The sequence below is a fragment of the Glycine max genome, chromosome 11, assembly GCF_000004515.6.
Source record: "Glycine max cultivar Williams 82 chromosome 11, Glycine_max_v4.0, whole genome shotgun sequence".
Taxonomy (NCBI): Eukaryota; Viridiplantae; Streptophyta; class Magnoliopsida; order Fabales; family Fabaceae; genus Glycine; species Glycine max.
In genome coordinates this window covers 39253301-39388798 of record NC_038247.2, presented here as the reverse complement: position 1 = coordinate 39388798, position 135498 = coordinate 39253301, and the positions used below count along the sequence as shown (strand labels likewise).

The 135498-nt window shown below is 33.5% G+C and overlaps 18 protein-coding genes, 1 long non-coding RNA gene and 2 pseudogenes across 25 annotated transcripts; 11 read left to right on the top strand and 10 right to left on the bottom strand.

The window, feature by feature from the left end:
* Positions 1 to 2575: 2575 nt before the first annotated feature.
* LOC100780420 (Werner Syndrome-like exonuclease) lies at positions 2576 to 5625 on the bottom strand (annotated as a pseudogene).
* Positions 5626 to 9879: 4254 nt separating this feature from the next.
* On the top strand, positions 9880 to 11951 carry LOC100787210 (adenosylhomocysteinase). Its single transcript, XM_003538480.5, has 2 exons — positions 9880 to 10819; positions 10900 to 11951. The coding sequence occupies exons 1-2, from the start codon at positions 10109 to 10111 to the stop codon at positions 11644 to 11646; spliced, it is 1458 nt and encodes a 485-aa protein (XP_003538528.1). The 5' UTR covers positions 9880 to 10108; the 3' UTR covers positions 11647 to 11951.
* Positions 11952 to 16555: 4604 nt separating this feature from the next.
* Positions 16556 to 17345, bottom strand: LOC100787736 (protein RALF-like 24). Its single transcript, XM_003538481.5, has one exon. It carries the CDS (start codon positions 17167 to 17169, stop codon positions 16801 to 16803), a length of 369 nt encoding a protein of 122 aa, XP_003538529.1. The 5' UTR covers positions 17170 to 17345; the 3' UTR covers positions 16556 to 16800.
* Positions 17346 to 19896: 2551 nt separating this feature from the next.
* On the top strand, positions 19897 to 22128 carry LOC100780962 (probable xyloglucan galactosyltransferase GT14). Its single transcript, XM_003537471.5, has one exon. The coding sequence runs from the start codon at positions 20088 to 20090 to the stop codon at positions 21510 to 21512; it is 1425 nt and encodes a 474-aa protein (XP_003537519.1). The 5' UTR covers positions 19897 to 20087; the 3' UTR covers positions 21513 to 22128.
* Positions 22129 to 24591: 2463 nt separating this feature from the next.
* On the top strand, positions 24592 to 27531 carry LOC100781500 (histidine protein methyltransferase 1 homolog; annotated as a pseudogene). The gene is made up of 9 exons (XR_416965.4): positions 24592 to 24748; positions 24823 to 24960; positions 25034 to 25096; positions 25170 to 25236; positions 25321 to 25421; positions 25917 to 25961; positions 26042 to 26338; positions 26495 to 26596; positions 27047 to 27531. The product of XR_416965.4 is annotated as a histidine protein methyltransferase 1 homolog (transcript).
* A 1407-nt stretch (positions 27532 to 28938) lies between these two features.
* Positions 28939 to 32678, bottom strand: LOC100788278 (selenium-binding protein 1). Its single transcript, XM_003538482.5, has 7 exons — positions 32358 to 32678; positions 31841 to 32036; positions 31059 to 31286; positions 30630 to 30861; positions 30323 to 30430; positions 29963 to 30235; positions 28939 to 29368 (listed from the first exon to the last, which is right to left on the bottom strand). Exons 1-7 carry the CDS (start codon positions 32479 to 32481, stop codon positions 29087 to 29089), a joined length of 1443 nt encoding a protein of 480 aa, XP_003538530.1. The 5' UTR covers positions 32482 to 32678; the 3' UTR covers positions 28939 to 29086.
* A 577-nt stretch (positions 32679 to 33255) lies between these two features.
* Positions 33256 to 36285, top strand: LOC100782048 (pentatricopeptide repeat-containing protein At4g14050, mitochondrial). Its single transcript, XM_003537473.5, has one exon. The coding sequence runs from the start codon at positions 33925 to 33927 to the stop codon at positions 35758 to 35760; it is 1836 nt and encodes a 611-aa protein (XP_003537521.1). The 5' UTR covers positions 33256 to 33924; the 3' UTR covers positions 35761 to 36285.
* A 1851-nt stretch (positions 36286 to 38136) lies between these two features.
* On the bottom strand, positions 38137 to 49380 carry LOC100782583 (probable acyl-activating enzyme 16, chloroplastic). Of its 3 annotated transcripts, none has more exons than XM_041006960.1 (18): positions 49071 to 49380; positions 48548 to 48739; positions 47452 to 47566; positions 46704 to 46791; positions 45180 to 45391; positions 44586 to 44704; positions 43804 to 43953; positions 43641 to 43708; positions 43422 to 43527; positions 42334 to 42492; positions 42178 to 42231; positions 42014 to 42094; positions 41414 to 41551; positions 40772 to 40931; positions 39533 to 39594; positions 39273 to 39418; positions 38481 to 38538; positions 38137 to 38394 (listed from the first exon to the last, which is right to left on the bottom strand). In XM_041006960.1, the coding sequence occupies exons 1-18, from the start codon at positions 49212 to 49214 to the stop codon at positions 38302 to 38304; spliced, it is 2145 nt and encodes a 714-aa protein (XP_040862894.1). In that variant the 5' UTR covers positions 49215 to 49380; the 3' UTR covers positions 38137 to 38301. The 3 variants fall into 3 exon arrangements, with proteins under 3 accessions (XP_040862894.1, XP_003537522.1, XP_014619771.1); XM_003537474.5 differs by having other exon boundaries at positions 39533 to 39612; positions 49071 to 49379; XM_014764285.2 differs by lacking the exon at positions 49071 to 49380 and having other exon boundaries at positions 39533 to 39612; positions 46704 to 46796; positions 48548 to 48729.
* A 5694-nt stretch (positions 49381 to 55074) lies between these two features.
* On the bottom strand, positions 55075 to 59272 carry LOC100783655 (receptor-like kinase TMK4). Its single transcript, XM_003537476.5, has 2 exons — positions 56880 to 59272; positions 55075 to 56054 (listed from the first exon to the last, which is right to left on the bottom strand). Exons 1-2 carry the CDS (start codon positions 59149 to 59151, stop codon positions 55543 to 55545), a joined length of 2784 nt encoding a protein of 927 aa, XP_003537524.1. The 5' UTR covers positions 59152 to 59272; the 3' UTR covers positions 55075 to 55542.
* A 4483-nt stretch (positions 59273 to 63755) lies between these two features.
* LOC100784191 (brassinosteroid-regulated protein BRU1-like) lies at positions 63756 to 65347 on the bottom strand. Its single transcript, NM_001289238.1, is given in 3 exon segments — positions 63756 to 64347; positions 64442 to 64635; positions 65023 to 65347. Coding segments are annotated over 3 exon segments (831 nt in total). The 5' UTR covers positions 65299 to 65347; the 3' UTR covers positions 63756 to 63986.
* A 9550-nt stretch (positions 65348 to 74897) lies between these two features.
* On the top strand, positions 74898 to 77670 carry LOC100789335 (pentatricopeptide repeat-containing protein At4g14190, chloroplastic). Of its 2 annotated transcripts, XR_003263491.2 has the most exons (4): positions 74898 to 75337; positions 75671 to 76805; positions 77187 to 77453; positions 77564 to 77670. XR_003263491.2 is itself a non-coding variant. In XM_026124502.2 (3 exons), exons 1-3 carry the CDS (start codon positions 74978 to 74980, stop codon positions 77213 to 77215), a joined length of 1524 nt encoding a protein of 507 aa, XP_025980287.1. In that variant the 5' UTR covers positions 74898 to 74977; the 3' UTR covers positions 77216 to 77670. The 2 variants fall into 2 exon arrangements, 1 of the variants encoding a protein (XP_025980287.1); XM_026124502.2 differs by having other exon boundaries at positions 77187 to 77670.
* Positions 77671 to 78725: 1055 nt separating this feature from the next.
* Positions 78726 to 84660, bottom strand: LOC100784718 (protein PUTATIVE RECOMBINATION INITIATION DEFECT 1). Its single transcript, XM_003537478.5, has 9 exons — positions 84195 to 84660; positions 84005 to 84117; positions 83747 to 83922; positions 82934 to 83242; positions 81788 to 82751; positions 80984 to 81692; positions 80416 to 80696; positions 79601 to 80267; positions 78726 to 79184 (listed from the first exon to the last, which is right to left on the bottom strand). Exons 1-9 carry the CDS (start codon positions 84630 to 84632, stop codon positions 78963 to 78965), a joined length of 3879 nt encoding a protein of 1292 aa, XP_003537526.1. The 5' UTR covers positions 84633 to 84660; the 3' UTR covers positions 78726 to 78962.
* Positions 84661 to 86666: 2006 nt separating this feature from the next.
* LOC100789860 (protein transport protein SEC23) lies at positions 86667 to 93197 on the bottom strand. Its single transcript, XM_003538484.5, has 12 exons — positions 92286 to 93197; positions 92010 to 92183; positions 91222 to 91383; positions 90203 to 90345; positions 89973 to 90048; positions 89645 to 89817; positions 89454 to 89535; positions 89030 to 89107; positions 88231 to 88392; positions 87890 to 88153; positions 87594 to 87698; positions 86667 to 87378 (listed from the first exon to the last, which is right to left on the bottom strand). The coding sequence occupies exons 1-12, from the start codon at positions 93021 to 93023 to the stop codon at positions 87232 to 87234; spliced, it is 2304 nt and encodes a 767-aa protein (XP_003538532.1). The 5' UTR covers positions 93024 to 93197; the 3' UTR covers positions 86667 to 87231.
* A 2043-nt stretch (positions 93198 to 95240) lies between these two features.
* LOC100785257 (uncharacterized) lies at positions 95241 to 96854 on the bottom strand. Its single transcript, XM_003537479.5, has one exon. The coding sequence runs from the start codon at positions 96600 to 96602 to the stop codon at positions 95421 to 95423; it is 1182 nt and encodes a 393-aa protein (XP_003537527.1). The 5' UTR covers positions 96603 to 96854; the 3' UTR covers positions 95241 to 95420.
* Positions 96855 to 98317: 1463 nt separating this feature from the next.
* On the top strand, positions 98318 to 99141 carry LOC100527919 (cysteine proteinase inhibitor B). Its single transcript, XM_003538486.3, has one exon. It carries the CDS (start codon positions 98518 to 98520, stop codon positions 98896 to 98898), a length of 381 nt encoding a protein of 126 aa, XP_003538534.1. The 5' UTR covers positions 98318 to 98517; the 3' UTR covers positions 98899 to 99141.
* Positions 99142 to 101887: 2746 nt separating this feature from the next.
* LOC100785790 (kinesin-like protein KIN-12B) lies at positions 101888 to 108359 on the top strand. Of its 2 annotated transcripts, XM_003537480.5 has the most exons (16): positions 101888 to 102394; positions 102480 to 102617; positions 102736 to 102819; positions 102922 to 103038; positions 103118 to 103177; positions 103266 to 103319; positions 103412 to 103504; positions 103979 to 104074; positions 104226 to 104371; positions 104604 to 104753; positions 104840 to 104969; positions 105061 to 106041; positions 106127 to 106225; positions 106312 to 106464; positions 106544 to 107383; positions 107835 to 108359. In XM_003537480.5, exons 1-16 carry the CDS (start codon positions 102098 to 102100, stop codon positions 108135 to 108137), a joined length of 3741 nt encoding a protein of 1246 aa, XP_003537528.1. In that variant the 5' UTR covers positions 101888 to 102097; the 3' UTR covers positions 108138 to 108359. The 2 variants fall into 2 exon arrangements, with proteins under 2 accessions (XP_003537528.1, XP_006591440.1); XM_006591377.4 differs by lacking the exons at positions 101888 to 102394; positions 102480 to 102617; positions 102736 to 102819 and having other exon boundaries at positions 102957 to 103038; positions 103417 to 103504.
* A 2563-nt stretch (positions 108360 to 110922) lies between these two features.
* On the top strand, positions 110923 to 118481 carry LOC100791807 (DNA topoisomerase 3-beta). 2 transcript variants are annotated; one of them, XM_003538488.4, is made up of 15 exons: positions 110923 to 111074; positions 111192 to 111248; positions 111451 to 111554; positions 111921 to 112014; positions 112210 to 112309; positions 113024 to 113255; positions 114095 to 114257; positions 114350 to 114469; positions 114701 to 114780; positions 114883 to 115161; positions 115722 to 115890; positions 116198 to 116326; positions 116397 to 116609; positions 117197 to 117376; positions 117755 to 118481. In XM_003538488.4, exons 1-15 carry the CDS (start codon positions 111045 to 111047, stop codon positions 118394 to 118396), a joined length of 2592 nt encoding a protein of 863 aa, XP_003538536.1. In that variant the 5' UTR covers positions 110923 to 111044; the 3' UTR covers positions 118397 to 118481. The 2 variants fall into 2 exon arrangements, with proteins under 2 accessions (XP_003538536.1, XP_014619770.1); XM_014764284.2 differs by lacking the exon at positions 110923 to 111074 and having other exon boundaries at positions 111214 to 111248; positions 111926 to 112014.
* Positions 118482 to 119731: 1250 nt separating this feature from the next.
* LOC100127420 (15-cis-phytoene desaturase, chloroplastic/chromoplastic) lies at positions 119732 to 126793 on the top strand. The gene is made up of 14 exons (XM_003538489.5): positions 119732 to 120003; positions 120115 to 120456; positions 120990 to 121078; positions 121327 to 121384; positions 121759 to 121914; positions 122509 to 122657; positions 123056 to 123175; positions 123399 to 123612; positions 123714 to 123816; positions 124276 to 124323; positions 125223 to 125268; positions 125578 to 125765; positions 125887 to 126049; positions 126454 to 126793. Exons 2-14 carry the CDS (start codon positions 120138 to 120140, stop codon positions 126511 to 126513), a joined length of 1713 nt encoding a protein of 570 aa, XP_003538537.1. The 5' UTR covers positions 119732 to 120003; positions 120115 to 120137; the 3' UTR covers positions 126514 to 126793.
* A 354-nt stretch (positions 126794 to 127147) lies between these two features.
* LOC121173093 (uncharacterized) lies at positions 127148 to 128542 on the top strand. Its single transcript, XR_005887249.1, has 2 exons — positions 127148 to 127578; positions 128249 to 128542. It is a non-coding gene; the product is annotated as an uncharacterized lncRNA (long non-coding RNA).
* A 618-nt stretch (positions 128543 to 129160) lies between these two features.
* LOC100786308 (30S ribosomal protein S1 homolog) lies at positions 129161 to 133392 on the top strand. Its single transcript, XM_003537481.5, has 10 exons — positions 129161 to 129494; positions 129607 to 129766; positions 130374 to 130435; positions 130774 to 130933; positions 131025 to 131145; positions 131720 to 131801; positions 131895 to 131998; positions 132660 to 132738; positions 132829 to 132879; positions 132985 to 133392. The coding sequence occupies exons 1-10, from the start codon at positions 129246 to 129248 to the stop codon at positions 133066 to 133068; spliced, it is 1152 nt and encodes a 383-aa protein (XP_003537529.1). The 5' UTR covers positions 129161 to 129245; the 3' UTR covers positions 133069 to 133392.
* On the bottom strand, positions 133195 to 134604 carry LOC100306351 (uncharacterized). The gene is made up of 3 exons (NM_001250520.2): positions 134421 to 134604; positions 133924 to 134327; positions 133195 to 133564 (listed from the first exon to the last, which is right to left on the bottom strand). Exons 1-3 carry the CDS (start codon positions 134531 to 134533, stop codon positions 133377 to 133379), a joined length of 705 nt encoding a protein of 234 aa, NP_001237449.2. The 5' UTR covers positions 134534 to 134604; the 3' UTR covers positions 133195 to 133376.
* Positions 134605 to 135498: the final 894 nt, after the last annotated feature.

Genomic DNA, 135498 nt, shown 5'->3' with positions numbered 1-135498 from the left:
TTGGGGCCATCACCTTCAATTATCAATGAAAGTTAACATTGGCATATGAGAAGGGAGCAAATTGAAGATCATAAAGGCGTAATATATTAACCGCAAAGTTTACAATTGAAGCTTGCAGGTTATAGGCTAGAAACAAGATTTTATCGAGGAAAAGATTTCTTTGCTTGTGTTCAACCTGCAGAATCTGTGTTAATATAACATATAAGTAATACCTTCACATCGGTAATTAACAATATATGTAAGGTGACATTGTTTATGCATGACTTTCTAAGTACGCTATGCTATCATTTGATGGGAAAAAGTTTTATGATTGGTTACATTTGTTGAAGTATATTCTCATCAATTTAATTTTTAGTAAATAATTTAGCTGCTATATATAATATATATTACGAGTATAAACAGTTTTACACAAATATTTATTGATATTGTAATGCATCATTAATTGTCTATAATAACTACTGAAAAAATAATATAATTAGTAACAAATAATATCTTAAAATATTCCCTTCCACTTTTTTATCTGTAATACTTTTTAAAAAATCATGTCTAGTTTTCTGTAATTTTAAAAGATTTAAATAAATAAAAAATTGTTGGTACAAATTATTTTATACTTAATGATTTAAGTAAGATATGAGATTTAATTTGATTGTGGACTTCGGTATGAAGTCACAATTTGAGTCTAAAGGTATCATTTTATTTTAAAATGAGTCAACTTGGTAAAAGAAGAATTAGTTGGATGACAAATAATAAGCTTAGGGCCTCCAAAATCATCTAAATATTATTAGATGATGAGAGATCAACTCATATCAAGAGTATGTTATCATCAATCATTTTCTTAAAATCTAATAATTATAATAAGTCAATAATTATATCCGTTTAATTCCAAGAAAATAAATTGTGAGGATGAATGATAGCTCTTGGTTGGTGTGTAAGTTGATCCATTCTTTTATTAGATATTATTTTTTCTAATTAATAAAAGATATAATTATGAAGATAATAAATTAATAAAGTAAAGTAAAGCTATATTAGATTTTTAAAAAATAAACATTTTTTTATCCGTAGGATCCAGCTATATTATAAATTTAATTAGAATATTCTGGCCATATAATTCAATCATTCTTTAATATATATGTTGTTTATTAATTTTTATAATAATTATTTTAAAAATTATAATTTAAAATTTATGATTAATTAACCGTATAAAAATCATTATAATGACAATGTATAAAAACTAAATTCATAGTTAATTTCACCAAAATAGAAATATTTTTTAAAAAAATATCTTATTAACTTATAACATTTTTTTTAAATGACACTTCATATAATTTCTTTATAAGACCATATGTATTTTTTATCACAAGAAATAATACTCAAATCAAATATTATGAATAATAAGATACTCTCTCTAAATATTCTATAGAATTTTTTTTTACTCAAATTTAATATAATTATACACTCAAAATTTAAGATTATCAGTTAAGTTAGAACAATATGATACATCTACATGTTTTGTTGTATTTCATATTCAATACATACAACATTTGAACATATATTTTTTTCCTCCTTATCCTCCTTCCTCACCCGCTAATTAAAACTTCTTTACTATTCTAATGTTCAAAACCCATTACATTCTCTAATCTCTTTCACTTGCCTTCTCATCAAATATAAAATCATCAAAATTATAAAATAAATTCTTTTCTGTAAATCTCATTTCATTTAATAGAAATATTTTAAAATAAAAGTGACGATAAAAAAATACTACTTTTAAAAAAAATGATGATAAATTACTTAAAAATAAATTAAAATATAAACAAATCATTAAAAATGCATATAATTATCAAATTTTAAGTTAAGACCACAAAATATCCTTTTATATAATTTCAGACTTATGGACTAATTCAACAATTAATTTTGAAAGTGTTTTTACGTATATCCCCATCAACACCCAGAGAACAAGAAATAAAAGAAAAATAATAGATATAATATAATAAGAGAGAAATAGAGAAAGATTAAGGATTGTCAAATAAATATTTATAATAATAAAAATATTTATGTATTTTTTCATATATATATATATAAATAAAGGGGTAATAGGCCTATCAAGTGAGAGGAGTATTTTGTTAGGAATGATGAGAGGATTAAATAGTAACTCTTAAATAAAAAATAAAAGGTCCAAATTTAATTTAGCAATTAAATCTGAACTTTTTATTTTGTTATTTAATCATCTCACCAGTCATAATAAAACATTCTTCTCACCTGATATACCCCTATATATATATATAGATATTCATCTATCATTACTTTTAGGTCTTAAAAGATTGACTTACTAGAAAAAGAATAAGAGAAGAAAAAAAAAACGGTCATGTTCAATTGTTCCGTTAACAAAAAAACTAACTATTAACCACTAATATTTTTTGCCCAAACTTCTATTTTAAACACCCTCAAATTCTCCGCCCAATAGATATCTTGGCCATCTTTTTTTTCTTTCTCATCACATCATTCATTTTATCTATTCCTTTCTATTTTCTTATCTTTACCCCCCCTCCAATGGGTATCCAAGCAGCAAAAAGAAAAATATCACAACAGATAATTAGTTCATTATAAATAATTAATATTTAATAAAAATGAAATTCAATACACACTAAGGATGTAGTCATTCTTGAGGTACACCATCAACTTCGCCACTTCTGTCAGTGACTTTCTGGGCGTCCGGGAGATCTTTAATCGCATGCAAAAGAATAAACCAATTCCTTGAATCAAGTATCAATAAAATGGACGAGAAGACTACGGACGTTAGTAGTTTGAAATCAAGATAAGGCTAACAATTATCGTATGATGTTGGTATTTACTATTTAGTCAAATACGAAAAGAAAATAAGAGGTAAAAATTTAAAATCAAATTATGCACCTTAATATTCGAAGCTTTTACAAAATTGAGGTATATAAGTTGATTTTGTATTATGAGAAAACTTTTAACTTATTTTATCTTGTGATTTTCTTCTAATAGTTGTTGAAAAGTTTATCCACACTAAGATTTAGTATTTACCTGATAAAGATACCAAGAAGCAAAAGCATCTGTTGCAGCATACTCTAGTTGCTCCTTTGACAAAACAGGAGTCTCCCAATTTCCCAGTCTTATTTTGTTAGGCTTTTTAAGCTGCAAACATAACAAGCTTGGTAAATATCCAACCAAGATAGTTCTTCACCTTTTTTTAAGAAGGCGGTTGAAACATCTCCCTGCCCCCTTCACATTTGCCCCCATCTCTCCAGGGACAAAGAAAATAAAAATAAGATGAAAAGGTTATGAAAAGATGTTGATGATCAAGTAGTCAATGGAATTTACATACTGGTTATCTCTATTCTGTGTGTGTAGGAATACAGATTATCTAGTGAGGATAAAATGAATGACAGGAAAAAAAAAACAGTTTTGTACTTATGGCATCATCCACTTTTGTCATTTTCTATTTCCGACATTTAACTAAATTCTGTTGGTTTAACAAGTCCTTTCTCTTCCTCCCTTTGAACATCTTACAACAGTACAACTAACTCCTATTGAAAAGGAAAATAAGTAATGGTTTATTCAGAGTTGATTTATGGCTTAAGTGCAGTAATGCACATGTTAACTTTCTGTTATTGCTTTCTTTAAAAAAAAAATCCTATTCAACTACTACAAGTCAGTAACTAAAGCTATTTATGGCAAAAAATATAATTATAACATTTGTAATTGGATATGCTGATACTAATTCAGGAATGCAACAAAAAATATTAGTTAGCATATGTGAAATTGAACAATGCATTGATTTAGTGAGAGCAGAAGACCAGCCATTTTCCTTTTGACTAATTCAAGTATTCAACACCCAACAAAGCTCCCTTTTTTCAGAGTCTACCATATGGAAATTTGAGAAAAGGTGAGGCGGTGAGCAGATCTGGCACATTCAACTGGCAACACTTTTCCAGTTAACCTGCCCAGTTGGAAAGGCACGGGACTTTTTTTTTTGTGCCATCAAGTGTCAGATGAAGAAAACTGAACCAGTTGAATCACCGTGTCCATGTCTGGTTTGGTTATAAGACAGTTGGATTCAAAACATACCTGTTTTGATAAAAGTTTTTCAGTCAAAGATGCAAGACCCCACTTATGATCTCCACCAAGCTTTCGATTAGCATGAAAAGAAAGATCCGTCACACCTTTAACAGATATGTTATAATCTCTAAAAACCTTCACAGCATCACCATCAATCCCAGCTCCAACCTTGTGCACATCAAACTTTGTTTAACACTTACGATAATTGATTAGTTTACATAGATACAAAAGAAAAAACGAGAAAAATAAATATCAGCTTAACAGAAATAAAAACCTTCAAGACTGTGGGATCTTCAAGCAAAAGCTGTAAATTTCAAGGGATTCCAGAATGAATTAGATGTAGAACATGACAATGTCTAGTGTCACCATATATCTGCATCACTGCTACCTTTCCGGGTGGAACACCTATAAAAGTTTTATACAATAATGATTTCAGTAATATAAGTTAAGACAATCTTTTTTTTTTAAGAATTAATGCTTTATAGGGGCAAAAGGGAAGGCTCTTTTGCTGCAGAAAAGTAGGCAATTCATCTCTCACAATAGGTGAACAAAGCATTTACATAAAACACATAAACTATGAGGAGTAAAAACCCAAACAATTAGTTGGAATTAGAACTTTAATCCCCCCGCCCCCAAATACTCAAATCATGTCATTACCTCAGATCAGATAAAAAAACAGCATGTCTTTACCTTCATCCACATTGCAATTTGCAACACAAAATAGAGAGGCTCTGCCTCCCATGAGTTTTGAAATTCCTCATCAAGACAGTCCACCAACGTTCTATAAGTTTGAGCAAGGATCAGATTCTGGACTTGAAACATTCTATTCTATATAATATAAAAATTATAAATTCAAAGACCTAAACTAATTGGATAACAACTGGCATAACTTCTTGCTTACATAACCAATATCAGAAAGAGAATACTCAACATATACTCACTTTCACTTCCATCCCATTTCCACCCCTATTTTCTTCCTACATCTCTCTTCTTTTTCCATTACATCACTAATCACATCTATCACTTTATCTTCTTACCTTTTCTTCTTCTTATCTCTCTCCTTTCCACCCCAATTGATCAAATACACATCATTATTATTACCTAAATGCAGCAATTGTAATAATCAGCTATTGAAAAAGAAGGAGAAGAAGCTGAACCGACCTTTTCTGAAGGTGGGTTTCCACTCAATGTCAAATCCAATTGCAATTTGCATCATCTCTTGGAGAATTTGTAAGAGCTTTGTTGCAGCTTTCTCTACAGCATCAAAAGTCCTGATATAAAAAATTTGACCACTAAACTTCATTAGAGGCAATCTCATACTTGAATAGCCTGTGCAAAGATGAAAAATGAAAAATTAGAGGAAATGCATAGTAAATAGCAGAATTGAGAAAAAAAATGAGCACCTTATCGTTGGATGGACGCTTTCCATTCTCAGAGAAGTGTAGTTGGGAAAATAGGAGAGGGTTAGTAAGGGTCGCATCGTCATTTTATTCTCACTAACCCCACACTCCCCTTCCTTCTTACCCTTTCCTTCCCCCAATTTGCTATTGCATTGCTTCACTTGGAATTCAAAACTCTTTATACCTAGGTATAAAATATGTGATTCACTTTAGTTTCATTTTCTAAGTTCTTTTGTTGATTTTAAAATAAAAATAGATCATATTATCATGCATTCAATTTATATCATATCATTATTAAGTGATGATAAATATTATTTTAAAAAATAAAATTTATGAAAATAATTCGTGTTCATTTTTTTCTTGTTTTTTAATTTGTTTTTGCTACATTCCAAAATTGTGAGTAATTTGTGAACTATGGTATTGAGTTGCGGAAACTTTGATGCTTGTATTATAAATATCTTATCAATATACTTGACATTATATCTTGCTAATTCTAAGAAAAATGATGTGATGAAAAGAAGCTTGTTCATATATTTAAATAGTGATCAAATTGATTGACTTTATAATATCAGTTAGAAAATTATGAAGGGTGGTGTTTAGGCTGAACCATTTTTTTATTCATTTTGGCTAAATACAAACATGGATGAATTATTTTCCATATTGTGAATTTTTTTGGCCAAATATAAGTGAACCATGTATTATATGATTAAGTTTACATGGCAATTTTCTTTTTACACTCTATTTGCCTAAATGAATAAAAAATGGTTTAGTCCAAATACATGTTTTGTGAAATCACTTTGACTAAGCTTGTGCAATGTCTGAAATTGCGAGTAATCAGGAAAAGGAAAATAAGCAGAATTAAGAATCGATGTATAACGTCACGGGGTTGAATGAATAAACTGAATTAATATTATAAAATTTGGTTTTGTACTTTTATTGTCTACATAAAATTACAACACCAAATTTTTAGAGGATGCGATGTAAAGAAGTTTTTGAATTTTGATGGACGATGTAAAGAAGTTTGTTTTATTAAGTTGTTGAAACTCAAATGTTTGCATTGTAAAAATTGTCAAAACTCATTGTTATTAAACTTTTACTTAAATTACTTGGTAAACGAAAATGTATAAATGGTTAATTGTTTCCTTAATAACGAAATTTTATTTGTTAAATTTAATAGTATATTTATTGAAGGAAATTGTATTACTATTTTTGTTTTATTAAGTGTTTTTTAAGGCCTTTATATAAGAAATAAGAAATGCAATATGTTTTCTCGTTCTTGATAAAATAGTTATGAAATTTTTCATTGTAAACTTTTTTTTTACTCTACAATAAAAACATACTAGTTGTTTTTCTTATTAACTTCCATGGTAAATGTATAATTTAATTAAAAGTTAAATGAAAAGTAAGAGCTAATTTGAAAAAAAAAAATGTTATCTTAAATTAAAAAAAATATACTCCCTTTGATCTTAATTATATGAAAAAAATGCATGGATGTTGGTCCAGTAAATAAATATATCTAAATTAATATTATCCTGTTTAATGAAATTATCTAAAATATTTTTCATTTAATTGAGATTTTATTTATTTAATTTTTTTCATTTTATGTCAAATTCTAATAAAATATAGTATAACAAAAAAAGTTTACTTTTTAAAAGAGATTAAATAGATTAGTAAAATTAAATAATATTAACTAAATTTTTAATTTGCATAAATTATTATTATTATTGTTATTATTATTATTATTATTATTATTATTATTATTATTCCACCCGAAAAAAGTAAACGAATTATAATTTTTTTTTAAAAAAGAGATGATTAAAAAGAAATGGAGTGAGTAGTAATCAAATTTTTTAATTTTGACCATCATTAATTTACCACATCACCTACAAGACAAATATTAGTACCCTATAATGACCTGGGCCTACGTTTTTCACAGGTCCAAAGTTCGGCCATCCTCCAATTTTCATGCCCCTTTGACATCAACATTCACAAAAATTATTTTGAGGAAATTATACTCGTATCTCTAATATTATTTTTTAAATTATATTTGATATTTTTTTACATCCTATAATTTATTTTAATTATTTAGTTTATATTACACTCAAATTCCATTTGTTCTAAATACTAATTAATAATTTAATAGAAAGTAGACACATGATAATTACATAATTTTTAATGAAAATTTATATTTAAAATACCTTTATTTTCTTCCTCTTAACTTCATAAAAATATGACATGATTTTCAACCTAAAAATATTTTAATACTCTTCCTTCTTTTTCTTTTTTCTCTAATTGGACGTGAACAAAATTGTTTGTTGGATGTGCACTCATCTTGTTAGTATGCATGTGTCAACATCTTTCCTTCTTTTTCTTCTTTCTTTACCTCAATTTTTTTAGTGTGTGTTGAATCATTCAATTGTTGTATTTTGGTTGGACGTGTGTCCTAGCAATGTTTATTGATTGAATATGGTCATTTGTTTCAAATTTTAGTGTTTTGTTCTTCAATTTGTGTTTTTAATTCATTTCTTTGAAATATTTATTTTTGATGACAAGGTATTTGATATAATATCTCAATCAAGAGTTACATCTTCTTCAAGTATTTGAAGTAAGAGTCAAATATTAAAGAAAAAATTGTTATTTCTTTAAGAAAGGTCCATTCACAAGGTCAATTGTTAAGTTTTTCCTGAGTATTTAAGAAAAAATGTTAGGGTGATTTATTCTGTTCACATATTTCAATTGACGTTAATAAAAAAATCAATTGTTAATTTTTTCTTGAGTATTTAACAAAAATGTTAGAACAATTTTTTCTGCTCACATATTTCAATTGAGATATAGTCTCCATTGGTTCATTTCATTGTATATATATTCCAATTTCCAAGCATATCATATACTCAGTTCCTTATTCTTGAAAATATAACATTTTGAATTAAAGTTTAAAAACTTAAATTTGGATAAGGATTAAACTTCAAAGTATCTTAAGCCTTTCTTCTACCAAACTGAACTTTTAAATAAAAAATTACTCTCAAACATATTTTAATCTGAGAAAATTAAGCATGACTACTTTAAATTAATTTTACTCTCAAAGGTAATTTTAAAATCCTCCCACCAAAAATTCCAACACTCTTAATGTTAAGCAAGGTCCAAATGATCTTGAACTAAGATGCATTAATAAGGTTTCAAATTTGAGATTCCTGAAAATATACTAAGCAAGGAAGGTCCAATGACATTTTTTAATATGGTCTTGAATCCGAAATTCTTGATAATATATTTAATAAGGTCCAAATGACATTCTTTGATAAGGTCTTGAATTTTCCTTAAAAAAGAAATAAGGTCTTGAATTTGAGATTTTTGAGAATATATATTAAATAAAGGTGATTAATAAGTTCTGTTGAGAATAAGTGGTATGGAGTGTATAACATGGTGGCAAAACGAAAAAATGGTATGGAGGTGGTGGGACTGCAGCTTGCTTCTCGGGTGTTTTATTTTGTCAATCTGAGACCCACCAACCGCGGAGTCATGATCGGAGGTTGTTGAGCTTTCAGTTGTGGCTCTCAACAAAACACCACTCCTGCGACAAATATAGTATCAGTAGGTGAGACAACCACGTAGCATTAAAAAACACATTAGCTCTTTCTGTTTGTGTACTGCTAGATGTAAAATAAAGCATAATGAACGATTTTCTTTTTAAAAAAAAAAGTATGAAACACTGCATCCAGAAGAGGAAAAAAAGAAAGGTAGACAATGAAACAAATGCACACAAGAAAGCAAACGTAAGAACAAGAAGATTTATTAATAATTCCTAAAGCACACATAAATAATCTCTGTCAGATACTGGCGGTGGAGGTTTTTTATATAGCAGCTGTATAGTTCAAGAAAGGCCTTTACAATCGGGTGTAACGTTACTATACAGCTTTGAGCTTTTTCCACGCTATTTTTGTTTCTTGGGCAAGCTTTAGGAAACTACATCTATTTTTGTTTTTGTGCGAGTTTTTTAATATGAAAAATACATGTATTTTAGTCAAAAGAAGAAATAAATAATGATAACACATCTCAACATAATCTCAAAGGAAAAACAAGGATGATAGCATAGTTTACGTACGTTGGAGGTTGGAATGTCTTACTAGTCAAGAGAATTAGAGCCTAGATGTACGTGGATACACTAATTTTAAAGCATTAATTAAACCAAAATTTTAAATGTATAATTTTTTAAACATACGTTTTATTTATTTAAATTAACCATTTATGTAAAAAATAGTGATAAGATGTGCTGAGTGGAGTAATATAGTAAAATTTATAAAAAAAAGTGACTCAACTTAATTGTCCAGTTTGAGTTGTTTCACATGCATATATACAAATATAATGTCATACATAAAGAATAAGAAATGATAACAGGTAGGCACGAAAGAAGATTAAATAATAAATTGAATTTAGTTGGTGTAGAAGAGCGATGCAGGAGCATGACAGATCCCGAAGCAGTGGAGATGGAACGAATCAGCGTCGTCCATTTGGAGTGACTGGAACCTATATATAGTCTTCCATACACTGGCAAACTTCATCCCAGCTCGCAGAGAGAGAGAGAGAGAGAGAGAGAGAGAGAGAGAGAGAGAGAGATCTATCTATCTATCAAGATGGCGTTGTTGGTTGAGAAAACAAGCAGTGGAAGGGAGTACAAGGTGAAGGACATGACGCAAGCCGATTTCGGAAGATTGGAAATCGAGCTGGCGGAGGTTGAAATGCCCGGCCTCATGTCCTCCCGCACCGAGTTCGGCCCCTCTCAACCCTTCAAGGGCGCTAGGATCACCGGCTCCCTCCACATGACCATCCAAACCGCCGTCCTCATCGAGACCCTCACCGCCCTCGGCGCCGAGGTCCGCTGGTGCTCCTGCAACATCTTCTCCACCCAGGACCATGCCGCCGCCGCCATCGCCCGCGACAGCGCCTCCGTCTTCGCCTGGAAGGGTGAGACCCTCCAGGAATACTGGTGGTGCACCGAGCGCGCCCTCGACTGGGGCCCCGGCGGCGGCCCCGATCTCATCGTCGACGACGGCGGCGACACCACTCTTCTCATTCACGAGGGCGTCAAGGCCGAGGAGATCTTTGAGAAGACCGGCCAGTTCCCCGACCCGGCTTCCTCCGACAATGCGGAGTTCCAGATCGTGCTGAGCATCATCAGGGATGGCTTGAAGACCGATCCCAAGAGGTACCACAAGATGAAGGACAGAATCGTCGGTGTCTCCGAAGAAACCACCACCGGTGTCAAGAGGCTCTACCAGATGCAGGCCAATGGCTCCCTCTTGTTCCCTGCCATCAACGTCAATGACTCGGTCACCAAGAGCAAGGTACGTACCATACATTTTTTGTCTGTTTGTTTGTCTGTCGGTGAAAGAAATATAAAAGTGTTTGATGCAATTTGTTGCAGTTTGATAACTTGTATGGATGCCGTCACTCGCTTCCCGATGGACTGATGAGAGCCACTGATGTGATGATTGCCGGAAAGGTAGCTGTTGTGTGTGGCTACGGAGACGTTGGCAAGGGTTGTGCTTCGGCCATGAAGCAAGCCGGGGCTCGTGTCATTGTCACCGAGATTGATCCCATTTGTGCCCTTCAGGCTCTAATGGAGGGTCTTCAGGTTCTCACCCTGGAAGATGTTGTCTCCGAGGCCGACATCTTCGTCACCACCACAGGGAACAAGGACATTATCATGCTTGACCACATGAAGAAGATGAAGAACAATGCCATCGTGTGCAACATTGGCCACTTCGACAACGAAATCGACATGCTGGGGCTTGAGACCTGCCCTGGTGTGAAGCGCATCAACATCAAGCCTCAAACAGACAGATGGGTTTTCCCCGATACCAAGAGGGGGATCATCGTGTTGGCAGAGGGTCGTTTGATGAACTTGGGGTGTGCCACGGGACACCCCAGCTTTGTGATGTCGTGCTCCTTCACCAACCAGGTCATTGCTCAGCTTGAATTGTGGAAAGAGAAGGGTTCTGGGAAGTATGAGAAGAAGGTGTATGTGTTGCCCAAGCACCTTGACGAGAAAGTGGCTTCTCTCCACCTTGGCCAGCTTGGAGCTAGGCTCACCAAGCTTTCCAAAGACCAAGCTGATTACATCAGTGTGCCTGTTGAGGGTCCATACAAGCCTGCTCACTACAGGTACTGATCCATCCTATTGGGGGAGAATAAACCTAAACTATCCTATCAATTCCCGAGGCGTCATTGTTACACTTTCCTTTTTGGATTTTTCCCATTACAATTTACATTTGTGGTAGCATAGGAGCTTCTTTTTTCTTTTTTTAGTAGGATCACAATGCCATTGGGCTGAAGGTTAAGACCAAAATTACTCATTGCTTTCAATAAGGCTTTGGCTGCGGCTGTCTGGGTTATGATTTAGCAGCTTTCATATTAATTTGTTCCTTTCCATCTTTGATATCCGAAACATAATAAGCAAAAAAATATTGTTTTTTATTTCATGTCCTGTTTAAGTTATGTTTGATGTTCGCTGATTCCTTTTTACGTGGACGCGGAAACTAAATTAAAACACCCTATTTACTTACTGTGAGAGAACTCTATCTCTTGCCAAGTAGCTAGACCAATCCCATTTAAGCACAAAGCATCATGTTTTACATCCAATTCTGTAACTCTTCGGTGCCAGTTTTGATGTCCTCGTTGCTCAAAGTATAATGTTTTATTTCAAACACTTCAACTAAAGTGTGAGGCCTAATTATATTTTTAAGAAGAATATCACATCACAAAATCTATCATCAGTTGAACACGAAAATCATGTAAAACAAAAATTTAAGCTAATAATACTTTTTAATTAAAGCACTCAAAATATGAGTATTGCATTAACTAAGTAAAAAAGGACATCAAAATCTTAATACCGGAGCAATCACCTTCTGTAAAAGTATTTCATTCTCTTATTTGAAGATGTTGTGGCTGAAAATGACCACCAAAAACTCCTACAAATAATCGTTTGAAATTTAATGTCGTGGAGTCTGATCCGGAATAGTGGGCAGATAAGTAGTTCCCCTTGCATAATGTTACGGCATCGACTGAATCGGATTCAGTATTCAACAATAATTTTACCATAGCCCTTGTCAGTAAGAAGATTAAAATGAACTGTCAGAAATATTTGTTACTGCACGTGTAGTACTATATATGCATCTAATGAGCTATTATACTTCAATCCTCTGGCCCTCCAATATCACAAAGTGAAGTTATTCTTTGCAGGCTCACAGATCTATAAAACCAACATAATAAGCTAGAATCAAAATGGAAAGAGAGAGACAAGAAAATCCATCACTTTTATAGGAATCCTTCTTCTACTTTTATTTTTTCAAATTTTTAATTAAATAACTTTTTTAATTTTTATTTTCTAAAATTACTAAATGTGAACCAAACATTTTTTTAAGGCCAATTAAGATTTTATTAAAAGAGTCCAAAGCAAGCACAAGATGTGTTTGAGCCAGGACAAACCTATTCATGAGATTATGGGAATAATATTATTAAGCACGACATTTTTTGAAAATGTAATTTACAAAAATATAACAGTACACATTGATACTAGAGGTGTTTTCAATCTATCATGTCACACAAACTCACACAGGTACGAAGAGACTTTTGACGTGTTTAAGTTTAAGAAATTAGATTTGGTGTATTTCGAGAATGAGTTTAAGTTATACTTAGGATCATCCCAATCCGGTCAGATGTCATAAATCCTTTTAAAAAGTTTAACTTTTTAAAATATTGTATATTAATAATACAACTTAATTTAATAAATAATATTTTATCTAACATAATATTATACTTTGATATTATTTATCTAAAAGTTTATATAATAAAATATACTTTAATTGTAATTGAGTACTACGTATTACTTTTTTTTATAAGATAATTGAGTATTTCTTTAACTATATAAATTGTTAAGATTGATATATTATGACTATGAGTCAAGTTGATTTGGTCTTGTCACGTCATTGGTTTCAGTTCAAAAAATTAATCTTATCAAAATTTTGAGCGGGATAAAGTCATAGATAAACATGTTTCAATGTCTCATGAATAACCCTAATTGACACAAACGCTCCCTAGAAAAAAGTAGAAATAATAACGAAGGCTAGTGGGGTTAGGCGTGTTAGGCGCATTTGCATATGAAAATATATTTTGAAAACAAAGAACTACTATTTCTTTGAAGTGATGTTGCCATAGCACCATTTAACATAAGAAGAGTGCTGTGTATCTATGCTTTCGGATTTCTTACTATATTGGGATAATTATGCATTGAATGGTGTTACGCTACCTTTGTGGTAAGTGTACCAAACCCACTTCTCATAGATTTAGTTAAAACCATCCTCATTTCTTTATTCATATGAAGGTAGGTAAAAGTAAGCTGTTGGTGAAAACGTCCGTTTTGAACCCAAGGTAGGTCTTCTTATTTTGGTTTACTATTAATAATACTATATCATTATTATTATGTGCAAAGAGCAGAAGAGGGCTAGTTATTTTGGATTCGGAAATTGGCATTGTAAGAAAAATAAAAGGTACGAGAAAGAAAGTGCCAGCAAAAATGATATGCTAAAATTTGGATCCAGCAGATGCAGGCACTGATGCATATATAGCCCATTAGCCCCTTCTTTATAAGTGGCGCCGTTTGAACACTCCCCACCGCCCCCAAAGAAAACATGGCGCCTACCATTCATTAGTCATTACCAATAGGCAATAATCAAGTGATCATCATAACTGAACTGCAATTACAACTTAGAAAGTTAGAAGCTTCAATGCGATCCACCCAACCCAACACATTTCTCCTTGAAATACAACGCCAACCAAACTAAAATTCAGCTTTACAGTGTTAATATGAACAAAGTCGACGTTTTCATACTAAGCCTTTATTAGACTTGGCACATTTCACTTTCATATTATTCCTAACCAACTCCCCTCACCATTAACATTAATCTAATAACGCCACATGGAACCCCTTCTTCAATTCATTCATTCATACAAATACAGTTGGACCTAGTAAGGTCCCATGAAAATCCCATAAGTGACCAAGCATAACACAGGGAAGAAAGAGTTTAGTAAATGTGTATAATTTTCAGAACTTGCTCAACATCTTTCGAACTTTGACACGAGATACTATCATTTCAGGAAAACTTTTCCCACCATCAAGTGGATAATATGATCCCCTTTGCAAAACTATTTACAGTGATGTTACCATTTAAAACAATCAACAAATAATAACAGATTAATAAACACATGCAGGCAAAAAGTGGATAATATGATGCTATAGAAACTAATTTTGATATAATGACAGAAGAAATAATATAGATGATGATAAAAGACAACTCCATTTTTAACCAAAACCCTGTATATTGTCAAATTCATTAACAATTATACATCTTTGACACCCCATTTAATCACATTCTTTCTCAGTTTCATATTAGTCTAAGCCCACAACCTCAGTCTTAGCACTTTTCTAATGATTATTCTGACTATACCCACTAGCAATATCATCCAACTTTATGACATGTGGAAAAAAAAATTGCATAAGCTAGTTGGATGGAATTGCTATCAAGATGAAAGAAGGAATTGTTCCTTCTATTCCAGGAAGGGATGTCAGTTACACTGTTATAGAACACTACAACATTCAATTGATGTGGTTCAATAAGCTAAAGGGGGGTGGGAGAAATCAGAGTGCTTTTGTAAGGAATTTCAATTAAAGTAACATAGAAATAGAAAAACATTAAAAGGAATAACATACGCTGTTGAACATGAAATATAAAGTTACGAACAAGATGTTATCAAATAAAAAAAAGACAGGGACATTTATCACCGAATATGTATGTATAACCTACAACAAAATAACAAAAGCTACTAATCCAGAAAGGGATGGTAATTAAGTAGCATCTTTTCTTACCTTATCAGAAAGCTCAAAAGCAGTACTAGATGCAATGTTTCCAACAGGCTGTCCAACCTAGTGCTAAAATGACAAGCTAGGAGACAGACAGGTGTGGTAATCAAATTTTTAACCCAAACGAAACGAACTTCATCTTTAGAACCATTGACTTCATTTAAGATTACGATACTATACAGATTTTATGTCACAAGAGGCCTGATTTTTTTATTAATTTGATTTTATCTAAATCTTACGCCAGACCAGACACTGGTCTAACATTTCCATCTGCCCTTTATTCTCTGCTTATTGGGTTTACACCACAGTTCAAGAGATTACTAGATGCAATCAGCTACACATTTCTGAAGTCTCATATGTAATTAAAATTCGCAAGTCACACAAAGTATGGAATTACAGACTTTCTTATCACACGACTCAAAACTATCATGATGGTTTAATTGTGCTCTTGTTTGTGGATTCACATTCCTATTTGGGGTTATGATTCAAATTTAAGGAATCTGACTTGTTTAACTTTTCAAACTGCAGAGGCTGTTAGGTGAACAAAGATTAGTATAGTCCTGAGTTGAACAACAAGACATGGCATGTTGGCTTGCTTTTGATCCACAAAATCTTGCTTTAGAAACATTGAAGAAAGTAAAGAGCAATAGAAGTGAAAGTTCTGCAGGAGTTGGCTATATAAACACAAGATCCCACAACAGTACTCAATCACCTAAAATTAGATCAAGGCAAAATGGAAGCAAGCAATAAGAGATTGTTTTAAATAAGGTAGCTCTGCAGTTAATATTTTTGAAGAAATCAACTCCTTTTCCCTTTGCTATAAAAACCTGGTATTATATTAGGAGCTATCTTCTGCAGAATACGGTTGGATTACCCCGTATTAAATCAAATATATGTAGTTATCCCATTGCCTCAAAACTTCAAGAGAACATAAGATAAAAAAAAAAAACCTAGCTTCTGGGAAAATATTTATCATTCTTAACATTTTCTGTCCCAGTAACGGAAGGTTACCAAGACAATTTCAATAAAAAGTTAAACTTTGCAACTAATCCCTATGGTAAGTTGTTGTATGAGCATTTTTTTTTCTTAATTGTTAAAAAGGATATCATTTAATTTTTCTAGACCCTCTTTCCAACAACATGATATCACCAAATTGAAATAGTAACCGCAAATTTCTATCAATTGTATTATTTTGTAACAAGTAGGCATCATAATGCCAAGGAAAATGCGACATCTGCTTGGAAAGAAAACTAGATACTTTCATAGATATGCTGGACATAAATGTTTAAAAGTAAAATAGAAAACATTTAAAAGCATGATCTTAACTAGAGAGGAAAGCTAAAGGGAAAAAGGAAGGGCGACAGAGAAGGGAGAAGACTTTCCTCCATCCATTGTGACGCTGATGCATCAAGTTTTGATGTCTTGACCTCTTGCACAAGCAGTAATTACCTCACAACCTCTATTATAAGGATTTGCTCGTATTGCATGACAATTGTAGTAAGAAGCTCCAGCCCTATCACAGGGAACCATGTCTCTCTTGAGTGTGTCATAGCTAATGTACTTTTTCTGCATTGCCAGAACTCTTCTGTTGGTCTCCGAATCCATCTCCGGCTCTGTCAAGCTCAGGCACTCCCCAATGCTCTTGGTGCAAACCCTTTTGGTCATCACATCTACTTCATGGAAATTGAGGTCCACAAATGGTAGGCCATTGCAGGTGTAGAACAGAACAAGGGCCAGACAGAGGGAGATCATGGAAATGAATCTGGGTTGGGACATTGCTGTGTTTTGTTTTGAGTTAGTGAAAGTGAGATGCTTGGTTTGGTTGTTGGAGGGTTATAAATTGGGCATAGGACATAGCAGGTGTTACAACTATAGTCAACTATTTTAGTGCCATCATTACTGTCAGCAACCCACAATGAGAGATATCATTACATCCCAGAATTAGTATACAGTCACTGAAATTTATTAATCTTTCAGAGTGCTTAGTATTCTTTTCCTCTCATCAATGGTTGATTAGTCAATATGAATCTTTCTCCGTGAATAAGTTTTTTGTCTCTCTTGCTATTCTTCAATAAAATATAATAATACTACCCTCAGCAAACAAATAAGATAAATGTTAATTAACGTCTTAACAACATTATTTAAAGAAACTAAAAAAATAACTTTTTGGGAGATGCAGAAAACGAAAAAATTTGTTCTCGTGTGATTTTAAAATGTGCTTTCACGTTGTTTTCAATAAAAAAAATCCACTTTTAATTCTTTAATCACTTATATAAAAATAAATTTTAATTCTTTTCTAATAATCACCGTTATTAAGACATAGTTATGAGATTAATCTCTGGTCTAAGATTTATTGTGTATGCTTGGATTATATTTGGTGAGAAAAAAATCAATTGAATTTCCATAATAAATTGAAATTCAAACACACTATTAATAACAATTAAATTTCTTCATTTCTTCTTAAGAAGAATGTATTAAACATAAATCAAAATCAGATTCTTTTCCGCAAATTCAGCATTTTTGTTGGCAATTGAACCGCAAATTATCTTAATTACCTATATATTTAGACATCATAAATAGTGTTGCAAATTATCCTTCATCCGTTCCCAAAATATATTTGAACTTCTTGTGTATCAGCAACACATAATAAACAGAGTACTTTTTTTTTATGCTCTCATGTCACAAACAAAAGTCAATTTCTTTCAATATGTAAAATTCTTTTGATAATATTTTTTTCATGCACCAAAGAAGAATCGTCTTATGACTCAAAGATCACCACACAAGAAAATAAAATACAAAAGGACAAACCTAGATTAAAATAACCTATAGATCTAACATAAATTATTGAGGTCAGAAATAGGGGATGAAAAGATTTTCACAAGAGAAAAACGGCATTTTTACCGCGCCAAAAAAGGCTACGGAGAATACTGAAACAAAAAGAAAAGGAAGAATGGAGAAAGAATAAGAAAAGGATGGAGTTAAATTGAAATAGTTAATAACAACAAAACATTTGAGTAAAAATATGACAAAATTAAAAATGTGTTATTACAAGAAAAGTGTAATAGACCTTCCTTTTTTTTTTTTTTTACTGATTATTGTTGTTTTATTACTACTATTTAACAGGGATTTAGCCTTTTCTCAATCAATATGTCGACAAAAAGAATAACGGGAAGAAGTGAAAATGAAGCAAGTAAACTGAACAAGCAAAGAGCATCCGCATTAATTTTGCTGAAGATAAAATGATGCATTTCGGCTAAAGTTACCTTATTTTAGTTTAGAGTGTGTTTATTTTCGAAAATAATATAAGCAGCTATAAACCATGAATGAATTACACTGGCATCTGAAGTTTACAGACCAAGGAGCTATACATCTCAGAAAAACATTCAATCAATAACGGAAATATGAAGCTATATGTGGACTGAACTTCGAAGTAGGAAACAAATTCTTGTGTCTTATATAATGGCCTAAGATATATCCTCGCTATCAACGTAAGAATGAGTACGATTGAAATGAAAATACAATCATGCATCTTGTTCATTTTGTTCAGAAGTTGAATTGGTTGTTGATGTGACCGCAACTTTCCATCGTATTATGGAAATGGAAGTAAAGGTTAGTGATAGAATTATTAGTTGTAATGGAGTGAAAGTGAAACGAGAAAGATGGAACAGAAGCGAGGGCCACTTAACCACTTCACTTTAATCAAAATGCAGAATAAAAAGAATGCATTCCGCTACCTTGCATTCCAATTCAAACTTTTACTTTACAGTACCCATCCGACAAAGAAAAGCCACGCAATTATGTTTACACGAAGAAGAAAGCCTGGCTCTGTTAAATAAAAGCAATCTAAACATAATGTAGAATCTTATATATATGAATGAGTGATTCTGTGGCAAAAGCCACAAAATAGGTATTGAGCTGCTTGAAAAAGGAGACGACGAAGCTGTTGTTGGTGGAAGTCCATGATACTATCTCCTCTGTGGATGAATCCTTCTTCGATTGCCTCAGACTCAGACCAGGTTGACTTTTACTTTTGCCCACCGGATGGAGTGTATGCTTCCACCAACCTCGACTCCACCATGCACAATCTTCACACGTATCAAACCATGTCATTGCCAATTACAAACCATCATTTGACCTCTTGTACCTAACCCTACCACCAAAGTCATGAATACAAGTCTGGTTAGAGAACAAATAAAATATATTATTTGATTCTCAATATTAGTTATTAAATGAATTATTTATCTTAATTTTTTTATCTTATTAGGTTGCATAAATTTAAGAAATTTACACAAAAATTCACTCTTGTATTACTAAAATTTGTGTTTAAATTAATTTTTCATTGTATTTATGTTAATTGTGTTGGCTTGAAAAGTATTTTTTACGGATAAAAAATAGTTTAAATGTTTGCATAAAAAATGTCATGTGATATATTCTGATGACAATTTTTATTTAATTTATCATATTTGTAAGCAACTCTATAAAAATACTCTTACCAGTTAAAGTGTTTATGTAAAAAATAATCATTTAGGACTAGTAATTAGAGTACTATATTGGCGCCGACAAGGTAACGGACGTTAGCTATTCCGTGAGTCTGGGGTGATTTGTCGGACAGTAGCAAGACCAAGGCTTTAAATTATACTAGAATTCCATTGATGCGTCTGCACTTTATCACAATCACAGGCTAAGCTTCAACAATGGACAAGTCGTGCGTGATTTCTCCAAGTTGCTACGACAATCATCACCTCTGCTTTGCATTTCTCTTCTCCTTTCTCTTTTGCTCTCTGCTGTTATCCTTTCATGCTCCCAACCTCCTCCGACTCACATCCAAGACCAAAAATGTCACAGATTCCTGCACTGGCCGCTATGTTTACATTCACCAACTCCCCTCCCGCTTCAACGATTACTTGCTTCAGAATTGCCAGTCCCTCACTAGAGGCACTGACAAACCCAACATGTGTCCATACATGCAAAACAATGGTTTAGGTCCTCACATTACCTACTCCCAAGGGCTTTTCTCCAACAACACTTGCTATGCCACCAACCAGTTCTTGTTGGAAGTTATTTTTCACAACAGGATGACCAAATATGGCTGCTTGACCAACGATTCCTCCCTCGCCTCTGCAATTTTCGTCCCATTCTATGCTGGTCTTGATGTTAGCCGTTTCCTTTGGCTCTCTAATCTCACAGAGAGAGATTCCTCTGGTCGTGATCTTCTTCAATGGGTCGCAAAAAGACCCGAGTGGAAGCAAATGTGGGGCAGAGATCATTTCCTTGTTTCTGGGAGGATTGCTTGGGATTTCAGGAGACAATATGATGATGCGTCCTATTGGGGTAGTAAGTTCAGGTTTATACCCGAATCCATGAACATGTCCATGTTAGCAGTTGAAGCAAGTTCGTGGAATAATGACTACGCAATTCCGTACCCAACTTCTTTCCACCCATCAGAGGACACTCATGTTTACCGGTGGCAGAGAAAAATCAGACATCAAAAGCGGCCATACTTGTTCACTTTCACCGGAGCTCCAAGGCCTGAACTTGAAGGTTCTATCAGGGGTAAGATTATAGACCAGTGTCGAGCTTCGAGTGTTTGCAAATTCGTTGACTGCAGCTATGGTGTAGAGAGATGTGACGACCCCATCAATGTTATAAAGGTGTTTGAAAGTTCTGTGTTCTGTTTGCAGCCTCCGGGTGACTCATACACCAGAAGGTCCATTTTTGATTCCATCTTGGCCGGTTGTATTCCCGTTTTCTTTCATCCTGGTACTGCTTACTCGCAGTACAAGTGGCATTTACCCAAGAATAGGACTAAGTACTCTGTGTATATACCCGTGAAGGATGTAAAACAATGGAATGTCAACGTGGAGCAGGTGTTGCTGGGAATTCCAGAGGGTGAGGTGTTTGCAATGAGAGAGGAGGTTATAAAGCTGCTTCCAAATATTATCTATGCAGATCCTAGGTCTAAGTTAGATTGCTTTGAAGACGCGTTTGATTTAGCAGTAAAAGGAATGCTTGAAAGAATAGAGAAGGTGAGGGAAGCAATGAGGAGTGGGAGAGATCCTAGCATTGGTTTTGCGGATGAAGACCATTATAAGTATACATTTTCACAAAATTACAGCTAAAGGAAGACACATCATATTATAGTGCATATCGTTTCATAGTTAACATATTCCCTTCAGAGAATCCCGTGTAACACTTTTTTTTTTTTTTTTGTGGGTATTCTGGCTTTTCTGATTTACTTTTGATTTTGCTTTTTCTTGGCCTATAAAGAAGGAAATCCGATTGCAATGATAACAAGTGAAGAAAAAATGTTTGTAACTTGTGAAAAGAAAGACAAGCAACAAAAGTACTACTATGGTTTAATGTCACCAAGCAAATCAGAGTCTTTCGGCTGGCTTGTTATAAGTAGAGAACATTTTATTATTATTATCTTAAAACTGCTTAGGACGTTAATTTGATAGATTTCAACAGTAACAAGAGTAGCAGATGCAGAAGTGTGTAGTAATTTTTGACCCCTGGCTCTCTAGAATAACTGTTTACCCTGAAAGACATGAGCATGGGATGCATGTGGCAGTGTAGACATAGTCACACGGTGAGTCACAGTCATAGTGATAAAGGATGGGACATTGAAGCCGTATCACCGCCTGCAATTAAGGTCCCCATTCCACGAGTATCACCATTACCTGTCTTTTTTCTATAAAGGGCACGCAGTCCAATTTCCTTTCCGAAAACAAATTGTCACCTGGTCAAAGTTTTCTTTTTCTCCCTCCATTCACCCGTACGGCTAAACAAAAGTAACAAAGATTAATAGAAAAAACTCCCCGTTCTTCTTTAGATCAAGATTAATAAAAATAATTAATTTTATAGATAGGAATAAATTTATCTTAAATTTATAATATTATTCTAAATTATCATTCTCATTAATAATTTTCTTTCTTTCAATGATTTCTCAATATAATTTTTTTCTTTTTATATTTAGGAATATTTTTAATCTAAAAATAATTAATACAAAAAAAAATTATAAAATGAGTCTTATAGAAAAAAGTTAACACTATTTTAAACTTAAATCCTATAAATAAGAACTAAAGGAATATGTTTTTAATCTCAAAAAATATATTTTAGTTTTACTTTTTAATTTTTTAATAACAACAAGTAGGGAACATATTTCAGATTTACTTTTTCACAATTTCAAGTGTTTCTTCCTCAAAATGTTAGAGCTTTCACCCTTTTTTTTTCCTCATTTTACTTCAAATTAGTAAAATGAATCACATGCACATTTAAGAACTATTATTTGATATAAAATTAAATTTAAAGAACTTCTTTTTATCAAAATACACTTAGGTTAAAAGTAATACAAAATATATATACCTCTTGAAATTGTAAAATAAATGAACAAAATAATTAATTCAAAATATCTATGTGATGATAAAATATTCTAATTGGAAAATGAATATCAATATCACCTCACAATGACAATTTTTTTAACTTTTTATAAATAACAAAACTAACAAAATCAAAATCACACAAGCAAATTTATAATGAAACTACTATTGATTCCTACCCTTTTTTGTTACTGGTCCCTACAAATATGAGAAAATATCCCTTACCCCTAAGTGCAAATCCTCCCCTGGCTTGCGACCCCAACCCCCCTCCTTCCCCTTCCTAGCAACCATCACCACCACCCCAATCATGGTCATGCGTAACACAACCATGATTCCAATAATGTCGTGCGTCTCTCTCGACACTAAATCTGTGCACCACCCCTTTACCATGATCTAACTACCACCATGCAATCACAAAGCCACCACTACAACTTCCTCTACACCATTGACAAGCCATGGTCTAGCCACCTTTGCACCGTTGCCCTTACACGCACTTCCACTTGCCCACCCCTGCGCGCACTACACCACCAAGCTGTACATCACCATCGTTGAAATAACAACGAAAATATAATTATGTTGAAACAATACAACATAATCATATTTTCGTTGTTACTTTTTTTTAGCACCTCCTAATGAAAAAATGAAAATACAATTTCATTATATTGTTTCAATGAAATCACTCTCATTGTAAATTTTCCTTTTCAACCTTTTAATATAATGAAAATATGATTCCGTTGATAAATACACAACAAAATCATATTTTCGTTGTATATTTTATTTGCATCCCATCACATAATGAAAACACGATTATGTTGTACAACTATAAAAATGAAATTGCGTTGTGAAAAGGACATTTTTGTAGAAAAAAAATTGTTGGTATTAGCAATGGCAATGGGCCAATAACAACTCCCATTTTCAAGGATCTTGCTATTTACATCCCATTTTTGTTAAGTACAATCCCATACCTCCCTTTCTACCCGCCGACTACCCATTATACCATTTTCCCTTAAAGATGTACACCCCTTATGTTTTCTAGAAATGTATTTATGGATTTAAATATACCTATTATGAAAATATATATCTAGAACTACAATTTATAGTTATGGAGATATACTTCCAAAATAGGTATATATTTTATAATAAAAAAATCACTTAGGAATTAAGATTGTTGACGAGAAATACAAAAAAAATCATTAATAAGATAGACACTTATCTTATACCTATGTTTGTTAGTCTTATTTTTATCTTATTATTGGGATTCTTTAAATCCTATCTAAAAATTTATTTTTATTCTATTTTCATTATTCTTTAAAGCCTAATTTTAAACTATCTTCATCATATATTCATTATATAATATTGTGTTTTCATCAATAACATACAATATTTTGTGTTTTCTTTCATGTGACACTATCTTTGATGGTATGTTCATGACTAACTTTATCTATTATGCATCTTAATTGTAAAGTAAAGTTTTTGATGATAATTTTCTCCTTTAAGTGTGTTCATTCATTTTTTAATCCAAGTCTACGTCAATAATTTCGAGTCTCAATCCTCAACAAATCTTAAAATACCTTGATTGAAATATGATTTGTTATTACTGAAAATGTTTTTTTGGAATAATGTATAACAAACATGTATCTACGGAACTATAAATTATAATTATGATATATTTCCAAAATAGATATATTTAATTCCAGAAGTAGCAAAAGGGGTATACATCTTTAAGAGAAAAAGGCATAATGGGTAGTTGGGAGGTAGAAAGGGGTAAGGGGATGTAACTAAAAAAATGGGGGTGTAAATACTTTACAAAGGTTCACATCGAGCAGCTCAATCCAACATTCATTTATGAGCACATTCTCAAAGCCCAAAATGCAAAGGCAAACTTTGAAGGAAAAATAGAGTGGAGAGTGGGAAAAAAAAATGGTTAGCGGGAGGAGGAAGAAGTGTGTGAAAAAATGGCGGCGGCGAACTCTGAGGTCTCTACGAATAACTCTTTCTTCTTCACTTTGACTTTGATCAGCTCAATTCAATTGTTTTAACTTTTTGGCAGGGTAATGGTCAGAAACCGAGATTGGAAACGTTTCAGTTATTCTCTTCCTCCGCTTCCGCCTTCGGAATCTTCGACGATGCTGCGCAACAAGTTCCTCATATACCTCCTCCTCCCTGCGTTGAAGTCCTTGCTTCTGAGGTATTATTCCTTCTCCCTTCATGAATCATGATTCTTTCAAACTGTGCCGTTTTTAATATTCCTGCACAATTAGGTTCCTTCATCCATCAAACACAACGTGGACTCTGTAAATTTGGATGGAGTTACTTTGTTAAAGGTAATGTTCCTTTCTTTGTCTTGGAATTCTTTCAATATTTGAATGTTTATATTATTTTATGAACAATTCTCAGGGGCGGGTGAATACCCAACAAGTTTTTGGTTTGTCCAACTCCAATTTAGTTCCCTGGAAATATGAAGGTGCTGTCATTTTCTGTTTATCCATTCATTCCCATCTCGTTGATGACTAAGTCGGTGGCAACTTTAGTTCCCTTTGGTCTATAGGAGGACTTAAGCTGTGGGAAGGTTCACTTGATCTAATTAAAGCCCTTCGTTCAGATATCAGAAATGGGCTTATCTCATTTAGTGGGAAGCGAGTGTTAGAGGTGAGCTAGTTTTTCTCTGTGATAAATGATTGGCTGTCAGGTTGTTTAGTTTTCGGGGGAACAAGAATTCTGGCTGTTTAGTATAACTTATTATTAATTGGGTTTGAGTGGAAATTCTAAATTCATACATGGAATAGGAAGCACCGTAGCTAGTATGCGTTGATGTATTTTATATAAAATTTATGTTCTTTTTATACCAGAGATAAAATTGCATTCTGAACTTGCACAACCAAAGGTATGCAATTGTTGATATAGCTGTTAGATGGAGTCCTGATCATAATTTTTCACGTAGAAAGATACACATTGCACGAAGCAGATGCTTGCACCTTGCATAGCACATCTGAGACCGTTTCTTATCAATATTTTGTTATTACACTACACTTAACATGGACATTAACATCACCATATGATGGAGTTCTTAATGTATCTATATATATAGGTAGAAAAGCTGTCTGTCTATCTCTCAGTTTCAAACTTTCAATATTTGATTTTCAGGTAGGATCTGGTCATGGACTCCCTGGAATCTTTGCATTGCTTGAGGTGAAACTATGGTTCATTGGCTTTGCTTTAGATCCTTAACTTTGAAAAATATAATGATGTGCTTATTATGGTTGCTTTAGGGGGCAGCTGCTGTACATTTTCAAGACTTCAATGCTGAGGTCCTACGTTTCCTCACAATTCCTAATTTAAATGCTAATCTTTCTAGAGATACTCAACTATCGTCATTCAACTCCACAATTTGTGACAAGGCAGAAGTTTGCTTTTTTGCTGGTGACTGGAGTGGAATTGATAAACTGCTCCCTCATGTCAGTACAGATGCAAAAAATAATCAAGGTGATGGTTATGACTTTATTCTTATGGCTGAGACAGTTTACTCAATCAACAGTCTCCAAAATCTCTATGATCTTATCAAGAAGGTATTGTTTTGCTCATAGACAAGCAAAATTATATTTCTATGTTGAGTCATTACATTTTATAAAAAATATATAATACACAGATAAATGTACAATTATCTGTGTATTTTTAATTATAAAAATATTGTTTTGCTTATCTACTGAAGTACCAATGCACAGTGCTTGCAACATCCTGATGGAGTTGTGTACATGGCAGCAAAGAAGTATTATTTTGGAGTAGGTGGTGGAACTGGTGATTTCTGTCTGTGGTAGAGAAGGATGGTGAGCTAGCACTGACATATGCAATTATATTCATGCTGGATTGTTATTCTGATTCGCTGTGTTATGTGCTTAGCAGTTGCATAATAAAAAGTAGTGCCCTTGATATGCAAACAACTTGTAGTAATAACATAAACATACTGATCCTTTTAACATATTTGTTCTCCACTATAAGCTTTGCACACACAGTGATTTCTGTACTACCTGTTAGCTGGAACCTTAACTACGGAACCATGTGTTCCATGCCCGATGGGAGTCATCAGAAGCTTGCTCACGTTATGCAATGTGAACTATAAAGAATATAATTTCATCCATTTGAAATTTTGTACAATATATCCCTCCCCCATACCTTCGCATAGCGAAGAGCTTCTAGGCAATGGGGTACGAAGTTTTTTTTTTTTTCCCAACAATGTACTGGTCTCATGGTGTCACAATTGTCCTCTATTTGTATAGGTGTCATGACTAGTAGCCTGGTTGCTGAAATCACAGATGGTTCATCTAATGTTCATGAAGTATGGAAGCTTGCATACAAGTAGTATCGGTATTTTCTTCCTTCACCAGTCAAACTATCCCCGGTTTATTTGCTCATGATTGCCCATGCATGAAAAGGGGGCTGTTGGAAGGGTGGTGATGGGTTGACCATGTTGCCAGTTTATATCCAATTCAGAGGTCATTCATGGCGGACGAGTTTTGGTAATGGTTGTAGAAACCGTATGGTCAGAAGAGAATCTTTACCCTCATTTCAAGCTATACTTCTCTGCTTATACCGGGCTTGGTTTTTCTTGGTCAATTGTATTTTCTAGTAGGTAATGCAAATATATATAATTTTCTCATTTGTGTTTATTTTGACCTTATTCCTAGTGGTATAAGGTTTTTATTGTTGTTGTACTTATTTTGATTGGATGCAATGCATTGCTGGAGCTAACCCCTTAGCAGAACTTAAGGAATCAAAGAATGATCACGAAATGAGGGAAGTAATAGGAAATTTGTCCTATAATTTTAAATTCCAAATCTCCCATGAAATATGATCAACATCAGAAAGATTATAAATGAATCCAACAACTATAGGATCTTGGCATGAAGCTGCAGTAAAAAAAAGGGTCAGAACTACAACCGACAACAGACAGATTATATGTGAAAGGTCAAGAGTCAGACCTACAACGATAATATTTCGAGCAGCCTCTGTTTGGAGGGTTTGATGGGGGAGGAAGACACCCTTCACTTTTGCTGTAAGCTTCACCACGGGCACCACTATTACATTCTTCCTTGTCTCTCACAAGAGCACCTTTGGAAATGTACTCCTCCAGAAACCTTCGTCTTATTTCTGATTACATCAGTAGCTCATCTTGATTGCATTCGGTTATGGAACCATTGTATGCGTTTGAATGTCTTGTCTGGGACAACAGTCTTTTCTAATTTAAATGTGAGATTCACTAAAATTTATAATTTTTAATAAATTTAAGTGGTAAAAAGAATATTAAGATGAGAGTATTAGAAAGAATGATGCTTAAGTTCTTCGATCTTATCATTTTATGAGGTGTAATTGTAGGTATCGTTTACCAAATTATAAACAAAGATTTGAAGGCTCGGGGCACACTTTACACTTATCTTTATCAGTCAACGAAGTTTAAATACAATTAATTGCTGAGTCTTTTCTATTTCTTCTGAGTAATAATGAAACGAGGAGAAAACTTTAGTCCCATTCATGTCAATATCAAATAAACTTATTTCACACTGCGCTCAATGAACATTCGCCAAGATTGCTACAATATTGATTTTTAATTAGTGTGTTTCCTAAGCATTTTCTTCCTCTCTTCAGTTTTTATACTTACAAATAATACTCCTATACCGGTAAGTGGAACGCACAGTCGGTCGGGTTTGAAGATGACATTTCATAGCACACAAAAATTCTAACTCGGCAATAATTTATGCATAACCGTAGACAGAAATTAATACATGTTTAGCTTCAAGGATCATCCAAAAAATTAAGTTATGCAATGGTTTATATTTCACCTAGCTAGCGCAGAGAGAAGAAAAAGAACATGCTGTTAGAACCTTTTAAATTGTCTACAAATTATAATTGGACAAGTACTGTTGTTAAATAGTCGTATCAATTATACAAGTTTTTCATCATATGAGCTGTATATATCTGCTATAAAAAAAACTGTTTATATCAGGTTATGCTTAGTTCGTAGTCACATACAAGTTATTCAACAAACTTATTACCTCAGTATCCTTTCTATTTCTATTTCTATTTTTTTTTCCTTCTCTGGATTAAACGGGCATGGACCAATATGTTCGCACATGTATTATTAAGTTGGTGGTGACCACAAAGGTAGAAAAGATTTTGGAGACGAGCTTCATATATTTATGCAACTGCAAACTGTCTTCGAAATGTTGAAGATTCACAGGAGCATTATTTATAAAGCATAATAGCTCATTACAACCATATGACAGATACCGTTTATTAAAGGGAAATAACGACACGTAAGCTTAAATCCATATATCTGAAGTGCAGTCACCACCAGGATATCTCATCTCATGGGCAAGAGAAGGACCATCAGGCTCAGCTCCAAAGTCCACAAAGAAGTTGGGGTTGATTTTCAGGCCACCTTTCTCAGTATCAACATCAATCTGTATTATGTGGGAGCCTTTCTGGACAAGCTCTGGATAAAACTGTTTGTCCCATGTACTAAATAGTGAGTTGGTAGCATAGAGCCGTTTCCCATCTAAACTCAATTGAATCATCTGAGGGCCCCCTCTCAACTTGTTGCCCTGAAAAGGAATGTTAACATCAGCCACTGACAAGATAGATACCCTTTAATGTCGAACAATAAATCCATGTAAAACAAGAGCCTGCATGCATAAATGGCAAGATGCCATTGCTCACTTGGACGTTTCGACTAACTAACTACATGAAGACAATACAAAAGATGCTCTTGCACAGCACAGACGACAAATATAGGTTTGTCAATTTATGTTTCTAGACAAGCTGAAAATATGACTGCTGAACTACCTTTGCATATTTACAAACAGAAAAAATTTCATAAACAGAATAAAAACTAGAGTGCAAGTGTAGTCCTACGTTGTCAATCAAAATGTATAGAAGAATCAATCAATTCACTTACATGCTTTGCTAAGAAATCATTCATTTAAGCATATTAAGTGCAATTTCGCTCTTTAAAGGCAATGACTACTAAGCACTATTATTAGAATTAACATTTGACTCCCCTCCATTTTCCATTCACTCTACTGAGCAAAACCTTGAATGCTATTTTGACGAATTTGTTAGTATTTTTCCAATAACTAATTAACTCCTGACATGGATTATGCAATAAGTTACTATAGGGAACTTGAGATCGCAATAACCTGAATCTCAGGCACTTCAGCTTGCCAAGTTTCACCATCATCAGTTATAGCTACTACAGGGCTTCCTTTCTGGATAAGTCCACCAACCCATACTTGTCCGGTCAGTTTAGGATTTTTAAGGTTCTCAATGTTATACTGTCTGATATCCCCATGAAGCCAGTTTACAAAGTACAGAAACCGATCATCAAGAGAAATCAAAAAATCAGTTATAAGCCCAGGCATTTCAGGAAGAATCCAGTTTTGCACTTTCAGTGGTTTCACTGATATGGCAACCTGCAAAGTAAGTTTAGTCTGTAAGTATCATTGATATATATATACAAGTACATATGCTGAATAGATATTAAATATCCTTTGATATACCTCATGGCTCCATGATTCATCTTGGGTCTTAAAAAATCGTATCATGTTACTTGTCAATGCACTCCCGACAAAACCTGTATCTTTAGCAGGATCATGCAAGAACCTTATCTGCATTTAGGGTACATTAGTTATAATATGGCAATTTTGCAAATTGGTTCACAATTACTACAAGCGAGAGGAAAGGGGGAAGTACTTAGTACAGTCATAGTTAAATCACAGGGGTAATAAACAGGCTTCAAATACACAAAGTTAAAAGAATAAAATTAATGCATTCTAAACATCTCCCTGGATTATGTTAACAACTTGCCTCTAAGGGTAAAAGCCCTGAATCACCAAGGTCCAGTGTTTGTCTCAGTTCGCCCCCAGGCCAGCTATATACATGGAGATGCCTCCCGTATAATCCATCAGAAAGATGCTGTAAGTTAAAACCTTTTGTAAAAGCACTAGGAGCACCCCATGATGTGCTAATCATGGTATTGTGACGTGGTTGGTACCAAAAGTCATATCCAAATAGTGGACTGTGACCCGGTTTCTCCCACCTAACCAATGTGAAGCAGAATACAATATAATATAATTAGAAATTTTGATATTGAAATGCTAACATAGGTAGTTTCAAATAGAATTGTTGCTAGTCAATGATATAACACATGTAAATGATGTACTGTTCAATGCACAAGCAATTATTAAACGATTCTGTGTAAACAGTTTTACAAAACTCTAGCTTCTAGATGAGTACCTTCCCTTCACATTAAACTCTGAATCAAGAAGAAGAAATCCATTTCCTGCAGCATTTCCATCTTTATCTCCAAGACATGAGATCATTATGTCACCAGAAGCAAGGCAGTGAGATGTGTGTGGATAAGCTAATCCAGTCTTCTGTATGATATCGGCAGGCTCAACAACTTTGTGCAAAGATGGAGCCCTTGGATTTGTTTTCACATCAACCACATATATGCGACCTGAACTGAAATATGATTAAAAAAAAAACAAGTAGACTGTATTAGGTAATTTCAAAATGGAGGAAAGAAACAAAGTAACTAGAATAAAGTTGATATCTTTCTTAAGAGTTCTAGCAATGCACAAAGTGGACAACACATATATTTGTTACGGGAAAAGGGGAGAGACAAATTTTTTATTATCAGGAAACAGGAGCACAAATTAGATTTTGCTCAGCTTGTTATAACATTATTATTTTTTTTGACACAATCACGGATTCTTTGATGTTTCCACTAAGAGAAATGTAGTCAGAATTTATTGGAAATCACAATTTTTGGTAGGTTTTGCTTCATGATACACTCTCCTGATATATATTAAATGAGAAAGAAACTTATCGAAATTAATGATTTTCAGTAAATTCAAACCAATGATAAAGAGAGCCTTTGAGGGAGAGTGTTAGAGAGGTGTCGCTAGCATTCATCTTCCATGTTTTTCAGTTTCATAAGTTGATATATTTGTAATTATGAATGAAATGTCCTTTTAGATTTATATAGTTGGAAAGGGAGGGTAAGGATTACACACACGAGTGCAGGTGCGATGAGAAATCGTCGGTCTGCCGAGGGGTCTCCATGGCAAGAGCTGCATGAATTCCAACCAGTGTGATGCAATTCGTCACCTAAATAAGGAACACGAAGCCTATGGATGACTTTGGAATAAGTTGGAGAGTTTGGATCTATGTCCACTGTGGCCAAATAGTCCGGCTTCTCTATTCCTGTCCCTGTATCGTACAGTATTCAATCATTAATCAACAACTAAATCACAAAGTAGCAAACTTAAAGAAATTACCGAAAGTTCCAACTTACATATTATAATCAGAAAAGATACATGAAACTCTGATCGAATGATTTAATTAACTGACCAAAGTTCAGTTCAGTCCACTCATATAGTACAAAAAAAAGAAGAAAGAATATTGACAATGAAAGTTTATGTTTAGCCATTAAGATGAAGATGCTATATGTGCGATTGTTCCAGAGATTTGGGAGGAAAAAGAAAGCTAAAATATGTATATTTATGAGAAAAAGATTTAGAGAGGTAGTACCTGTGTAGACAGCAGTTACATAAATAAGAGACTCTCTTGGACCAGACATGGCTTCCAGTGGGGTAGCATAGCCTGGCCCTGATTTGCAACATCCCACAACACCATGCTCCAACACGCTACTCATCTTTCTCTCTCTCTCTTAACCTTTTAACTTTTAAGAAGAAGATGATGATGAATGAGATTTTGACATGCAAACAAGATAGGATTGCAGAGTGCGACTGAAACAAACAGCATTGGTATATACGTGAAGTGTTTGATAGCAATATCATCGCAGATGTCTATGAATTTCACTCTGGGCCGTTCATCTCTTGACACCTGTCTCTCTCTCTGTTTAATAGAATATCTTGTTTCTTTCTTTAGACTTTTCGCGCTGTCAGGATTGTGAATTGTGATCCTGTTGATCTTTTACTAAGAAGACCCTGTGAATCTAAACCTCATATCTTATTAATTATTCATAAGTTATTTTGAAAGATGATTGAAAAAGATAAAATATTAATTTAAATAAAACGTTGATATTAAAACTATTAGAGAATATACTAATTAGATGAATGTCAAAAATGTTTTTGACTTTTGAAGATAAAATATATAATTAAAATTAGTTTAATATTCAGTTTCAGTTGATATTAAAAACAGAACAGAACGTATCATTTACATATTAACATTGTATTTGAATTTTTTTAAAAAAAATATTTTTGAAATTGATTTATGACATTTAGTTAAAATTAAATCGTTTGATTGATATTAAAAGTATAAAAGGATATATCAAATGCATATTAAGAAAGTGAAGGTCCACCAATTTCATGAGAAAAGAGTATTTAAATGAACCATAATATAATGGAGAATAGAGCAATAAAAGTGCACATAGACATATACTTGAGAAATGTTACTAAACTCTCATACACTCTCTTCCTAACACTTGTTTAATGATGGACTGAAATTTGTTAAGAATCATTGATTTTAATTTGGTGGATTCTACATTTAAATAATGAGAATCATCAAATGAGATGTGATAATGAGAGAATTTTTTACTTTCCTCACTTATACTATCAGTTTTCTATCAACCCTCCAACCCTTCTCATCTTCCTCTCCACAGAGAATGGTTCTCCGTCGTATCAAAGTATCAACTATAGATCAAGGAACAAGGAATCATAATAATTTTATAATATTATTTTTATTTTATTTTCCCCATTTCTCTTAAAACAAACTATATCACATACAACTTTTTTTTTCTCTTTTTTAAATTATTATTTTTCTTTCTATCTATCATATAGTACTTTTTTCCTCTAAACCAAATACAACATCAATATTAATGATATGATATCAGTTTTTTTTTTTTTTTAAAAAAAATACTTAGTTATTGTTGATTGTGTAAGCAATAAAGTATGAGATTTGATTTTTCTGCTCTCCTGCCTCATTAAAATCATACAGCTTTCTGGTAATTTTTAAAATTAAATGTGATGGTTAATTAACACAGCAGTGCACAGAAATAGCATGGGAAGGGTCACAGCAGAAGCCAAATCCTAAAAGTATGGTATTATGACTGAAACAAAATTATGAAGCTTTTTGAATGTCACTCGCTCAGTCTCTCCAGTCTCAACTGTGCTCCGCGGCACGGCAGAGTCCATTGCTGGCGAAGAAGCTTCACGCACAAATCATAAAAGCTGGTCTCAACCAACACGAACCCATCCCCAACACTCTCTTAAACGCATACGGCAAATGCGGTCTTATCCAAGACGCACTCCAACTGTTCGACGCATTGCCCCGCCGAGACCCCGTCGCATGGGCCTCCCTCCTCACCGCCTGCAACCTCTCCAACCGCCCTCACCGCGCCCTCTCCATCTCCCGCTCCCTTCTCTCCACCGGCTTCCACCCCGACCACTTCGTCTTCGCCTCCCTCGTCAAGGCTTGTGCTAACTTGGGTGTTCTTCACGTCAAACAAGGGAAACAAGTCCATGCTCGCTTCTTCCTATCACCCTTCTCCGATGACGACGTTGTCAAGTCTTCTTTGATTGATATGTACGCGAAATTCGGGTTGCCCGATTACGGACGTGCCGTTTTCGACTCCATTTCTTCCTTGAATTCAATTTCTTGGACTACCATGATATCCGGGTATGCGCGAAGTGGGCGAAAGTTTGAGGCTTTTCGGCTGTTTCGTCAAACGCCGTATCGGAATTTGTTTGCGTGGACTGCTTTGATTTCTGGGTTGGTGCAGAGTGGGAATGGAGTTGATGCGTTCCACTTGTTTGTTGAAATGCGGCATGAAGGGATTAGTGTAACAGACCCGTTGGTTCTTTCTAGTGTGGTTGGTGCTTGTGCTAATTTAGCTCTCTGGGAGCTAGGGAAACAGATGCACGGTGTGGTTATAACTCTTGGCTATGAGTCTTGCTTGTTTATAAGCAATGCGCTTATAGATATGTATGCCAAATGCAGTGACCTTGTTGCTGCGAAGTATATCTTCTGTGAAATGTGCAGAAAGGATGTGGTTTCTTGGACTTCAATAATTGTTGGCACTGCCCAGCATGGGCAGGCTGAGGAGGCATTGGCTTTGTATGATGAAATGGTTTTGGCTGGGGTTAAGCCAAATGAAGTGACCTTTGTTGGGTTGATTCATGCTTGTAGTCATGCTGGCCTAGTTAGCAAGGGGCGTACTTTGTTCAGGACTATGGTTGAAGATCATGGGATTTCGCCCTCTCTGCAGCACTACACTTGTTTGCTGGATCTTTTTAGTAGATCAGGGCACCTCGATGAGGCTGAGAATCTCATTAGAACAATGCCAGTCAACCCTGATGAACCTACTTGGGCTGCTTTGCTCAGTTCTTGTAAGCGCCATGGTAACACCCAGATGGCAGTTAGGATTGCTGATCATCTGTTAAATTTAAAACCAGAAGATCCTTCTTCTTATATATTGTTATCTAACATATATGCTGGAGCTGGTATGTGGGAAGATGTTTCAAAAGTGAGAAAGTTGATGATGACCTTGGAAGCTAAAAAGGCACCAGGTTATAGCTGCATTGACTTGGGAAAGGGAAGCCATGTGTTTTATGCTGGAGAGACTTCTCACCCAATGAGGGATGAGATTATAGGTTTAATGAGGGAGTTAGATGAAGAGATGAGGAAAAGGGGTTATGCTCCTGATACTAGCTCAGTTTTACATGACATGGATCAACAAGAGAAGGAAAGACAACTTTTCTGGCATAGTGAGAGGTTGGCTGTGGCCTATGGGCTTCTTAAGGCTGTTCCAGGGACTGTTATACGTATAGTGAAAAATCTTCGTGTTTGTGGAGACTGTCATACTGTTCTGAAACTCATCAGCGCTATAACAAATAGGGAAATTTATGTCCGAGATGCCAAAAGATATCACCATTTTAAGGATGGGAATTGTTCTTGCAATGACTTCTGGTGACTTGAGAATTGTGATTGAGATTTCAACAAATTTAGTGCGTGTTTGTTTACACGTCTAATAAGACTTGCATGCATGGAGATTTTCAGGTCAAACATCAAAACATAGAAAACGACAGAAGCTGGAGTTTGTTGCTTCCGGATTAACTTGGATCGATTCTCATCGCGTAAAACAAAACTTGCTGTTAATGTTAAGCTGAGGTCTTTGCTACGAAGAATGCTATCATGTCCTGTCTGATACTTGTTGCCTATGCTTTTTAGACCTTCAGCAATGACCTTTCTCTATTGGCCTGTGATTTCAACGCCACTTGGCAAGTTACCTATTTCCTATTTTTTTTTGTCAATTTTAAAACAATAAAAAAATACCGTAACAAAATAGAAATACAAACGCAAAAGTGCAACATTATATTTCTTTCTTGTATATCTTTTTCTTTCTAGGTGTCAAGTAGCATCAAGATGTCTACCAATGTTGTATCTTTATAATATATAAATTTCGAACCACAAAATACAATGATGATAACTAAACTAATCCGTTTTATGCATAAACATTTTGATTGTTGCTCAGTGTTCCAATACTGCAAATTTTCATTTTCTTTTGATTGTTCTTTTTATTTATTTATTTATTTATTAATTTCTTAAATAAATAAGAATTCACCAGTTATATTCTATTAAGTAACCATTAATTATTCTAAATGATGAGTTTTTTATGTAATTATACTTATAACTGTTACATTCTACAAATTTTGCTTTCTCAATAAATACTTCCGTAAACACTTGGTTGATTTGTCTCTACCAATGACAATAAAAAGTCCTGATCACGTCATTAATGTTTTGATTTATAGTGCTAAAATAGCAAAGAAATGTGAGGAAGCGAACAGAAATGGTGAGATAACTTCCACTGTTTAGTAGCAGGAAAAAAGAGAAGATATATATATATATATATATATATATATATATATATATATATATATATATATATATATATATATATATATATATATATTAAAGGTGGATCTCATGTGTACGCATTTACACTCTCATAAGTGAAGAAAGGTGTGGAAATGAAAAGCTTTATTCATGTTTTACCAAGGTAACCCGCTGATTGTAAGACACAACAGATTATGCAAGTATACATAATCGTCATGTGTAAAAAAAAATATTATATAAGCAAAAAATTAAAAAATAGGTGCAAGGTAGAATGATATTTTTAATAATAATTTAATTTGTTTCTTTTAAACTAAATATTTCACAATTTTATTTTCACTCTATTTCTCATAAATCAAACTACCATTTTTTTCTATTTTATATTCTTTTCTTTTCTCACCTACATATTTTTACTTTTATTTTCTCCTCTCTACCAAACACATTGTAAAGACCAAAATTGGATATTTACATGTGCTCTGATCGAAGCTTGTGTTACTATTTAAATTTAAATTAAAGGAAATCTCACATGCAAAGAATTATATTAAATTAACTCTCCAATAATTTCTTTCATAAGTAATTTTTTTATTTCCTAAAACACAAAATCAAAGAATAATCAATGTGAAAGATGAAGGATGAAGAAAGGTTGAAGAGTAATTGAATAGTAGGTAACCACATGAATACACACAAGTAGGTAATTGAGTATGAGAAAGATTGAATATCATAATACTAGTGTGGAATTCAACTAAAACAGGGCACCTTGGAGAATTTTTTGATATGGCAAGAGTGGGATTGTTTGAATAGATGACTATTGTGGAATTCAACTAAAATAAGACACCTTGGAGAAATTTTTGATGTGGTAAGAGCTAAATTGTTGAATAGATGGAAAGGTTTATATTTTAGTAATGAAGAGACATATGTCACATTCTTCATTTTTTTTCTCGCTTAAAACTTCTGTCTCTTTTTCCCCTTTTGTTTGCTTATTTTTTTTATCCATTTTTCGCCAAAGAAAAACGAATAAAAAGTGAAGGAAGACCTTAGAATTGTTAGAAAACGAGGCGAAGCAGCTATAGACGAAGGAAGAAGAACTCGCAAGTAGTCGAGATCCGACAAGAAAAAACAGACAACACTGCCGATGAGGACAGGAGTTTAGGAGAAACAAAGCTAAGCTAATGGAGTGTTGCCACTTCATTAGAAATATTAAAATAATTAATAATAAAATTAAATTAAATTACAAAAAATAAAACTTATGCTGCAGTACCTGAGTTCTCACTTCTTACCCTAGTCCTTTCATACGCACATATGCTGTAGTCTAAAACGTAATGAACTTTTGTAACATTGAGAAAATTGAAATTGGGAGTGTTGGAAGGGATGCATACCGCTATTCAAGTTGACGCCAGTTTAACACATTAAATGCAAGTGAATAGCATTTTCCATTCTTGTGAGTTGTGAGAATATATAATAACAAAAGAATTGGCATATTAACTTTTAATGAAAGAAACCATATTTTACATTCTGTTAGAAGCAAAAGAATTGTCACCAGATGGAAAAGGAATATGGATTTTCCTACTGTCAAATATACGGTAAAACCCATATCATTAGCATTAAGCACTAACTGCTGAGTTTACTTGTATAGATTCTCTATTTGGTCCCCGTATTGAGCCACAACTTTATCCCTTCGAATTTTCATAGTGGGTGTCATTAGCCCATTATCAATCTGTCATTGTAATAAAGATCAATATGTTAATTCAGTTATTTAAATAATATATAGATACAACTTTGGAGTTTGAAGTTTAATCTAACCGTGAAGGGGTCATTTACGAGAAGGACTGGCCCAATTTGAAACGGAGATTCTGAAGTCCTGCATGACAGACAGGAAAAAGAGAGGGGGAATCAAAACAAGACTTTCAGGGACAAAAAAACAGGAGTTTAAGAAGAAAAACTAGTTAGTTAAAGCCAATTACTTTTATTTCTTTCCCTTTTTTTTGGTTCTAAAAGAACAGAACTATGCACACCGTTTTAGCTTCTTAAGGAATCTAGTTATGGGAAGTCTATGATATATAGCTGAAACATTGCCATCCTTGGTAAACAATTACAAACAAAAGGCTGCATCAATTTTTATACAGCAGCATAAATTATGCTCATTTGTTCCTCATCTATTGTCACAGGCCATGGTAAAGGAATTCACATTGTGTATGAACACGATTTAAGATTCAGCATATTGATATTATTTGATTCATATAGCTGATTGCACCCTGTGGAAAGGGGTTTGAATGTTGTTGCGTTCCTCACTTGACAAGGGAAACCATTACCCAAAATCTTAGATGTAATTTCCTTCTCTTTCATCAACCATAACAAATGAAGTATACTTTTGTCCTCATCCTTCTTTTGCAAGGCACATGCAACTTTCTAAAAACAACTTAACTATCGGTGAAACAAAATAATTTATCTTCCATTGTCATAAACCTCAACCAGTAAAAAAAATGCCCTTCTCTGTAAACACATAAACAATAACATGCCATTGCAATATGTATAAAAAGGCATAAAATTTCACTGGTATTCATTATAACAAGCAGAAGTGAGACACGATCTTACCATGTCCTCAATTCTTTATATATTAGGCTGGTCACTTTTTCTTGACTGGCATCTGAACTGTTCGAATCTATAATTGACGATTCCCTTGCCGCCTTTAAGACTTCTTCTTTGTTAGGAACAATTACAGCCCCCAGACGTCGCTTATCCTATTTGTTAAAGTAGCACCGAAGAAGTAAAATTATTGCATTTTGTAATACGTGAGTAGTTCATATGTAGATCTTGAGCCATAAAAGTTTAAAGACATAAAGATTTAAATTCACCTGGCCAATAACAACAATTTGATGTATGAGGCTACTCCTCATGGCAGCTTCTTCAAGTTCTCCTGGTTCAACATTTTCACCTTCTCTTATTGAAACATGTGATTAGTACTTACATAAGAGGGAAAACTTGATGATCAACAGACATTTTTTGCAGAGTAAAAATCAAAGTTGCAGTTAAGGGTCAAAGAAAGGAAAATAATCCTTAAAGCCTCACAGTAAACATATGGCAACTAAGAAAGCCATTAGTTAATTGCAAAAAAATCAAAATCATAAAAGTTAACAAGTGGCTCATTTCCCACCTGGGACCCAACCTTAATTTAAAGGTTTAGACATAGCCAATAATACAATAGAGAAAATCACAAACAAAGTTACCAAAATTATTTATTAACTTTTTGTCAATAAAAGAATATTGATTAGCTGAAATATCTTAAACCTGACATGATTATCAATTCCTTGGTTGTTTTGAAGTTCAAACTTTTAGACCAAACGGATAAAAAAACTCATGTAGAGCTTCATCTAAGTATACTTAAAATAGTTCATGCACACATAAATACATAATATATAACAGATATCTTGTATGAAACCAAAATTATTAACTGATAATTTGGTCAAGTCTAACTTTGTTTTGAACACAAATATTCACATAAAAAGAGAGAAAAGATAAAATAATAATTTTGTCGATATAAAGACATTTAATTCGAAAAATACATTAAGTAGGTAGAGAAATTTGATGAAAGTAGCCATTACAATGTGTCAATATCACTAAATAATATCTTCTTAGATACACCTTGTGCAGTAACCTAAAATAAATATTAAAAAAAATAAACATGTTTATTCTAAAAAATGTTAGTGGCTGTAAATTTTGAAAACTGATTGGTGGTTACTCTTCAATTTTCTCTTCACATCATAAACTATTTTTTATAATCCAAGCAGACTTGAACAAAATTTAAAATTGTATAAACCCTTGGCCCTCAAGGATGAATACTATTTTAAATAAAAAAACACAAGAAAACAAAAGCACAAATGGACTGATAAGTGCACCTTGAATCTGTTCAGTTACAAATGCCAAGTTTACCTTTACTAAAACTAACAGAGTAACAGTGTCTATTATTCACATCCAATAATGGATAGAATCATAACAATAATAGAAAGCACACATAACACAAGCAAACACACGGGAAAGGAGGAAACATTTATTTATAGGATCCAAAGATCAACATACACAAACTTCTGTTCTACCTGTAGAAAGCACAATAGTGTCCTTAGCACGGCCATCCACAACAATTACTCCGCTGGAATTACGACTCCGCCCAGTTGAATGGTGGGGAACAATCCAACCAATATCCCCAGTATTCAGCCAGCCATCCCTATCTAAGACCTGATTTGTAGCTGAAGGATTCTGATACAAGAATAAGACATGTAACTGACACAATTTGATCCAGCATATGCCAACAAGATCACATTATGTGAAAGTGATTGCGAACTTTTAAGTAAGCGACACTTCTTGACTGCTATAACCATTACACAAGTTACTGGTATATCATGGGAAATGTATTTCATGTCAAAACAAAATTCTTCATCTGAAGAATACTTACAGACCACAAAATAGTGAACCTTTTTATAAGTCCTTGCTTTGATCTTTAAGTTTGACAGATTATAAACAAATAAATCATTAAATCTACATGCCTACAACTCCAGTATATAAGGAGTAGAAACTAGAAAGCCTGAAATATATTAATGATACGCATATTTTTATATCTTTCACATGTCCAACAAATTGTTATATTTTCATCAACATGCTCTCTCTCCCTCTCTCTCTCAGATGTACACACACATGTCAATACAAGACACAACAAGTTTGAATTTTATAAAGAATATTACCTTATAGTATCCCTTCATCAATTGTGGGCCCCTGACTTTTAATATTCCCTTTGAACCAGGTGGAAGAACTTCATCAGTCTCAGAATCTACGACTTTGAATTCTGTATGCTTAATTGGATGGCCAACAGACCCAATAACCTTCAAAAGATTGCATCTATAACATTCAGATATAAGCACTACTCTTTGCAGACACAAAATACAAACTAATTAAAAGAATGCAAATTTTGTAATTATTATGAATATCTGGTCTAGATAGAAACTTTTGACAAAAACCAAAAGGTTTACAGTGTGCTTGCTATTAACAGATTAAGTAGAATGGGTATCTTTTGCAAATAAATATGAACTTTAAAAATAATTATAAACAAAAGAAATGCTGATTAAGTAGAACTCTCATTTAGCCCTTTGTTTTCTTAACAAGCTCAAATAATTGTTATTCTCAATTTACTATTTTACTTTTTAAGAAGGGGGGGTGGGGGGAGAAGCAGATAAACTAAGGTAGAGGGAGAGAAAACAGTAGGAGTTCAAATAATTTACTGCAGTTGATATGTTAAAATACTCAGCTCAGCATAATATTAATGCAGTTGATAATCTACTGCTTACGTTATAACTAAGCCGTCGAGCAGCAATAACTGGTGAAGTTTCAGTTAAACCATATCCATTCTGCACATTCACACCAATAGCCTGTATATTGATTTTAAAAAAATGTCAGTAGAATGTCAAAAAGAAAATTCCTGCCCAAGAATTGCATGTGTGAAGTATCAGACCTCAAAAAATCTATCCACATGAGAAGATAAGCTACCACCGCCACTTACTCCAGCCTGCAGAGTGCCAGAGGGTTTAGCTTATCATGAGCAAAACATTTTTTCACCAAAAAAAAAAGAAAAACATTTTATTATAGATCATATTTCAGAATACAAGACCTTTGAAATTCCAATAGCTGAATGAATTTTATGGTAGACCAGTATCTTCGCCAGTAAATGAACTGGAAATAATATTGTGGCAACAACTCTTGCCCATAACCAGTCCAAAATTGAATGGAGGTAGGACGGTGGCTTCTGATCCTTTGTTAGACATTTACCCTACAAACATATTAAAAATTTATTAAAAGCAACATGTTTGGGTAGAATTAGAACTACGTCCATTTACAGATCTACTTGTTTAATCTAATTTGGAAAGTGCTAATGATGGAATAATTATCAAGAGTGAACCTGAGATGAGGTGTGACTGTGATCAGAAATAAATTTGAGAGTAAACCCCTAAATTTGTCCTTGAGAAATCTGACGGTACATATCAGTCCTTAAGAACATAAAAATTCCATTCTTATTGGGAAAAACCCAAGTCTCACATTGGCTAAAGATAAAGCCAAGATAGAATATATAAGTGAGAGACAACTCTCACCTCTTGAGCTAGCTTTTGGGGTTGAGTTAGGCCTAAACTCACATTCTAAGATGGTATCAGAGTATAAGGATAAAGCTAAGATAGAACATATAAGTGAGAGGCAACCCTCACTCCTTGAACTAACTTTTGGGGTTAAGTTAGGCCTGAACTCACATTCTAAGATTCTAAGAATTCTAGTACCTAGAATCACAAAATGTGGGTCATATGGATCCTTTTTAGGGACCAATGAGGGATTTTGGTATTATTAGGGGACTAAGGTAACCCGCCCTAAATTTCTCAAGGACAGATTCATGGTTTTACTCTAAATTTGAATATTTGATAGTAAGATAGGATTCTGCAATTGACAGATTGGGTCTATCCCTTTGGAGTATGACCCATCTTACCAAACAGACCCAATTTGTTGTGACACAATGGTATCACATCAGATCAACAAAATGTCATCGAGTCCAATTTCTTTTACAGCCCCTATTTTTTCTCTTATTTTTTTAAGAACAAAATTGGATGAAATAAGCCTTTACCAAAGCATAGAAAACAGGTTTTAAGACAGAATGATGATTTTGGGAATGTTTCTAACACTTAAGAGACCTACAGAAAGAGCAGATGACCATACCTCATAAATACGCTTACACTCCATGTACCTTAAGCTGACCCTTATGAATGTGAGTGCAACAAGCTTTCTAACAAGGGAGCTTGTAGATATCTGCTTCTGGATCCCACTACAGGAATCAAGAATAATAAATGCAATTCACAGTTGACATGAAATACAATTAGTGAGAGTGTGTTTGAAAGAGCGTGTTCCTAACACTCCTCTTCCTGGAAAAGGATTTACCTATATAAAGTTTCATAAACTAAAGGAACAGAAATCAAGTAATGTGGTTGATAATGTCCCAAATCCTCCTATAATGAAAGAAAATATAGGATATTAATGCATGAGGCAATGTGTCGTCTTTTATGACAAACCATAATCAAACAGATTATTAAAGTAATAATACCTTCAAGTTTCTCACAGTTGTGTATACTTGTTCAACACCGCACGAGAAAATGAAATACTCACAAGCTCTTTCATATGCATGCCAGGAAGGCAGCATGCTTAGAAATCTATCCCCAACTTCAGCAGGTACAATATCCCCTAAGTTTTTTATCTAGAAATTCATTAACACATGATATACAACATCAATGATATGTTAAAAGCCAAGAATTATCTTTAACTGAAACCAATTTAAAACCTAGAAAGCTTCACAAACTAAAGAAAATAAAACTAGACAGGTTCAAATAAATGGTGACTGGGAGCAGAAGGCCCACTTTTCCAATGTGATCTCTCTCTTTGCCCATGCAAATGTTATAACAAATATTAGGAGGATGTTTTATCCTCTTCTAGTTGTATTCTTCTCTTTTCCTCAAATAAAATTTCATTATACATAAAAAAGGAAATATGTGAATTAAGTAATGAAGCTATGAGAGAGAGAGAGAGAGAAGGAGACTATGCAATGACTGTAGGTTGAAGTACAATAGCTGTAATTACCCCCAGCCTATACATCAACTTATACAATATACAGAGGATTAGAGGAATATTACAAAAATATTCTGTTAATCAGTCAGGCTCCAATCAATCCATCTAGAAATGGAATAATCGACAATCAATAACAATTGATTTAGATTCGTTGCTTTATTAATTCATAACCTCAACATAGTTTGCTATACTCTTAACAAAAATGACCACAACCTGTCTGAAAAAATCATTGCCACAATAAACATAAAAGGTTTGCAATCAAACCTGATGCAAAAGATTCTGATGGGTTAGCATAACACCTTTCGGATTTCCAGTAGTTCCACTTGTGTATACAAGAGTAGCAATGTCATCAGATTTGATTGCTTCATACATATAGTGCTTCCCTGCAATTACAGACAAGTTGTACAGAACCGGACTACTGCTCCTTTTGATGATAAATAGAATGCTCAATATGTCGTTTCCATTGCAAAATAAATAAACAAATAATTTCTTATTATAAAATAAGAACAATATTATTATAACTCTATTGGGAAGGAGTTACGTTTTTGGCTTCTCTGTGGTCATTACTATCTTAGATGTGCATAGGGATTGGAAAGCCTTGCAACATTATTTAGTTCCCTGCCAACCTGTCTCCAATTTTTCTTTTTGATTTTAAATTTTTACTATATTTAATCTTATCTGTTATGGAGGATTTCAATTTCTTATCCACCCACTAGCGGTACTTCTCTATCTTTTCACTTAAATGTCTCCTGTGTCTGTAATATATATTCTGATACTTTCTCTATGAACAAAAGATAACATAGTTGAATGATAAAAATATTTAATCCAAAATTGTAAAGAAAGATCCAGGTGGCATACTAGTATCAAGAGAATCAAACAATACTCTGCGACTCTCTTGTCCCAAATGTATGACTTCTGTGAAAGTAAAGACAGGCACCTCCTTGTCTCCTTCACTGACCAGGCCTGATTTTTCTCCCCACAGCAGAATAATAAATCTCATTGAAGCCTTCAAATAAAACAGTTTTGCAATCCGATTAAGCATTTCAGGATTGTCCACAGCTAGTGCAACACTGAATAACAATAGCACCAGTTAGCACCAGTTTGCAAATCTCATTGAATAATCTATAAAGACTGGCATTTAAAAATGTGAAAATTCACCATAATTGAAGAACATGTACATGTATATACATTCTTGCTGTATTCAACAAACTCAACCTCTACTGCAACTCTGCAACTGTGAAATACTATTATTATTGATGTTTTAAATGCAATTCAATTATTGATTAAATCTTTTAACACACAAGTGACTGGTCTTTCTTTTATAAACTCTACCACTCTGGTAAAGGCAGAAATCAAATCCTAGCATTTGTAGACTAGACGTTTTACTATCTAAACCAATTCACATTATCTCCTGATATTTTTTTTTATATAAGTTTTAGTAACATTTCTTGCAAAAAAATTTTAAAAGCAAGTGAAATACATATTTACATACATACATGTATGTGTGTGTGTTTCTGTATTAAAAAAAGATAAATTAATTTATATACATACAACATGATGTTGAGTTTAAGAGGAACAAGGTGGGGTGGTGGACTATAACTACAAACTTTAATTTAAGAAAAGATGGGATCAAAATAGTGAGAGTTTCAACCACACAACATGAGAAAAATCAAACCTTTATTTAGTCACTGTTACAAACTATTGGAAAGTCACCTTAATTGTGTTCACCCCTAGCCCAACTTAGTTGTGGCGGGTAGCCGCGAGCAAAAGGGGGCATGTTGAAGTCCAACATTGGCTAAAGATAGTGCCGAGATAGAGTATATAAAGGGAGAGCAATCCTCACCTTACAAGCCAGTTTTGTAGGATTGAGTTAGGCCCAAATCCAAATTCTAATACAAACCATAACAGAGCTCAAGCAAATATAGATGCATTTCTCATCAGTTCTAAGTACTTTGTCATGATGAAGGTGACTCGTCCCAAATTTCAAGTTTTCAGTGCACATAAATATCTAACTACAAATCAAAATGGACAATAGATATTGCCCACGAAAGCTGGAAGGTATCTACAGTGCTCAGTATAAATTAAATTAGATATGCTCAGCCAACAGGTGGATTGATTGAGTATGCATTAATTTTAAAAACACAAATACTTGGGAGAGAAATATGACCATCTTAGGCATTGTAAGTAGTGATAATTGCTTCAGGGGAAGGGGGGAGACAAAAGTCTCATAATTGTCTAAAATTGGTCCACATTTCATATATCAAAGGAAGCAATAATCAAACTGAAAAATCACATTTCAAATTAAGGTAGAGGTAGAAGGTGTTATGAAGTGGCCAAATATACAATAGATACAATCTGTTAGAATGGAAGTTTTTATTAAACCTTTCAGAGTGGTTGTATATTTGCAGCAGTTCTTCAATTGATGACCTCGAACCCCTTACCACATTGATTGCCCCACATGCCATCATACCTAAACTAAAAACATAGCATGGATATGATTAAGAAAAAACAACTATAGTAGGGTTATGGGTACTACACAACTAACAAGCTTTTGAATACTGTAAATCTGCTACTGAGCTTAGCATAGTTCCAGATGTGAGAAATAAAAATACATTTTTCATTCAGTAAACACAAGAAAGATAGAATGTTCACCTTTGCAGTAAGATGAAGAGAAGTCTAATTTCATTACATAAGTATGTTCCTAAACATTTTCTTCAAAAGAATAGATACAAAAACAAAAAATAAATAAATTAGGTAATAATAACTCCATAAGTAGGCTAACTGCATCAGAAGCAACATTGCAACCTCCTCATCACCATTTTTATAGACTTAAACAGCAATGCTAGTTACCCAAAATAATAAACAAAAGTAACTTTCCTAAAACAAGTAATTTTTAAACAAGGGTGGTACTTCTTACAAAACATAACTGTAAATATTTTTTTGTTTAAGTATATTGTTGTGCTATAAAAAAGTTAAAATGTATATTTTAATTGTTGTTTGTTTTGAAAAGCTTGTGCACATACAACTTGTGCAGCTAGCATTTTCCTAAACACAATACAGTGAGAAGATAAAGAAAATAAATTCTGATCACTTAGGTGAAAAATGTAATAAATAATAGAGTTCTACACACCTTGATCTGCTACAAGCCAGCGACATGAATTATCAGCAAAAAGCGCAAGCTTCTCATTGGGTCTTACTCCAATAACTCTCAATCCTTCAGCAAAGTCCAATATTGCATCCTCCAACTGAAATTTTGATTAGAAAGATATAGAGAATCAGAATAGCATGCGACTAAATGACATGCCTTTCGATAAGTTTCTCATGTAATTCAACGTTGGAACAAAGAACATTCATTTTATATGTCAAGCTCATAAAAGTTTATAATAATTTGAAATTGATTTGCATTCCATCAATAGATCTTTAGATTAAAATACAATACTATTTTAAAACACGTATTTATTATTGTGCAGCATTTAGCATCAACATGATAACATATTATTCAACAATCAAAGATTCAAAATAAACAATCATATTGTGTAAGAAGTTACTTGATGGTGCAAGAGTGTGAAGTCTTAAAACAGTTTCAATTGATCTCCGGCATATGTTATTGTGCTCATTTGTATCCTATTTCACATATCCATTCTGCATATTAATATTTGGGTAGACATGTCTCATCATCCATAGAACTCACCCATAGTTCTTAAAGTAAAAAAATAAAATCCCAGACAAAGGTCATTGATCAAACTCAATGATCCTTCAAACATTATAGGAAATGATAATCATACCCAATTCCAACAACAGTGATATAGTCATTCACCATACCATCAACTCAGACCAGACAGCCAGACATAAAAAAATCTTTCTAAAACATGAACTAAATGGGATTAAGTCACATATTAGAACTTATGACCAGAACATTACAGTTTCAGTAAGTGGAGACAAAGATTAATAAAACTAGAGATATACAACACTAACAACAATCAAAGCATTTTCCCAGTAGGTGGGTTGGTTACATGGATCAAACCACATCAGTGTGTTCTGTAAAAAACTGATTCTTCAAAGGCCATTTAGATCTGAATCCTTTTAATAGTTTTCAGTTTGCACTTAAGAGTTTTCCTCTACCTTAATTATTGAGCTATCCCTCATTCGACCAACTCTTCTAACTAGGGCTTTTATTGGTCTTCTCACAAGTCATGGCAAAAAAGAGGTATAAAAAAAAAAAAAACCTGTTTATATGTCATAGTTGAAGGAGGATCATGATACGGATCTACTAATGCTATTTTATCACCATACTTCTCAGCAGAAGATCTCCAAATATCAGGAACAGCTTTCCACTCGTTTGAGGCCACACCACCATTACCAGAGAGTAATGAACTTTCTAGAAAGGGGGAACACCTTCTTGTCAGCGGTTTCTCTGTCTACATGCAAAAGTTTGTGGTAAAAATAACAACATAAACATTGAAATCCAACATCCTCTAGACACACACGAGTACGAACAGTGCAGGCATGGTTATCATAGACAAGAATGGTATTAGCCAATCATAACATAGTTTAAATGTCAAATTTCATTGACTTTGGACCTCAAATATCAAGCGAATACAAATTTAAAAACTGCAGAGTTAATACTTGAAAACCAAATTTCATTGACTTTGAACTTAAAATATTTTCCCCCAAAATATTTGCCCTGACACTAAAATTAAAAGAATAAATAAGTAAAGAGCAAGAGCAAAGAGCGAATGCAATAATTACCTCGGATTGAAGTTGGCAAAAGACAGGTGGATGAAGATTGATCCTGGTGGAGTAGTTGTTGCGAGCAAAGAAGAAAGGAAGAGCATGAGCAGCAGAATAAGAGAAGGTGGAAGCATAGCTGGAACTGATAGGAATTGCCGACATCGAAATTGGCAGAAGAAGAAGAAGAAGAGGATGAAGATGAAGATGAAGATGAAGATGAAGCACGTTACATGTATGGTATGAGAGTCGTCGTTTAGTTTGTTGTTAGTCTTACTCGTCAACTCAACGAGGAGTTTGACTGTGTTTGTTGCCTTGCTTGCTGCTCATGCCAACAACCCGCAAAATGCCAAAATAAAGATTATTAATTGATATCTGAGTTTTAATAATGTATTAAAAGCATCTTATTTTAAATCAACTATCACAACTAATGTTTTCCTTCTTTAATTACAATATTACAATACATGAAAGAAAACCACGCCCCAAACAAGTTTTACAATAAAGGAAATAAAAATATAAAAATTACTAACAATGTAACACTATATTTTTTTCCATAATTTTCAATGCATCTTATCATATTTTTTAGAACAATCCACCAATTTGTTCCTCGAAATGTTATTTTCTCCTAAATGATTTTTTAAAATAATAAAATTATATAAGTAATATAGTCTTCAAGTATTAAATTTTATGAATTTATTTCTTTAGTTGATATATTTTTATTAATTTTTAGGAACCAATTTAAAAGGTTTTTTTAATATTTGGGAGGTTATTTAGGAAATATTACTTGTAATGTTTCAACTTTAAATACATTTAGAAGAGAGATTTATTTCAAAGATAAAATTAAGGGTTTGAACTAAAATCATTTAGTAATGTCTTAACAGGTATTAAAACTATTAACAACTTGGAACTTATTATCCTCATTCACAGCTTAATCACCAAATTGTGGCTTTGGCGGATTAGTTGGTGATTTGATCTTTGGGAATTTGGAAAGCTGGATTTATTGCCTTCATGGGCTGCAACTTGCTTCAGACAAAGGCTACAGGAAATTGTTATGTGAATCTGACTCAATATTGGCTTAATTTGATGTTTTTATTTTTTATGGAGATATATTTGTGAAAGAAGAATATACATGAAGTTTAAACGGGACAAGAAGCACGTTATACCTTTGTTTATACTGACGCAATTATTTAAATCTTCACTGCATTGAAGCTTCTAGCTTTTTGAGAATTTAAAGTATATGTTAAGCATCATATTTCATGCATTTGTTTGCCCTACAAACCCTTTTAAAAGAAAAATATTAACTCAATCTGCTTATTACCTTTTTCCAAGGAATACTGCATGAATCAATTTTTTTACCTTAGAAATAGGTGTTCTACTTAGATTTATTTTAATAAATCTCATTTTATAATCAAGTTTTTTTTTTTTTTTTTTTTTTTGCATTTTATGGGATTCGTTCGTTCTTGAAACAAAGTTTGCATATGTTCAAGAAAAATTATGCCTTATAATGATTCATGCGTTATATCCATTTATACCATAAAAAAAAAGTATCATTGTACTTAACTACTTAAATCTTTTTTTTTCTTGTTGATCAAGGTGATGTCGATGAGCTATATCACACAAAAATAAATTGTTTGAAGGGGGAAGTAATTAGAAGTTTTTTGTTTAAGTCAAGATACAATACTTCAACTATGTGAAATAAATCTGTCAAAAAAAAACTTGTGAAATAAACATGTATTTTAGTATCCCGATTATATTCAAATGACATGCTAATAATGGATTTCATCCAGAAAATCAAATTAGAATATGTTGATTTTATTGCGTCAATTATTATTATAAAAAAATATAAGAACTATAAAAACATAATTTAGTCTTTCATTTCTAAGATTTCATTATTTTTTCTAAGTTAAGTATATTTTATAAAGTTAAAGACCAAATTAGAAATCATCTTTCACTCGACGATGAGTGGAACTTGCAGTAAATTTTACTTTAAATGAGATTACTATATAATAAGCCTTTTTGCCAGTATAATAGACTTTTTGCCTAGATAGAGAACTTTTTGGCTTTTTTTTTTTTTTATAAAAGCTAATGACAAATTTTTTTTTGGTGAACTTAAAACTTGAATTTTAATTATTTTATCCTTTAATTCTTTCTTATAGGAATCTTAACTATGTTTGATCAAAAGAATAAAGACTAGAAATATTTTTTCTTCAAATTATAGTAATATCTAAAAAAATGCATGATTTTAATATCATGATCATGTAAATGTTTATGATTTAATATCTTAATTTTAATTCACTAAACTAAACGTATTTAAAAAAATATTAGTAATTTAATATATAATCTAAATTTGATTATTTATTAATAATTATTCAAAACCATGATATAAATGGTTTTTTTTTACTGAAATGATCTAAATGATTTAATATCAGTATAATTAGTATTTTTTTATTCATAAACATAATTTCTCTACAGCCATGGTTCATATTTCATGGAATCATGAATAGTCCATGTTGAACCACGCCTTACAAAGTTATAGTGATTATAATGAAAACTATAAGCCACACGTTACATCTTATTCATAAGATGGATACGTGTAAAACCATGTTTTTGTCTTTTTGAGAAAGAAAAAAAATCAAGTTACCTTACTTACGTAGAGACTTTTTTTTTTTTTATGCATACGTGGAGACTTCTTAGTTCTTATGTTTAGGTGATATTTTGTGTTCTAAATTAAATTTGTAGTAAATAAATTTAATATAAAAACATTATTTTTTTGAAAAAAAAAATGCAGTTGTATAAGAAGAAATATTTAAATTAGTCTTCAAAATTATAGGATTATGTATTTTAATTTCTGATATTTTAAAAAAATTTTATTTATAATTTTATAAAAAAGATAATTATTTTATTGTTTTTATTTTATTCTATATTTTACACAAAATTAAAATAACCATAATTTTATAAATCAATATCAATTATATAAATATAGAAAGGTTTTGTCACATAGGATACCCTATAGCAACACTGCATAAATTCATTAGTTCCCCCCGAAATATAGTTGATTCGTTTAATTTATTAAAATACATAATCACATTATTAAGATGATTTGACTAATATATTAATTAATTGACTAAGATAAGATATTATACTAACTAATTAATTAATTAATTTGACTAATATATGTTAATCAATTAACTAAAGTATACAATTGAAGTATTTAGTGCAATTATTATGTTGTTATCGAATTAGACCATTTTCATTGAGACTTTTTTATTGTTGATTTTTTTTATCTTTGTTATTTTAATTGTTAAGTAACATGATGTAATGATTAAGTTGATAATTCATCTAGGAGTCTCATGAAATAATCATGTTTTCTTACAAGTTATCAATGTTAAACTAATTAACAAGAGATGTGAGAGGGGGTTTATTTACTCTAAAGTTTGATTTAAAAAACTGATTTTAATGGAATGATTTTTGAAATGATAGTATGTTTTAAAGTTTGATATAACTGATTTTATTAGAATGATTTTTGAGCTGCTAAATATTATTGAAATATATGTCTAAATCAATCCAAGGGTTGTGCAGTTGTGTTTGGCTGTTTATGTTTGGTGATTTGCCCTCCAAGAACCTGTCAAATGAGAGAAGCAGCTTTTGGATTCTGCCAACTCAGAGACAGAAAATTTAGTTGAGAGGAATCATTTGTTTTACCCTCCATTTGGATTGAAGGAAAGAAAAAAGAAAGAAAAAAAATTAAATTGAGAGAAAAATGAGCCTAAGATGCATTTGTAATGCATTCTATGTCTCATAATAAATTGAACTTTTTTTTTTTTGGAGAGTTGATGATTATTTATAATTATTAGTTTGACATAAAAAATAGTTTAATTCAATATTTTATTTGTGTTCTAGTTGATTATAATTTAACATTAAAAGTATATTAATTTTTTTTCAGTAACCAAATACTTTTGTTTATAAATAGGCATATTTTATTCTATTCATAAATCTATTTTATTTCTTATGAGTTCTAATTTTAATTAAAATATTAGTTTTTACTGTTTATATATTATGATTTGAATATACCATACGAAGTTACTCATTCTTTTTTTTCTGAAAAATTTATCCATGCAAAGTTAAATTTTTCTTCTTTTTCTTTCCTCTTTCTCCTCAACTAAACAATAAAAAATGCATAGTTATCCGTATTTTTTCCTCTCCATTCAAATGGACCATTAAAGTTTAATTGAAATATCTTATTTTGATGGAGATATTTTGAACTGTTGAAATGTTATTTGAATATCTGTCTAACTTATAATCTCACTCACTTATCTTATATTAGAATATGTATGTCTCTAAAGGGTTGCGTAGTTGTGTTTGGCTGTTTATGTTTGGTGACTCATCAAATATATTGTTTTTATATAGAAAGAAAAAATAGAATATAAATTTAATTGAAATTCAATGATGTACGGATTTTTATTATATTAATTAATCATAAATTGATATATATATATATATATATATATATATATATAAAATTAAAATTGTTAATTTTTATAATTTAATTTAAAACTGATATCTATAATGTGATTTCTAATTAATTTGCATATATCAAATTCAATAATGTTATTTTTATAACAAATTTTATAAATAGAGAGAAGAGAGTAGTGTTGGATATGATAAGTAATGCGACAGAGAGACAAACAAAGAGCATGTATTTGAATTAATATTTAGATTGAATTATCTAGAATTATATTCAAATATTAGTTAATATGATTTTAAATAAATATTTAAATACATTTTTACAATAATATTGGTGTGAAATATTTGTTGATTTTGTTGATGATTGATATTCTTTGAAAACTTAGATAGTCATTTTTAATGAAATTTTTTCTTTTAATTATATTTTTTATATTTACAAAACTCAAACTCGAAATTTTATTTAAGTGTTAAGAAATTCCAGTTTCAATTTTACTCCGAACAATATGTTTAATTTTATGTTAAAAAATTAATTTTAACTAAATTAATTTAACAAATACACATAAGATCTGAGTTTGATTCTCACAAAATCCCTTGTTAGAGAGAAAAAAAATATTTGAGTAAGTATAAAATTAAGAATTAATTCCATATTGTCCAAAAGAACAAAATTTATGAAAACTAGTTCTGCTAGTTTCTTTTTTTGTTTGGTGAATCTCAAATATCTTGAAAAAACTAATTTAAAAAAATACTGAGATTCATCAACTTCTTCCAACATACATATTACATATTCGATGCACATGCAAACATATTCCAAATCCAACTATTAATATTTTGATAAAGTAGCCTTCAATTAGTTTGACAAGGTATTTTAACTTATTCATCCCGCAATTGTCTATTTATGTTTGTTTCTGTCTTGCCGTTATTGCCTTCCTAAATGCAAATATAGTGTTGTTCTTGTTAACCCAGCAACACTTTATCTCCAAAAACTGGCGACGATTTAATTCTAGTAATTAATGAATATTCTCTTTCATGTAATCACATCTCAATCACCAACTGCCAATTATTTTCAACTACCCGACCTGCTTTAATTTTGACGACAGCTCGAAATCACAACAAATCGCCGTTTTTTTTTTTGTTTTACAATAGCCTATACACATTTGCATTATATATGGAATAATTTCAAATTCTCTTACATTATTTTTTAAATCATTGTCTTAATTGTTAAATAAAAAAGACAGATTGTTTTATGCTTTTAGTTAGTATATTAAGTACACTTTTTTATTTCAATTTTTTTTATAAAATAATAAGATTATTAAAATTATATCATAAGAAGATTAACATATAACATATTTTGGCGTTTTAAGAGTATATTAACAAGTTACACAATGTAATAAATTAAAATAATAATTTATTAAGTGCATGTTTGTTTAACGTTACAAAACTTCCGTTCCACGAATTTTCATGCTTTTTTATGCACTAAATGTGAGAGCAAAAAATTGAAGCTTCTCCATTCAACAGAAAACTAAGGCTCTGAGAAATTGTGTAAGCAATTACTCAATTAAGAAACCCAAAGAAAAAATAATTGCATAAAGATTTTATACATGAAATGTAACAAATTGTGTATAAAATAGTAAATTAAGATGTATAGCTATTAAGTTAACTTATGTATATGCTCAACATTTTTGCGCAGAAGTCATAACTTATGGAGCTTCCACCACCGAAAGCTTGGGGTTGGCTGGCATGGCATGTGAGTAGAATCTAGATTGTGTCAAATCATGGCATGTGTAACGATGGAGCCCACCGCATGTGCTTTCTCACCAATCCGTTAGCTTTGGAAAACCTCAATAAAGGACATCAGACTTGTACAAATAGAGATTGCAAGAACATAAAAAAATCATCATTTAAAAAAATAAATAAATTGTGACACAATTAGGTGATGTTGCCAGATCAGAACAGCTTTACTTAACAACGTTCTCATCTGGGTCCTTCCAACTGAGAAGAAATAGGATGTTGTCCTGTTTATCATTTTTTGTCAGCGGCAATCCATTGAATCAAAGGAGTCTGTAAATCCTGAAGGTTTTGCAGGAATGCTTGATTGAGTTTGTGAGATGGACATGTCAAACATTGTGGAAGTGCCTTCATTGGCTTGCCATCTTCGCAGAGCTTGAGGAAGGCTCATGTGAAGGTCAATGCCATAACCTTCTTCTTCTTCATGGGTGGTGGGCTTCCATTGCTCTACCAGAGGACCCAGGACATTCACTGCATGCCCCATATCAGGCCTTTGGTATGGTTCACGAGCAGTGCAATGGCCAGCTAGCTCAGCCACTTTATATATGCTCTCCATGGTTTCCTCATCGGGATCGAGAGTTTGATCAATTGCCTTTGGGATGTTCTCCTTGTTAATTAGTACCCTACGGAACCAGGAAACCAAGTGAGATCTTTCATCAGGCACAGTATCATCCAATGCCCTTCTACCAGTAATCAGTTCCATCAAAACTACTCCAAATGCGTACACGTCTACTTTGGTCGTCACTCTTCCGGTAGCTGCCAAGAAACAATATCACATTATTTACAAGTAAAAGGAATAGGCTAGCATAAAGTTAACGCAACTAATTGCATTTAATGCAACAAGAATCTAGCTCTAGCTAACTGTAATTCTACGAAAAATAAAACAAGACAAATATTCTTCATACTACATACGCAGTGGAGACGAAGCAACTAATAGGACATGCTTTTAAAATGCACAAATTTATGTTAGTGAAAATGTGGAATTATCAACGGACTAATCAAGGCTTGTCTGGCCGTCTGGGCATCAGTGAACCCTACAGTAAACTGAACAGTAACAACAGAGAAGAAAACTACGAACCTATGCCAAAATACAGTAAGAATAATTCTAAAATATTCTTAACCAATCTTTCTAATTGCTAAATAAAAAAGAGTATTAAATACTTTTAATCTACCCATGACACTAAATGCACCCATTTTACGTTTAATACTTTATTAAGTATCAGGAGGAGAGTGTAGCAAAACTCCTTCAGTAATCCAAGATCTAATCTAATCAGGGTATTCATCACATAAAAAGATGTAATTGGGAGCCAACCACTTAATTATAAATGCCACAATATATAATGTGCCCTGAAACCATCTATCCAGGAGATCCATATGAAAACACAAAATTTAGCTAGAAAAGAAATCATGAAACAAGAAAACAAAAAATGCAAACAACTGACCATTATGAGGAGAAAAACATCAGTTATTAGTTCAAAAAATATAATGATTTGAAGTACTAATAACCAGAAAAGGAAATAAATAAAAACTCAAAAAAGTAATTAATACAAGCTAATATTCAAAAAGGCTTTCCAAATATACCTGCATATTCCGGTGCTAGATATCCAAATGTTCCAGCCAAGCGTGTCTCAACAGAATATTTCCCATCTGGCGCATTTTTAACCAAGCCAAAATCTGCAACCTTGGCTCTCATGTCATCACCCAGCAATATGTTCGAGGGCTTTAAGTCCCTGTGAATGAAGCTTTGCTGAGCCAAGCTGTGCAAGTATTCCACTCCCCGAGCTACATCCAAAGCTATTGCTACCCTTTGTTTCCAAGTCAAAGGAGCACAACCATTTTCACCCCAATCAAACAGGTGTTGCGTTAATGTCCCTTGAGGCATATACTCGTACACCAAAAGTCTTTCGTTGCCGTTAATGCAATACCCTAAAAGAGCCACCAAATGCCTGTGCCTGACTTTACTTAGAACTGCAATCTCTGCTTGGAACTCATTCAATCCCTTACTCCCCGTTGCAACAGATTCCATTCTCTTCACGGCAATTTGTGTTCCATCATGCAATTCCCCTTTATAAACAACCCCAAATCCTCCCCTACCCAAAATGTTCTTCTCACTGAAATTATCAGTTACTTGTCGAAGAACCTGGATTGAAATAGTAGCATTCCCACCCTCAAAAACATGAAGGTCACTACGCTCACTGCCCTGGCTCTGCAACTCACTCGGAACACCACCATATCCATTGGAATTGGTAACGCTCATCATATCAATCTTAACCTCTCCTTTCCCATTTTCCGGATTATTAACCCTTCCAAACTTCCCATGCCGGTTTTTAGCATGACACTTGCAAAACACAAACACCACGACTGCAACAAAAAACACAGCAATAACAACAATACCTGCGATCCAAGCAGGTGAAAGTGAAGATCCACTTGTCCCTGCACTCGGACTTCCACTCGGTGCATCACCGGAACCCTTGGACGGAGTAGTTCCACTGCCACCACCACCATCAGAACGCCCAAGTAAATCATTACCTGCAGTCGTGAATTTCACCTTGCTTGAGAACTTGGGAACATCGCCAGATAGCTTGTTATTAGACACATTCAGAACCTCAAGCTGAGCCAAATTTGTCAAACTCCCCGGTATTGAACCACCCAAATTGTTATCATTGAGAAACAAGTTCCTCAAATCAGTTAAATTAGCAAACGCAGGTGAAATGGTTCCAGTCAAATTCTGCTTTGCCAAATTCACCGTAATAATCTTCCCCCCTGCACACACAACAAAACTCCAATCATCACAAGGATCGTTCCCAGTCCAGGAACGCGCCAACTGAAAGGGATACCCGAAACCCGCAGCAATATCAAGCAAAGTGGTGACGCGAGAATCGCAGGGTCCAACATCTTTCAAACAAAAACTATTGATCCCATCGAGAGTGAACTTCACACCTTTCCCAAACGAAGGAACGGGACCCTGAAGCGCATTGTTGGCTAAAGTAACGTTCTGCAAGCCAGAAAGGGACATGAGAGAAGGTGGAACCACACCGGTTAACTGGTTGTCTCTCAGCTGCAGATCAAACAAAGTGGTGCAATTTGACAAATCCGGAATGGGACCCGTGAACTGGTTCTTCTGAAGCCACACTTGAGACAAGTGGGTCATGGAAGCAAGCACCTCAATGGTACCCGAAAACCCGAAGCCGTTCTGATTGTTGAGCCACATATTCTGAATCGCAGATCCAGCGAAGGATTTGGGTAAGACACCGGTGAGGTTGTTGTAAGAGAGACGAAGCTCCACCAAACTCACAAACTTGTCGAATACATCAGGCAAGGTACCAATGAGGTTTGCGTTTCCGAGTTCTAGTTTGACGAGGTTGATGCTATCAGTCAACTCGGCGGGAATCGTCCATGGAGCGAGGTTGATGCTATCGGTCATGCTGAGGGTTTGCAAACTGGGGAGTCCCTGGAAGCAACCAACGGGGATGGAGGTGAAGTTGTTGCTGCTAAGGAAAACGCTTTCGAGCATGGAGAGGTTGGCGAGTGAAGGAAACGCGCCGGAGAGCGCGTTGTTCTGGAGAGAGAGCGAGGTGAGTTGGGAGAGTGAGTTGAGATCCGGAGGAAGCATTCCGCCGAGGGACTGCGAAGCGATGTTGATTGAGGTCACTCGGTGGGCGCTGCACTTGACGCCATTCCAGGCGCAGAAGCTGCTCCCAGACCAACCAGACGGCGTCGGGCTCAGCGCCTTGGCGAGCTTGGACATGAACTCGCCATCGTCGGCAATGGCGGTGCACGCGAGACACAGCGAGAGAAGAAAGAGCTTAGAAGGAGAAAGTAGGGTTTTGGGTTTTAATTTGGAGGTAGCCATTCAGATTTGAGAGAACAGAAAATGTGGTGCGTGTGATGTACAGTAGAGAGGAAGAAGAGAAGAGAAGAGAAGATGGATGATAACTGCGCCAACCTCATGTGCCAGACCCACTAGCTTATTAGGAATTATTTCATATGGCCCACCTCCAGAGTGGAGAATCCAAACCAAAAGAGAGAAAAACCGCTGTATTTTAATCAAGAAAACCAAAATCACCATGCAACACTAAGAGGAAAAAATATAAAATGAACAAACAAATAAGAAAATAAATTCAATTTAAATATAATTATAATTTATCTTACAAATCTAAATGTTACTATTAACAACACATAAAAATTAAATTCAGAAGATGTGATATGATAAAAAAAAAAAATTGAAAAGAAAAGGAAAACGTGGTTGAGGCAAGTGTGTGGTCCCCGCGAATGCCAACTGTTGCTTACTAGATTTCGCGTATAATACCGGCTGCATGTCTCTTTTTGTAAAAGCCATTGACTCTAATTATTAAAGAGATGTAGAACAAAAATAATAAAGAGATGTAGTCTATTAAAAAGTTAAATTAGGTGAGACTTATGAGATTGAAAAATTAAGATAATATTGTGAACATCACTTCTAACAAAGAAATAAATTATATAATTTATCACTTCTAATTAAATTAAATTTGATAATTTCTCTGTTTTATTTTATAGTCTTCTTTTTAATTTTTTGCTAAATTGCATTGAAATTGAAATATATAAAGGATTATAATTTAAATTTTAAAATAATATATTTTGGTGGTGTAAAATAGTAGAGTATTTTATTTTAAATAATAACTTTATTAATGCAAATAAAACACGTTGATTTTTTAAGTGATCGTAAGACTTTTTTTGCGATTGAATTTATAATTTTAATTTTTAGAATATCATTTTAATTAGGATTGATAAATATTACTGTAATGTTAATATTCAGTGTATTTATAAAAGAAAGACATATTCAGTTTATACAATATATCAAAAGTTTAAAATTAAAATCAAACTATAGTTATAATTAATAATTTTCAAAAAGAAAAATTATAAAAAAAGTTAAAATTAAGAAAAAAAATCCTCAATGTGGAGTCGCATACTATTTAATGTGTAGCGTGTTTTAGTTTTAAATTTTTTGTTTGTAATTTTTTATTTTTTAAAATTATTAATTAATTATAGTTATAAATAAAATAAAGCCTCGCTCCACTTTTTTAAATATGCTGCTATACTTTTTTTTTATCCGTTTGTGCATCTCATGCACTTCATAAAATCAAATTTCTATGAAAAGTTTTTGACTTACATTCAATATTAATAGAAAACATGAATATTATATATTAAAAAAATAATTTTAAATAAATTTTTATTTCAATGTATTGTCATTATAATTAATTTATTTAAATTATGTATTTTTTTATAATGTCGTTTGTGTAAGTGATTAATCTTTTTCTTATAATAAAAAAGAAAATATTACTAATATACTGTATAAAATATTTTTGGCATACTTTTATATTGGTAAAATTTTATTATAAAGAACAAAATTTTATAGGTTTTATTTTGTTATTTTAGAAATTTCGCTCATAATCTATGTATATTTAATTTAGCAAAAAATCAGGAAGAAGATTAGAAAAAAAACAGAAAGCATATCAAATTTAATTTTACTTGATATTCTGATTTTTAGTTATTTTATTTTATTAGTTGTACAATTCTTATTCATTGTGTAGAATGATGTGTTAGGTTTGTGTCTATGAGTTTTTTTTAAGCATTGACACATATTTATTTATTAGTCACTTGTTAAACTTAATTTATATAATAAAATACACACAATCAACTCTTGAAATAGGCAAATGAGAACTAAAATCCAGGAATTTAAAAGTGAAGGAGGAAATATTTTAATGAAAAGACAGGGTAACTAAAAAGGAGGAACAAAAATAAAGTAGCCTTTTAAATATATTTGTGATGTTTTTCTAATGAAAAATCTATTATTGATTCCTTAACTCATAATATATATCTTTATGATTCTTCCAATTGGATATACATCACCCACATCGAAAACAGTGGCGGGTTTAGTCCAAAGAAGCGCAGCCGGAATGTGAAGCTCACGCGCTACCAATGCGGCCCAGGGAAGCATGAGGGTGTAGGCTAAGCATGTGAAGGCTTGCCCTTCTTGTTTAGCGGCGGTTATCATGTTTCTCAGGGACTCTGAGCCGCGGCGCTTGAGTTCGGAGATGTAGGAGACAACGACGGAGTCCTCGGTGGAGGTAGACGCTGGTGGCGAACTGGATGGCCGGGTTTATGTGGCCTTGTATGGGGTATGATATCAGGAGGAACCGGTGCTGCACCATGGCAGCGGTGGCGCGTGAAAATGCACAGTCTTTTACTAATAAAAAGTAATAGTAATACGTTACAAGGGTCATGCTCTGTGAATATATATGAAGCTGAGAATGAGATTAATCAGTGGTGACATTTGCAGTGACGAAAAAAGTTAACGGATAAGTAACTAGACACTCTCTTGGTGTTTCATAATTTATCCTTCACTAAAATGGAGTAATTGTCACAACTTCTAGCATAAGGTAACTGCACACTCTCTTCATGCGCTACAGGGTTTTTCTTTTTTCACGAACAGGGTGAACTAGGACATATTCCAGTTTCTATTCATTCATCCTCTGGCTTCTCTTGTTTAGATCCTCATCCATCGCGGTGCTACATTAGTCTAAAGTTGATTCTGTTTCACACTCACATTGTCTATCAAGGGAATTCTGCGCCTTCTTAGACTTCTTCATTCGCTGGAAATTGTAAAAATAAGAATATAACCATCTTAAGACTTCTTGTGATGATATGTTTTTAATAGTTTACTAAAAATAATGAACAATTACAAGTTTTTTTTTTAATTGCAAGGAATAAAAAATGTTTTTTGAGATACAATTATTATTTTTGGTTTCTCATTCAGGGATGAAAAAAAAAAGATATATATATTTCTTTATTCCTCCTGATTTTCAGGGCTTTGATTTTTTAAGTACAAAATTTAACAGTAATTGCAAGATTTGGTTGACATGGGATGAATATTCCGTATATCAATGAAATCAGTGTGCATTAATTTTTTGTTATTTTTCTTCAGCTCTCACTAAATTTCCATAAACACAAACATAGTTACTTATAATTTTTTTTTGTATGCAGATACATAATTGAATTGGGAAAGAGGATGAGAGTTCAACATTCTTTACGTAATGATGTTGCTTTCTTTCGAATTGAGTAACCATTAACTAACATTAGTTTCGAAATTTAATAACCACCCTTATATGCATGTTTGTTGCAGGCAAACTTCAAAGAGAGTGTTAAGGAGAATGAAAATGCAAATGAAAATTTAAAGAGAATCAAGGAAAAATAAATGAAGAAATAACACGCACAAGTCCCCTCATGCAGCAGAGTCCTTCTAGAGAAAGCAAACCACTTTGCTTGCTTGAAAACCGTTCATTTCTCCTATATAGTTTAGAATTCTTTCTATTGAGTTGTGGTTGGCTATTGATATTATTATTTGGAATGTGAAATTGCGATTTTCTGGTGTGTTGACGCTTTGCAGTCTTTGAAAAGCTTGCTAGGCATACACATTTCCTTGAACTTGATTTCCAATATGTGCTCCATGTTGTTTATGACTTTATTTTTCATCACGATGTTAAATTGAGACATGGTTTTTTTATTTTGTGGGTAAGAAGTTATTTTCATCTTTAAATGTGTAAATCACTGATAAATTTATTTCTGATAGATGAACATTCAATTTTTAATTTCAGAAAGTGTAAAAAGTTCGACAAATCTTAATTAATAATATGATTACCGAATAAATTAGACAAAAATGTCAATAAATTATCATTTGACAAAAATATTTGTTAGACGAAAATATTAGTGATTTTTTTTACTAAATGTTAGTGTTTTTTCATAGAATTAAAATATTAGTAAATTATCATTATTGGATTAAGATATCAGTAATTTTTTTATTGTAGAAAAATGTCAATAATTTTCATTGAAGATAAATGTGAGTAATCTTTTGTTAGACCGAAATATCAATATTAACCTATTGTTAGATCCCAAATTTGATTTCATTTATGGGTAACTAAAGACGTGGGCTTAGATGTTCTGGGGTCCAATTTGTTGTGTGGAGAGATAGCCATTTGGTGGAGTTTAATTAAGAGGTAGAAAACAATAGAGGAACCATGCTTTTAATATCTTAAAATAATTATTAAATAAAAATTCAAATGTTTAATATCTTAAAAAATGAAAATAGTTCACATGTTATTTAATGAATTAACATGATTTAGTGAGAATTATAACTGGGAATTTTATTGACGAACAACTTTCCTGTTTTATGTAACTTCAGAAGCACAGAGTATTATAAATTTCATTCTAATTCTGACTCTAACATCTGGAATTATTTTTTGAAAGGCAGCTACCCCAGATCATATAAGCACCGTCTCATAGAGTAACAATATGTACGTCTGACTTATGTTCTTATTTCTTGGAATCATACTGATAATAATAATAATGCCTTGTTGAATACATTGATGATGCTCATGTAAAAAGTGCTTTAGTTTTTCAAGAGAACAAATTTATCTTGTGTTTGTGAAATTGGCCCTGACTTTGGAAATTGGAATTACAGAATATAAGAATATAGAGAGACAAACAGAGTTCGAGACTATTGAGTTTGCAGGTTGATTACAGTGCAACCACAACTTTTTATTGTACGGCCAGAAAACATATTTTTTAAAAATCAAGAAAGTGGTACAACGAATTTGATTTATTTTGATGATGAATAAAGCAGAAGGAGAAAAGAAAAATAGGTCTGAGGTCTCAGCGCCTGCACTCAACAGGAATGCCTTGTGGGAATCGCTTAAGATCGTTGCAGTAGTTATAGATCATGAAGTACTTCTGAACCCATCTCAGTTTTCTTCTGCCATAGGCATCAAGCTCGTTGCTCTGCCATGCAGCATCAGAGAAGGAATTGGTGGAGAACTCTGTGGCTTTGAAATTGCGGTAGTAGGCTGTAAAGGGTGCCTTGGACCAATCAGTTTTCACCAAACCACCTCTGGTGGCCCAGTCATCAGCGTTCCACAGGCTAGAATAGATTCTCATGGGTTGCTTCTTTGGGAAAGGAACGCCAATAGTCTCACCATTCTTGAACACCCTTATGGGAATGTTATCCACCAAGAATCTGCAAAACAGATAAATGGATTTGTTTTCTTATCATTAATGAAGGGAAATTAAGACGACGAGAGATAAAGAAAGATGTTTTTTTTTTCACTCACATGATGTGTTGGGGCTTCCAGATGATGGAGTAAGTGTGGAAGTTTCTGGTGGGGTCGAACCAGAGGTAGAATTGTTGCTCTCTGTTCCCTTGGCCTTGGGTAAACACGTTTGTGTGGAGAATGTAAGGGTCACCGCTCACGTTTCCCAAGAATTCAAAATCAATCTCGTCATGAGTTGGCCCTTGAGACGACAACTGCATATATATGGAAAATAAATAAATGGCTAATGAGGTTTTGTTCTTTTTTGGTTTCTAGTCTATGTTTAATTGAAAGCATCATCATGGAGTGAAAAATAAATAAATAGTTGGGGCTAGTGAAAGTAAAATAACTTGTCGTAGGGGTTACAATGAATGCTGTACTGTTGCGTTTGAAAGGTTGATGCCAAAAATGTGCAAGCGTGGTAATAATGGTTGTATTCTATGAGTGGGTAAAGTAAGTTGTTTCATGAATAAGTCATACTACTAAAGTAGCTTTTGAAAAAGAAAGAAGAGAAGAATAGTGTGAGTTGGAAGAGAAGAAAGGAATCAAATTAATTAGAGGAGTTTAATTAATTCTGCTATAATACTAATAATAAAACATACGTAGTAAGCAGTGACAGTGCCGGCAGAGTTGCCAGCAACGAGCTTGAGCTGCATATCGATCCTTCCAAATAAGTACTCTTTCTTGGATTGGAAGCCAGAGCCAGAGACTTTGTCCAGGGAAAGAGATAGAAGCTGTCCACCATTGAATATCTTAGCACGCTGATCACCCCAAGTTAGATCAAAGTCTTGGTTGAAGTTAGCACCACAGGAAGCCACTATGGAGCCAACCACCACCACTACCATAAGTGCATAAAACTCATTTCGAGAAGAAGCCATATTGGAGAAAGTGAGAGAGTAATGTAAATGTTGTGTTGTGTTGTGATGTGAAGTGAAGGGAAGGGAAAGAGGTGTCTATATATATGTGTGTAAAGAAGAGACAGGTTTAGGGAAATATGACTGGGAATATGGATTGTGTACTGTATGGTGGTGGGACGCGTGAGAATAAATTACTGGTGCCAGCTTTGCAAGTTTTGAAAGCTGGAAGCTTTTGTTTGAACGTTAGATTATTAAATACGCTAACTCTATTTGTTTTGGGTTAGGCTATGCTATGTTATGAGTTTAATGCAGAGGCAAATCATGGTTTGTGTCCCAAGTGTATATATGGGTAGGTCCCATTTTAGTATGATTTGGAAAAAATAAAATGACATTTGGGGGGGAATAGGGAAAAATAGACGGTGGATGCCAACTGGATTGTGATATGACGGAAGGAATCAAAGGAGAATAAGACCAACAAGGTATTTTGTTCATGGGTCTACCAATCATTCATTACGAATCCACTAAGATGATGCCATGTGGCATGGGAAATATTTGAGTCACTTGTCCTAAAAATTGGGAGTTTATTAATGAACTTCAAGGTTCTGACATTAGTCAGAACTTCAAGAGACCACAAATGGTATGTGTGGTAAGACATGGTTATCCCATCGGTGATACTGATAAGTATAACTCTTTCTGCTTGCTTTGTCTCTGTCTCTCGTTGCTATAAGCTGGAGTTTTAATTTGTCTCTTGCAATGCTGACAACAACTTTGAATCTAAAATAAACAACACAAAAAAATAAAAATAAACCTATAATCATATTTATCTCATTAGCACATTTCACATATATAAATATACTTTCAAGTTTCAAGAAAATCATTAATTGGTGGGAAATTTTTATAGGCCATGATTCATGAATGTGAAGTTGTGAACTATTTCCAGCTGCACCTGCCCAATGCTACAGTAGTCTGGGATATTTTTCAGATGGAAAACATTTCATAAATACCTTAAATGCTATCAACACCTCTAGAAAAAAAGAAAAATATCAATAGGCTATTTAAAATTAAAAAAATAGTTCATATATATATATATATATATATTCATTACTCTTTTCAAATGACTCGACCAAACATTGAATAAGATCGTAAGATAGCTCAAGCATATTGGATTGGAACGAGGATTATCCATCGCCGTACAGTGTCAGAGACTGTAGCAATGATCACAAAACAAATTATTGTTGCCACCAAAGAAATTGTGATATTCAGGAAAATAAAAAAGAGGAATAATTACAAACTCTCATATGTTGTTTTCTTTACTTATTATTTTATTTCTTTATGATAAATATTGAATTCGTTTTATACTTTTAAAACATTAAATGTAATTATCTTTTGTTTAACAATTTTTTATAAGATAGGAGAGAAAGATTTGTAAGAACATTCGTGAAAAAGAAAAATACAACATTATTCTAAAAATAATGTATGGCTATTATGGAAATAATGCACCTTTTGTTTTAACCAAACCCTAGGGTGTAGTTTCTTTTACCAATGTTAATTGAACGATCAAGTTAAGTATGTACATATTTAGCATCGGCTTAGATCAGTTTTACGAATCTTTTAAAAGTTTTTTATCTTAAAAATATAGTTATAAATAATTTGAAATATAAGATAAGTTAATCTAAATCTGCATTTATCGTTGTTGAAATTTGATTAATGGGTACCAACCAACGACAACCAGCTAGCAATAGACAGAATCTTCGATCTTTCCTGCGAAAGAACCTCAAATGATGCTACCTTGCTTACTTTAAATGTCCTTTAATTACACGTAAAAAAATCTTTTAGTTGATATATAATATAGCAGTGTTTGAACACAATGGACCAGATTCTAATTAAAGTACATATGGTTGTTAGGAAATTAAGTTACCTCTTCTTTTTTTTCCTTTTTAATTTCTTTATCCTCAAAAACGGGAAGCATGTGTGTTTCTTAATTTCTCTCTTGTTTTTCTTTTACTAATGAAACAAGAATGTCAGTACAAAGCTCTTGCATATAATTGATGCTTTCGGCAGTAATGTTTTTGCTTTTCTTTTGAACAAAGAAAACTTTGGGGGGTCGAGGAATGTGGATCGGTCTCTCTACATTGGATAAAGCCTATTATACGAAAGCATTGGCCTTTTGGCGGCTTCAAAGTGTTCATGAAACAATAGATTATACAATGAGATTATCGTATAGAAATAGTAGATAGTGAAATTGCTGGATGCAACTAAATTTGTTGATAATGATGAAGGTACGTATAGTTGAGATTGCCACAAATGTAGATCCATTAAGTAATCAAAACTATTTTATCTCTCACCAAAAGGCAGATTCTTGTAAATTGAAAACGAGAAGATCATAAAAAAAATCTGTCGTGGTTTCATTGCCTGAGCTCAATGATGAGACTCTCTTGCACAATCACTTATGCCTATGATGGAGATCAAAGTAGATAAGTGCTATTGATTAATAATAGTAGTAATGCATGAAATTAGTATTGTGGAATTAAACATCAAAGATGCACCATAATTGATAATAATTTTTAATTTCTATGCACCGTGTTTTTATTAAAGAAGAAGGACACGTTTTAAACTAGCTGATAATATCAGAGGTGTTTTTTTTTTCATTCTATTACTTTTATTAAAGAAAAGTAAAAACCACTGTCATAAATTTAGCAATAACCATCTTAGAAAAAAAAACTTTAGCAATAACCGTTGTTGCATTTGAAATTTTTTAGCTCACAATCTCTCCGATGGGAAATTATGTTTAATATATTTTTTTTGTGAAAATAAATTATGTTAATCTAGTATTTTTCACTTAAACAATATTTTTTGGGTACATATATTTGAAAAATATTTAACTCATAATACAAGAAAAATAGTATAAGTTTTTCCGATTCAATTTTTTTTTTCATGGTTGGCAATATAAAACCATAACCGATCTAAAATACTTTGAACCTCTTTGGTTGGCAATATAAAACCAAAACCGATCTAGAATACTTTGAACCTCTTTGGTTGACAAAGTTTATTTCAACACTATCTCTGTATAATATTGTTATAGATTTAACTAACACAATTAAGCAGAGTTTAAATAAGATTATATCGAGGATAAAAAGCACTATTCCAAATATGACCACGGCTCTCGGGTTCTGTTTGTAATGGAAGGCAAACTCTATTTTTTGGTGCAGTAAGGCGAACTCTATTTGGTAAGTGTTCCTAAAAAAGCTTCCTTTGTTCTGAAAGCCACTTAATCTTTTTTCAGTATAATGTTTCTGTGGAAGTTATATAGGAGGGGGAGGGGCTCGGATAGAAAATTAGAATTAGAATTCGGCAATGTTAATAATTATTTAAAATTTGTAATTTGGCAATGGGTTATCTATAATAATGTGGCGAATTATAGTTCAATTTTCTTACTGCAAAAGATGTTAATATTTAATAATATCTATACCTTAAACAAGATTACTTCTGAAAGATAACACATGTGAAAAACTAAAAAATGAAAATAAGAATAATTTAAAAGTTTTCTACATTATCTTCATACTAATTTTCTTACTTCCTCTCCATTATCGAACTCTTCAACTGAAGAAAAATATTTTAAGTTTTTAATATTTTCTTAAATAGAAAATTTAAAAAATCATATTGAAAATTAATTTTCTTTCATAAAATCATACTACTATTATGAACTTCTTCTGGTACTAAAATAAATTAAAAATAAACATAATGAAAAAAATAGGTAAATAGAATTTAAATAGAGAAGACAGTTTATTTTCCTTTTATTTTTTGCTTTTGACAAAAAAAATAATGAAAGTTTAAACTACATTAGTCAATAGTCATCTTACAATATTTAATAATTCAAAGTTTACGTTTGCAAGCTCAAACTAACATTTATACTTTCTTTATCACCCTAATAAGGCCCAAGTTTAAGATAATATTTTTTTTATAGGATTCAATCAATAACATTACTTTATTAATTACTTTTAGACTAAAAATATTATTTATTAATATATATATATATATATATATATATATATATATATATATATATATATATATATTAAAAAACTATGAGAAGAGACAAAAATATTAATGATAATAATAATTTTTAAAAAAATTATTAATTTTAAAAAAAGTTATTGTTATCAATTAAATTAATCACTTTTTTAATATTAATAAATTAAGTAATTGGATATTGGAAGAAAAGGAGTATATAACAAATGTATATTTTGGTTGCGTAATTTAGGGTTGAGGTTGCTAACACTCATATGGCCGAGAGCCCCATGTCATATCTTAGGGAGTGTAAGTAAAACATAGGACTGAACAAGTATTGGTTCCTTGAAGACTCTTTAGTTCAAATAGATGACGTAGGATTCAGTTTACCCTAATCTAATGTTTTAAGACATCAAGAAATCTTGGATTGACTTCATACTAAGATAGAGTAAGGTCTTTGAATCTTATGACCCAATATAATGTGTATGTGTTAAATGTTAGATTCTTGAGGTAATATATTATTCATTCTCATTTAATATATTGAAGTAATATCTTTCTTAGAGTGAGAATTTAGAGGTAATATATTCATTCTCTTTAATATATTAGGGTGATATCTTACTTGAGTGTTAGTGATTGTATAAAATTTACTACTTTAATTTATGACGAAGGACAATAAAGAATAAATAAGAAGATATAAAAAAAGTTACTGATATACCCTCAATCATACATAAAGACAATATTTATTTGTCACAATATATAAATAAAAATAGTATTATACTCTAGTTTTTCTAATTGTAAGTGTTATAAATGCGTCTATCACCTTTTTTTTTATTTTCTCTTTAAGCAAATATTAAAAAACTTGAAATAATTTTCTTCAGTTGAAGAGTACGATAATCTAAAATTATAAAGCTACAACTACAAGCATTTAGAAATTCTAAAATTAAAAACATATCGATCTACTAGACTACATATATAAATGGTAGAGATAAGATGCATTTGCCCATGAATTTTGATCCTATAAACAAACTAAAGAAAATGGATTAATTAGTGTAATATGATAGAGAAATTTTAGTATCAAGATTTTCTTCTTTGGCTTCTCCATTTGAAGTATATACGTTCAAGTCTCTTTTAAGCGATATTTTCGTCACCAAAAATGAAAAAATCACACCAAATTAACAATAATGTCCAAAATAATCAACAAAAAAGAATAAACTTCGAAAGTCCCTTATGGCTCCACTAGATCAAATTCAAAGCATTATTTCGTCAAGAGAAGTTCCAAGGGATACAGATAATTGGATATTAGAAAGGGGTATATACAGACTTGCATCTAATTTTTCACCAATTAAAAGAATTTCAGGAATTTAAAATTTTCACCAGTCATTGCGTCATGGAATTAATTTAAATGTGTAAGCAAAAATAAATTCATATTGTAAGAATAAGTTGGAATCTAATTTTTAAAATCTAAACTTGTTAGATTTAAATGTCTAAGTATAATTAAATTCACTGTAGAATACGGTTGGATCTAATTTCTAAAATCTAAACTTGTTAAAATTAACTTCAGGCGAGATAAATTATTAGAATAATATAGGAGATATGCTATTCCTAATTAAAAGAGAACAAAATTAGATTTTTTTTTAATTAATAGGAATATCAATGTTCAACTATTGAATTTAATTCTGAAGTAAAAATAAAAATTACGACATGAAAATGCAACGAATATATAATTGCTATATTATTGTTCAACAATTCAACGAACCCATAGTAGTATTACTGGAGTATTTTATAAAGTGAGTCTAGAAATTGAAAAGTCGTTAAGGGAGTTGAGGGTGTGACCGTTTTTTTAGTTTTTCTTTCTTTCTTTCTCTGTTTCACTATTGGAGGAGATGGATAACAACCAAGATCAAGGTGCATTTTTTTTGTCATTCTCTTTCTGGGTTTTGTTGGTTTTGATGACTTTCTTGTTTCTATGGTTGAAAAGTCTCTCTTTTTCTTGCTTTATCATTGTTCTTCTATGCTTTTTAAGGAGAAGATTTTTATGGTGCTTTCTTGAATCAGGACACGAGGGCCATGCATTTAGATGTAGCGAAACCGTTGAAGGTTACGAACTGTCAGTTTCAGAGCGCCAAACCCATTCCAATGCTTCAGAATCAGATGATAATCCTCACTCACAAGGTAATTAAAGATTGTGTTATGATATTAATTATTATTTCCAAGAATGAGAATATTTTCCATTTTTTTGTCTTCAAGTTATTAGTGGATTAATTACAAAACCATGGGCTTGCTAATCTGATGACTTTTTACTGGTTTGGTTGTGTCAGGTCCAAACTCATTGGACACTGGCAACAATGAGAAACTCAATGTTGGAACCGGAGAAATTTTATTATCTAGTTCAGGTGATGAGTTGTTTCTAGATGCAAATGCAAACTTTTCAGATGGTGCAGCAAGTCCACGAAGTAAGGAACCATTGCGAGATAGCTCGGAATCGGCTACTGATGAGGAAATAGGCAACATAAAATATCAAGAATTTTCTTCTGGGTCTTCTTCTGATTTTAATGGTAAGCTGCAAAGTAAATTAAATTAAAGCACTTTTTTTAGACCCTGAACTGCTTCTGCTGGTATACTTAAGAACTTCATATCATCATATGTAATTCTGAAGATTGCTTGAGAAACAAGTCTCCATTATACACCAGACTGACCAGAGGAATTAAAAAAATGAAATTTATTCAATTATTTTTTAAATCCACTGGTAATTGAATGCATATTTTTTTTTTTATGTTTATGTTTTATATTTTATATTTGTTTTTCTTTATTGGTCTATCCTGTTCTTTCAATATGTTTCACAACTGAAGATGTAAATCAGTTCATTGTGAAAGGCCAAATGCAGGACCCTAGTATTTTGCAAAGGGAAAGGGTCAAGGAAGGAAACATGCTGGAGTTGCAAGGTCAACTATCAGGTTCTCATGTGGATCCACCATCATCAAGTTCAATCACAGATTTGAGGACTATTGAGGATCGCTTTGGTTTATCAAGTGACTCAAATCCCAGCAAAGGTGAAGCCGCACCAGATTTGTTGCTAGAAAATAAGATCTATGCTGGTGAAAATGTGAGACAGGAAATGGGAGAAGAAAATGTTAACATTTTTACAAGTCCTGTGTGTGATGATAGTGCTGATGTGACACATCCCCAAAATGAGTGTGCTGATTTTAAAGATCATAAAGGAGTGTTACCACAAAATTCCTTAAGCCTACTCTCATCTGAAGCAGGGAAGCCAAAGCAAGATGACTTGAAGGATTCTGATGATGATGACGATTATTGTCATATCAACCTAAGTCATTTGAGTGAAAAAAGAGAGGTGCTCCCTCCAGATGGCACCATGACGGATCAGGAAAGCTGGGAGATTGTGTCTGATGAAATGCATGATGAAGAGAGCATTGGAGTTTCTTCTGTCAAGTTCATAACTGAAAGTGATAAAACATCAGATGAAATAGGAGCCTCTATGAATTGTATGAAATTTACGATGATTGAGGATTATCTGAGTAACTTTTCAGATGGCGTATATAAAAGTGATGATGTGGTTGAAATGGATAAATTTGAAAAATGTGATATAACTGATATTGAATGTGCAACAAATAAAAGTACACCATCAGGTGCTCAAGAAGACATCGAAGACAATGAAATCAATAGCAGTTGCAGAGTAAACAAAGAGTGTAACAGACTCATTAGTACTTCTGCTAATTCACATCAAACACAAAATGCAGAACTATCAGTGAAGGCTGCAGAAGAGCCCGGTAGGAACGATTCATCGCTTTATTCTTTAGGTGTTGAGCCTTCTGCTCAATGTGTTTCTGTTGTTCGAGAAACTCAAGGAGAAGTGTCTGGAATTACTGTTGTGCCTGTTCAAGATCAAAGCGGTAATAAAAATAACAATGTTCAACTACCTTCATCTGCAATTCACACTTCTATTGATTATGGTATCCAGTGTGACAGTTTGGAAGGAAATCGGGACTCAGTTTCAGGTACATACATTGTTTTATAGTAAAATGCACCCTTTAATATAGAAAAAGTTATCTATTGGGGCTTTCTCTATATGCTAGGCTGGTCAATAAAGTGTTACCTTGTATATTTATATGTATAAATCATTAAAGCTAAAATAACTTGAAACACATTTTTTTTTGTTTTGGAGGGAAACATTCATTTGATTTACATTTTGATGCTCTATCTAAGAATTATCTCCATGCAATTTGATTAGGTATACCATCCAACTTGAATGACCCAAAGGCTGCATATGAAATCCAGAAGGGGCTGAACCAACAACATCCCAGTTCTACCTCTTCACAGGCTGGTTGGTTTACCAGACTAGTTACTGAAGTTACTAATGAGTCTCAAGGGAGAGAGAAGAATGAAGAAATAATAGCCGAGATAACAAACGACAGCACCAGTGAACAACAAACACCTCCACAGAGTCCATTGAGTGAAGCTGCCCATAGCAACAACAGGCCTGAGTCCCCCAAACTGGAAGAAAGTCCAATATTTGGAAAAAATGGTGAATCAGCTGTTGTGAAAGGAGAGGGTGACATCAATCGACAAAATAAGAAAGTCAAGAGCAAACTCTATTATTGCCCATTATTTTGGTGCTGCTCATCTGTAGATTCTCCACCAAGATAGATACAAGATTGGTAGATAAGATCCTGTTTCTCTCCACTCTCACTCTGGTTTTTGACATTGACATACTTCGGTTATTCTTTTACATGTGACATCTCATTTCATTCTATTGTATAAATTTTGTAACAAGATTCTAGTTCAAGGCTCTACTCGGCAAGTGAAAATATATCAAGGAAAAGTAATTGGATTATACTTCAAATACACTACTGCTTTTGCCCACTGTTTATATATGTGTGTATATATATATATATAATCGTTGATATAGAAATGACATTATTTTAATAAATAGCAAAAATGATAATGCATATTTAAATAGATGACATATAAGAACAACAAGTGATGCATAAATAACAAAAATCTCGTTTTAATTTCTAACTTTTTTTTTCATTTGCAATTTACTTTATTAATATTTGTAATTAATTTTTCCATTGATTTAAAATTTAGATCAGTTTGGTTTTTGGTGGAAAAATAAATCGAGTTAAATTTTGACAAAAAAAGGTAAATTATATTTTATCTCCTCAATTTTATATTTTTTTTCAAATTATCTCTATTTTTTAATGTTATTAAACTCTCTTGAAGTTTGAGTTAAAGTAAAAAAGAAGTTATAATTACAATTTTAATTATGATTTATAAACTTAAAATTGTACCAAATTAAACTTAGTTAATAGAATTTACCATTTTTATTTCAACACAAAATTTAGTGTTTTAGTGATGCAAAGAAATAAATTATTAAAAATATGTAAAAAATAAATAAATTTCTGGAGCATTATCAGTGGGGGATAAAGTTTGTTTGTTTTTTTGTATGATACATTTAACTCCTTTTAATTGAATTTCAAGATATTTTTTTATTATATTTCTGTATAATACACGTTTTTACTATTTAAAAATTTAAAATCATCATATATTTTTCTAAATTTTAATTAATTTTATATTAAGATTTTAATTTAGAGATGCGAGGAAAGAGGGAAAAAAGGGTGCATGAATAAATAAGAGTAGGGATTAGCTTGAAAATTGAAATGAAGGAAGAAAAATGGTGAATGCACTCACTCACAGTCAGAGTCAGTTTGTGTTGGTGCTATTGAACTCCAATTGCAGAGGGAGCAAGAGTAGTAGCAACACCGTCTTCCGAAAACCCTTTGCGAAATTTTCATCCCTCACCACTAAAATTTGCCACGCCTCTTACCACCGTTTCGCTGACACAAAGCACACAACCCTTCTGGTTGAGACTTACCATCTCCATCACAGCCTCAGAGCCTTACTTGCAAAGCTTGAGAACGAATATTCCAACCCTCTTCACATGCTCGCAGAAGACGCTGATTGGTCCAAAGACCATTTTTGGGCTGTTGTCAGGTTCCTTAAAAGTTCCTCAAACTTCACCCATATCCTTCAGGTTGGGACCCTTATTCCACTCTTTAATTTATGTAACAAATTTTATTACTTTGCCTAAATGGGTCTTAAATTGCTTTGGGGGTGGGATTTATTTTTTCTTTTGATTGTGTTAATGGCAATACTCTTGGTTATTGGGTGAAATTTATTAGAAATTACAAAACTTTATAGGTTCCAACTTCCAAATTTTATTTAACGAGTTTCACTTGTAATTTTTATTAAATTTTATCCAATAATGAAGACTGGGTTAGAAGAGCGTGATACAGAGTTTTTTTTTTTTACTTTTATCCTTTGTGGTTTTTGAGTTCTTATTTTTCTTAGCACCTTGCATTAATAGGTGTTTGATATGTGGAAGAACATTGAGAAATCACGGATTAGTGAGTTCAACTATAACAAGATCATAGGCTTGTTATGTGAAGGAGGAAAGATGAAAGATGCATTATCTGCATTGCAAGATATGAAAGTTCAAGGTATCAAGCCTTCTTTGGACACTTACAATCCAATCATTCATGGATTATCCAGAGAAGGTAAGTTCAGTGATGCTTTACGTTTTATTGATGAGATGAAAGAATCTGGCTTAGAGCTGGATTCTGAAACCTATGATGGTTTGATTGGAGCCTATGGGAAATTTCAAATGTATGATGAGATGGGTGAGTGTGTGAAGAAGATGGAGTTGGAAGGATGTTCTCCTGATCCTATCACTTACAATATACTTATCCAAGAGTATGCTGGTGGCGGGCTACTCCAGAGAATGGAAAAGCTTTATCAAAGAATGCTTTCAAAAAGAATGCATGTCAAATCTTCTACTCTAGTTGCAATGCTGGAGGCTTATACCACATTTGGGATGGTTGAAAAGATGGAAAAATTTTATAGAAAAATCTTGAACTCAAAAACATGTATAGAGGATGATTTGATTAGAAAAGTGGCTGAAGTATATATCAATAACTTCATGTTTTCTAGATTAGAGGACCTGGCACTAGATTTATGTCCAGCTTTTGGTGAGAGCAACCTCGAATGGTGTTTCCGGCTTCTTTCTTATGCATGTCTTTTGAGTAAAAAAGGTATGGATATAGTTGTTCAAGAAATGCAAGATGCCAAGGTTAGTTGGAATGTTACTGTTGCAAATATTATCATGTTGGCTTATGTGAAGATGAAAGAATTCAGGCATTTGAGAATTTTGCTATCTCAGTTGCCAATCTACCGGGTGCAGCCTGATATAATCACTATTGGAATTCTATTTGATGCAACTAGAATTGGTTTTGATGGTAGTGGAGCTTTAGAAACATGGAGGAGAATGGGCTATCTATATAGAGTAGTAGAAATGAAAACAGATTCTCTGGTCCTTACTGCATTTGGGAAAGGCCATTTTCTTAAAAGCTGTGAAGAAGTGTACTCCTCCCTTCACCCTGAGGACAGAAAAAGGAAAACATGCACTTACCATGATCTCATTCCTTTATTGTCAAAACATACTGGTACCATCCACTGTATAAAAACCTAGACAGTTAACCAATCTTTGCTTTTATGAAAGTAAAAAAAAAATTGTAAAAAAATTGGCATCTTACTTCCCAGTTTCCATTACAGTTGGGATTGGGATGATGTAAAAAAAAAAATTAAAATTCTATTTGGCAGAGTGAAGACACTTTCAATTTTGAAATGAGTTTAGTTTATAGACGATGTCTAGGGTGGTCCAATAGGATAACTGGATCATGATGGTCAAAACAATAAGGAGCGTTATATTTATTATTAAATTATTGAAGGGTTGAGATGAGTTACTGGTAACCTGTCTTATCAGTTATTTTTAATAGAATTTATTTACAAGACAAAAATGTAATTTTCATGATTATTCCTTTAAGGTTTAGGGTTAATGTCTTTGATGTGCTGATGGGTGGTGGTCATCAACATATGCGGTGGAGATGGAAGGAGGCTACGGAGGCAATTGGAGGTTGAAGAAATCGGCGACACCTTTAATCGCTGCCACCCACATAGTTTGCCACCACCGGGGATGACCATCACCACTACACCAGCCCTCCACCGCACAATGACTTAACCAGATTCATGGCCTTTTGCTTGCATAGGTCCTCAACGATGTCGATTTTACAGATTCCATGGCTCTGATTTAGGTTCTTTTTTTGTTTTTAATTTTTGGATGAAATGAACCACGAGAAATTTTGTAATATGTATTCTAATGTGCATGTGATTTTGGATTGACATGAGAACCTGTGTATTGTAGGTGGGAGGAAAGAGTATTTGGCCATTAATGAACTTTGTTAATTTTCTGTTCGAGGTGAACTTTGTTTGAATCATTGTTGGGATAAATGGAAAGCATTGTTATGTGTGGGTTGTTTGAGTTTTATAATTATAGAATGCTCTACAAACATGGTTTGGAATACAAATACCCAAATCCTTTGTTTTGGTAAGAGGTACAATCGATGCAAGTGACGGGGTAGAATGGCCAAACACTGTTGGTCTCTGACTATGGCACAATGCAATGACCACCCTAGACATCGTCATTCTAAATAGCCTCTACTTCAAAATATAAATACCACAGCAACCCTGGAGAAATTGTTTTTTTTTTTTTACATCAAAATTATATATCATATTGATGAATAGAAGAATATCAAATCTTATTGGATAACTGTGTAATTGTTTTTACCTTAATATTTAGAATATCATATGTTCATTTGACTCAACGGGATTTTATTGCGCAGTTCTTTCTACTAGTTTCTACGTTCTGTTTCAGTTTGTTATGATTTCAATTTGGAGTTTTATTGCGTAAGAACGATTATCCTTTTTTTGCATGCTATAATTGGGGACATTTAGGGCGTTGCTGTTTTTACATTAATTGTTATATAATTTAAAATCACTACTTTTTATTATAATATTTTTAAAATTACATTTAAATATTTTTTAACTATTAATAATAAAAAAATCAATATATATTCACTCGCTATGCAATTCTTGTATCTGCCCCTTAAGAAGCCGTATTTATCTTGCCTCAATTAATTTCTCATCTCGCCAAGAAATAATTGAATAGTCTAGCCTCACTATGTATCTATAGTTTATCATAACTACGTTTTATTAACTCCTTTTTATAAATTGTAAAACAAAAACTTTTTTATAAATTAAAAACGATGCTACGTGTCTTATAAAGATTAATGGAGACTACAAACAAATGATGGTTTCGGATCATAAAATAACTTCTCTATCTCGCTAACTTGTGAAACAAATGTCAAATTTACCTTATTTAATAACTTCTGGAAAAACATTAAATTTCATCAAGTTAATCAATTAAACGTTATATATATAAAGAAATATTCAACACAAATACAACAAATTAATCTTAACTATGTAATCACATATAAATAATTTTAAAAAAAATGGTAGAGGCAAAATTGATTTTTCTTTCCTTCTTGTTTTCCCTTCTCTTTGTCAGATACAGATACATGATGACAGAAAGTATGCAATTTAGTTGTTTTCTAAAGACATTAGTCAACGTAGAAGCCAGTGAAGTCGTAATATCTATGTCTACTGAATCATGTTTTTAGTTCGTCAACGAATTCCAGACATAGTTGCCCTTACTGTTTGCTAGTTGGCAGATAAGATCCAAGTGTCAATGGATTAGATGAACACTACATACAACTACCATTATCTACAGACAAGGTACTGAAAAACAGCTCAATTTCTTCTAAGAGCTTCTTACTGCCCGTATCTAAGTACGCCTCTGATGTCATTAAATCAATGAGATACTCACAAATGTCTCCCATATTATACGATGTGGTGAGGACCTTCTTTATCGGCTCATTTGGGAGATCCTCTTGAGCATTGTTACTGTACATACGCTTTCTGCATTCCTGTAAATATCAGAAATGGCATAACTATGTGATACAACCTTACTTTTTTCACATTCTAACTTCTATACCCATTTTACACTTCTCTCCCTTTCTTCTGTATCCCATAACCAATAATATTTGCGACTTTTTCTTTTCCTTCCTGACTCTCTTTCCTCTCAAGGTATATACATTCCAATGAGTGTTAAAAAGGATTATTTTTTCTTACTTAAATGTGTTCGCATACACCTACGTGTTTTTCTTATGCTGAATCACCATTTGTCAGTATCAAATATCAATGGACCTTATAGATTAGATACGCATGAAAGAATCTTTGTCTGTGCTTTACAAATATAAAGAAAAAATGGTACGTATGGTGCAAACATGGATAAAGAATAAACTAATTAAGGAAACCTAATACAAGACTAGGAAGGAGTTACCTGGAGCATTTGATTTATAGTTGCAATTTGCTCTGTACTTAAGAAGTTAGATTTCAGTAGTTCTCGAAATAAAGCCAAAATCTCCGAGCTCAAGTTACTAGCAGAAAGGTTCCCCAATATGCCAGATATGCTTGAATTATCAAACACAGATCTCATCCACTGAGGGATTTTATGCAGTTTCAGCAACGCAATAGCTACAAGCACTGCAGGCCTTTGGTTGTTCATGAATGATTGTGATGCTAAAGCAGGAGCTGCCAAAGATACTGTCATCTCCTCTATAATCAATCTACACCAGCTACTCTCTTCTAAGACTTTTGTTTCCTTTGTCAGCTTTTCCCATCCCAGAATCATTGACAGACAGAGGGAACAATTTGTAGCCACTCTCAGATCATTATAGAAAACTAGCCCTTCCAATATACTCCTTATGGACATTATGTACCCAATAGTACATCTCAACTCTTCATGATTACTGTTTATTTGATCTGATATTCTTTTAAATAACTCTAACAGGCTATAAGAAGCAGCAATCTTGATTACAGTTGAACCAAAATGCAGAAGTCTGCACAAGTCATGGCAACGGATTCCAATGAAGGCTAGCGGCTCGGATGGATTCGTTGAAGCAAAGAAGCTTTGCCAATCCACGAACCCTGGTAGAATAGCATGCAAGCTAGAATCGAAAATTTAGGATTGACAACTCAGTTTTTTAAATATTTAGGAAGGAAGTACAAGGGGTGTAAAATATAATATTCCAAAGTCAAGTTACACATTCTATGATAAAAAAAAAGTTTTCTTATTGCTGATTCGAACCGGCTTACCTTTTAACGGCGAAGTAATGAAGCAAAAGAACAAATATTAAAGTTTCTCCTGTACTTGTTCCCTCGTCATGGTCAACCAAAGCAGGTCCCTTCGAAGAAGCCGCGCAGACTACAGTGTTGACCATGGAGATTATACAAGTATTAAAAAGAATGGCCTTGGAAGTCTCTTCAAGTGCTTTATTGGTGGAAAGATGCAAAATTAAGGAAAGAATGCCAATAACAAAGAGGCTTTCGTCACTCAAGATATCAACCTCTTTGGATGGAATTGAACACTCCATCATCTGCAGAAGTGGTAACGTGGTGTTAGAACAATCATTAATCTAAATCATTGTGTTTTCTAGTAAATTTAGGGGTAGTTGGTTAATTATAGAATTTTTGTAATATCAGAAAATAGTACTTGCATAAGTTGCATTCCATCTCATCTCTATTTGGTTTTGTATTTTAGATTATATCAATTTATTTCTTGCCTTTCAGAAACTGAGACATAAAAATCAGAGTCTCTAATCATGATCATGATTGAATTTATACGGGATGCAATGTGAATAAATAGAAGTTCAGCTACCCACACCTTCATGGTTATCGCTACCCAGCTTTGATCAACCGATAGTGTTTCAGGATGCACTGAACTCAAAGTGTTAAAAACCAAAATCAAGATGGACATGTATGTTGTTGTCGACAAGCTATTGCTCAAATAACACCAAGTCCTGATTGTTGTCGCTATTCCATGCAAAGATAATTGTTCACAAGCAGCTGGACAGACGAGAACCATAGTTGCCATGACATTCAGAACACATATTATATCATATTCCCGGCCTTCTTCCTCCAAGAGCTGTGCTAATAAGCACACGAAAAGTCTAGCTCCATAGTTATCTTCAGTTGATACCAACTCCGAAAGTGTCTGTACATTTACAGTTTGATAATTGTTTCCGATAATTATGTCAGCCTCTTCTAAGTTATAGCTTCTGCAGAATTTCAAAATCTGATGGCTTAATGAGTTGATTATGTTCTCTTGTTGAAACAGCCACTTCAATGACACCGTGTGAATTCTTGCTGAAAGTAAGTCCCATTCATCATTGTTTATGAGCTGGAATATTATCTCCTCCGCATCTCGACTATAGTGAATTTGGTAGTTCATACTGCCAAGACCCCTTAGTGAACTGTAAAGATTCACCAGTCGTGTCACGGTCAAATTATCAGTGGTCCGATTATGAAAATTGCCCCTATTAAGAAGAATATATTGTTCAAGAGACGCTAAAATCAACTTCTCATCTGCAAGTCTGGCAATGAAAGTCAGAAAACTGTTAGGGAAAACAGTCGTCAATGAATTGCCAATCAGGGGGATAGTAGTATGAAGTTTTGGCAGTTCAAGTACCTTTCATCATATAGCGAACTGGTGTACATAATCAGCAAAACAGCAGATTGACAAGAAGGCAAATCCAAACTGTTAGTACTCCTTTGCCCAAGCAAAAAGAGTAAATCAATAGGATCGCGAGGCAGGTGCAAAGCAGCCTCTCTAATTGGTTGTCCAGAATCATTTCCCAGGAGAGAATCCATGAGTGAACTGAGCAACAAATATATTCTATTTTTCATCCTATCTCCTGTAAACAAACCCAGACATTCAAATGAAAAACTGAACCAACCGATTGAAATCAGAGTCTCTGCAAATTCCATGGAATTAATACTAGAGTGCAGAAGCAATATCGAATGAAAAGTTTCCAGCAATCCCAGGGCAATGTCCTCTTCCATTTCATTGATGCCCACTACAAGCCATGGCAGTAAATGGGTTCTGCATATATCTAGAATGCCACTTCTAAGCTCCAGCTTACTAGAGTTAATGGAGTTTCCATCATGACTATATGCATATGCCTCTTTAAGTAGGTACAAACATTGCAAAATTTGGTTTATGTTCCTTTCAGAGACAGAGAGACAAGCTAAAATGGCATGGTTCGTTGCTTCCTCAATCGATTTTGAGAGATCTAAAGCTCCATTACAAGATGGAGATCTTATAAGAGCAACAAAGATAGAGCAGACCATTATAAACGTCTCGGGAATCATACCCATCTCCCCATCAGAATGCTTTCTAAGCATTCTTATCAAAACAAGAATCAGCTCCTCTAGTTGAGAAGTTGATACAGATCCAGGGCACTCAGAAATGCATTCATAAATGAGCTTCAGTGTCTCACATTGCACGGGGTGAAAAGGAACTTCAGCCACATAACGTAATGCTGGAATCAGAGTTGAGATTCCAACAACGAGTCTTAGTTTAAAGGTTTCCTCAGCAGTTGATAAAAGACCTAGTACCTGAAGGCACATCTTGACTGCTGGGTCCTTATACTCTGTTCATTAATAGAATAATTAGTAAGCCACCTAGGTATAACAGTAAGGTCAAAAACTAAGTTCTGCATTCACGAGCATATAAAGGAAAAAGTTGAACTAAGCTAAATTAGATTTAGAATTCGTCTAGGCAAGAAAACGGCCTTGTTTCAGTTGTTTGGCAATTTCTATACACAGTTCTCACCTGATAATCTTAATATTTCAAATAAATAATCTGCAATATTTTCTTCCACCAAAACTCGAATCTGATAGTCTGAATTTCTGACCGAAGACAAATAGTGAAAGAGTAAATCTAGAGTGCCGATTTGGACTTGACTGTCTGACGAAAGTAATGGGCCTTTGATGGCTTCAGCAAACAGATTTACCAGAGATGTGCCCTTGGTTCCGTCCTCGGTTTCTTTAGAGTTAACTCCTCCATTGGAAGACATGTTACTAGTATCGTATGCACATTCTTCCCTGAGCAAATGTCTTCGAGCCAGCATAGTCAAAAGTGCTAATCAACAAAAAAAAAATGGAAAGTGTCAGTTCAAAAAAGAGACAAGAACGAAAGTTATGCTGTAAACTATGGCATCTTACTATTACTGAAAGTGAAATCTATTCTGTAAACTGTGGCCATACTGACTTCTAACCGGCCTTGGAATGATTAACATCAATAACTCGTTCATTAAGACAAAATGGTCATCAGATGTGATGCATGACATGACGATGTTTCTTTTTGTCTACGTATGGTGAACATGTAACCGGACCTTTGCCTCTTAAGTCCTAATAGTAAAGGTCTAATGTTCTATACCACGTTTTCTTGTATCTATGAGTAGTTGAGTACCTGTGAGACAAATAACAAATCTCTTTCAGAGAAAGTGTCCTAATGTCAATCTCTACCCATCCAAAACAGGCTTCACTCAGGAGAGGCAAAAGTTAAAACAAACAAGACACTCAAGATAGAAGTCTCAAATATTATTTTCAAGGAACAAAAAATAGTGAGGAATTGATAACGGACCAATACAATTCAAGCGAACATCATCATTTTGAGTCTTCATGAGAACATCCACCAACAGATACAAGATCTGTGGACAGAAGGGAATCAACATATCACTTCCATCTCCCCCTGCTGATGTACTCTGAAGAACATATAGTTTGTAAAGGACAAAGAGAACCTCCCCGCGAATCTCCTCACTGCAGCAAGCGAGCAAAGGACTCACCACATGTGAAACAAATTTGAAAGACAACAGAACAGCATCCAAGACATGAAAAATACCTCGGCAATTGAAGGCCCGTAACAAGAACAGAAATGAAACTATACATGTCTTTGATGTGTGCATGGAGATCATCATCCTTCTCACAATTCAGAAGAGCCCCAAGGCAGTGAATCTGTAAATTCAGAACAATAGAAACAGTCTGTGCATAGGAAGTAGAAGGAACGAGGTGAAAGTAAGAATGGAAATTACCATGTGCAACTGAGGGGAAGTCCAACCCAAAGCAGCGGAAGCGATGCGATCGGAAATCCTAGCGATGAATTGGGAGCAAAGGGAAGGATCAGCGGAGGAAGAGAGAGAGAGGATGAGATGCGTGAGCTGAGCGGCGATAGGTTGGTCGTGGAAGGAGGAGAGGGCGGCGAGGAGAGGGGAGAGGAGGAAGTGAGGGTGGAAAGTGAGAAGGGATTGAAGGAAGTGAGGGATGGAGAGGGAGCGAGAGAGCTGGGAGAGAGCGTAGGAGACATGGACGGTTGGGGAGAGAGGATTGGAGACAAGGTTGGAGAAGCACACGAGGCAGAGGGAGCCACCTTCATCGTGCGTTTGAAGGTTCAACGAAGATCGATGGCCCTGAGAGCATGAAATTGAAAAGCCACCGTCATCCTCTGACTGTGAATCGCCGCGCCAGTACATTCTCCTCTTCTTCTCTAAACTCAACACTCGCCACAATATTGCTTTGCGCGCCAAACTATTTTTAAATTCTACAGATACTGTTAAGCTTAAGCTCCGCGTGTGTATGCTGAGAAGTGAGAATAGTTAACCAACTTTTGCATAATGAGATGTAGCAATGTATTAAATTTGGCTAAATTGTGAAATTCATGTCTGCACTCATAAGTTATAAACAAACAAAAATTTAATCCTTAAATAGTGTGATAAATTAGTCTTGCTTGTGAGATTATTTTATCATCAAAATGTAATGTTTAAGAATCAATTTGATAATAAGGTATATTTTTATAGGATCAATTTGATATTAAGTTGTAAAATTTAAGGACTAATTTGTCATTAAACTATCTACATGACTAATTTGCCACATTTTTTTTGCATATTTAAGAATTAAAATTGAGTTTTTCATCTTTCAAGAATCAATTTGTCAAAAAACATTCAAGGATGAATTTTACTGTTTATCCTATTAAATTTATAATTGTTTCACTACAATTTTATTATGATGTTTTAAATTTTGAATTTTTTATTACTTATTTTTATTAACCTTTCATTTGTTTCATCTGTTTTTTTATTTTATTTTCAACCTTCTATATTTAATCTTTTTTATATTTTAATGGTTTATTTTTAAAATCAAGCAAATAACAATAAGAACTTAAATAGACCTTAAATAGAGAAAAATTAAATATACATTAATGTGATACATTTAATACTATTTTTGCTTAATCACAAGTTTCTTCTTACAAGTCTTCATGAAAAGATCAATTGAATATTATTTGTTTAATTTTATACTTTATATGTTTCATTATAATATATTTGAATCTTATTTATGCTACTCATATTAATAAAATAAATATTAAAATTCTTAATAAATATCCGAAAAAAAATATGTAACTTTTCAATAAAAAAGATGAATTATTTTATTAAATGAAATAGTAGTTTTCTTAATAGAACAACAAAATGGTAGTAAAGTTGTAGTGTTAAAAATTAATTATTTTTTGTCGACTTTGGTTTTTTTTTTTTTTTACAATTTCAGTTTTTGATATTATTCTGTTGTTCTTATAAAATTATAAAGTCTTGATACGAGTCCTGTTTGTAGTGAAAGATATTTATTTTAGTCCCTATTATTTAAGAAATATTTTATGTTTTCCAATATAATATATACATATAGTTGTCAGATTGTTAGTGAAGAATGAGAAAAATTAAAATTGTAAAGTAAAATTTTATAGATACCAAAACTAACCAAATAAGTTATAAGAACTAAGTCTGAAATCACAAAATAAGTACATTATAGGAATTGGAATTATATTTAAGTCTAAAAAATCATATTTAAGTCACAAATTAATTTCTTAATTTTAATAAATTTCATCCATGAAAAAAAGTATATATATTAGGAATTTAGGATCATTTAATAGCACAGAAATATATTAGTATTAAATGTGATGTGATTCAATTTTGAACATCACTACAAATCACTCTTTTTTTTTCTTTTTTTTCTTCCCATCTCTCTTATTTTTTGTTAAAAATCTTAGTAAAATTAATTATAAAAACTAATTTCAAAAGTAATATTTCTCTTTAACAAACAACTCTTATTTTCGCTTCATGTAAAATATGCTTTTAATTTCTGTAATTTCAATCTTCCAATTTTTTTATTAATTTTAATCTTTGTAAATTTTTAAGGCTTAGAAAATAATTCTTATCGTCACTTATTAATGTCGTAACGTACATTTAATTAGTAAATATGTCATGTATTTTTTTAATGAAAAATATGTCATGTATTTAACCATCAAAATATAAATATAATTGCTAACATGACATAACTAAGTACATAGCACGTCAGAACTCGGTATTATCACTATTTTTTAAATTGTAAAATTTTGAGAACTAACACTCTAGAAGTTTTACAAATCTAAAATCAAATTTAACCATATTTACAAGAACTCAGAAAAACATTTAAGAATGACCCTCTTCATGCAGGATTGGAAGTTAGAATAAAAACAGCGAGCATTTAAAAGTATCCATTTCCATAGAGATGAGTCCTATACGCTTAATTCACAATATACAATACAAAACAGTAACAAGAGAATGATATCAAACTCAACATGACAAAATGGCTTTCGTTACTTTGCTACCTGGGGAACATATAAAAGTAAAAGAACTATATAAATTAATCCAGCTGAGGAACCCAAATTTTCAGATCTGGGCCAAGACAAATGGAAAAACTGAGTCAAAAATATCTCCCTCATTTGCTATTATGCTGCTGTAGCAGTGGTGGGGGCTCTTAACTCGATTTTCTATCCTTTCTTTCCGCAATACCCAAACTTAACAACATACTTTTGAACCCTTTATTTTCTCCACAAAGAAAAATCGATCAGAACCCTAAAGAATTATGTTTTAGGTCTTCCTTATTCTTCAATTCATGCAGGCTCCGGCCTTCTCTTTGTTAAGAACAAAGGAAAGAAAGGAAAAGTACTGAATGCAACAGCACAATGCAGGATACACATATCATTGGTGAATTCCCCAAACCAAAGTCCAGAACCCATAAAATGTCAATCTCTACTATTATCTGCCCTCAAGATTGGACAGCCAACCTTTGCAGATGCTCAAAGAAAACTTGAAGGCTCACATCATCAGTAAAGATTACATCTGAACCAGCAGCCATCTCATGTGCATTGTTATACGTTGCTGAAGGATTCAGTTTTGCTAACAAGAATCTAGCCTGTTAAACATCAATAAAAACATAGTAAGTTTCAGACGACGACAAATCTAAGCTTAGTGACTCAACAAAAGGAAACAAATAAGACTGTTAATATGTTATGTTGTGCAGGGGTAGGAAATACTCCACATCATGATATGATGAATTTCAGGAAAAGAAACCACAACAATTAATGAAGACAAATAATACTCAAACTGGTCTTGGTAAACTATACTGACCTGGGAACCATGTTGGTCACACACTACCAATCTAGGAACCGGAAAACGTTCTCTAATTATCATTTGGGCATCATCATGTGGAGCTCGCAATAGTTGTGCAAATGCCTGTGCCATATACAGGTTATCCACAGGGTGAGAAAAGAAATAATGATAAAAATGGATCTGAATAAAATAACTTCCACAAAAAACTAACAAAAAGTAACTAAAGTTACCAACAAGAAGGAAACATTTTAAAATCTAAAAGATCATTTGCTGGTAACAATGTTTTCTATAGCAGGATATGACAAAGCACAAACCTGGTGTTCTTGTTGATTCTGGTATCCCAAGTTGCGCCATTGAGCTATTGTCATCCCATGAAAAATAACCACACTAAAATATGAATCTAGCAACAAAATCTTGTCTGCAGCAATGGAAGCCACATCTAACAATGCTGGTGCAGGCAGCGCATTAAATGAATATGATATCAATGACGGCTGAATCATAACAGCAGCATTACTAATATTTTCCCTGTTTAACAACATACGGAAATATGCAGTCTCGTCTGGACTGTTGTTAAAAACCTGTCAACACATTTCAACACTCACAGTTAAATAAAGTTTGAAAAGCAGAACAGGAAGAGAATTACAACAAAAGGTACCTGTACAAACTGCGAGCGTCGCAGATTGAACATAAACTGAGGGAAAAGTGAAAATGATGGGTTTAATGTAAAAGATGATGGATCATCCTTGCGGTAGTCACCAAACTTTGAACAGAGGCGAATGAGAAACCGATCCAACCACCGTGTAGCATCAAATGTTTCCTGATCAAACAAAAATATGGTCAGCAAGGGATTTGTTTCTACAAGTTTACTAAAGAAATTTTGCCACAGATAATATGATAGAATACCAATTGGTAAACTAATAAAATATAATTCTGAATACAAAAATCACACTCAATACAACAAAACAGTTGCTGTCCCAGAAACAAAATCCTCCTACAGAGTATATTTTGTCCACAAACTGAAAATCACAACATAAGATATATCCCAATACATAACTGCCATCAGTTATTTTCTATGAATTACTGCCATCATGCAATTTCCAATACAGAACTAATACATAATTACTAATACAGGATAAGTTATTTTCTATCACATGCATTCGTAAATCCTAATAATAACTTCCTCCAATTAACCAATGGATCCTTCCTAACCAACCCTTGGTTACCATCATAATACATGCCCAACAACCAAGGATTTGATAAAATGGTTATTTGCAGATTTGAATGAAGAGAACAACAGATAGTAAACATGTTCTCCTAAATTTTTTGTTTTCCGAAAATAATCACAAATGAAGATATAATTTACTATAGCTTGAGAAAATAAATCCCAATGGTCTTAAAAGTTATTTTAGGTGTACCAAAGAGAACAACAGATAGTAACACAACTTGTGACATACCTCACTCTCCATTTTCAGAGAAGCAAATCTAGCCATTACAACTGCAGCAGTTTCTTGGTCAAATCCTTGAACCAATTCCTGACGAGCAAAATGATACAAGTAATTAAAAATCCTGTATTTATCAATTTAACAATTTCCTTGTCAATAAATAATGATCCTACATGGCAAATAATGTAACTATAAGGACTAGACTAATTCATTTCAGTTTATTTCAAAGGTATACACAATGAACACGCATAAATGTATATTACATAACTTGAGAATCAGACTTGACAGTTGACAGCAAGAAAAGACAGTAAAAAGGATAAACATTCAAGCTTCTTAATATTATGATAATTGTAGGAACTCCAAATATTTCTTTGACAATGTCAATGACAAATAAACAGGCATCCACTGCCATAGATATAAAAAAGGCTGAAACTACCTCAGAGCTAACAGAACTATCTACCCATCTTCTAGTTACTGTTGTGACACGAAGCACTGATTGACCACTTGGGTCCTGGTAACTGCAATAAGAACATGACCATTAATATTCAACACCCCAGTGCAGAAGTGCAATGAGGTACAACATAGTGCATATATCAGATCATATTAGTGAAAGTTCTGTGACATAACCTTGTAAGGAACTGTAGGTACAATTGTGGGTTGATAGCACCAGGGGTGTTTGAACGATCACTTGATGAAAGATCAAACATCACAGTCAAGCATGTACTCTTGTCAAGGCCACACATCTTCCATGCTGTTGTGTTTCCCTCTCCTATAACAGTATCAGAAACAGAAGGCCCTTTCTACAGTATGATTGTAACCATCAAAATCAGGAAATATCACATATTGATTCAGTCTTAGTTCTATAACTTTGACTGACCCAACACCAACTCCAATTCCAGAGTTGATAAGCAACACAAAATTAAGAGTTTCAATTTCAAACAAAAGAAGATCCAACCTTTTCCAACGAAGTGCAAGGTCCAATAATTCCCTGAATTTTGATTTCCTTGGAGCAATTTATCTCTAGGGTTCCACTGAAACAAAAATAAAGCTTGCAGTGAGCACATCTGATAACAGATAAGGAGAAAATGTCTGGAGAAAATAAGAGACAAGGGAAGAGAGAAATGAAAACGTATCCACAAAAAGAAAATATTAGTAGAACATTTGAAATGATGAGAGAATTCTCACTTGAAACAAAGACCAAGAGATTGCTCCCCATCCTCAAAAACTCGCTTAAAAGAGTCCTTGAAGACTGAATGACCAAAACTTTCAGACAGGACAACAAGACCACCGGTTCTTTCAACCGCAACTTTAATTTCTGCAACTCCAACCTTTATATTTAAAGCATCCATGAATCAGCACAAGACTGAATGAGTGTAATTAGTTAGATCCAAATTGTTTTTCAAAGCAACATTCTGAGAACATTACCAAATACGAACTCTATTTTCATGCATGGCCACTGCATAATATACACAAGAACTTTCTTGTATACCCATAATAAGGTCAATCACAAAAAATTCAAGATTCAAATTTGAAATATTACCAGATTCTCTCTTAAGCAGATAAAATAATTGACAATCATGACGGCTGGCGCCATCATATAATCACCCAGATGGATGGAAGTGACACATTTATTAACTACATTGAAATATAGCTTTACAGGTCTTGTAGCCAAGTGTTGCCAGTTACAGGAAAACAAATGTAATTTGGAATATCTACTCAGATAAGCCTGTAAACCTTCTCTGAGGGAAGGTGACTTGTGGATAAGAAGATGATTCTAGTTAGTCTGTTAATGTAAGGTAAAATATAAGGTATTTCATGAAATGAAATTAAGAAAAGAGACACAAGAATGATCCCTGAAGTCCTCCACTGGTAATGTTAAGACTTGCTTCTTTTGATCTCATTTATATTTAACGAGAAAAACATCTGTAAAAAATGTCTTATCTGTGCATTACATCCAAGAATACACAAAATTGTTTAAAAAACTTAAAAGTTGAAAAAATGTCACTATCAAACATCATGGTTCATGGCAAAAATGTTAGGTTAAATGCCTTCCATTGTTTGGAAAAATTGCGCTGCATGGTAATATTACACTTGATTATCAGAACTCTCACAACGTGCTTCAAAGTCACACTTCCCAAAACTCATCAGCACTTACAAGTGAAAGAATTCTTAAGGCATGAGAAAATCAGTATGCTGGCACAAACCTGATCAAGTGCTGATGCAAAAATATCTAAAACGTGACCCTGGCTAACCAGCTGTTTTGCGAGACCCTCATAAAATTTGACTGCTTTCTTGAAGAATGGTGCTGCATCTTTATCAAGATCTTTATGAGAACGCACCGGGTCAGATAGATCTTTTGACACAATCTGCAAAGAAATTTGAAATCTAAATCTTTGGCAACAGAAACATTTAATACAGACAAGAGCAAGCATAGCATCATTGACCTCAATTCCCTTCCCCGTATACAAAGTTTACGGTAAAAACTTGTGTCCTTTCAGGTCTAAATTACGACAAAGTGACAAGAATTGCCCCCATTTTATTCTCTGTCCAAAATGCCAATGACACAGAAGAAATCAAATCTTAGGAATATCCTAATAAACAGTAACAGGCAGGATGCCTAATTGCCTATCACTTTTTGAAAAAACCATGACTATTAGTTGTTCAACATCTTTTCAAAAGCTTCAGCTTCTAGGGTAGCCAGTGCAATTTATGACTTCACTGCAACTCCACTTCCATGCAAGTGAGAAAAAACACATATATTCAAATTTTGCACACAATGAGCAGATTTCATGAGCAGTATCTAACAAAACACCCACGAAACTTACATACTACCAATTGACATAGCTTGACTACAAAACCGCTAACTGTTCCTATGGCCACACATTCCCAACACAAAGTTTGATGATTGCTGAATATCTCTTTAAGTCCTAACACCAACAGGGAAAATGTCATCAAATTACACAGCAAAGAACAGAACAGCAATTTAATTTACCGCGCCAGGTCCTTCCGTGCATGGCCCACCAACCAAAGCTATGATTCTAGCACCAGTCCCAGGATTGCAAGCACTCAGCAACCCCGCGGCAACACTCAATGCAACCCCGGTGCAGCGTGCAGGGCGGCGCCCAGGCGGAACCGGCCATTGATCCGTCTGCAATTCATCCAGCAGCTGCAAAAAAAAAAACACCCAAATTACCAAACTGTAAACAATCCATGGCAACATTGAAACCAAAACAAAGGACAGTAAAAAAAACTGTAAAACAAAGAATACCGCATTGAGAGTATATTCACACTCAGAAGCAGGCAAAAGGAAGCGCGTGATGCCTGAATTGGGGAATCCACCGGCACCGGCGACACCGGGAGCAGCACCCTTGTGAGGTCTCCTTCCGGAAGCAGAAAGACCAAGCTGATCGAGAATCTGTTCTGCGGGAATCTCCTTGGAGCCGCGGAAGACATAAACCTTGGACATGTCGGAGAAGCCCAATTCATAAACCTGGACCTGAGTCCCGAATGAAACGAAGCCTACGAGGGCGTTATCGGGTAAAAGACCAATGGCGCGACGAAGCGCGGATTTGAGGAAGTGGATCTCCTCGTCGATGAGGCAGGTGTCGAGGAGGAAGAGGAAGACGGGGGAAGGGTTGAGGGAATTGGAGAGAGGGAGGAGGTACTCGACGGTGGTGTATTGGGGGTAGAGTTCGCCGGGGAAGTTGGTTTCGGAGATGGCGTGGTAGTGAGGGGGGAAGTGGTTGCGCTGGTAGCAGAAGGGGCAGATCCAGATCTTGGCGGTGAAGTCGACGCGGGAGAAAGGGTTGAGGGCGGAGGAGCAGGTCTTGCAGCGGAGAGGGGCGTACTGGAGGCGGGGGATGTCAGGGTGGGGACGGATCAGAGCCACCGTCGCCGCCAGAGGGATCACGCACTTGCTCGATTCAACCTTCGTACGGGGCCACACGTTCCACGTCATGCGGACTCCGTCGAGTCCCTCGGGATCTGGGCTCGCCATCTCCGACATCGTTCGTCCTTCGATCGATCACGCACCGACGCGCACGAGCAATTCAATTTCCGTCGTCGCTCGCGGTGTCGCCAATGCAATGTGCTCTCTGAGTCGTCAAACACTCTTCAATTGTTAACAGTTATCCGACTAAAACGCCCAGCAATCTAATACGGGTGGTTTTCTATTCATCATTCAACAACTAATTTAATTTAATTTAGGTTGGTTTATTCTTAACTTTTTTTAATTATGTAGTTTCTTTTTTGCATCTTAATTAATGTATTTTTTCTTGTAATAAAACATTTATAATTAAAAAAACATTCAATGGACGAAACACTTATTTATAAAATTAAGTTTGTGAATTAGATATGTCGGTTTGTACAACACAAATTCTCTTCCAAACATGTTATAATTTTTTAAAAAAAAAACGGTGTATCAATTTTTTTATTCCTGTAATTCACATGAAAAATATTTATTTTATATGAGTAAACCTTGCAATAAATTTGTATTTTTAATATATATTAATTTTAAATTTATAATAAATAATTGATATTGAGATATAAGGTTATTTTCAAGAGAAAATAGTTCATACACTCCGTAAAAAATTGATAATAACATTTTATTATAAAAAATTGAGTTTATTGATTTTTATAATAATTATTTTAAAAATAATATCAATTTATATTTTTATTGGTTAACAATATAAAATAAATATGGATTAATTAATATTTCATGTTTGAGCGACAGATTGAATGGTAAACATGGACCTTGGTCCCGTCCTTTAACATTCTTTGTGAGAAAAAGTTAATAAAAAAAATATATAAAAAATTATAATTTTGTATTGATATTTGCTTTAAATTTTCTGAGTAGTAGATTATGTTTTTGATTTTATCCAAAAAACTAATAATAAATATTTTTTAAAGTTATTATTTATTAAACAATTATCTATTAGAACTTAAATATTTAAATAATTATGTGAAAAAAATTGAACCCCTTTTAATATACTCCTAGATACATCCCAGAATACTTTTAGGGTATTTAATTAATTACTAACATTTCTTATAAACTTGTTAATAAAAGACAAACTTACTGTAAATATTATTTTAATTTAGCTTAAAAATTATTATTTAATATTAGTAAATTTAGGTTTTTAAAAATAGTCTTTATTTCCAATAAACTGTAAGATAATATGTAAATAAATAAATAATTATATAACTTTTTTCTCGATGATACAACTATTTACATGACATATTACTACGATGTGAAAAAGACAATTTAAAATTTACAATAATTAAAACAAACAAACAAAAATTAGAACCAAACTAAATAAAATGAAACCGTGTTTCATAGGTAAAGCATATTTTATCCTTACAAAATAGTCTTAATAAAAAAAGTAGAATGCACTTATATAATTGGCAAGTTGCCAATGGGACTGTTTTCACTTTTCACAAAGGTCATGGTCGTCCAGCCATTCAATTGACGAATGTACTTTGAATGGTTGAACAGTTAGCTGATAAATTTTTGTGTAGATTTTTCCTGTGTTTTTTTTTAACTTTTTATATAGGGCTGGTAACTGCTATGCCGAGCAGAGTTGAACATAAAGAAAGGGAGAATTGCAGCATGTATATGGTCTGGATCCTATGAGTTACCTAAAGAATAGGCTACTATTCCTCCCAATTCTACCGTTTACTATTTGTTTCATTGGATCATGCAAGTATCACTAACATAATGGATGTATTTAATTAATTATGAAACTAGTAAAGAGCTATAGATGGTGAAAGTTTTGAATGCCAATAGCAAGAATCTGTAGAAATGTTAGTAGGTCATATAAAAAAAAATTGAACTAAAAAAAAAAAGAGGCATCTTTACCTATCTAACTCCCCCTCTGCTTCCATCTTCCATCTATCTCTTATGTTCTTTCTAAAACAATGTCTGGTGTTTGCCCAGTCCAAAACAAAAAATAAGTTGGCAAAATTACCTAAACAGAAATCAATTACAACTTGGCTAACGATTAGTGAAGACACCCCAACGAAAACAATTTTTTTCCAAATTCAAGATGGGAATGTCTAGTTCTCTTACAGTGTATGGAATACAATAAACAATGGGAGCACCATGCCAAAATATTTCACTGCTACCTACGAAAAGCCCTGATTCCTGATTAAGAGTAAAATAACTATTGCTGAATGGAATATCCCAGCACATGACTAAGCAAAACAAAACAAAGTGACACAGTAAAGATTGGGAAGCAAAAGAGATATAATAATAATTGATGAATCAGAGTATCAGATACTGCTTTCATTTTCAAAGTTACCACAACCATCCATAACTTGTAACTAGCAATGTTACCTCACAAATTTGAGACCAAAATACTATTTTCTACACACAGAAATGTTTGCCAAGTAGAAGGTCAAGTGAGTTTCACCTATTCACCGATAAACCAGATAATTTTCCTGACTGTCTATTTGTGGCATCATCATCAGAATCTAATTCCCACCAAGAACCTCTGTCATCCTTATAGGCATCATCAACTTCATCACAGGTAGTATCTTCAATATTATCATCTTCAGATGCTTCAGTAACGGTATCATCCAGATTGAAATTACTTTTATCCTCATCAGGGTTGTATGTCCACTCCAACTTTTTTAAGATATCACGATCCTTCCAGTTTTTCACAACCGAAACAGCCTGCTTTTTAGCTTTCCCCATCAGAATTTCCTCCCAAGAAAATGCAGTATCAGCAGTCCTCTTCAAGAAACCTTCATCAATATCCCCAATGACAACCGTCTTCAGACATCGCATCTTTGCTTCGTTTATCACATCAACAAAATCAGAATCATCAGACACAAGGACCACACACTCAACCCGCCTATGATCCATGATATCCACAATGTGGCTTTGCAGTGCTTGATCTGCAGCTTGTGGCTTATCCGACACTGTTCGAACCCAAAAACCAGCCCGTTTGAGCTCATCCGCCAAACCGTACCCCACTTTGGGAGTGAGAATATCACTTGCAGCCTTCTTATACTTTTCCATTTTCATAGAATACTTGGCCACCAACTTCACCCTCCTGCTCCCCCTAGCAGACTCTATCTGGTTCATCCTTTTCGTGTGCTCACTCTCATGCAGTTGCTTGAAATGGTTAACAAGCTTGTCATTAGTATAAAACTTTCTCCCACAAACCTTACAACGATAAGGTTGATTTGGCTTGATGACACCCTTATTCTCTAAACGATACAACAGTTCCTTCTCTTTCCTACTCTCCCGGACACCTTGAGGGACATGGCTAAAAGTGTGGCTATTTGCATAAGCCACCATATAACGAACAACACCAAAGGAAGATGCAGCTATTCTCAGCTTATTGGCAACTTCATAAGGTGGGATTGAATTGGGTGGTTTATTGTCCAAGTCCCAGAAAAGCCCCACCCTGTTTGTCAATTTCTGATTTTTACCCCGTTCTGACCCAGAATGACAATGTCTCAAGGTACCGTATGTTTGCCAACATGTAGCTTCCAGTGAGAAAAAGAAGATGCTACGAAATTTAAGGATTTGCAATGGGTTCTCTGCTCTTCTATAAATGAAATAACTTGTATAAGAAACCATCGAATCCAATCAAGTTTCATTGAACGAGAAGTAGAGTGGAGGGAAGTGGGAAGGGCTCAAACGGGGAGAGAGCAGCGAAGGGGACAGTGCAACGAGGAAGTGCATGGTTGGGGCATTTCGTCAAACAGTTACTGGGCGAAAACGGAACGGGGAAAGAAAGAGAGTGGTGCGCACGAGGCGAGTGACCAAGTTCTAAATGGATTCTTCAATCAAATGGGTTGTGTTGTTTGAACTGTGATGGACATTGGGCTTCTGCTATGAGTTAGGCCGAAGTCAATAGTCATATAGGCCCATTTTATTTTACTCATTTCCAAAGTGTTTATATTGCAATTTTTTTATTAATTGTGTTTGTCGTTTTCTACATTAACTTTTTTTATTAACTGTGTTTATAGTTTTCAACGTAAATTTTTTAAAATAATAAAAAAAGTGTTTTTTTTTTGTAAATATTAGTAATAAAAAACAGAAAACAAAGACTTGCGCCACATTTCACAAAGACTGTTGCATCTCGAAATTCTTCATTTCTATACACTCTTTATCTTCCTAACTAGAAAGTGAAGTGACATGGAAAAAATCTAACAAAAACTATGTTTAACTTAACTTATTTTAAAATAATAATTAATTATTTTTTACCAAACATATGGATGATAAAAGAGCATTATTTTTTATATTACAGGAACACCTTAATATTACAAATTAAACACCTATGTGATCTCAATTTCTCTTTATTTCTTTTTACATCACATACATTACTTATTAATTATTATATCCATCTCTCTCTTCTATTTATATGTCTTTAGGTATAAATAAGACTTAAGGATATTAATAATATATTTGTTGTTTCTCAATTATATAAAAGTAAGAGTACTGATCGATAAACATCCTTTAATTATAAATATTCTATTAACAACTCTTATTTATTTTTATCTCTCTTTTCATATCATAATTTTTATTTATATTTATATTTTTCTCTCTATGTATGTTAAATAAGATTGTGAGTGTTGATGAAACATTTCCCTAAAAGTAAGAATAAAAATCAAATCTTATAATAAAGATATGGGTTTCGTTGCATATGTACGTAATGATCAAATATGAATTAATGAGTAATTTACAAATACTCTACAAGTAACCTTTGAATCGCAGAGCTTCTTTCTAGCTAGTAAGTTCGGGCGGAAATTCAATTCATCTGAATCTTGTTAATTAATAAGAAAAGGAGTATTGATTATGAACCATATATAGCACATATTTAATTTAGAGCGAGCACGAGAAAAACAACAAATAAAGCAACTATTGCCACTCTCGATGTCGATGTATATAGTAATATAGCCACTTGGCTAGCTGTCACTGATTTCATTTTATGCCATCATCACACTCACACCATATATAGATAGCTAGCTGTGCTGCTTGCAGCTTGCAGCATGCATGCAAGCATAACGTGCCAGTCTCTCAAGACCGATACTTGCTTATCTGTCAGCCCCTCGCTAAAACATCAAAACGCAATATGCATTATGATGCAATGCAAGGACCACGCCACCAAATTAAAACACCAACATGCATCTATATAATATATATATATATATATATATACACACACACACACACGTATTTTTGTCACTGCCATGCCCCCATGCCATGCACCAGAACCCAATGGGATATAGATAACTCAATCATCTCATTCACAACAATAACTCCAAAACCCCATCCCGCATAAAAAAAGAAAAAACAAACGCGGCATAACGTTTGCATTGTCGTCTCATCTTAGCCTTTACGTGTCGAAACCAAACACATGCACCAACCGCACTATATATATCTCACACCACACCTTCAAACTTTCATATCCTCGTCAGTGCTTACTACTTAATTTCCACTTCTAATTAACAAAGTTAAGCAAGCATTGACTTGGTACCTATAAGTAGTAATGGCTGTGGCTTTGACGATTGTGTTGAGCTTGCTCTCGGTTCTCTCTTCTGCATCTTGTGCACGAATGGTGGGGGGGAAGACGGAGGTCCCCGACGTGAGAACAAACAGGGAAGTGCAAGAGCTTGGAAGGTTCGCGGTGGAGGAGTACAACCGCGGTTTGAAACAGTGGAAGAACAATGGGAGTGAACAGTTGAACTTTTCGGAGGTGGTGGAGGCGCAGCAACAAGTGGTGTCAGGAATGAAGTACTACTTGAAGATCTCAGCTACTCATAAAGGGGTTCACAAAATGTTCACCTCTGTTGTGGTGGTCAAGCCATGGCTTCATTCCAAGCAACTCCTTCATTTTGCGCCTGCAGCACCATCCAGTAAAGATTTTTGAGATGCATGCATGCTAGCTATTTGGAGCTAATTAATTATATAATAATTAATAACCATGGCGGTATTTGTAATTGCAAGTGAGCTTTTTGATTTTCTTCTACTAATGTTTTCCTCTACTTTTTGTAATGGGTATATCTGTGGGCAGAACAACAAAAATCAACTACGAGTTGAAATCTTACTTACCAGCCATATGTACCAAAGAAAGTGAATAATAACTATATATATGCTATAGTTTTGTTCTAAACTTCTTCTGACTTCTGAGTATGGTTTCTGTGGTGAATGTAGATGGGAGCCAGTTAGTTTGAACTCGTTTTGTTTACAAATTGATTTTTCATATTAGTTTTGCACAGTAAAGATAATAACAGTTACATGAATTCTTAATTAATTCTGAATATATATTAATTAGGAAACAGATCGAGATCTTAATTTTGATACGACCAAAATTTCCCGTAATTAAAAAAGTTCATCCATGTATGTAAGTTAAGTGTAAATTTTCTGTTTTTTTATATAAAAAAACATTCATTTTCATTAAAACTTCATCCATATAAGTTAAAGCTTAAAAGTGTAAATTTTTCTATTTTTGCATAAAAAATATATATTAATCTTCATAAAGTATATTTTATGTATAATTTTTATTTTTGAAAAATTTAGATATACATATCAATATATAAAAAGAATTTTTTTATGTATGATTATATTCCGAGTAATCGATTTTTATGCGATAATTTTTTTTGTTAATGCACTTCAAAATCGAGTTGTTTCGAGATGCATAAAATATGATGATATTTGGAAATAAAAAAAAGCTTGTAAACAGTTACATAATTTTACCCTAACTCATACATAATTATAAATAAATACAAAATGATCTTCGATTCCTAATCTTTAGTCTTCGTAATCTTTGATGAGATATATGCAATAGAAAGCTTGATCACCGGACATGATCGATGGTAGAACAACTATCAACAATCAATCATACAAAATTGAATATAATTACTAGACTCTTGGGGAAACTAGTGTTTATAGAGTTATAACATCTCAACAACCAATCCTCTAGTACACCTTGATTAACACATGGCAAAAACCTTCATCTTCTACACACGAACTCAAATTATCAAATTAGGAACTAATGTTTATAGAGTCCTAAATATCAGCAATATGTTTGGATAAGGAATTTTAACAGTAAAGTAATTTATTAGAGAATTTAAATTTCTTTAATCAATTTATTAGAGAATTTAAATTTCTTTAATCTAAAATTTATATGAAAAATTTAAATTTTTGAAATTTTAAAATAAAATTTTAAATAATTAAAAATGTGAAATTTTAATTTCCTTCTAAAAGATGAGAAATTAAAATTATTTTCTTGATAGAAAAACCTTTCAAAACATTTGTATATTTTTTTTATCACCTTCATCCTTTTTTCCACCTAAGAGTTTTCGAAATCCCGTTCTCGAACTCAGGATTCTTCCCTTACATTCAAGAAGCATCGTCTGAGCTCGCGGAACTTCAATCGGGTGTGGGCGTAGAGGATATGTACAACTGCACTCACCAATCAAGGGAGGAGTCGTCCCTGTCCATCACGCGGTAGAGATGCTTGTCTTTGGAGAGGGCCTGAGTCATATGCCGTTGACTTAATGTGATGGTCGGGTGTGGTGGTGTACGTTGTCATATCTCGGTTTTCCTGCGACTCCTCATGCCATCGGTACTCTTCTACCTAGAAGCACACCAATCATATATTTTTCTTCTTATTACATTCATTTTCTTTTACCCTCACAATTTTAACTTTTTTTTATATAAATATAAAATTTTGAAAATAAAAAAATTTCAATTGAAATATTTAAAATTTTCTTATCTAAACACACTATTCTCATACCAATCAATGAAATGTTGAGTTGGTAGTTGTTTGGGTTGTGAACCTTAATGGGATGAAGTACTCAATAGAGGATTCTTCCCCTTACCATTCAATTACTTCATCACTCAGCATTATACCTCAAGAATTCTGCCATTTTTTTATCATTATATAGGATTAATAATTTTTTACTAATTTATAATATAATTATTATTTATAAATTAATTAAACTTTCGAAATTAAGAAAATTTCTAGTGCATGTTAAAATTTTTAAAATTTAAAAACTAAAAATAAAAATATATAAATATAAAAATAATTAAATTGTATTTTATTTAAATTATGAAAGTAGAGCCAACTAAACTCAAATTTATATAATTAAAACAATAATTAATTTTATTGATTATCACATTCAAAAAATTCTTAAATATGTTTCAGAAGATCTATTTGAAGTTTGTGATCACATCTTGGATCATAAACTTTTCTTCTCTTAAACAAGTATAATTCAAGGAACTAAATGAGAACCAATATATATATGTAAGTTGGCGACACATTATTAGTGAGATGTTCATAATGGTGGTCAAAATTATGATCATTTTATGTGGTTCTTCTTTAACAATCATCTTGTGAAATATAATGTCAGCATATATTATTTGTTTGATTGTGTCTATGTTTCAAACACGCACAAGACCAAGTACAATATTCACGAATCGAGATTGAAGAAGCACTTTAAATGTGTGCTTCGTCCAATCTACATAAATACTATCTATTAAAAAGTATAGTACTCTATTTGTATTGCAAAAAATGTATCTATTGATAACACAAATCTTAGCTGTTGAAATATATCCATTACTTATTTAGCCGTTGAAATAATATTTTGTAACACATATATATCCGTTGCACGTATTAAAATAATATTTTCTAGTTCTTTTATTTAGTTTTTGATGGAAAACATTGTTGCTTTTAGAAGCTAACAATTGTCTCGCACACAACGTTTATTGACCTATAATAACGGGAGTTGCTGAAGCCCATATAAATTGAGAGACACTTTATATCTTTATTTTTAAAAGAAGAAAAAAAAAAGCAGTTGAAAGAAAGTAGTGAATGAATAATAGAGACGGTCCAGATCCGAGTCCATTCCTTAATCGGATCCTGGTATTTTTGCGGGTGTCCGAATCCGAAGAGACGGTCCAGATCCAATCTAACAAATTCAAAAAGTTTCATTTGGCTCTCTTCTCTCTCTTTCTTTCTCTGTCTAATAATTTTCAAATCTTAATCCCTCCAACGGCTCTTTCATCTTTCTTCTTTCTTCTTACCTCTTCCCATTTCCATCGCTCTGTCATTCTTCCGCACAAAAATGAAGCACTTCATGCTCCCAAGAAACCCTCTCAGGGACGCAGCAGAGCTTCCTTCTTCTCCAAGCCCCACCCCAACTACTAGCTCCGCCAAACCCCGTTCCTCTTCTCGCAAACACAAACCCTCCAAAGAGAACGACCCTCCCTCCGATCCCAATCTCGTTACTCCTTCCCCTGCCAAATTGAAGAGCCCCTTGCCCCCGAGACCCCCTTCTTCCAATCCTCTCAAGCGCAAGCTCACCGCCGCCGATGCCCTAACCGACAATTCCCTCCCCGCACCCTCCGATTCCGGCGTCAAGGTAATGCTTTCATCTCCAATTAGGGTTTTCAACTCTATATGTCGTTCATCTCAGTCCCCATTTTGGCTTCTTGCTTTTTTTGTAGGTTATTGTCAGGATGAGGCCGCTGTCTCCGGACAAGGACAATGTAGATCCCACAGTTCAGAAGGTTTCCAATGATTCCCTGTCCATTAATGGACACAATTTCACCTTTGATTCCGTCGCTGACATGGCGGCTACTCAGGCATGCTTTCTATTTTTGTTTCTGCTCCATAGTCAATGCTGAATACTGTTCTTTTATTTTATTAGTATCTTGTTCGGAATTTTTTGATTCACTTTCTGTTTCTGATTCCGTTTTTCAGCTGGATATTTTCGAACACATTGGGGTGCCTTTGGTAGAGCATTGTTTGGCCGGCTTCAATAGTTCAGTTTTTGCTTATGGACAGGTTTTTTTCTTCTCTTCCCTTTGACTTTTTTCTCTTAGTTTTGTCCTGTTGTTGCTCTAATGCTGTTGAATTTGATGATGGCTGTGCTTTCAAACTTGCTAGACGGGGAGCGGGAAGACTTATACAATGTGGGGTCCTGCCAATTGTTTGTCGGAGGAAAATGATCAGCAAGGACTTGCCCCCCGTGTTTTTCAGCGACTCTTTGCTCGCATAAGTGAAGTAAGCATTCAATTTCCATTCCTTGTTTGAAGATTGTTTGCGCTGTTTTGTGATGTTTATGGTTGTATTTACTGCACAGGAGCAAACTAAGCATTCTGGCAACCAACTCAATTATCAGTGCCACTGCTCTTTTCTTGAGGTTGATTGTCTCTAAATTGTTTCTTTCTGTGTTCCTGACCTGCATAACATTGCCAGTTTAGTCCTTTTGACACAGTTTATTTTTGCAGATATACAATGAGCAAATCATGGATCTGTTGGATCCGAATCAGAAAAACCTACAGGTAAATTCTGAAACACCAGTGCTGTTATTTATTGTTCTCGTGTTTCACTGCTTTATGCTGGACCTGGAACTGATATTTTGTTTTTTATCTAGATTAGAGAAGATGTGAAGTCTGGTGTCTATGTTGAAAATCTTACAGAGGAGGATGTGTCTTCAATTAACGATGTAACTCAGCTTTTAATAAAGGTATTTGTCAAACTTACTCTACCACAGGCATTGTATTATGACATATGTTCTGTTTCTTTTTATGACCTACTTTGAGCATTGTCTTACCGTTCAATATCTAACAATATGATTAGCGTTAGTGGAACTAGTTTTACTGCTGTTCTATAGCAGGTCATTTTTATGCTTTGAAACATGAGTTACTCAATGGAAAGCACTCAAGTTGCTTATTGATTACCAGAAAGTCAAGTGATTTTATGTTATGCAATCTTATGATTTCATTTAAATTTAAAAATTCTAGTTTCACATTTGTAAAGTTTTTTTCGGAAGAGTCAAGAATCTCAAAAGCACATTTGTGTAGGAACTTGCTTGAAATGCTTATTCTTGTTTTGTTTCAATTAGATAGATTTAATACAATGTAGATCTGATAGCATTTAAGGTTGCCCCAAATCTTCCGTTCACAATGTGTTTCACTATCATCTACCTTTCATTATGCAGGGATTATCGAACAGGAGAACTGGTGCAACCAGTATAAATTCTGAAAGTTCCCGCTCGCATACTGTTTTTATTTGTGTTGTTGAATCTCGATGCAAGGTGATACACTGTCTCTCAGCAACTGTTTGCCAAAAGAACTTTCTGTTTAGGATATATTACTCAGTTGACAATGGAGCTGTAAATAGATGTTTCATTATTATTCTTGGCACATACATCTGAAAGATGTTTTGAAGTAAATTCGTGTTTGCAGAGTGCAGCAGATGGTATGAGCAGATTTAAAACAAGTAGGATCAATCTTGTTGATCTAGCTGGGTCAGAACGGCAAAAATCAACAGGTGCTGCAGGAGAGCGATTGAAGGAAGCTGGCAATATTAATAGATCACTCTCACAGCTTGGGTATGGTTTAACATGTGTGTGTATTACATTGAAAGCAAATATCAGTGTTCAAGATAATTAATTACAAATGGTGAATTAAAGCTTTGAATACTTTGGAAACTGCCAATGTAATTTAGAGCAGTGAAATATAGACAAGGGACAGAACTAGATAATGGCAGAAATGCAAATGCTTTTGAGAATCTAGGATTTCTTTAGGAGCTCTAGAACTTACTGAGGTCAAATTTTACTGCAGTAATCTGATAAATATTCTTGCGGAAGTCTCCCAGACAGGAAAGCAGCGGCATATACCGTATAGAGATTCTAGGTTGACATTTTTGTTGCAGGAGTCTCTTGGAGGAAATGCAAAATTAGCAATGATTTGTGCTATTTCACCAGCACAAAGGTAATATGTAAAGCACTGGTCATTTGAAATGTTTTATCTTCGGATCTTTCTGTATTACAGAATTTTTAAATGACTTGGTCCTGCAGTTGTAGGAGTGAAACATTCAGTACACTGAGATTTGCACAACGTGCCAAAGCTATCAAGAACAAGGCAGTTGTTAATGAAGTTATGGAAGATAATGTGAAGCACTTGCGACAAGTGATTCGGCAACTAAGGGTATAATCTTTTCCATAATTCTCAATCACGTTCTGTTTTTCCATTCTTCATTTTGAAATTTGAATAACTTAGAAGTGTATGATATCAACAGGATGAGCTTCATCGAATTAAAGCAAATGGTTACAACCCAACGGAGTCAAGTGGAGGTCATTCAGCAGCTTGGATCCGACAAAGCTTGAACTTGTTACAATCCAGCCTCAATCGACCACCACCATTATCCCGTCTCGATGAAGATGGTGATGAGGAGATGGAGATTGATGAGGAAGGTGTTGAGGACCATGATGGAGTTTCCTGCACTGCCAATATGCCGAGTAATTGTAATATTGTAGACAATAATGACAACGAAATGAACACTGATGATCAGGATTTGGCTCAACCTGGTGTGGAGAAAAATATACCTAGTTGCTCTGGCAGTAAAGGTTTGAATGAAGAACCATCCCGTGCAATGGTCCAAAACAGTTTCTCTTGTCCTATTGGTGAATCTGATTCTCCTAGTGCAGCAACAAATTGTGTCTCGCCTGCCGGCCTTAGCATAGTTCAGTGTGATTTATCCCCAATCCTTAAATCCCCAGCTCCTAGTGTTTCACCTAGAATCAGCACCAGCAGGAAAAGTCTGAGGACATCAACAGGGCTGTCTCCTTCTGAGAATGATCTTCATGTTGAAAAAGATTTGGACATGAAAACCATCACTAAGAAAAGCTCAACTTCTGCCTTGTCTAGTCAGACATCTCCAAATTTCCTTAGTAAAACAGAAAATTTAGCAGCAAGCATACGGCATGGTCTTGAAATTATGGATAGTTACAAACGTAATTCAGCTTTGAGGCAGTCACCATATAGGTTTTCATTACAACCAAGAGAGTCTAGATTAATTTTTCCCACTAACAAAGTTGATGTGGGCCTACAGACTTCTCTTGATGATATTGTTGGAGAAGATTCTGTTCTATTCACCTGTAGTAATTGTAAAAACAGAGCTCATCTTGATGCCAATGAGACTGACAATGATTCAAATCTACAGTTGATACCTGTTGATTGTCTTGAGTTTGCTGATAAGCCAAAGAAGCAAGTTATCAAAGTAGGTGCAATAATTCAGTTACATTTATTTAGTAGAACTTGAATTCATTATATCAATTATAACACCTTTGTCTTTTGTTATTTAGGCAGTAGAGAAGGTTTTGGCAGGATCTATAAGGAGAGAAATGGCCCTTGAAGAGTTCTGTGCCAAGCAGACTTCTGAGATAATGCAGCTTAATCGCTTGGTAAATTTCTTTCTGTCTATCAACGATCATCTCACTGTTTTCTTTTCTATGTTGTTGTTAATGACTGTTTCCCATGCTATTTGTAGGTGCAACAGTACAAGCATGAGAGGGAATGCAATGCCATAATTGCACAGACAAGGGAAGATAAAATTCTTCGCCTTGAGAGCCTTATGGATGGTGTTTTACCCACTGAAGAGTTCATGGAGGAAGAGCTAGTGGCTCTTACCCATGAACATAAGGTAGAAATATGTTCTTTTATTTTACAGTTTCAGATTTATGAACATATATTAGACACTTATACTAAATTATTATCAACAGATTTTAAAGGATAAGTACGAGAATCATCCAGAAGTTTTGAAGATGGAGATAGAGTTGAAAAAAGTGCAAGAGGAACTAGAGAAGTATCAAAATTTCTACAAATTGGGGGAGAGAGAAGTGCTGATGGAAGAGATACAAAGCTTAAGAAGCCAACTTCAATTTTATGTAGACTCTTCATCCACATCAGCAAGGAAGCAATATCCGCTATTGCAATTGACTTACTCGTCTGAGCCCAGTATGGCAGCAACCCTCACTGTCATTCCAGAGTCCACAGAGGAGAGAGAAGAAACAAATGAAACTCTTGCATCATCCAGGAATGATACTGAAGCACAATTTGAACAAGAAAGAATTAAATGGACAGAGGCAGAAAGCAGGTGGATTTCTCTTTCTGAAGAACTGAGAGCTGAGCTTGAGAGTAGCAGGTTGCTAGCTGAAAAGAGGAAGCAGGAATTAGATGCGGAGAGGGAGTGTACTCAGGAGCTTCAGGAAGCCATGCACATGGCTATAGAAGGCCATGCAAGACTTTTAGAGCAATATGCAGATTTGGAAGAGAAACACATCCATTTGCTTGCAAGGCATAGACAGATCCAGGATGGAATTGAGGATGTCAAGAAAGCGGCTTCCAGAGCAGGAGTACGAGGTGCGGAGTCTAAGTTCATAAATGCCCTAGCTGCTGAAATTTCAGCTTTAAAAGCAGAAAGAGAAAAAGAACGGCGAATCTTAAGAGATGAAAATAAAGGGCTTCAGTCTCAGTTGAAGGACACTGCAGAAGCAGTGCAAGCTGCTGGTGAACTGCTTTTGCGGCTTAAAGAGGCTGAGGAAGCTGTCACTACTGCACAGGTTAGCAACAAATCAATTTTACTTCCATCTATGATTTTATCAACTGCATGACTTAAAATACATTATGTTTAGTTTCTGTTATTATAATTTTGCTAATAGTTGATCCTTTCCCCAACATTGCCCCCTGCCCCGTTTTTTTTTTTTGTTAACATCATTTGCAGCATTGTAGTTTTTCATGAGAATTATATATAACTTAGTTCCTACAAGTGGACAACTTTTAAAGGACTATCATTTTTTTTGAACATATCTGTTTATTCATGCTCAAGCTATTACGAAATTTAGAAAATGGTAGTCGTAAGATGGTTGTCTATTTTTATGTGATGAGATTTGGAGTATCAAAATCCACCCATGTTTTGCCTATGATTATTTTTTTGACGTTTAAGTCTTCCAAATTCCAATGATCCCTCACAGGTTCACTATCTGAGCCTGACTTTAACATGTAATTTTGCAGAAACGGGCTATGGATGCAGAACAGGAAGCTGCCAAGGCCTACAAACAAATTGATAAGTTGAAGAATAAACATGAAAAGGAGATTATCACACTAAATGAGCTTCTTTTGGAAGCACGTTTGCCAAAGGAATCTGTACGACCGACTTATGATGACGATGTTGTCATGCCTAGTTATGACGACTCAAAGGAGCCAAAGAGTGTTAATGATCAGTTTGAGCCATTTACTAATAATGCAGAGTATGGTGAGCTCGCCAAAGTAACAGAATCATCGTGGTTCTCTGGTTACGACAGATGTAATATATAAATATCATCACATTGTGTCATTTTGTATTAATTTGTTCATATGATTTGAAGAGAAATGATTGTATTCTTTCGTTCTTACTCTTGTGATCATAAACGAGTTTGTCTCAATAGTCTCTCCCTTACTCTAAAAACTATTTTGAGTAAGGCAGATTTAGCTGATAGAGATTGTCGGTTGCAAAGTCGATGCAACTCTTCATTCTTATGATCATATTTCTTTTATTTATTTATTTATTTCTCAATAGTTGAATTTGATTTTTTGGTTGGAAATATGGGAAAGGGGAAATTAAACCCAGGTCTTTCTACTTACAAAACCAAATATCTGTGCAAGTGCTATACTTGCTATCAATACCTACAATTATTATTATCATCAATAGTTGTTATTATTATATACAAAAATAACTAAAAAATATATTTTGATTTTAATCAACTGACATTCATTAAGCTCGTTAAAAGGTGCTTGGGGTAAAAAATTATATGTTATTACTGATAAAGTAAGGAGCAAATTATTTTTGCCCCCTTGTATTTTGTATTTATTACACTCAATATCCATATGTTGAAATTCCTCTGACACCCCCTAAGCTAACACAGTTAACTGCCAGTGTTAATATGCAATGAAAGGTCTAAAGAACCATTCAACTTAATCCTGGCAGTACCCCTCATCCTCATCTTCATATTTTTTTTATCTTCCTCAACCCTCCACAACGACCACCACCCTTCGCCATCCATTCACCGTCAGACTGGACATATAAATTGGGTAAGGGTATTTGGGAGAAGAAAATAATAATTAAAAGTAGACAAGGCAAGAAAACTGCACCAGTCCAAATTCATCTCGACTTTGACGGATAATATCTGAGTTGATCGAATATGGGTTTGAGTTTAAGTTTTTTCCGATAACTAAAAGTTGGGTACGGGTGTGGGTATGAGACTACTACATCTGCCCCGACCCCCCGAACCTGGACCTATCCCATCACTTAAAATTTTCAGAATTTTTGCATAAGGTCTAGAATTTTTATTACTAATTAATTGTATTTTAAATTTTTTACATAATTTAATATTTTTTTGTTAACGATTTTTGCAGACGTAGAACAAAAAATAAAAAGAAAAGAGAAGGAGCGTGGATACTATGCTGCATACAACATGATCACATATGGTATAATGTTATAATAGCATTACTACTAATTATAAACAACGTGACTATTGCATACTTCCTTTACACACTAATCAATTATAGTGTATGTTGGAGTCCAAATTAAATTATAGACAAAGTTGTAAAATAATAAAAAATTCACCTTTAAAATAGTATATAGCACTATAATAAATTTATTAATATATAAGTAGTTAAAAATAAATTTTTAACAATCAATTTTTTTTTCTAAAATCAAATTTTTAATATTTTCCTTAAAAAAAAATTATTATTCTAATTTAAATCGGGTACGGGATCGGGAATACCCGATACATAATGGATACTGAAATGAAATACGCCTTATTGCCATGTCTAATTAAAAACATGTGCAATCACATACTTCCTATGTTTTAACCAATAACGAAGTTAGGGGGTTACGGAGGGGTAATGTAACACAACATCAGGCAATTTTCAGTGGGAGGGGGGACAAAAAAAAGGAAGAAAAATATAATTTACTCTAAACTTAAAAAAGTTAAGCTAAATCAAAATGTTAAGCATAATAAATTTTTCTTTTGCTACTTTTTTATTTAATGAGAATAAGAGTTATACACTTATGTAAAATTTACATAGTCATCCTATAACAATTCATTATATATGATAAATTGGTTGATTTTAAAAATAATATTTTAAAATAATTTAAATGATGATTTATAATTGAATGACAGTATAAAACTGTAAATATATGGACATTAACTTTTATTTAATTAATACAAAGTAATTTTTTTTAATAAGTTTTCATTAATCCCAAAATCATGCCATACTCAAATGCATAAATTAATTTGGTTTTAACATATCCTAGAGAGTGAACTCTCTCCCCTTTCTCCCCTAAGAGATTTTAAATATTCTGTCTTCTCTTCTTTAGAGATAAATTTTAGATGTTTTTATAAAACTAACAAAGTTATTCTCTCTCAATCATTTCAAACTTTCATTCTTTTATCTTTATTTGCAAGTTTAATTTTCTTAATTTTCCATCCTTTGTTATCTATTTTCTTTTTATCTTTATATTTGAGTTAAAATTTAATATTTTCAAAAGAAAGCATCAATAATTAATTAAAAATAATCTTATATAATAATTTAAATTATTTATTATAAATTTAAAATATAATTTACATAATAACAAATATTTATTTATTATAAATTTTAATTATATAAAAATAAACATTTTATTCCATAAAATGCACATATTAAAATAATAATAGTTTATACATAACAAGTGAGAAAGCTAGGAAGAGAAGAAACAAAGTGTGTGATAAAATAAATACTAGTATACTTTTTTAAAAAGGCTTTGCTAAAAATAAATTAGTAATCCTAAGTTGCTCTCTTATTTTTCCAACGCGTTAAAGTTCACTTTTGAGTTTATTCTTACAGTCTAACGTGGTTCTGTCTAGACGAAGAACTTAAAAATTAACCTTCAGAAGTGGGGAGGATCTACCCAACGACCCAGATAGTTCTTAATTTAATTTCAATATTTTAAATATAACTTTTTATCACCAATCTAAAATATAACTTACATGTTAAAAATATTTATTTTTATTATGATTTCTAATCATAATAAATTAATATTTTTTTTTATCGAATTTAATTGCATAAAATAAATATTTATCTTTTGTATGTTCATATTAAAGGATTACTAGTTTTTAAAATTATAATTTAATTTTGGAGTATAAGGGGGACTGTTGTTCGCAAGGGAAAGAGGTGAAGAAGCAGCAGAAGAGAGAGAGAGAGATGGCGCCTCCCATTCCCAAAGTTCTCATGGTCAGATAAACTCACTCATCGATGGATGAATACTGTTTTCATATGTTGTTGTTGTGAGCTTTTACTTACTCACTGCTCACTATTACGTTTTTGTTTTGTGCCTTTCTATTCTTTCAGGTCGCAGAGAAGCCCAGCATCGCTCTCTCTATTGCTTCTGTTCTCTCTCACGCTCAGGTTCGCATTTCATATCTGAAACATAACTTTATTCACTTTTTTAATAATTACTTTAAAACTCCTAACTGACATGATTTCTGATTGTTTCATACTGTAAAAAACAATCCATACAAATTACACTAAATTCTTCTTCTTATTGTTCATTTACAATGTTACTACATTTTTTGCATATTATTTTTGGCAATACAACTTCCCGAAGCAGATGTTTACGAGAAGGGGAAGCACTGAAGTTCATGAATTTGATGGCAAGTTTCTTGGATCGCCTGCACATTTTAGAGTAACATCAGTTATTGGGCATGTATTCAGGTATTTGTCTTATCTTTTTTCGAGGAGAATATCTCTTATTAAGATTTCCCTTTCAACTTTTTTTTTTGTTTGTTTATCTTTTGAAATATTTTATGATTAATGCATTTGCACTCCTTTTGTCATGTCTTTCCTTCAAGTGGAACTTGTATTAGATTAAATGTTAATGAATACTGTAGAAACTCACAATGAGTGGCATGCAAAGCATGAAATTCTATCTTGTTTCCTACTAATTTTTTTTCAGGGTTGGGGCAGTTTATGGTGCAAACCATGCTATTTGGTCTTGCTGCACGTTACTTGTTACACCTGTATAATCCCGAGTGTTTTGAGCATTCACTGCTGTTTTTCTATCTTTTGTTGATAATCTAGTGTAGATTTTCCTGGTAAATATCAAGATTGGGCAGCCACAGATCCGTTAGATCTTTTTCAAGCTCAGGTTATAAAGAATGAATCAAACCCAAAGGTATTTCTTTACAAATATTTCCTTTCAGTATTAGATCCTGCTTTTCTATGAGATCCGTGGTTTGAAAAGTGTTAGTTCCACTAATTCTTGCTAACTGCTTAAGAATTGAGTTATACTGCCTGTGGAGATGCTTCATCTACAGTTGATTTTGTTGTGATGATTTCCTGCAGTTATTAACACATTTGTTTCATTCAGGCACATATATGTAGACATTTAAGTCAAGAAGCTCGTGGATGTCGTTATTTGGTATTGTGGTTAGATTGTGATCGTGAAGGAGAAAATATATGTTTTGAGGGTAACTATTGTTTTTCCTTTTAACATATATCTCACTACCATTGCTATTCTTCTTAATTTTTTGATACTTTATTGAGTATAGCCAGTCTGTGTTCTGTTATTGGTATGCAGAATTATTATTTTAATGATGTGAGTTTTGATTTGGTTTTTGAAAAAACAAACCCTAGTCCTTTGAACAAATATATTTCTAGTGTCTAAGGTAACCTGCACAAATAGAACATTAAAATATAAATAATGCTGCCACAGTACCCATGTTACATTTGAACAGAACTCTTCAGCCCAATCTCTGTCCTTTAAAAAGACTCTTAGTCAATACTCATTAGATTTGTTTAAACTGGCACCTTAGTATTTGCTTCTAAAACTTTATCCTTTCTTTGTTTTAGATACCCCTTTAGGTAGTATGAAGGAATTACCAGCTAATAGTGGCCTTGTGTGCCACGTTTCAACTTGTGAATGCCAAGGAATTATTTTTCTATTCTTTTTGGTGCTTTGTGTGTATTGGTTACACAGCCAGAGGTTGGCCTTCCCAACATTTGAATTTCCCTTCCCCATTTACAGTGAATGTTAAATGTCACCTTGTACTATACTGGGATATCTTGTTTTATGCAGAATCATGCCTTCACATTCACTATTGCTTGAAATGAGTCAATCAACTTTAAAGTTTCAACTTTCAAATAATATTTTGAACCATATGAAATATTGAATGTTGTTGCAGTTATAAAGTCTACTGGTTTCCATATAAATGATACTTACCGTGCACGGTTCTCTTCTGTTACTGAGAAAGATGTTGTGAAGGCTCTAGACAACCTTGTCAGACCCAACAGAGATGAGGCGCTGGCTGTAGATGCTAGGCAAGAGATAGATTTGAAAGTTGGAGTTGCCTTTACTCGATTTCAAACGAGTTATTTCCAGGGAAAATATGGGAACCTAGATTCCAGAGTCATCTCGTTAGTTTTCTGCTCTATTCCTTTTTTTTTTTAATTGATGAAGAATGACAGTCATATCTTGTTATTTAGAATTATTAGATATCAGAATAATGTAATTTATCCATTTCCCAGAGTAGCAATGGCTGAATAGATATTTGCAGTTTAGTGCTTCAACTATTAACCTTGCCACGGGAATTGCGATAGAAATTAAAGTTGTTGATTGCTGTGAGGGTTTGCTTAGATTTAGGCTCGTAAATTGGACCCTTAATTGGACTGGAGAAATCTCAGTCAGTTGAGTGCTTCAGAACCACATAAGGCTATTAATGCTTTGAAGTTTATAAATTTTAATGCTAATGCTTAAACCTTGTTCTGTTTCTGCTAATTTGAAAAGAAAAAGACTGATCAACTTTCTATTCTTCTTGCAATGATACTAGTGTGTTCTAAAGATCAGCTTGGTATATATCATGAATCCATTTTCTTTTAGTTCAAGCTTTTGGAACAATTAGTAATGTGACATGATATACTTTATTCTCTTTTCATTTTTAATTCAAGTAGATGTTAATCCCTTTGTAATAAATAAATAATTATTATGTCTTTCTGTGTTTGTTATTTTATGCTATTCTTGTTCTTTTATACATTCGGGACCAGGGATTGGTTAGGTTCCTTGGCTTGACTTGCATTGCCAACTGGTAATGCAAGTGGCAATATCTCCACCAGATCTACAGGCATCTGAACTTTATTCAGAAGCAGAAAATTACACATCACAAAGTTTCTAATTTATCATCATTCTCGAGTCAATATTTTAATTTTGGTTAAGCCTTGATGAAGTTATTGATTGGCCTAATTGCTTCCTATTTCAGCTATGGACCGTGTCAAACTCCTACCTTAGGATTTTGTGTGCAGCGGTATTTACAAATAAACACTTTCAAGCCGGAAAAGTTTTGGAGTTTGCACCCTTACATAATTCAAAATGGCTATGAGATTCAGCTAGAATGGCAACGTGGCAAATTGTTTGACATAAATGTGAAATGTTCTATTCTCTTATATTTGTGTTCTTTCTTAGTCTCAAGCCAACAAACAAAGGACACCCATTTGATACTTTTATGCCATTGCAGGTTGCTATGATGTTTCAAAAGCTGGTTTCTGAAGATGGACTTTTGGAAGTTACAGAAATATCAGAAAAACAGGAAACCAAAAGTCGCCCTGTTGGTCTAAACACAGTGAATCTTCTGAAGGTTAATAATCACATGGAGAAGATAATGTTTATATTATAAATAATGACAACATTTGAATTGTCTGTATGTGTCTTAGATGCAAAATTCCATTGTTACCGAATCACGTTTTATTTGGGGGGAACTCTGTACTCAAATCTGGCCTAAAAATCAGTCTCTGTCTATAATTATTCAGAATTCAGTGTTTATTTCTTGAGTTAATGTAAAATAACTTGGGTACAATGTTCTTTCCAGGTTGCTTCAAGTGCTCTTGGATTTGGGCCTCAGATGGCTATGCAACTAGCTGAACGGTTGTATACTCAAGGTTTTATCAGGTTTTCTCATAATTTGCTAGTCTTTTACATTAATAATGTAATATTTACTTAATTTGTAGTATGTACTAACATTTGATTGGTTTCTGCACAATGTTTCTCAAGCTATCCACGCACGGAAAGCACAGCATACCCTCCTTCATTTGACTTTCGTGGTGTACTCTCTGCACAAACAAATAATCCAACTTGGGGTAATTATGTACAAGGGCTACTTACCAATGGTTATCAAAAACCTCGATTGGGAACAGATGTAGGTGACCATCCTCCCATTACTCCAATGAGATCAGCAGCAGAAGATATGCTGGGCAATGATGCTTGGAAGCTGTACCAATATATCTGTCAACACTTCATAGGGACAGTGTCTCCGGACTGCAAGTATATAAGGTAAAATCTATACCATTTCAACATTTCTGGATCATCAACTTATGGTTTTGACTTCATTCAAGTAATTCCTTAAATGTCCCATGCCTTTTGTTTGGATTGTGTTATCAGCAACAATCTGATTAATTTATGCTTGTTGTGGTCTTTACTTGGTATCTTGTTTAAATATTTAATCATTTTGATAATGGTAGCAATACTGGATTACTGGGTACAAATGTCAAACATTCTATAACAACTTAATGGGCCAAGGTAATATCTCTTTGTAATTTCATAGATATGCAGGCTCTGAAACCTATTGGAATTTTCTCTCTTCCAATTTGTCCTTGTCAGACTGTAGCAAAAGTGCACAAGATAGAAGAACCAGGATGTGGCTTCCCTCATATTGTTGTCATAATCATATTCATATAATTTCTACATAATATATTGTCATAATATTTGTGCTTCTCTCTTCTAAACTTAATCTTTGTCTAAACCTTTGCAAATATTCATCTGCCCTTGCTTTGCCTTATTGCATGAACTTGATAAACATTTAGTTTTCTCATACATTATTATCATCCTTCCAGGAGAAAGGTTGAATTTTCCATTGGCGGAGAGTCCTTTCATTGTACAGGGCAGCATGTTGTCACCAAAGGATTTACTGCTATTATGCCTTGGTTGGCCATAAATGATAAAAATATCCCATCATTTATAAAAGGGCAGAAAATAGAAGTATCAAAATTGGAGCTCTATGAGGTAACTGTAGATCCTCCTAACTCAAATTCAGTTTCTGTGGACAGTATTTTGGATTTGATCCTAACTTCTAGTCATCTCTAGTAGTGTTTTTTGTTTTTTTTTTGGGGTGGTGTTGGTGATGAGTTACATTGGGTAAAGCCATAAAGGGAAACTGTTCATGGTGTATTTTTGGATTCAAACATAATAAATGTCTGGGATGGTTGAATCATACATATAACCATTTCTGGGGAGAAGAAAAAAGGTTGAAATTCATTTCCCATTGGAGTTCTGTGTGTATTACACATAGCTAACACCACAAATTCTGCAGGGGAGCACCAGTCCTCCAGATTTCCTTACTGAAAGTGAGCTGATATCCCTGATGGAGAAGAATGGAATAGGAACAGATGCATCGATTCCTGTTCATATTAACAACATATGTGAGCGGAATTATGTGCAGGTAATGGATATTGACATGTGGCCTATATAGATGCATCATTGTCTGGATATTCATCTAAATCAAATTGCAGGTACAAGCAGGCAGAAAGCTTGTCCCAACCACATTAGGCATAACATTAGTAAGAGGTTATCAAACAATAGATCCAGATCTCTGCCTGCCTGATATTCGTAGCTTCATTGAGCAACAAATTACTCTTATTGCCAAGGGTCAGGTGGATCATCGTCATGTGGTGCAGCATGTAATCCAACAGTTCACGCAGAAGTTTAGTTACTTTGTCAAAAAGGTTGGCTAACTATGTGTTAGTGTTTGTTCTTGCCTTCTTGGTCACAATGTGGTTCTGTACGATTTTTTCTTTCAATTTTCACTACACAATAGGTTTTTATTTGTTTATTTTGTTTCTACTAAATAATTTCTCTTGATTTAAGTTTTTTTTCTGCTTGATCCTCCTTCCTCCATCTCTAGCCTGAACATCATGTTCTTTTAAACTTGTTTGATTAAAAATTTAAAATTAATTGATGCTCTTGTTTTCTGTCTTAATTGAATCAGGTCACAATTTATCTAGTATTTCCCCAGCTTGGTTACATCTTCTGCTTCGGTCTTCCCATCTATGCTTACTTTTGTATGCCAAACCTTTTATTAATAAAATATGATTTTGTAAAACTTTGAAGTTTTAACTCCTTTTAAAGCATCTGTGAGTTGCTGCGTGTTGGATTTATGTTATCATGAAATGTTCCACAGCTTTCTCCTATATTGTTTCATTTTCAAATATTGTCCACAATGAGTCACTGAAATTTGCAACCAAGTTGCACATGGATGTATGCTACATTGTTCATTTGTTCGGCTAATTCTGTTGCTTTCTATCTTGCTCAGATTGAAGACATGGATGCATTATTTGAAGCGCAGTTTTCTACGCTAACTGATTCAGGGCGTATTCTGAGCAAATGTGGTAAATGCTTGAGATATATGAAGTTCATTTCTACTCAGCCATCACGATTGTATTGTGGTACATGTGAGGAGGTTTACTATCTTCCTCAGAAGGGCACAATAAAGGTAGTATCGTACAGCCTTCTAATAATATCAACTCTTGAAACAATATTAGTCGGTCTACTCCCTCCACCATTCAGTTCTTTCCTAACTTGTCTGAACTTGTAATCATCTTTATTATTTGGGCTACTCCCTCTGAGATATGGAACAAAGATAAGAAAGAAGGAGCTTTGGGTGTTGGTAATATTTGTCTAAACACATTGTTCCAGCGGATTGAGTATGAATATAGCACCATCATTTTGGAAAGTTAAAAGTAATTGTGAGGGAATATGTTGTTACCCATTGGATATTCACTTTTTCATTTATTTGAGAATCTTTGTTGCTGTTGTGTTGCGTGATGTGCCAAATATCTGTCACCCACATTTGCTTTAACTATTTCTGCAGCTGTACAAAGAATTGTCTTGTCCTCTAGACAATTTTGAGCTTTTGATCTGCTCCATGCCTGGCCCAGATGGTAAATCGTTTCCACTATGCCCATACTGCTACATCAATCCCCCATTTGAAGGTATTGAAACACTCATCAACACGGCTAAAACTGGAACTTCTGGCAAGATTGGCAAGGGAGCTGGCATGCCCTGCAACCTATGCCCTCATCCCACTTGCCCAAATTCTCTGGTTTCCCAGGGTGTATGTGCTTGTCCAGAGTGCAGTGGAACACTTGTCTTAGACCCAGTAAGTGCTCCCAGATGGAAACTTTGTTGCAATATGTGCAATTGCCTAGTTTTTCTTGCACAAGGTGCTCATAGAATCTCCACAACTAAAGATCGGTGCCCTGAATGCGACTCCTCAATCATAGAAGTGGACTTCAACAAGAAAACAACTCCTCTGGAAGACGGAGCTACCTTGCACCATGGTTGCATTCTATGTGATGAGTTGCTACATTCCCTTGTGGAAATGAAGCATGGTAGAAGTTTCAGGCATATGAGTTCACGAGGAAGAGGTAGAGGAGCAAGAAAAGGTGGAAGGGGCAGAGGACGCGGGGGTGGAAAAATGATGGATCCAAAAATGAGCTTCCGAGATTTCTGAGTAATGCTCAGTTGTTCGTCATGTCTGTAGCTGTAACTTGTATATGTTTCTAAAAAAAAAGAGTTATCCTTTGGTTTTTCAGTTACATTAAATTTGTTCTTGGCGTAATTATCTTGCTCACTCGATTTATGAACAAATAGCAAATTTTGAAGCTTTTTTAATTTTCAAAAGTAGAAGCAGACAAATGCACACGTTACATTTGTGTTTTACACAATTTTATTTAAAGAATATTTTTCGTGGTTTTATCTATGTTTTTGTTGAAGCAAGAATTTGTAGTTTTGTACAAAGTTCTTGAAATCTTTATATTCGACTAAGAATTTCAGTGAAGGGTTGTTACAAAATTTGATGTAGTGTCAGTAACAAAATTTAGGTGGTCATAAAATGCATTTGAAAATACTCTAAAAAATATATGTATCGTGTGAGAGGAGTGATTCTTTATATCAGAATCTGATAAATAAATTTGAAGTATATATTATATAGGCGGACATGGATTATTAGAATTATTCTTTTGAAAAAAAAATCATGTGATTTTTTAAAAAGAATTCATGTGTGTTTTGGTCTTAATTATTTATAAAAGAATTTAATGGTCGGGATCTGAGTGTTTTGATCTTTATCATTTATGATAAAAATTTAATGGTTGCAATTTTTTTAAAAGAATTCATATGATGTGTGTTTTAGTCTTAATTATTTATAAAAGAATTTAATGGTTGGGATCATGTATGAATGTTTTAATCTTTGATTATTTATAATAAAATTTAATGGTTGACATTTTTTTTAAAGAATTCATATGATGAGTGTGATTTAGTTTTAATTATTTATGAAAGAATTTAATAGTGAGATCAGGCATGAATGTTTTAATTTTGATCATTTATCATAAAATTTAATGGCGGAAATTTCTTTAAGCATTTTAATCTCGATTATTATTAATAAAGTTTAATAGTTGAAGTTTCCTTAGATGTCTATGGAGTTACACTAATATAAAATATATTTACTCTTACACATTTAACAATTTTTTATAAATGTAATTTAATGATTGAAATTAATATCGTGTTAACTAATAAAGATTGATTTAATTGATAAAAAATAAAATCATATTTTTTATGAAATATAAATTTAATGTTTGTTATCGATATGAAATTCTTGTTAATATATAATAAAAAGTAACTAATATCTCTTATTCAAATTGTATCACTAAGTTCATCCAACACAAATTCAGTCTAAATCAGGTTATTGTAGGAGTTAAAACTTTGAAATGAGTAATGATACACAAAATTTTCTTAATTTATACACCATCTCAACACCTCTTATTTATGTATATGTCTTTGTTCATACCACCTCATAAATCTTATTAAAGTTACATATTTTCTTATTTTCTCTCTCCGGATGTCTTGTAGCCCAATGGTATCAAACATTTTATTGTGATTTAGTTTGACGGGGGTTGACACTTTGTCCTAATCTTCCTCACAATCCACTCAGGAATATTCATTCATTCTTAAAACACACCTCAGTCACACAACACAACTCTCGTCTCTTTTATGTACTGCCGTGGTGCTTTCTCCACTGCCTAAACCGACTCTCTCTCTCTGCCTCTGCAAGCTTGTTACTTGGTACTCTTTTCACTTCTTCAACTCTTGTTTTTTTTTATTTCCCACATCAACTTTCAAAGTGCCTGAATTCCGCAACAGTAATACCATTAACACGTCTCTCTTTTGATTCAGGCTTTGTTTGATTGATTGCCCCAATGGCCGCGTGTGGCTATATATCTGCTGCCAACTTCAATCATCTTGTTGGCGCCAGAAACTTATCCAAATTCAGTTCTTCGGATGCCACAATTTCGTTATCATTTGGCGGGAGCGATTCAATGGGTCTTAGTTTGCGACCCGCTCCAATTCGTGCTCCTAAGAGGAACCATTTCTCTCCCTTGCGTGTCGTTTGCGTCGATTATCCTCGACCGGAGCTCGAAAACACTGTTAATTTCGTCGAAGCTGCTTACTTGTCTTCCACCTTCCGTGCTTCTCCGCGTCCACTAAAACCCTTGAACATCGTTATTGCTGGCGCAGGTATTAACCTAGCCATGCCTATGCTTGTACCCATTTCGTTTTATGCATCAAAATTGTATTTTTTTTATCGACAAATGCTGGTTGTTCGTATTGTTATTTCGTTTTATGCATCAAAAGTGTATCTTTGCTGCCAAATTTGTGTTTTTCTTGCTCTTGTTGTTCTGGGTGTTTTCAAATTAGGACCTGTTATACCACCCTTTTCATTTCATGTATGGTCTTCTATTCTAATGTTAGTGTGTGTTAGAAAACAACTTAGAAGCCTGCTTGGGCTACGCATTAGGAATTCCTTTCTTTGTGATTAAATAGATGTACACATCTCAATGCTTGATTACATTGTATTGTGACAGTCCTCCTGTGTCGGTAAGGAAAAAAGTTATGGAATTTTAGGATCTTCAATTTTTGCTGAAATTTCAAATAAAAGGTATCCTGATATCATGTTGGATATTTAAAGACAAAAAAATTTGTAAACTAATCTTTGCACATTAGTTTTGGCCTCTCTGCCTATTGGATTGATGCATGTTTCATTATTGCAGGATTGGCTGGTTTATCAACTGCAAAATATTTGGCTGATGCTGGGCATAAACCTATATTGCTGGAAGCAAGAGACGTTCTAGGTGGAAAGGTTTTCCTGCTAATTTAATCTCTTACGTCAATTAGTTGTCACTTTGTGTGCATTCTGCTCATTATTTTAGCATGCTGTTTAATGAAATAAGAAATTTGTTTGTGTTGTTCCGTCATAATCTATTTGATGTGTTGGCTTTATAACTTCATCATCAGGCTTGTTGAAGATTACCGCAGTAATGTAAAACATATTTATAATAAATCAATTTTGATGCATTGTGTTTTTACACTATTGTTTCATTTTCTAAGGTTGCTGCATGGAAAGACAAGGATGGAGACTGGTATGAGACAGGTCTACACATCTTCTGTAAGTTCATTAAAATCTCGGGTTTAACTTTTTTTTTTTCCTGCTATGCATCCAAATAGTTAGGATTTTGATCCTTGCTACCCCACTCTTCTGATTAAGAATTAAATTTCAGTTAAAAGGTTTGGGTTAAATTGTGCTCTGTCCAAGCTCAAAAGGCTTTTCCTTGAGTGGGCAATTTGGCCTCCTAGCAGTGCTTTCGGATGAGTTAGTCCATGGCACACTTATTGAAATATTTTGATATATCTTTTTAGTTTTTCTTTCTAAATGAATCATTTATTGGACATCATATTATTTAATCAATACAGATCTTTTAATTATTAGAATCCTTATTTTGTAGTTATCTTTGCTTTACAACTTTTTCCCCCTCCCCACAGTTGGGGCTTACCCTAATGTACAGAACTTATTTGGAGAACTTGGCATTAATGATCGGTTACAATGGAAGGAGCATTCTATGATTTTTGCTATGCCAAATAAGCCTGGAGAGTTTAGTCGATTTGATTTTCCCGATGTCCTTCCCGCCCCATTAAATGGTAAGATGTAAGACCTACTGTATGTGTGTATATTTATATACCTAACTGCAGTTGGATGTCTCTATAAAAAGCACATTGAATGCCTTTATCTTTGGAAATCCTACAATGCTGAATTTGCAGTTGTCTGACATAAAATGTGTAATACCATCTAGCAATTATCCTGCCTATGTTACGAGTAATGCTCGAAAACCAGAATTCAGATGAAGAAAATTTTAGTTTCCTTGAAAATTTTAACACAATTTGCTAGTCAAATTTTTGATTTCGAATATATCTCAATGCATTTGATAATCATTGAAACAAGATGTGTTAAATTGTTTCCATTTTATGTAAATTAAAAATTGCAAACCCAAACAGAGAAGAAGCATTTTGGTGTTTAGCTTGGTTTCTATATTCTTTTCTATTTCTTTCTTCACTAATCTGGTTTGCAGGTTGGGAACAAATTTTTCTCTTCTAAAAAGAACCAAGTGATGCTTAAATTCTCCAATTTTATTTTAACATCTGCATCATTCCCCTTTTAAGATTCTGTTTCATTATGCTTTACTTTCTAAATGTTAACCAGTATTTACGAGTTGCATGCCATGAATGTCAATACAGGAATATGGGCAATATTGAGGAACAATGAGATGCTGACCTGGCCAGAGAAAGTCAAATTTGCAATTGGGCTTCTACCAGCTATGCTTGGTGGACAGCCATATGTTGAGGCTCAAGATGGTCTTTCAGTTCAAGAATGGATGAAAAAGCAGGTATAGCACTTTTCTTGATTGTGTAACCTTAGCAGTCCATTAATAGATTTAAGTAACTTGGCTATATCACCAGTCATGGGCTACTGCAACTTAAAAATTGCAGAGAAAAGTCTTGTTTGTTGACAATGGACTGTTGACCATCTGATGACTATTCTGAAATGGGGTGATTCAGGAATAGACTTTCATGTGACTTGATGATGATGACAATGGGTCCTTTTATCATTAGAGAAAGGATATCTGTAGTTGTAATTGTAAGATTGTATTACTTGATATTTACTTAATGCTTTAAAATGTATTTCATCTACCTCGGGTTGATTTCACTGGGACAGAATGGAACCTTGTCATGGTCTGTGTTGCAAATAATTTGAAAATAACAAAATGTTTTCTCCTTGTTATAGGGCGTACCTGAGCGAGTAACCGATGAGGTGTTCATAGCAATGTCGAAGGCACTAAACTTCATCAATCCTGATGAACTTTCAATGCAATGTATATTGATTGCTTTAAACCGATTTCTTCAGGTGCGAACATTTCCTTTTCTTAAAACACTATTCTACTAGAATTATTGTATGATTGACAAGGTCATTTTATTCCCATTATAATAGTTGAATGGAATCAGATTAGTAATAAACTTTAAGATGGCCTTTTATTTCACAAACATGTTTCTGGAACTTAGGATCAAGTTTTTTTCTTTTCCTTTTCTTTTTCTTCAACTAATTGTTATATTATTAAATTATTCTATAGGAGAAACATGGTTCTAAGATGGCCTTTTTGGATGGCAATCCCCCTGAAAGACTTTGTATGCCGATAGTTGATCATATTCAGTCCTTGGGTGGTGAAGTTCATCTAAATTCGCGCATTCAAAAAATTGAGCTAAATGATGATGGAACGGTGAAGAGCTTCTTACTAAATAATGGGAAAGTGATGGAAGGAGATGCTTATGTGTTTGCAACACCTGGTATTTTTCTTCTTATTTTCCCAATGTATTAATTAATTGTTTTCATGACATTCTTAATCTTCATACCTTAACATTTTTGAGGTTCTTTTTCTTGAAAACAGTGGATATTCTGAAGCTTCTTCTACCAGACAACTGGAAAGGGATTCCGTATTTCCAGAGACTGGATAAATTAGTTGGAGTCCCAGTCATAAATGTTCACATATGGTAAGTAATGGCTTTTGACGTTTAAAACCATATGCATGCATATGTTAGACTCCAATTTTAAATTAAATTATTACAGTCATCAGTATTTCATTTTTCTGTCTAATATATAAAAATTCAAATATTCACTGAAAAGTTTGGAATAGAAATCTATGCGATTTTTCTTAAATTGTATTAATGACAATTGACAATTTATAATTAATGTTCTTCTAATTGAATGGTTGTAATAGTTTTGGTAAATGGAAACTTTAAATAGAGTTGTGGTAAAATAATGTCACTATCACTAATTGATGTAATAATATTCTTTGTTAACTTTTTCATAAAGAAATTCCTCTTACTTTATTAATGTTTTGTCAAAATTTTGGGTAACACCAACAAAAATAATTTGTAATGTTTGTGGATAATGATTATATTATAATCTCCACTGTTGTGGTGACATACTATATATGCATGTGTTTGCAGGTTTGACAGAAAACTGAAGAACACATATGATCACCTTCTCTTTAGCAGGTCTTCCACAAACTTTGAAACACCTGTAATGTCTGGAAGGGATAGAAATGCTGTTCATTTAATGTCTGTTTTGTTTTTCTGATGCGTAGATGCATATTGACTACTGAGTCAACTTTTGTGCTTCATAAGTTGTGAAACTCGACAAGTATAAAACAGAAAGGTTTACTAAGGGATAAGAACATTTTTCATTATAATATTGTGAAATAACAATCAGAAGCCAAACTGAATATTGTAATATGGAAATAGTGTAGAAGATATCCTCTCCCTAAATGTTGGCCCTCTAATGATGTGCCAAACTGAATATTGTAATATGGAAATAGTGACCTATCTATTACTAACATGTGATTACAGGAGAGAGACACCACTTTATTGAGGTTTGTGACATACCCTAATCTTGGAATGGAGTATTGGTCTCATTCTTCTATAATTTACTAAAGAAAGAAAGTGATAAAAGGAATTAAAAATTTGTGGCCAAGGAGATCCTTTCTCCCATTGTTTGCTTAACTTGGCTGAGTTTGTTCAAGAATTTATTCAGGGTGTTGATGGTGTCTAGCATGAGGTGGTTTATTGTGACTTTGTGATTCTGTGTATATGGTAGTGTTTCTTTCATCTACAATTTCCAATTGCCAATGATTACATCTCGTCAATAGCCAATGATAAAAGGATTTTTTTTTCTATTGCAATTGCAATTGATACAATCTAGTTATTTGCTGGCGGGTTTTTAATTTTATTGTGTATGTTCCAAGTGTCTGAGGATTTTAGGGATGAAAGATCACTTATTTTTTGCTGTGTGAAATGAACTTTTTTTCTTCTTTGCTTTCTTGATGGTATTTGTGGATTATAAATAAAGTATTTTCATCACCTCACATCTTGTATATTTTATATGTTTCTTCTTGCAGAAGTCCCCTTCTAAGTGTATATGCTGATATGTCAGTAACTTGCAAGGTAAAAACCACTTCTTACATGCCACTGATTTGCACTGATTTATTTCCTCAACCCATGCAAAAGTTGTGGCCTGCATGTATAGGTTAGCATATTCGTTCTTATATGTATAATTAACTAGGGTCACCTAAATGAATTGGAGATGGTGCTTTCTGGATAAGCAGTTAACCCTCTCTACAAATTATTTCAGTTTCCAGACATTTATGTAATATTCTTTTGTTGTTTGAGGCTGAATTTCTTCTGCTTATGTTTTGTCTGCTTATCATCAAATGTTGGAATGTTGTTTGAGTTCTGTTTGACGATCAAATGCAGGAGTATTATAGCCCAAACCAGTCTATGTTAGAGTTGGTTTTTGCACCAGCCGAAGAATGGATTTCACGTAGTGATGAAGATATTATTCAAGCCACGATGGCTGAGCTTGCCAAACTCTTCCCTAATGAAATATCTGCAGACCAAAGCAAAGCAAAGATTCTCAAGTACCATGTTGTTAAAACACCAAGGTTTGATTGAATAACCAGTCTGGCAATGTCTTTGTTGTTACTGAACTGATGGTGACATTTATAGCCCTTACATTCAGCTGTGTTCTGAATCCTAATGGAACTACTGGCTACATTGTTTCAGGTCAGTTTACAAAACTGTTCCAAATTGTGAACCTTGTCGTCCCTTACAAAGATCTCCTTTAGAAGGTTTCTATTTAGCTGGAGATTACACAAAACAAAAATATTTAGCTTCAATGGAAGGCGCTGTTCTTTCTGGGAAGCTTTGTGCACAGGCTATTGTACAGGTAAAATCTGTCACAAAAATATCTATGTAACTCAGCGATTCATTAGCAAGAAATGTGATTATCTATATATAAATGCTTTCTTAGTTATTTTGTGAGAGAAACTTGGTTATTAATTCAGCAGGATGAATAACACTACATTGTTTCAGCAGGATAAAAATCTTTCCACTTTTATTTTTTGGTTGAAACATTTTTACTGATTTCCAATTATCCTCAAAACTTATGCTGTCTCTGAATGATTTTTATATGTATCTCCATTACCCCCCTGCGAAAGGCCTTTGGTTATGAAACATTATTTGAAATTAGTATGAAAGAGTTAGCATAATGAGGATTGATCTTCTGCATAGTTTGATTTGAATGTTTTTCTTATCAGTGCTGTCATTGAGGCTTGCTAAAAATTATTGCAGGATTCTGAGCTACTAGCTACTCGGGGCCAGAAAAGAATGGCTAAAGCAAGTGTTGTGTAACAAAAACAGGAATTGAAAATGAGTCATGGTAGAATACAGGAGCATCAATTCAAGATTGGTATTCTTTATGTGGTCAGGACTCAGGAGAATAAAAAAGAAAGGCTCACCGTCAACTATGTGCAATAAGCTATAGGGAACAAATGACATGTGTCGATACTTGAAAATTCAGCGCATTGTTTTGTATCCTCCAAGTTACTGGATCAATGTTTGTATTGGAACGAAATATGCCATCATTTAAACTTGTATATCCAGTAATTTTATATATCAAGATTTGTCACAACCTTTCGCTGAGTAGCTAATTATTCCCAAAAGGGCATATATTATATATAAGATTTATATATGCAATGCATATAATATTTATACAAAATAACAATAAATATAATTGACAGAATTTGAATCTAGCAGAAAAAATTAGTTTTTATAACATGACAAGCTAAGATTTGATTTTTTTGTTGGCAAAATTTATATATAAGATTTAATTTTTTATATATTATCTATAAAAAATTGTATTTAACATATCTTATATAAATTTATAATTTTTTTATATATAAAGTAAAAATACATTATAAATTAAAACTTAAAAATTAAATAAATGAGTATTATTATAATATTGTTTTAGAATTTGTAAGAATAATATTAAAGATAATAAAATTTGTAAATATTATATGGTAATAAAGATATGTTATAATTTTTTTAACACTCATTAGGTATTCATATCTTTCTTTCTATCTTCCGTTTTAGAATTTGTTATAATATCTTCAATATTAATTATGCCCGAATGGAAAAAGAGGCCTACGGGAAAACCATTACCTTTGGGCACAAGTCAAAGCTTTCTATTCAGGAGCAGAGGCAAAATTTGCCAATTTACAAGTTAAAGAAGGAACTGATTCAGGCTGTTCATGATAATCGGGTGTTGGTAGTGATTGGAGAAACCGGTTCAGGATCTTGCTGAAGCGGGGTACACCACAAAGGGAATAGTTTGGTTGTCGATTTGAAGAGGAAGTTGGTTATTCCATTCAGTTTGACCCAAATTCGTGGCGTTTGAGTAAACGCCGAGCATGAAATGTAATTCATCTACTTCCTCTAGATTCTATGTTTTGGATACTGTTGTATATTGCCTTTAGTTTTTTATGTAACTTTTCTCTTTATCCATAAACAAGGTTGTTGCCCTTAACTACATTTGTTTTCTGTTTACTGGAATATATATATGTATATGTGAAACTGGAATCTAATGAACCAGGAGAGTGATGATTTCCCATATGTTTTGATGTATTTTTGGTATGAAAATGAAATACTCATGCTAAAAATTCACATAGAACTAAAGGACATCAGAAGTTAGTTGTGTGTACTACTGTCCCTGATATCCTGAGATCAGTATGGCTTATTTTCTGCTAAGAAGCTTAAATTTAGGAGTTAATATTTATCAATTATGCATGATGCTCTATGGCAAAGGTATGGTTGAATCTTTGTTCTGTAGCATGTGAGAGTGTACAGAACCTTGTGGAAACCTCTCATTTAGGGAAACTGTCTTTCCTGATGAAATTTCTGCTTACCAAAGCAGAGCGAAGATTGTCAAGTTACAATGTTAAAACACCAAATTTGATTGAATATCCACAGAAGATCCAGATAAGAATGGCTTAAGTGAGTGTTATTTAACAAAAGCAAGAATTGAAAATGAATCCTGGTAGAGTACAGGAGCATCATTTCTACCTTGGCTTTCTTTATCTCTGGTCAGGACTCAGAAGATCGTCAGCTATATCGGCTCATACGAAGAAAGAAAGGTTCACAACTTCTGAAATTCAGCTCATCGTCAACTATGTGCAGTAAGCTATAGGGATCAAATGAAATGTGTCAATATTTTAGTGAGTGAGGGCTTTGTTTTGTTGTCCTCTAAGTTACTGGATCCATGTTAGTATTGGCACGAATGCATGTATCATTATTTTAACTTGTATGTCCTGTTTTTTTTATTTACATAAAATGTGCTCTACATTTGTCACAACCTTTCGTTGAGTAGCAAGTTATTCCCAAAGAAGCTGTTGTTCTCTAATCTCTACCGGATCAATTATTTGTTTACATGTCATGAGATTCAAGATAAATCTGAATGAAAGCCTTATGTTTAATTTAACATCCTGTTTTTACCTTTATTAACAGCTCAAAATAGAGAATTCACAAAAAAATAAAGAAAAAAATTGTCAAAATAAGTATTTACAATATATAATTCTAATAATGGAATCAACAAGTAATAATAATTTATATTCTTTAATCAAGTCTTTCAGAGTTTAAATTTTAGTTAGTCCTTAAGCATGAAATAAATTATGTTGAGAAAAAAATATTCATTATATCTAATTCGATTATAAAATTTTCTTTCTAAAGGACTGAATCAATCGATATCACATAAGTGTTAAGAAAAAGACGTTGGTTAAAGACATAAAGTTACATTTTTTTTTTCAGAAAAATCTAATAACTATATATTTAATGTCTTGAAGATATAAATGTATTTAATATTTTTAATTAATAAATAAGATTAATGTTTTTGGTTTTACCAATTAATAAGAAGAAAAAATACAAGTGTGTGGGTTTATGCCACGACTAGAAGGTAGGAGAGGGAGCATAAAAGATTGGTGGCGCAAGAAATGACACTTGGAATTGCAATCTATCGTTTATATATCCATGGAATCCAAACGAACGCTGTCTGTGGAGTCGTTGAAGTTGAAAGATAATAAGAAAGAAGAATGCCCATATTCTCTGCAAGCTTGGGCTCCTTCACTTCCATCTCCTTCCTCTCAACTTCACAATCACAATCACAATCACACCTTTCTCCTTTCAAGTTAACTGTGAAGACACCTTGGCAATGGCAGCATCATCACTATCTCACTTCTAAAGTGTTGGTCTCTGCCTCTGGCAACACCCAAATTCCTAATACTGAACTTCTTCAACGCCCTACTCCTCCAGACCCTCTCGATGACGTTCGTCAGGCTCGGGTACTCTCTTTCTTATTCATACTACTCAACTTTTCTTCTCATCTTTCATGCAACGCTCATTCTTACTCATCATATAACCACTTTCTAATACTTGATTTCTGCAATGAAGTAGAGATCGTCAGATTGGAAGGCTGCAAAGACATATCAAGATAGTAAACTCATCTATAATGGTAGAGTGGAAGGTTTTAATTCTGGAGGCCTGCTGGTTCGGTTTTATTCTATTATGGGCTTTCTCCCATTCCCCCAATTGAGTCCAGTGCATGCTTCTAAAGGTATCCATCCTCAATGTGTTTCTTACATTCTTCCTTCCTAAATGTATCTGAATGGAGTTATAAGGTTGACTTAGTGGTTGTGAAGGAGGGTTTAAGGGTTGGAGGGAGGTGGGGGAGAGGTCGTTTGTTCGAATCCCCTTACTAACATTCTAACATAAACTAACAATTGACATTGGCCAATAGAAAAAAACAAAATGTAATGTATGAGTTGAAGGGTTGAAAACTTGTCTTGAACATTCTTTGTGTTTATGTTGAAGACCCCCCCTCCCACAAAATAAAAAATCTTATTGCTATTTGGAAAATGTAGTTTCATTTACTTGTAAATAAAATAGTTTTCATGCAATATCATATTTTTTTTGTCATATTGTTGAAAATGTCCTATATTTTCCTTTTAAGCATTGTGTTTGTCAAACACTTACAGCAATTCCCTTTTAGTATCCTTTGGTATCCATAATATTATACAGATGAAAATTTTCTTGTTTCCTGTAGAATGTTACAGCATTTGGTCGCGTTTGCTTATCTCAAGCATGCCATTTAATAATCTGTTTGGAGTTGGTATCCATAATATTTTAATTGCTCACTTATTGTGACTTTGATTCTTGTGTAGAACCAGAGAAATCTATACAAGAAATTGCACAAGGCTTAATTGGTTCAATCATGTCGGTGAAGGTAACTATTTTAAAATTGCACAATGTTTAGTCCTGAAGCTGCTATGTTAAAAGAACCATTGTTCCCTGAATCCAGAAAACAAATGTAGATTTTTACTGCACAGCTGTCATATGATTTGAACTATTTCAAGCACTATCTACACCTTGAAAAATAAAAAATTCTTAATTCTTAAATGTTTTGCATATGGAAGTATTTATTTAGTGCTTCCTGCATCTGTATGGTATCATAATCCTTTGCTCTACTCTGAATTGGGTAATGTTATTTTCAATATGCTTGCTATGTTTATATGGATGGCTGTTTAAAATTTATAAATAAATTGCAGTTTCTCCTAATTTTAGGTAATTCTAGCAGATGAGGATAACAAGAAATTGATCTTCTCTGAAAAGGAAGCTGCCTGGTCCAAATTTTCAAAACAGGTTAATGTAGGGGACATTTTTGAAGTAAGAGTTGGTTATGTTGAGGACTATGGTGCTTTTGTTCATTTGCGCTTCCCTGACGGTAATTACTATGCATAGTTCATATATCTACAGTTTTTTTTTTTTTCACTTTATCATGGAAAAGTTACAAGTGACATCACAGAATGATGCAGGTCTTTATCGCCTTACTGGACTAATACACGTGTCAGAAGTGTCATGGGATCTAATTCAGGATGTCAGAGATATCTTAAAAGTGGGCGATGAAGTGAGGGTCAAAGTTGTCGGTATTGATTGGTGAGATTCACAATAGTTGTGCTTTTTACACAAATTTTCTGTTGATATTCTTGCTGGTTGACTAAATCCATGCTTTGATATCATTGGGTTTAAGTGTAGTGAAGCTGCATGTTTTGCTTTGTTGTGAACCAACTATTTCAAAAGATCTTGGGCTATGTTTGGATAAAAGTTGGTTTGGAAATTCCAATGCACATTCATGAATTCCAAAACATAAAATGGAGAAGGAAGAATTTGTCATTTTGTTGCTTTGGGAGTAAAAGTACTTTTGAACTCCATCAACTAACATCTAAACATGCACTAAGCTATTGAATGAATGCACAAATGATTTTTATATCTAACTTGTCTCTTCGTCCATGAGCTCTTTGGACTTGAAGCATGGAAATTACAAAGAATAATACCCTGCCTTGTGTTAAAATTTAGCTTTTCTTTAGAAAAATGAGGGCAACTATGGAACATGTGGTTATAGAGCCTTTTATACCATGTCATAAAATGCTTGGTATTTTCTTTCTATTTTGCTACATTTTGTCTTGTGTGTTTATGGAAATCATTTTTTGACTTATCTAAGTTATTGCAGGGGAAAATCAAGGATTAACCTATCAATTAGACAGCTAGAAGAAGATCCACTCTTAGAAACTCTGGACAAAGTAATACCTCAGGTTTGTATTGACATAAACTATACATACATGGGTGGTATATAAACATGTCACGTGTGTGAGGAAATTATTTTACTAATAAATTGTATATTTCAGGATGGTTCAGCTGATCCTGATTCCATGAGCGGTGGTGATAGCGGTAGCATTGAGCCTCTTCCAGGACTTGAAACAATCCTTGAAGAGCTGCTACAGGAAGATGGGTATGTTTCCGTCACTATTTGAAATATTGGTATCCATCCCGCCCACACGGTTTTAATATGTCATTTTAGAAAAGAAGAAAATATGACTACAAAGAAAGTACTTATGACCGAGTCTGAGAATAATATATCATTCTATATAGACAAACGAAATCAAATGTCAAAGTTGCTTAAACTCTTAGAATCTCCGCAATTGAAAATACATCTAGAAACAATCATGAGCACATCTTGTCCCACCAATCACAAATTTGACTTGAAATTTTGGAGGGGCGAAAAGAGAGAACACATGGACATTGTAGTCTTCTTTTACTCTCAATAAAGTATAAAGAGAAATGTAGGGTAGTGAAATTTTGGGAATAGAAATTTACATGCTTAATAAATTATTGACTCTTTCTGCATAAAATTTCTATTGTGAGTTCTATATATTACTGCTTGAGGGTTTCTGCATAAAATTACTGTCAGAATCGTAAACGGATTATTACATTAAAAATATGCAGTTGCAACTTATGATATTCATCTATGTAATCCATATCCAATTCTTGCCCTGCATTTGTTTATGCTTTTGAATGAGAAGGCCAATTAGATGAGTTTTGAATGAGTTAAGTATATGTGATGACTTTTTCTAATTCTAAGGTATGATATGACGACATTCATTCTGTGACAGAATATATGACGTAAGAATCAGCCGTCAAGGGTTTGAAAAACGAGTGGTCTCGCAGGACTTGCAGCTTTGGCTTTGTAATGTGAGCTAGCTAGTTAGCTTTCACAATTATATATTTTGGTTGTAGCTTTGATTTCTCCGAATTTCTGAATCTTTCAACATCCCATCGCAGGCACCTCCCACGAACCAAAGGTTTACTCTTCTTGCTCGGGCTGGAAGACAGGTGAATTTCCTTAAATTAATGAATGCTCTACTTAACCCTTACCTGTATTTATAACTATATACACATTCAAAATGTCTCGTATGTATGTTTTGTCCTGCGGTGCAGGTGCAGGAGATACACCTGACTACATCCCTTGATCAGGAAGGTATCAAGAAGGCATTACAACGAGTACTGGAGCGTGTCCCCTGAATTTCATTCACTCACAGCGATCAATTTTGTACAGTTACATCTCACAAATTTCAAACATGCGTCCCATTATGGAGTGTATTAATAGATCCCATGTCCTTATTCCTCAACTGTTCAAGATTTAACTAGTGAAAAAGCTCTTAATTGTAAAAACTAAAAACACATCACTCGAGTTATTCATTAAGAAATCAGAATTGCCAACACATTTGTGCTACACCGGATATAATATTATTCTTAGCAAACTAAACTGGGGAATATAGTAATCGGTACATGCAGATACATTCATTATATAGAAAACACGTACAATATGTTCAAAATAAAATCCTGGCTTTGACGGATGGTGGAGATGGATCGTGCTTGAGTTCAACCTCCCTCAGCCGAAGTTCAAGGCCCTTACCCCCTCCATTTGCCAATGGATGAATTCCATGAACTGGCCCTGTCATATATTCTCTCGCTTTTCTTTCTTCCTCATAGTCTATCCCCATGCGCTCTGCAGAACCTACATGCATGGCATGTGTAGCAAACACGCAAAGGAACAAACTCATAATTAAAACTTGTCATCTTCCGATAGTATTCTAGCTAGTAACCCTATACTAGGTCTGTGCAAAAATTGGAGTTTTTAAAAATCCGAAACACTTTATTTCAATCTACTTTAAAAAGTGGTTTGATTAACCGAAACACTAAATAAAGTAGTTTTTTTTTTTCTTCAAAAAAGTTTAGTTTTTTTAGGTTTGGTTTGGTACGATTTGATTGAATTGAGTTATCCATTTTTTAACTATATATGAATCAGATTTTCTAAAGAACTGAATCGAATTGGACATTGAACCAAATACATAGAAAGTAGAAGAATAGACATACTTTGGAGGAGGTGATCATAGATCTGGCCATCTCTAGTGAGAGCCATCATGAGCTGAGGTATCCCAAATGGAAGAGAGTGACCCTTATCGACCTGCCAGAAATGAAAGACTTTGCCATAAGTGGTGCAGACAGTCTCCATGTCTGGGCGCTGAATGAGAGCAGGAACCTTAGGCATGAAGAAGAGGCCACTCTTGACCTCGTACAAGTGAGAGTGCCACAGACGCTTCTCCTGGTCGGGGAGTGTCAAGTAAAGGTTTTCGGAGATGATGTATTCCAGCCCTATGAGCCTGGCTTTCTTCTCGGGGCTGTCGTAGATAAGGCACTGCCTCATCTCCTCGTTCTGGTGCGCGCAAAAATGGTGTGCCTCCACTTGCCGGCTCATGTCATATGAGTAAAAGTGAAACCTACGTACATACGTAAATATTAATTAACTCATGTGCATATTCGTCACTAAATTTAGCGAGTAACAGATTATTTTCTCGTATATGGAAACGTACGCGCAGAGATGTTGGTGGATTTTGTTGATGGGAGCGAAGTTTTGGATAGCAGATGTAGCAGTGTCACGGAGATAGGTGCCGGTTGTTGGTTCTCCATTTTTGTGGGTCTCCATTTTTGTGCTGGGTTGAAGATAGATGTTTCAGTTAGTTATATAGAATATAGAATTATATATACATTGATGTGAGTTTTGAAGGAAGAAAGCGGTGGCAATATACAGTACTACTTTGACAACATTGCATGCATGCAGCTCTACGCGTGGTTGAGAAACTACACGTGGCACCCTTCACAAACTCAGTGCCATCGGACGTGGCTAATTGTATACTACTATACACCATGTTTCATGTTTGACTTTTATATTATGATGTTACCAAACAATATATTGATTATTATTAGACTAAATTACTTCTAATGATAATACCATGTTTCACTTTTTTAAAATTATTCTTATTAGTGTAACCTACTCTTCTTTATGTAATTGGTTTCTCCCCTCAATTTCCTAACTTTGTTAAATAAATTAGTAATGTTATATTATAAATCTTTCTAATTAAGTGAAAACTCACCATACAATTTTATAATTTTTTTATTAAATTTCAGCTGATCATAGTATGTTTGGATGCATATATTAAAGCGAGTGAATTTTTAGTATTTCTTGTATTTCTAATACTATACTACTATTTAATAAGTACGGGGAACAGTAGAAAATTTTGTAAAAGAAAATGGCAACTATTTTTCAAAAAAGTTAAAGAGTGCATGGGTCAACCTTATGTAAAATTCAAAGTTCTGAGTATACGAGTCATTGTTGTTGACCAAGCCACTAAATTAATTACGTACGACGATCGAGGCTGGTAGGTTAGTACTTTTTTAGCTGTCGTTTTTTATTTATTTATTTATTTGTCAGTAATTTAAAATTTTAAGATAATGTTAATTATAATTATATTCTTATAAAATAATAAATAAAAAGATAAAAATTATAAAAATGATTAAAATACTTCTAATATATATAAATGAAATTTTAAAAAAAATTATATTATAACGTTAAATGGCGGATAAAAATTGAACCAAAGTTTATCGAAACAA

Bases quoted from the DNA above. Each gene is read 5' to 3' on its own strand.
- LOC100783655 (XM_003537476.5), bottom strand. From the start codon at position 59,151: ATGGCTACCTCCAAATTAAAACCCAAAACCCTACTTTCTCCTTCTAAG. The intron at 56,055-56,879 runs GTATATTTGGAA...GTTTCTTGGCAG, and splicing joins TCTAGCACCGGAATATGCAG to CTACCGGAAGAGTGACGACC.
- LOC100789335 (XM_026124502.2), top strand. From the start codon at position 74,978: ATGGTGAATGCACTCACTCACAGTCAGAGTCAGTTTGTGTTGGTGCTA. The intron at 75,338-75,670 runs GTTGGGACCCTT...TTGCATTAATAG, and splicing joins ACTTCACCCATATCCTTCAG to GTGTTTGATATGTGGAAGAA. The intron at 76,806-77,186 runs GTACCATCCACT...TATTCCTTTAAG, and splicing joins TTTATTGTCAAAACATACTG to GTTTAGGGTTAATGTCTTTG.
- LOC100782583 (XM_003537474.5), bottom strand. From the start codon at position 49,214: ATGTCGGCAATTCCTATCAGTTCCAGCTATGCTTCCACCTTCTCTTAT. The intron at 46,792-47,451 runs GTGTGTAGAACT...TTTTTAGTTTAG, and splicing joins CTGGCTTGTAGCAGATCAAG to GTATGATGGCATGTGGGGCA. The intron at 38,539-39,272 runs GTAAGATCGTGT...TCTGTCATGCAG, and splicing joins TATAAAGAATTGAGGACATG to GACTTCAGAATCTCCGTTTC.
- LOC100782048 (XM_003537473.5), top strand. From the start codon at position 33,925: ATGTCACTCGCTCAGTCTCTCCAGTCTCAACTGTGCTCCGCGGCACGG.
- LOC100780962 (XM_003537471.5), top strand. From the start codon at position 20,088: ATGGACAAGTCGTGCGTGATTTCTCCAAGTTGCTACGACAATCATCAC.
- LOC100127420 (XM_003538489.5), top strand. From the start codon at position 120,138: ATGGCCGCGTGTGGCTATATATCTGCTGCCAACTTCAATCATCTTGTT. The intron at 120,457-120,989 runs GTATTAACCTAG...TCATTATTGCAG, and splicing joins CATCGTTATTGCTGGCGCAG to GATTGGCTGGTTTATCAACT. The intron at 121,385-121,758 runs GTAAGTTCATTA...CCCTCCCCACAG, and splicing joins GACAGGTCTACACATCTTCT to TTGGGGCTTACCCTAATGTA.
- LOC100791807 (XM_003538488.4), top strand. From the start codon at position 111,045: ATGGCGCCTCCCATTCCCAAAGTTCTCATG. The intron at 115,891-116,197 runs GTAACTGTAGAT...CAAATTCTGCAG, and splicing joins CAAAATTGGAGCTCTATGAG to GGGAGCACCAGTCCTCCAGA. The intron at 116,327-116,396 runs GTAATGGATATT...ATCAAATTGCAG, and splicing joins GTGAGCGGAATTATGTGCAG to GTACAAGCAGGCAGAAAGCT.
- LOC100527919 (XM_003538486.3), top strand. From the start codon at position 98,518: ATGGCTGTGGCTTTGACGATTGTGTTGAGCTTGCTCTCGGTTCTCTCT.
- LOC100785790 (XM_003537480.5), top strand. From the start codon at position 102,098: ATGAAGCACTTCATGCTCCCAAGAAACCCTCTCAGGGACGCAGCAGAG. The intron at 104,372-104,603 runs GTATGGTTTAAC...ATTTTACTGCAG, and splicing joins AGATCACTCTCACAGCTTGG to TAATCTGATAAATATTCTTG. The intron at 104,970-105,060 runs GTATAATCTTTT...TGATATCAACAG, and splicing joins AAGTGATTCGGCAACTAAGG to GATGAGCTTCATCGAATTAA.
- LOC100787736 (XM_003538481.5), bottom strand. From the start codon at position 17,169: ATGTCCCAACCCAGATTCATTTCCATGATCTCCCTCTGTCTGGCCCTT.
- LOC100786308 (XM_003537481.5), top strand. From the start codon at position 129,246: ATGCCCATATTCTCTGCAAGCTTGGGCTCCTTCACTTCCATCTCCTTC. The intron at 129,767-130,373 runs GTATCCATCCTC...ATTCTTGTGTAG, and splicing joins TCCAGTGCATGCTTCTAAAG to AACCAGAGAAATCTATACAA. The intron at 132,880-132,984 runs GTGAATTTCCTT...CCTGCGGTGCAG, and splicing joins TTGCTCGGGCTGGAAGACAG to GTGCAGGAGATACACCTGAC.
- LOC100788278 (XM_003538482.5), bottom strand. From the start codon at position 32,481: ATGAGTAGCGTGTTGGAGCATGGTGTTGTGGGATGTTGCAAATCAGGG. The intron at 30,236-30,322 runs GTATATCAAAGG...CTTACTTTGCAG, and splicing joins ATGAATCATGGAGCCATGAG to GTTGCCATATCAGTGAAACC. The intron at 29,369-29,962 runs GTTATTGCGATC...ATTCCTTTTCAG, and splicing joins CTGAAGTGCCTGAGATTCAG to GGCAACAAGTTGAGAGGGGG.
- LOC100306351 (NM_001250520.2), bottom strand. From the start codon at position 134,533: ATGGAGACCCACAAAAATGGAGAACCAACAACCGGCACCTATCTCCGT. The intron at 134,328-134,420 runs GTACGTTTCCAT...GTATGTACGTAG, and splicing joins ATCCACCAACATCTCTGCGC to GTTTCACTTTTACTCATATG. The intron at 133,565-133,923 runs GTATGTCTATTC...CCATGCATGTAG, and splicing joins CTATGATCACCTCCTCCAAA to GTTCTGCAGAGCGCATGGGG.
- LOC100784718 (XM_003537478.5), bottom strand. From the start codon at position 84,632: ATGTACTGGCGCGGCGATTCACAGTCAGAGGATGACGGTGGCTTTTCA. The intron at 84,118-84,194 runs GTAATTTCCATT...CTGAATTTACAG, and splicing joins CTTCCCCTCAGTTGCACATG to ATTCACTGCCTTGGGGCTCT. The intron at 82,752-82,933 runs GTGAGAACTGTG...ATTAATGAACAG, and splicing joins TGAAATATTAAGATTATCAG to AGTATAAGGACCCAGCAGTC.
- LOC100787210 (XM_003538480.5), top strand. From the start codon at position 10,109: ATGGCGTTGTTGGTTGAGAAAACAAGCAGTGGAAGGGAGTACAAGGTG. The intron at 10,820-10,899 runs GTACGTACCATA...AATTTGTTGCAG, and splicing joins ACTCGGTCACCAAGAGCAAG to TTTGATAACTTGTATGGATG.
- LOC100789860 (XM_003538484.5), bottom strand. From the start codon at position 93,023: ATGTCGGAGATGGCGAGCCCAGATCCCGAGGGACTCGACGGAGTCCGC. The intron at 92,184-92,285 runs GTATTCTTTGTT...TTTTTTTTGCAG, and splicing joins GTGAATATACTCTCAATGCG to CTGCTGGATGAATTGCAGAC. The intron at 87,379-87,593 runs GTCAGTATAGTT...GATGTTTAACAG, and splicing joins GTGACCAACATGGTTCCCAG to GCTAGATTCTTGTTAGCAAA.
- LOC100785257 (XM_003537479.5), bottom strand. From the start codon at position 96,602: ATGGTTTCTTATACAAGTTATTTCATTTATAGAAGAGCAGAGAACCCA.